The sequence below is a fragment of the Bubalus bubalis genome, chromosome 11 (genome assembly GCF_019923935.1).
Source record: "Bubalus bubalis isolate 160015118507 breed Murrah chromosome 11, NDDB_SH_1, whole genome shotgun sequence".
Taxonomy (NCBI): Eukaryota; Metazoa; Chordata; class Mammalia; order Artiodactyla; family Bovidae; genus Bubalus; species Bubalus bubalis.
Window position 1 is genome coordinate 38,290,656 of NC_059167.1, and position 144,179 is coordinate 38,434,834.

General features: G+C 40.9%; 3 protein-coding genes and 2 long non-coding RNA genes across 11 annotated transcripts; 4 read left to right on the top strand and 1 right to left on the bottom strand.

Annotated features, from left to right (window-relative positions):
• The first annotated feature begins 4,216 nt into the window (after nucleotides 1-4,216).
• On the top strand, nucleotides 4,217-24,662 carry SPATA5L1 (spermatogenesis associated 5 like 1). Of its 4 annotated transcripts, XM_006076315.3 has the most exons (8): nucleotides 4,232-5,502; nucleotides 9,761-9,946; nucleotides 14,619-14,777; nucleotides 19,302-19,511; nucleotides 20,421-20,645; nucleotides 21,925-22,059; nucleotides 22,807-22,932; nucleotides 24,384-24,662. In XM_006076315.3, exons 1-8 carry the CDS (start codon nucleotides 4,408-4,410, stop codon nucleotides 24,549-24,551), a joined length of 2,304 nt encoding a protein of 767 aa, XP_006076377.1. In that variant the 5' UTR covers nucleotides 4,232-4,407; the 3' UTR covers nucleotides 24,552-24,662. The 4 variants fall into 4 exon arrangements, 2 of the variants coding, with proteins under 2 accessions (XP_044780913.1, XP_006076377.1); XR_006542749.1 differs by lacking the exon at nucleotides 24,384-24,662 and having other exon boundaries at nucleotides 4,217-5,502; nucleotides 21,929-22,059; nucleotides 22,807-22,834; XR_003112296.2 differs by lacking the exon at nucleotides 24,384-24,662 and having other exon boundaries at nucleotides 4,219-5,502; nucleotides 21,925-22,168; nucleotides 22,807-22,834.
• An 8,833-nt stretch (nucleotides 24,663-33,495) lies between these two features.
• C11H15orf48 (chromosome 11 C15orf48 homolog) lies at nucleotides 33,496-37,257 on the top strand. Its single transcript, XM_006076317.3, has 5 exons — nucleotides 33,496-33,655; nucleotides 33,794-33,854; nucleotides 34,009-34,094; nucleotides 35,288-35,348; nucleotides 36,891-37,257. The coding sequence occupies exons 2-5, from the start codon at nucleotides 33,819-33,821 to the stop codon at nucleotides 36,957-36,959; spliced, it is 252 nt and encodes an 83-aa protein (XP_006076379.1). The 5' UTR covers nucleotides 33,496-33,655; nucleotides 33,794-33,818; the 3' UTR covers nucleotides 36,960-37,257.
• An 11,652-nt stretch (nucleotides 37,258-48,909) lies between these two features.
• LOC102408072 lies at nucleotides 48,910-91,985 on the top strand. 4 transcript variants are annotated; one of them, XR_006542752.1, is made up of 5 exons: nucleotides 48,910-49,847; nucleotides 59,497-59,567; nucleotides 82,543-82,576; nucleotides 84,997-85,041; nucleotides 91,454-91,985. It is a non-coding gene; the product is annotated as an uncharacterized LOC102408072 (long non-coding RNA). The 4 variants fall into 4 exon arrangements; XR_006542751.1 differs by lacking the exon at nucleotides 84,997-85,041 and adding an exon at nucleotides 90,735-90,792; XR_003112298.2 differs by lacking the exon at nucleotides 84,997-85,041 and having other exon boundaries at nucleotides 48,915-49,847.
• SLC30A4 (solute carrier family 30 member 4) lies at nucleotides 74,712-106,744 on the bottom strand. Its single transcript, XM_025295517.2, has 8 exons — nucleotides 106,602-106,744; nucleotides 105,986-106,490; nucleotides 97,337-97,483; nucleotides 83,178-83,331; nucleotides 81,537-81,738; nucleotides 80,609-80,714; nucleotides 79,716-79,850; nucleotides 74,712-79,099 (listed from the first exon to the last, which is right to left on the bottom strand). Exons 2-8 carry the CDS (start codon nucleotides 106,374-106,376, stop codon nucleotides 78,945-78,947), a joined length of 1,290 nt encoding a protein of 429 aa, XP_025151302.2. The 5' UTR covers nucleotides 106,377-106,490; nucleotides 106,602-106,744; the 3' UTR covers nucleotides 74,712-78,944.
• A 29,094-nt stretch (nucleotides 106,745-135,838) lies between these two features.
• LOC102406887 lies at nucleotides 135,839-141,134 on the top strand. Its single transcript, XR_006542750.2, has 2 exons — nucleotides 135,839-136,947; nucleotides 137,117-141,134. It is a non-coding gene; the product is annotated as an uncharacterized LOC102406887 (long non-coding RNA).
• Nucleotides 141,135-144,179: the final 3,045 nt, after the last annotated feature.

The window sequence follows — 144,179 nt, forward strand, 5'->3', positions numbered from 1 at the left end:
TGAACATCTGGAAGTTCATGGTTCACGTACTATTGAAGCCTGGTTTGGAGAATTTTGAGCATTACTTTACTAGCGTGTGAGATGAGTGCAATTGTGCAGTAGTTTGAGCATTCTTTGGCATTGCCTTTCTTTGGGATTGGAATGAAAACTGACCGTTTCCAGTCCTGTGGCCACTGCTGAATTTTCCAAATTAGCTGGCATATTGAGTGCAGCACTTTCACAGCATCATCTTTTAGGATTTGAAATAGCTCAACTGGAATTCCATCAGCTCCACTAGCTTTGTTCATAGTGGTACTTCCTAAGGCCCACTTGACTTTACATTCCAGGATGTCTGGCTCTGGGTGAATGATCACACCATCATGATTATCTGGGTTGTGAAGATCTTTTTTGTATAGTTCTTCTGTGTATTCTTGCCACCTCTTCTTAATATCTTCTGTTTCTGTTAGGTCCATACCATTTCTGTCCTTTATCGAGCCCATCTTTGCATGAAATGTTCCCTCGGTATCTTTAATTTTCTTGAAGAGATCTCTAGTCTTTCCTATTCTATTGTTTTCCTCTATTTTTTTTGCACTGATCACTGAGGAAGGCTTTCTTATCTCTCCTTGGTCTTCTTTGGAACTCTGCATTTAAATGGGTATACTGGAGATCAGTGGAGAAATAACTCTGAAAGAATGAAGGGATGGAGCCAAAGCAAAAAGAATACCCAGCTGTGGATGTGACTGGTGATAGAAGCAAGGTCCGATGCTGTAAAGAGCAATATTGCATAGGAACTTGGAATGTCAGGTCCATGAATCAAGGCAAATTGGAAGTGGTCAAACAAGAGATGGCAAGAGTGAATGTTGACATTCTAGGAATCAGCGAACTAAAATGGACAGGAATGGGTGAATTTAACTCAGATGACCATTATATCTACTAGTGTGGGCAGGAATCCCTCAGAAGAAATGGAGTAGCCATCATGGTCAACGAGAGTCCGAAATGCAGTACTTGGATGCAATCTCAAAAACGACAGAATGATCTCTGTTCGTTTCCAAGGCAAACCATTCAATATCACAGTAATCACAGTCTATGCCCCAACCAGTAACGCTGAAGAAGCTGAAGTTGAACGGTTCTGTGAAGACCTACAAGACCTTTTAGAACTAACACCCAAAAAAGATGTCCTTTTCATTATAGGGGACTGGAATGCAAAAGTAGGAAGTCAAGAAACACTTGGAGTAACAGGCAAATTTGGCCTTGGAATACAGAATGAAGCAGGGCAAAGACTAATAGAGTTATGCCAAGAAAATGCACTGGTCATAACAAACACCCTCTTCCAACAACACAAGAGAAGACTCTATACATGGACATCACCAGATGGTCAACACCAAAATCAGATTGATTATATTCTTTGCAGCCAAAGATGGAGAAGCTCTATACAGTCAGCCAAAACAAGACCAGGAGCTGACTGTGGCTCAGACCATGAACTCCTTATTGCCAAATTCAGACTTAAATTGAAGAAAGTGGGGAAAACCACTAGACCATTCAGGTATGACCTAAATCAAATCCCTTATGATTATACAGTGGAAGTGAGAAATAGATTTAAGGGCCTAGATCTGATAGACAGAGTGCCTGATGAACTATGGACTGAGGTTCTTGACATTGTACAGGAGACAGGGATCAAGACCATCCCCATGGAAAAGAAATGCAAAAAAGCAAAATGGCTGTCTGGGGAGGCCTTATAAATTGCTGTGAAAAGAAGAGAAGTGAAAAGCAAAGGAGAAAAGGAAAGATATAAACATCTGAATGCAGAGTTCCAAAGAATATCAAGGAGAGATAAGAAAGCCTTCCTCAGTGATCAGTGCAAAGAAATAGAGGAAAACAACAGAATGGGAAAGACTAGAGATCTCTCAAGAAAATCAGAGATACCAAAGGAAAATTTCATGCAAAGATGGGCTTGATAAAGGACAGAAATGGTATGGACCTAACAGAAGCAGAAGATATCAAGAAGAGGTGGCAAGAATACACAGAAGAACTATACAAAAAAGATCTTCACGACCCAGATAATCACGATGGTATGATCACTGACCTAGAGCCAGACATCCGGGAATGTGAAGTCAAGTGGGCCTTAGAAAGCATCACTACGAACAAAGCTAGTGCAGGTGATGGAATTCCAGTGGAGCTATTCCAAATCCTGAAAGATGATGCTGTGAAAGTGCTGCACTCAATATGCCAGCAAATTGGAAAACTCAGCAGTGGCCACAGGACTGGAAAAGGTCAGTTTTCATTCCAATTCCAAAGAAATGCAATGCCAAAGAATGCTCAAACTACCGCACAATTGCACTCATCTCACACGCTAGCAAAGTAATGCTCAAAATTCTCCAAGCCAGGCTTGAACAATATGTGAACTGTGAATTTCTTGATGTTCAAGCTGGTTTTAGAAAAGGCAGAGGAACCAGAGATCAAATTGCCAACATCCGCTGGATCATGGAAAAAGCAAGAGAGTTTCAGAAAAACTTCTATTTCTGCCTTATTGACTATGCCGAAGTCTTTGACTGTGTGGATCACAATAAACTGTGGAAAATTCTTCAAGAGATGGGAATACCAGACCACCTGATCTGCCTCTTGAGAAATTTGTATGCAGGTCAGGAAGCAACAGTTAGAACTGGACATGGAACAACAGACTGGTTCCAAATAGGAAAAGGAGTACATCAAGGCTGTATATTGTCACCCTGCTTATTTAACCTATATGCAGAGTACATCATGAGAAACCCTGGGCTGGATGAAGCACAGGCTGTAATCAAGATTGCCAGGAGAAATATCAATAACCTCAGATACGCAGATGACACCACCTTTATGGCAGAAAGTAAAGAGGAACTAAAAAGCCTCTTGATGAAAGTGAAAGAGGAGAGTGAAAAAGTTGGCTTAAAGCTCAACATTCAGAAAAAGAAGATCATGGCATCTGGTCCCATCACTTCATTGCAAATAGATGGGGAAACAGTGGAAACAGTGGCAGACTTTATTTTTGGGGGGCTCCAAAATCACTGCAGATGGTGACTGCAGCCATGAAATTGAAAGATGCTTACTCCTTGGAAGGAAAGTTATGACCAACCTAGACAGCATATTCAAAAGCAGAGACATTACTTTGCCAACAAAGTTTCGTCTAGTCAAGGCTATGGTTTTTCTGTGGTCATGTATGGATGTGAGAGTTGGAGTGTGAAGAAGGCTGAGTGATGAAGAATTGATGCTTTTGAACTGTAGTCTTGCAGAAGACTCTTGAGAGTCCCTTGGACTGCAAGAAAATGCAGCCAGTCCATTCTGAAGATCAGCCCTGGGATTTCTTTGGAAGGAATGATGCTAAAGCTGAAACTCCAGTACTTTGGCCACCTCATGTGAAGAGTTGACTCATTGGAAAAGACTCTGATGCTGGGAGGGATTGGGGGCAAGAGGAGAAGGGGACAACAGAGGATGAGATGGCTAAATGGCATCACTGACTCGATGGACGTGAGTCTGAGTGAACTCCGGGAGTTCGTGATGGACAGGGAGGCCTGGCTTGCTGCGATTCATGGGGTCGCAAAGAGTCAGACACGACTGAGCGATTGATCTGATCTGATCATTCCTTTTCTCCTTTTATTTTTGCTTCTCTTCTTTTCACAGCTATTTGTATGGTTTCCTCAGACAAAGCAAGAGTAAAGACAGAGATGTAGAGAACAGCTGTGTGGATACCAAGAGGGAAAGGTTGTGGCAGGAATTGGGAGATTGGGATTGCCATATATACACTATTCATGTTATGTATAAAATAGATAACTAATGAGACCATACTGTATAGGGAACTCTACTAAATGCTCTGCGGTGACCTAAGTGGGAAGGAAATCCAAAAAAGAGGATATATGATTCACTTTGCTGTACAGTAGAAACATTATAAAGCAACTGTACTCCAATAAAAATGTTTAGAAATTACAAAGCTGTTCTTGACAAGTCTGAATTTACAGTCTTTGTTCTTCAAAGAGAATAGAAAGCACTAGGATTAAGAGAAAGAAGAAAACAGGGTTTAATTGGTTTTTTCCCCATCTCAGGATCTCCTCTCAGTATAGTTTCCTGGTTCCTTTTAGGTTGTTCCAACCTAGGAGCTGGAAACAGACAGCAGAGGTCAGTAAGTGCTATGGACTCTAGAAGTTAGTCATAGTGTCTGCAAAGCTATAAAAAGGGCCGCAAGATTTTACCAAACCCAACACCGTGGCAAACTAGCTTGACGGTCCCATCATTGTCTAACTTAGTCTAACTTCCTATTGGTCCTTTCCACCTATCGGGAGACCCACATCAGCGGCTTCCCTGGCGCATGCGCATCACTTGCTTCCGGCCACGGTGTGCCGGTCTTTCCGGCCCGGTGGAATTCCTACACGATTTTCCTGGGTGTTGCGTCTTTCGTGAGAAATGGCTCCGGACTCGGGTTCCTTTCTGGAAGGACCTCCCTTAAAGCTGCTACCCGTAGATACTAGGGATCGAGGCACCCAGCGCTGTCGTCTGGGCCCTACCGCCCTCCGCGCCTTAGGCGCCCACCTGGGCTCGGCGGTGAAGATCTCGCTGCCTGACGGTGGCTCCTGCCTGTGCACCGCCTGGCCGCGGCGGGATGGAGCGGACGGCTTTGTGCAGCTGGACCCGCAGTGCACGAGCCCGGGGTCGGCAGTGGGGGCGCCGGGGTCTGGGGGGATTATTAACCTGAACCGACTCCGCTTAGTGCCCTGCCCGCCCCTTCGGCGCCTCGCGGTGTGGCCGGAGTTGAGGGAGCAAGCGGGCGCGTCCGGTGCCCCGAGTCCAGCCGCGGTGCTGGAGGCGGTGCAGGAGCTGCTGAGGAACCGTCCAGTCTCTCAGGGCCACGTGGTGGCCGCTCCTCCAGGCGCTCCGGGTCCAGTGGCCGCCCTGCACATCGTTAGCGGGGCGCCCAGCCCGAATCCGGCTGGGCTGGTCACCCCTCGCACCCATATCAGTCTGAGCGAGGTGCCTCCGTCGGAAGAGGAGCCGCAGCCCGAGGTGCCCCTGGGAGGCCTTTCGGAGGCGGCCGACTCGCTGCGGGAGCTCCTCCGCCTGCCGCTCCGCTACCCCCGCGCCTTGGCCTCGCTGGGGCTAGAAGTGCCACGCGGGGTGCTCTTGGCCGGCCCCCCGGGAGTGGGCAAGACCCAGCTAGTGCGGGCAGTGGCCCGGGAGACGGGCGCAGAGCTGCTGGCGGTGAGCGCCCCAGCGCTGCAGGGCGCCCGGCCCGGGGAGACGGAGGAAAATGTGCGGCGGATCTTCCAGCGCGCCCGGGAGCTGGCCAGCCGCCGTCCCACCCTCCTTTTCTTGGACGAGGTGGACGCCCTGTGTCCCCGGCGGGGCGGCCCACACCAAGCCCCCGAGAGCCGCGTTGTAGCCCAGGTGTTGACGCTGCTGGACGGCATCGGTGAGGACCGCGAGGTGGTGGTTGTGGGATCCACCAACCGGCCGGATGCTCTAGACCCAGCGCTGCGCAGACCTGGGAGGTTCGACCGAGAGGTAAATAAAGGCTCAGCCAGTTAGCTCATTGCCCCTGAACCCGGCCTCATCTGGCCCTGGTTGGCTGCCCCGAGGCGTTTCCCACTTAGCTTTGGAAGTCAAGGAGACTGGAGTGGGGCTTTTATTTAGAGAACCCGTTCTCTGGTTTACAAATGATTTGCGAGCCAGGACCCTTTCCCTCCCAGAGTCAAATTGCTCTGAGAAGCCAGGGGGCCGTTTGGGATTGTTGTGCAGGCCCTGAGAATGAATACTGTTATCAATAGCGTTAGTTTTTAAGGACTACTACAAGCTATTAAACTCTTAGGATTTGGAATGAGAATCTAAAGTAGAAGGATAGCCTCAAGAAACAAATGTGTTGAAATAAGAAAGAATGCTGGGAAGAACTAAAGCAAAGTAGACGTTAACTCTTCTATCTAGATTTATGCATTCCTTGTCTGAATGCCAGCATCCTGTACCACAGTTGTTTAGTTGCCAGGAAGATTGAATATTCAAAATATTCAGATATTCAAGTATTATTTTATAAACTTCAGGCCTAAATTGATTCTTGATTTCTGTTAGTTTGAATGGTGGTTGTAATATTTGAACTTTATGATAGAATTGTAAAGAGACAGCTGATAATTGCAGACTTTAGCATAATCTGTTTAGAACTTGAGTGGATTTCTTCTTCACACCATCTAATACCTGTCTGCTGAATAAGCTCCATAAGGGCAGGGACATAGACTTTCTGGTTTACTGGCACCTAGAATGTGATAACCCACTCCAGTGTTCTTGCCTGGAGAATCCCAGGGACAGGAGAGCCTGGTGGGCTGCCATCTATGGGGTCGCACAGAGTCGGACACGACTGAAGCAACTTAGCAGCAGCAGTAGCAGCAGAATGTGATAAGGGTCTCAAAAATAACAAAATAAAAACTTCCTGAAGTTGTTGCTGTTGTTCAGTCACTAAGTCATGTCTGACTCTTTGCAACTGCATGGACTGCAGCACACCAGGCTACCCTATCTTTCACTGTCTTCTGGAATTTGCTCAAACTCATGTCAGTGATCGGAGAAGGCAATGGCACTCCACTCCAGTACTCTTGCCTGGAAAATCCCATGGACGGAGGAGCCTGGTAGGCAGCAGTCCATGGGGTCTCTGAGGGTCGGACACGACTTCACGACTTCACTTTGACTTTTCACTTTCATGCATTGGAGAAGGTAATGGCAACCCACTCAGATGTTCTTGCCTGGAGAATCCCAGGGACGGGGGAGCCTGGTGGGCTGCCGTCTATGGGGTCGCACAGAGTCGGATACAACTGAAACAACTTAGCAGCAGCAGCAGCATGTCAGTGATGCTAAGTAATCATCTCATCCTCTCTTACTTCCTTCTCCTTTTGCCTCCAGTCTTTCCCAGCAGCAGGTTCTTTTCTAATGAGTCAGCTCTTTTTATCAGGTTGCCAAATTATTGGGGCTTCAGCGTCAGCATCAGTCCTTCCAGTGAATATTCAGGGTTGATTTCATTTAGAATTGATTGGTTTGATCTCCTTGCAGTCCAGGGGACTGACTCTCAAGGGTCTTCTTCAGCGCCACAGTTCGAAAGCATCATTTCTTAGGCACTCAGCCTTCTTTATATGGTCCAACTCTCACTTCTGTACATGACTACTGGAAAACCATCAGTTCAGTTCAGTTCAGTCGCTCAGCCATGTCTGACTCTTTGTGACCCCATGAATTGCAGCACACCAGGCTGCCCTGTATATCACCACATCCAGGGGATCACTCAAACTCACGTCCATCGAATTGGTGATGCCATCCAGCCATCTCATCCTCTGTCGTCCCCTTCTCCTCCTGCCCCCAATCCCTCCCAGCATCAGAGTCTTTTTCAACGAGTCAACTCTTCGCATGAGGTGGCTGAAGTGTTGGAGTTTCAGCTTTAGCATCTTTCCTTCTAAAGAACACCCAGGGCTGATCTCCTCCAGAATGGACTGGTTGGATCTCCTTGCAGTTCAAGGGACTCTCAAGAGTCTTCTCCAACACCACAGTTCAAAAGCATCAATTCTTCAGTGCTCAGCTTTCTTCACAGTCCAACTCTCACATCCATACATGACTACTGGAAAAACCATAGCCTTGACTAGATGGACCTTTGTTGGCAAATTAATATCTCTGCTTTTGAATATGCTATCTAGGTTGGTCATAACTTTCCTTCCAAGGAGTAAGCGTCTTTCAATTTCATGGCTGCAGTCACCATCTGCAGTGATTTTTGAGACCAAAAAAGTAAAGTCTGACACTGTTTCCATTGTTTCCCCATCTATTCCCCATGAAGTGATGGGACCAGATGCCATGATCTTCATTTTCTGAATGTTGAGCTTTAAGCCAACTTCTTCACTCTCCTCTTTCACTTTCATCAAGAGGCTTTTAGTTTCTCTTCACTTTCTGCCATAAAGGTGGTGCCATCTGCATATTTGAGGTTATTGATATTTCTCCCGGCAATCTTGATTCCAGCTTGTGCTTCTTCCAGCCCAGTGTTTCTCATGATGTACTCTGCATATAAGTTAAATAAGCAGGGGGACAATATACAGCCTTGACGTACTCCTTTTCCTATTTGGAACCAGTTTGTTGTTCCATGTCCAGTTCTAACTTGCTTCCTGACCTGCATACAGGTTTCTCAAGAGGCAGGTCAGGTGGTCTGGTATTCCCATCTCTTTCAGAATTTTCCACAGTTTATTGTGATCCACACAGTCAAAGGCTTTGGCATAGTCAATAAGGCAGAAATAGAAGTTTTTCTGAAACTCTCTTGCTTTTTCCATGATCCAGCGGATGTTGGCAATTTGATCTCTGGTTCCTCTGCCTTTTCTAAAACCAGCTTGAACATCAAGAAATTCACAGTTCACATATTGCTCAAGCCTGGCTTGGAGAATTTTGAGCATTACTTTACTAGTATGTGAGATGAGTGCAATTGTGCGGTAGTTTGAGCATTCTTTGGCATTGCATTTCTTTGGGATTGGAATGAAAACTGACCTTTTCCAGTCCTATGACCACTGCTGAATTTTCCAAATTTGCTGGCATATTGAGTGCAGCACTTTCACAGCATCATCTTTCAGGATTTGGAATAGCTCCACTGGAATTCCATCACCTCCACTAGCTTTGTTCGTAGTGATGCTTTCTAAGGCCCACTTGACTTCGCATTCCCGGATGTCTGGCTCTAGGTGAGTGATCATACCATCGTGATTATCTGGGTCGTGAAGATCTTTTTTGTATAGTTCTTCTGTGTATTCTTGCCACCTCTTCTTGATATCTTCTGTTTCTGTTAGGTCCATACCATTTCTGTCCTTTATCAAGCCCATCTTTGCATGAAATGTTCCCTTGGTGTTTCTGATTTTCTTGAGAGATCTCTAGTCTTTCCCATTCTGTTTTTTTCCTCTATTTCTTTGCATTGATCATTGAGGAAGGCTTTCTTATCTCTCCTTGATATTCTTTGGAACTCTGCATTCAGATGTTTATATCTTTCCTTTTCTCCTTTGCTTTTCACTTCTCTTCTTTTCACAGCAATTTATAAGGCCTCCCCAGAGAGCCATTTTGCATTTTTTGCATTTCTTTTCCATGGGGATGGTCTTGATCCCTGTCTCCTGTACAATGTCACAAACCTCAGTCCATAGTTCTTCAGGCACTCTGTCTATCAGATCTGGGCCCTTAAATCTATTTCTCACTTCCACTATATAATCATAAGGGATTTGATTTAGGTCATACCTGAATGGTCTAGTGGTTTTCCCTACTTTCGTCAATTTAAGTCTGAATTTGGCAATAAGGAGTTCATGATCTGAGCCACAGTCAGCTCCCGGTCTTGTTTTTGCTGACTGTATATAGCTTTGACTATGTGGACCTTTGTCGGCAAAGTAATATCTCTGCTTTCTCATTTGCCATTTAGATTTTTGTCATAGCTTTCTTTCCAAGGAGCAAGCATCCTTTAATTTTGTGACTGCATTCACTGTCCACAGTGATTTTGGAGCCCAAGAAAATAAAATCTGTCACCGTTTGCACTTTTTCCCCTTCTATCTGCCATGAAGTGATGGGGCCGGATGCCATAATCTTAGTTTTTTGAATGTTGAGTTTCAAGCCAGCTTTTTCACTCTCGAAAGTAAGGATTTTCTCATAATCAGAATCTAAGATACATACTTAAGAGTACCTAGTAATAGTTCCAGATTTGTTCACTAAATTATTATACATATTTGTGAGGATAAAAAAAATATTTTTAAGCTGTAAATGTTTTCTTTTCTTGCTTTGCACATAGGTTGTCATTGGAACTCCCACTCTTAGACAAAGAAAGGCAATTCTACAAGTGATTACTTCAAAGATGCCTATCTCTGGTCAAGTTGATTTGAACCTCCTTGCAGAAATGACAGTTGGCTATGTTGGCGCAGACCTGACTGCACTCTGTAGGGAGGCTGCCATGCAGGCTCTGCTTCATAGTGAGAAGGTAAGAAGTATTGGTTTATGACTTACGTTAACCTTTTTATTAACGTAACAAGTTAATTTGGGGACTTAAAAAAGTGGTAAGTACCTTTTCTTAAAACTTTTGACACCTTGGACATCTGCTTCTTATATGTATTTTTACATCTGAATTCCATATATAAATAGTGTATGACTGAAAGTGGGGACAGAGAGCTGACTTCTCTAGGTCGGCCGAGGGCATGTCCCCATTCTCCCATACTAACTCTTTAGTGCTAAAGCCCAGTGCAATAAGGAAAAAGACACTGTGACCCCAGAAGGATCAAACATGTGTCTTTAAAATTTTTGTTTTATTTTGAATGTACTTCAGACTTAGAGAAAAGTTGCACAAATAGGACAAAGAATTTTTGCATTTTCTTCACCCAGATTCTTCAAATGTAACGTTTTACCCCCTTTGCTTTATCATACTCTCTTCATGTGTATGAATGTTTATGTATATATACTTACACTCTCAAATGCAGCCAAAATGCCCACATAGCTTTGAAAAGTTGAGTGTTTATTTCCTAAAATCAGACTAACCAATAGTACAAACAATAATCAAGGTGAAGAAATTAATACCAACTTTTACTTAATCTATATAGACCTTATCCAAATCTCACCATTTGTCCCATTAATTTCCTTTGTAGCAAAAATTTTAAAAGGAAAAAAGAAAAAAAAATATTTTTTGATCCAGGATTACACATTGCATTTATTAGTTGTCATGGTTTCTTAATCTTTAATCTAGAAACTTCTTCAGTCTTTCTTTTATGACTTTAATAATTTTTAAGAGTACAGTTCAGTTGTTCTGTAGGATATTCCTCAGTGTAGGTTTGACTGATATTTTCTCATGATTTGATTCAGGTTTTGCATTTTTGGCAGAAATATTCCAGAAATGATACTGTGTTCTTCTCATTGTGTCTGTTAGGTAGAAATGATATATCTTTGTCCTGTTACTGATTTGGTATCTTAGATAAGGTGGTTATCTCTGAGATTCCCTATTGTTAAGATACTGTTTTTCCCTTTGTTATCAATATGCATCTTGTAGGGAAAAGAACCTTTTCTTACTCTGGAGAAGATTAAGTGCCTGGAATTTTACTTAAATTCATCTTTGACATTTAAATCCTTAATTCATGAGTGCCTTTTGAAAAAATAGTTGGGATATTAACTTAAATATAGTAGTTTTCAACACTATAGATTGGAAAATCTGTTCACTTTGTATGTAATAAGTCATCCTGAGTCCCTAAACTCCTCCAGAAAAAAATTAATTTCATTGTGCTAGGGGTTCTGTTGTAACACTTAAAATTGTCCTTTGATCTTACCCCTAATTTTGAGGGGTTTTTTTTTGTTTTTTTTTTGTTTTTTTAAACCATAAAAGGATGATTTATCCTAGATTTTGAAAACATTTTTACCTAATTAATTTATATCCTTCCTCATCTTCTTTTCCTTTATTTTTACTCTTACACTGAAGGTAGGGAAGGAATTACATGAATTTTAAGTCCTCATCTTTGGGGTTTAGAACCAGAAGTGCTTAAAGATTTAATGACAAGGCCCATGTGTGAAGATGTGAGAATATATGCCTCTTGAAGGGAGGACAAGAGTACAGGATGTGGGAACAGAGGTTTACATTTAGAATTCCCTCTGCTTTGAAGTTCCAGGTTTGACCTAAAGCACCTTGGCTTAGGTGTCCAGCCAGCTGCAGTTGTCCTAGGGTGGAGCCCACTGCTACTTCAGGAGGGCCTGCCCAGGCATAGTTAGCACAGGTGATGGCTGAGTTCATGAACAACCAGGGGAAGTGGAAAAAAGAAAGGCGAAAAGGAAGAATGGATGGAGGCATCTGGGCAGGTACTGGTTCCATCTATTTCTTTTTCCATCTCCAGGCAGCTGAGGAGCTGTTGCTGCCTCTATTACAGGGCAGATGAGGACACATTAGAGTTTGTTCAGCTTTTTGTCAAGTATGTCTAGTAAAGCATTGGAAATACAGTTTAACACATAAACATATACACATGGAAGGGAAAGGATTTTATCTGCCTGAAAGGGTTATGAAAATCAAGTGAGTAATATATACACACTAATGATCTGGAAGTGTAAATGGGATTTTCAAATGTTAGTTGGTGTTCACCTAAAGTGTATTAGTATTCATTTACCCAATATCTGATACTGTTAGCTAGTAAAAAAAAAAGAAAAAAGATGCTATTTAAAAAAATTATTTAATAACATTCTTTGTGAGAAATTAAACAAGATAAAAATTGTCTGGAAGCTCATCTCCCAGAGATTATAATTATTAACATTTTTAGGAACACTGTTAAGAATAGCTCTGTATATACATATTCACTTATTTAATCTTACATAAATGGGATAAAATAGTTTGTTATTGAAAATGGGAATTTTGGGACAACTAAATATTCAGAATTTGATGTAAGGGTAAATACTTAAATATAATACAGATATTACAAATAGAAATATGAATTTTTAATAGCCAAAAAGAAGATAGTTGACTGAGCATTTTAGAATGGCAAAACAATACTATTTTTAAAAAAGATGACAAGTTCAAAAGCAAAACAAACAATACTATAAACAAAGGCAAGGACACGAGACAGACTGGGAAAAATACTTCCAGCCCATGACAAAAGACCAATTTCCTTAGTATGGAAAGAAGTCTTACAAAGCAATAAGACCAATCTGAGAGAAAATGTGTAGTAAAATATGAACTGATGAACTGGTAGTTGACAGTGAAAGGATTACAAATGACTAATAAACATGAAAAATCCCCAACTTTCTTTAAAGATTAGTCTTTTTTGATTCTTTCTCTTTTAAAAACTTATTTTGAAATAAAACTTCAGGGAAAAAATTTTAAAAATTAAACAAAACTTCTAGGAGAGTTGAAGGTAGAGAACTCCTGCTAATTCCTTTATCCAAACTGACAAGTTTTTAGCATTTTGCCATATTAGCTTTATCCTCCTCTGTTTTCTCTCATCTCTTTGTCTCTCTGTATATATACAGTTGATTTTTGAGCAACATGGGTTTGCACTGCTCTAGTTCACTTCTACATAGATATTTTTTGATAGTAAATCCTGCAAGTAGTGCATGATCCAGGACTGGCTGAACCCACGGATGTGGGGAACAACGGATTTGTTGGGCTTCCTCTACTTAAATGCGGATTAACCTCCATGATGTTCAACGGTCAACTGTATACATATACACATTCTTTTTTTTTCTGAATCATTTGAAAATGGGTTGCATGCATCTTAACCTGTTATCTCTTAATATTTTAGTGTCCATTTCCTATGAACGAGTATGTATAATCTCATTATATTCAGGAAATTTAACACTGATCAAAATGTTGTCAGATCTACAGTCCCTATTCTGATTTTGCTGGCTGTTTCATTTTGTAGCACCCTTTTCCTTCAGTGTAGAATTTAGTCTAGGATAATGTATTATGTCTAGTTTTTGGTTTTCTTTAATTTTGAACATTTCCATAGCACTTTCTCGGGTGTGTGCACGACATCTTGACATTGACATGTTTAAAGATTTAAAGTCAGTGATGTTATAGAGCATCTATCAGTTTGGGTGTATCTGTTTCCTCCTAGTTAGGTTCAGGTTATGCAAGCCCGATAGGAACACTGCATTGAATGTTAGTGTGTCCTCCCGAGGATGTCATTTGTGGAGACGTAGCGTGACCACCTGCTCCTCACTGGGGGTGCCTCTCGTGGGTGGCTGGTGCGATCAACTAGTCAAGCGTTGGTCCAGTTTGTCTGCTTTGGAGTTGTTATTTTCCCCCTTGCAACTAATAAGAAATCTGTGAGGAGACCCTCTAAGACAATGCAGGCATCCTGTTCCGCGTCAGACTTTCTCTCCCCTAGATTGGCATCCACTGATGATTCTTGCCTCAAATAGCCATTACTGTAATGGTTGCAAAATTTATTTTCTAATTCCATTATTCCTTTTACCTCACTCTTGATTGAAGAAACTTAATTATCGCAATAGTAAACACCATGTCCTCTGTCACAATGGCAGACATTTAAGGTTTGGTCATGTCCAGTGTTAGAGAGGTGTGGGGAAAACAGCTTCATATTATTGATACAGCTTGGAGCACATTTTAATAGTAGCTGTGAAAATTGTAAGTGTGCATACTTTTAAGCACAGTAATTCTATTTTGAGGAAAGTCTTATATAAAATACTTGAACATGTGTACAAAGACATTCAGTTGCAGCTTTGTGTTTAGTACCAAAAGACTGGAAAACCTCTGTTCAACAGAAGGGTGTCATTAAAATACTCATGCAATATTATGCAGTTGTCAGAAAGAATGAGGTATTATTGTATTCGTGGACATGAAAAGATTCCTGAGAGATGAAAAAGTACAAATTAATGTGTACGGTATGGTCCCATTTGTGTCTCTCTTTGAAAGGATATACATATGTCATAAACATACTGGAAGAATACACAGGAGACTGTTGACATTCTCTGGGGATGAAGATTGGTGGGAGTTGGGGAGACATTTAACTTTTTCATACCATGTATTATAAATTTCTTTATAGTGACAAAAAAATAGATGTATAAATTCAAATGAGGATCACAATAAAAAAGTAATCATGTTTGTGTGCCACAAAAAAGGCCCACCTGATTTTTGGTTTGATTTCGCTTTTTGGGGTGGATTACTTCAGAACCAGGACAATCCGACGATTGATGAAACTGACTTCCTTGAAGCTTTTAAAAAGATCCAACCCTCATCATTTCGAAGTGTCATTGGACTGACAGACATCAAACCTATTGGCTGGGAGCAAATTGGTGGCCTTGAAGATGTAAAACTGAAATTAAAGCAGGTGAGATAGAGACTCTGCTTAAGCCAGTAGAGTATCATGGTCTAAGTGTAATGCATTTGTGGTGTAAACAAGTGGCACTGAAACTTACGGATGCTTTTACTAATGCGAAGCTAACATCCGGATCTAATGATCGCTTTTCCGTCCTTGTTTAACTGGACTCTGCAGACCTCAAATGCCATTTTTCATACTTTGTTTCTTCACCTTTTTGTTTAGTTTTTGCTCCAAAGAGTTTCTAATTTAGATGAAGGATCAGTAAACTCTTTCTGTGGAGGACCAGAGAGTAAATAATTTAGGTTTTATGATCTCTGTTGCAGTCATTCAACTCTGCTATCACAGCACAAAAGCAATCATATGTAATGAGTATTTGTGTTCTGATGAGATTTTATTTATAGACACTGAAGTCATAATTTTCACACCACAGAATATTCTTTTTTTTTTTTTTTAACATTTAAACATGTAAAATTGATTCTTAAATCATGGACTGTGTAAATACAAATTCTTCATTCATAGGCCTGAATTTACCCCGAGACTGGTAAAAACACAAATTTATAATTAACAGTCACTTTGGCCTGAGTAGTTACTTGATACTGATTCTCACAGTGGCTGTTGAGGGTCACAGCTCACCGGATTTTCTTACCTGCACTGCAGTTCCAGAAATTAATTTTTCCAATTCCCTTTTGGGTGATCCTGCCATAAGAAAGTAGTTTCTCAAATCGAGCACACACAAGACTAATTTGTAAGTATCCATTATAATTTATTTATCTTAACTAGGAGCTGTATCTACAGTGAACCCTGGAATCCTTGTATCCATGGATAGGCACATTTTGTTGTTGTTGCTAAGTCATTAAGTCATGTCTGACTCTTTGTGACCCCACAGATTCAAGCACACCAGGCTCCTGTGTCCTCCACCATCCCCTAGAGTTTGCTCAAATTCATGTCCATTGAGTCGATGTTCCTCTCTAACCACCTCATCCTCTGTCACCCCCTTTTCCTCCTGCCCGCCCTCTTTCCCAGCATCAGGGTCTTCTAGTGAGTCGGTTGTTTGCATCAGGCGGCCAAAGTCTTGAAGCTTCGGCTTTAGCAACAGTCCTTCCAGTGAATATTCAGGGTTGATTTCCTTTAGGATTGACTGGTTTGATCTTCTTCCAGTCCAAGGGACTCTGAAGAGTCTTCTCCAGCACCCGTTTTTTGACACTCAGCTTTATGGTCCAACTCTCAAATCTGTACACAACTGTTGGGGAAAACCACAGCTTTGACTATCCAGACATTTGTCAGCTGAGAGATATCTCTGCTTTTTAATAGATATCTAAGTTTGTCATAGCTTTCCTTTCCAGGAGCAAGTGTCTTTTAAGTCATGGCCTCAGTCATTGTCCACAGTGATTTTGGAAGCCCAAGAAAATAAAATCTGCCACTGTTTCCACTTTTTCCCTTCCTATTTGCCATGAAGTGATGGGACCAGATGCCATGATCTTAGTTTTTTGAATGTTGAGTTCTAAACCAGCTTTTTCACTCTCCTCTTTCACCCTCATCAAGAGGCTCTTTAGTTCCTCTTCACTTTTTGCCTTTAGAGTGGTATCATCTGCATATCTGAGGTTGTTGATATTTCTCCCAGTAATCTTTATACATATTTATATGTGTGTATGTATATATATGTGTGTGTGTGTGTGTGTGTATGTATGTATGTATGTATTTGACTGTGTTGGGTCTTAGTTGCATCATACAGGACCTTCCATCTTCATTGTGGCATGTGGGATCTAGTTCCCTGACCATGGATTGAACCTAGGGCCCCTGCCTCGGGAGTGTGGAGTCTTAACCACTGAACGTCAGGGGTATCCCTCTCCCGGTGGTCTTGATTCCATCTTGGGTTTCATCCAGCCCAGCATTTCACATGATGTACTCTGCATAGAAGTTAAATAAGCATAGTGACAATATATAGTCTTGTACACCTTTCCCAATTTTGAACCAGTCACTTTTTCCATGTCCAGTTATAACTGTTGCTTCTTGACCTGCATACAGATTTCTCAGGAGGCAGGTTAGGTGGTCTCATATTCCCATCTCTTTCAGAATTTTCCACAGTTTGTTGTGATCCACACAATCAAAGGCTTTAGCATAGTCAATGAAGCAGAAGTAAATGTTCTTCTGGAATTCCTTTGGTTTCTCCATGATCCAACAACTGTTAGCAATTTGATCTCTGATTTCTTCTGCCTCTTTGAAATCGAGTTTGTATGTCTAGTCACTTTAGCCAACTGAAGTCTAGGTTGAAGGATTTTGAGCATAACCCTGCAAGTGCGTGAAATGATGCAATTGTATGATAATTTGAACGTTCTTTAGCATTGCCCTTCTTTGGGATTGGAATGAAAATTGACCTTTTCCAGTCTTGTGGCCACTGCTGAGTCTTCCAAATTTGCTGACATATTGAGTGCAGCATTTTAACAGCATCATCTTTTAGGGCTTGAAATAGCTCAGCTGGAATTCCGTCACTACCACTAGCTTTGTTCATAGTAATGCTTTGTAAGGCCCACTTTACTTCATACTCCAGGATGTCCAGCTCTAGATGAATGACCACACCATCCTGGTTACCTGGTTCATTAGGACTTTTTTGTACAGTTCTTCTGTGTATTCTTGCCACCTCTTCATCTATTCTGCTTCTGTTAGGTCCTTAACCATTTCTATCCCTTATCATGCACATCCTTACATGAAATGTTCCCTTGATATCTCCTATTTTCTTAAAGCACATTTAAATACGCTCTAATTTTTTTATATGCTCTCATTTAATCTTCACAAAATAGCCATACTTTCCTGTGAGACACACGGTCTTCCTTTAGCTCTGAGATGTTAGGCTTTCCTACCTTTTTGAGCACTCCTCTCCCTTACTTTAAATGTTAATTCTCCAAGCTCCCAAGAGTCCTCTTTTTGCATTTTCTAAGTGAGTCCTTCATCTCTCATCTCCTGAAGCGTGTCCCAGGCTTCAGCTGTCTCCTGAAAGCAGCTAACTCAGAAATCTTTATATCCAGTGCAGATAGTTCTTTTGACCATCAAAACTACTTAACTCCCTGCCTACTAAATAACTTCCAGGGATCTCGGATTCAGCATGGCATGTCCAGAGTTCAACTTACCAATTCCATCTCTACAGCTGGATTCCCTCTCCCAGTGAAGACAGCCAGTTGCCCCATCCCCTAAGTCAGAGACCTGTCTTCTAAATGGATGTCATGTTGCATGTCATGTACCTTCCCCTCTGGACTTCCCCCCTGCATAAAGCACACTTACACTGTATGTTTCAAGTCCATCCCACACACATGATCTCTGCTGCCTGTGACACATCCAGCCTTATGATTTTTGTAGTCTGAGTCATTGCACTCATTGACCACTGCTAAGTGGTTTCCTTCCCTCTGGTTTCATTTCCTTCTAGTTCATTCTCCATACTGCTTCCTCATTGTTGACTAAAACTGTGAAGGCCCAGTGTGATCTGACTCCTACTTCCATTTCAGCTCCATCACTCCTTGCCTCCCATGTCCTCCACTCTGTTCTGCTTACCACTGGGAGATGGATGGTTTGATGTGTCTCTGTATATATTTGTTCCTTGTCCACGGAATGCCCTACTCTGGCCTGGTTGGTAGTTTTTAAGCCTGTCTCCCCGATTACAATAGGAGTTTCTAGTACGGGGATCTTGTCTTTTTTTGTAGAGGCAATGTATCAGTAGTTAAGAACTCATGCTCTTGACCTACACTATCTGGGATTAGTCTTAGTTCTGCTACCTCACTCACAATAAAGTAATAAGGCCTGGGCAAGTTACTTTACTTTTTAAGCCTGAGTTTCTGCATCTCTGAAATTATGATAACAAAACCATCTACCTCAGAGGTGTTGAGGATTTATTTATAATTCAGCTAACATTTAATGAGTGCCTACTTTGTGAAGGTGTCATTCTAGGTGATGGGGATTTAGAGGTGAACTTTGCCTGCATTCCAGCAAGAGCAGAATGACAAATTCAACAAGGGAATACAGTAATTTCAGATAGCAAATGAGTTAGTGCTCCAAAAATAAAAAATGGATAGTAGCATAGAGTGCCTAGGAGGAGGAAGGTCTGTTTTAACTACAGTGGTTAGGGAAGACCTCTCCAAGGAAATGACTGTTGAGTGGAGACCTGAGTGATGCAGAATAGCAAATAAAGATCGCAAGGGAGTGTTCAAGCAGAGAGACTAGCAGGTAAAGGCCCTGAGATGGGAACAAACTGTGGGGTGTTCGGGTGATGGGTTATGTTAGGCCTTGTAAGCAGTGATAAGTTAGGAGTTTGGATTTGAATATTGTAATTCTGACAAAAAGTCATTGAAAGATTTTAAGCAGGAAGTGATGTGACCTCACTTATGTCATAAGCTCACTGGCTGCTGTGTGGAGATTGGACCCCATATCCAGCTCATAGCAGGTAGCTGAAGATTGTTGAATGAATTTATTGAATTTTTTTTTTTTCCACATTATACTAAAACAACTGTCTCCTTTTGTGTCCTGTCTCTTTTTGCGTTCTTGTAGAGCATTGAATGGCCTCTGAAATTCCCTCGGGAATTTGTTAGGATGGGCCTGACACAACCAAAGGGAGTTCTCCTATATGGGCCCCCTGGGTGCGCCAAAACCACACTGGTGAGGGCCCTGGCCACGAGCTGTTGTTGCTCTTTCATTTCAGTGAGCGGAGCTGATCTCTTCTCGCCTTTTGTTGGAGATTCAGAGAAAATCTTGTCTCAGGTTGGTTGGTTTATTTTCCCTCATGTAGTTAAGTTTACTTTTGAATTTTTGTTTCATGCCTTAAGGATAAACCTTATTTTTTTAAATGTAACTGGCTATTGTTCCTGTTAAGAATGTTATACCTGTTTGTGTGTAGAAAACTTAGAAAATATAGAAAAGTATAAATAGGAAATCCTCCACAGTCTCTCTACTTACTGTTAACATTTGGGTGAATTTTCTTTGTCGTTTTGTTTCCTTAGGCAGGGGAGTGAGTGGATATTATATTATATATGTATATCCACTCATTATATATATATATATATATATATATATATATATATATATATACACACACACCTATCCACTCATTATATTTATGTACTATCCACTCATTTTATATATATATATATATATCCGGGCTTCCTTCATAGCTCAGTCGGTAAAGAATCTACCTGCAATGCAGGAGACCTGGGTTCAGTTCCTGGGTCGGGAAGATCCCCTGGAGAAGGAAATGGCAACCCACTCCAGTATTCTTGCTTGGAGAATCCCATGGACAAAGGAGCCTGGCAGGCTACATACAGTCCATGGGGTCACAAGAGTCAGACACAATTGAGTGACTATACCACCAAACCACCATATATATATATCCATTCACATATATATACATATACATACATATATATCTTTATTGTGATTTAGCTTAGTGTTACCACTTTTAAAATTCAGTAATATTAAATGTTTTTTGAAAATCAGATTTTTAACCCCTGTATAATACTGTTCTTTATTTTATTTGTTCATTCCCCAGTTCTTAGACATTTAGAATCTTTCTTTTTATATTTTAAAAATTATAAATAGTAATGCAGAAAGCATTCATTCATATGAATAAGGCATGATGTATAGCCTTTTAATATTTCCACTTTTGAACAAAAGGTATTTCGACAAGCAAGAGCAAATACACCAGCAATTGTGTTTTTGGATGAGATTGATTCAATCTTGGGCTCTCGATCAATCAGCAGAACAGAATGTAATGTTCAAGATCGTGTTCTTTCTGTTCTCCTAAATGAATTAGATGGTGTTGGATTGAAGACTATAGAGAGAAGAGGAAGTAAATCAGATCAACATGGTAAATGCAAGCAGCTGGAAAAAAATGAAGAGGTATTTATTAGCCAGGATACACCAAAAATCCAGGCCAACAATAAATAGACTGCATCTATACTATCTTTTCCTATGCTGGATTCATCTCATAGATTTATATAATTTCAGTTTGACTATTAGGATTTTTACAGAGCTGGTAAAATTATGATTTAGCTGGGAAGATAAGGCAAATTTTATAATAAAGTATCTTAGATATGTGTGAATGTGAATTTTTTCCTAAGATTAGAAATGTAACTGCATATTGCTAGTGGAGAGGGGAGTTTCTTATTTCTATATCCTCATAAACTAGTGTTTTATGTGAAATGAAAGAAAACAGACTATTATTTCCAATAATCAGTAATTAAAAACTTCCAGTTTTGTTGAGGTTTCCTTGGTTCTAATGCAGTTAAAGTGACCTTTGGAGATCCTGTTCCTTCCAAAGCTTTTGTTTCTTCTTGGTGTTTCTTGTTTCCCATTTCTTAAATTGTTCCATAGAAAGAGAATCTTATAGCTCCTTAGGAAGATATGCCACTAGAATTTGAAGGGACCCATGAGGTGTTCTAATCAGTTCTCATAAAGCAGGAATTCCTTCTATAGCCTCTGACAGGTGTATACCCAGTCTCTGCTAAAATACTTGCAGATACAGGGAACTCATTGCTTTGAGAGATCACATTACTGGAAAACTGATCTGAAAATTAAGTTCAACAATTCTGAATGCTTAGCATGTGTAAGGCCTTGCTGTGGCAGCTCTTAGATACATTTTTTTAAATCTTCATCCTGGATTTATATATACGCAACTTATATTAGTTGTCATATTTTTGCCTCTGTAAAGAAAAAAAACAAAAAAAGAGGTAAAATAAATCTCCCTCCTCAAGAACATGAGAGCCAAGACTTTTCTTAGGTATACTATGTGCTAGTCAGATGCTTCTGTCTTTTCAAGTCATGCATTTAAGTTGTAATCACTCGCTGGGGCTCAGATGCATTCAGGTCAGCAGATAGGTATTCTCTGCTGTGGTGTAGAGCTTTTTTCATCAGTTCTCACATTGAGAGATGCCCCACTGGGGTTGATCACTCCCTTCACCGTGTGCATGTTGTATAGCTCTTTGATTAATAATTTGTTTCTAGGGTGCCTTGATACTGAAAAGGTGGTCTGGATAGGAAATGTAAGCATTCTAGTCTGAAGAGAACAGTATTCTCCTATTTAAAAACAAATGGACCTGCTGATTTGTAATTAAAAAAAAAATACATTTACTAATTAACAACTTATTGATGTTACTTTATGTTGTATATATTCCCTCAGCTAGAGTTTCAAGAAATTTTCAATAGCAACGTCATGGTTGTTGCAGCAACAAATAGACCTGATGTGTTAGATGATGCCTTGTTACGGCCTGGAAGACTAGATAAGATTATTTATATTCCGCCTCCAGATGAAAAGGTAATCACTGTGCACATTTACTCTGTGTGAGCATTCCTAATAACACATCAGTGTCTGAGCTCTAAGAAGACGGCAGAGTTGAGTTCGTGACTGGATGTAAGTGTACATGGTATGTGTCCTATATGGATTCTGTGTTTTTCCTTATCTAATGGCTCATCATAAATTATCATTTTCATCTGCTTTTGTTGGATACTCTGGCCCTGTTTTCAGAGAAACATAAGCCTAAAAAATGGTAGTAATTTCAGCTTTGTGGAAGAGACTCAAAATACTGAGTTTATTTTGAGTCTCCTCAAAATTATTTTGCAGCTAGAAGGGAAGAATCCTAAAGCGTTAAAGAGTTTTGGTGATTATCTGGGTGAGCACCCTTATTTTACAGTGGAGAAATCTGAGCTTACAGAGATTATATAATGTATCCACAGCCAAAGGATCAGTAAACCGTTTGTCCTTCACATCCAGAGCCACTGGCAGTGAGTGGTGAAAGACACAGAAAATGCATTCTTTATTTATCAGATTTTGAAGGGATGAAAACATTTTTTTAATCTATTTTACTTTTTAAAAATTATAAAAATATTAAAAATTTATCTTGATGTCACATTTACTTTCTTACCTCTTAAGAAAAAGTGATTCTTATTTTTTAATTCTTAAATATATATACTTTCTCTGTAATATAGAAAATTCTATGTGTTTTAATATAACATTATGTCAAACATTAAGCTTCTAAACATATTATGTTTTATTTTGTTCCAGGGAAGGCTTTCTATTCTGAAAGTCTGTACAAAAAACACGCCAATGGGGCCTGATGTTTCCTTAGAAAAGGTAGCAGCAGAAACCTGTTTTTTCTCTGGAGCTGATCTTGGAAACCTCTGCAAAGAAGTAAGTTAATGAATTAGTGAAGAAAATTTACACATTTCTGCATTTATTCAGCTCTTCATTCACTTGGCAGTATTTACTGAAAGGGAGGCACCATGGGAGGTCAAACTAGCCGCTCTGGTTCCTTACCTTCTCTTCAGGGCTTACGGGTTGATGGGGCAGGGGGTGGTGCCGAGAGGTGATACTGAATTTAAAAATGTAGTGAGTCGGGGAAGTTTAGGGTGCTAGGAAGAATACAATCCAGACTTGAAAATAAGAGAAGGTTTTCTGAGAGAAGGTGTGTGTACATTGCAAGTGGAAGGATGATTAGGGAGTTAGCCAGTCTGTGGGAGAGAAGGGGAGTGTTTGAGGCACAGGGAATAAAACGTGAAGATGATTGGAGGTGAGGGGATGACATTATTGAAGGGATGGCCAGTGGCCGGCTCACACAGGTCCCTGTAAGGCACTCTAAACTTTATCTTGAGGGCAGAAAAAAGGTCAGCCACTGTAGGTTTTTCCTTAGCAAAAACTAGTGAAAATGAGAGGATACTGCCCACTGAATTAACATACAGTGAACACACTTGTATAACTACCACTTGGGTCAAGAAAGAATGTCATCAGCATGCCAGAAGCTTTTCTGACTCTGTGCAACCCCATAGACGGCAGCCCACCAGGCTTCCCCGTCCCTCTATCACAAAAGAACCACTGTCCTGATTTCTAGCACTGGGGAGATGACTTTTGCTGCTTTTGCACTTTATATTAATGGAACCATATGGTATGCTTTTCTGTCTGCTTCTTTAACTCAAGATTATGTCTGTGAAGTTCTTTCGTGCTTTTGTGTGTAACAGTGAAAGTGTTAATTGTTCAGTCACGTCCAACTCTTTACGATCCCATAGACTGTAGCCCGCCAGGCTCCTCTGTCCATGGAATTCTCTAGGCAAGAATACTGGAGTGGGTTATTCTTTTCTCCAGGGGATTTTCCTGACCCAGGGAGTGAACCCTGGTCTCCTGCACTGCAGGCAGATTTTTTATCGTTTGAGCCACCAGGGAAGCCTGTGTATAACAGTGGTTTGTTCATTTTCTGTTTCTTTATGATCAGTGCTGTGTCCTGTTTAAAAACTCCTACTCTGAGATCAGGAATACAGTCGCTCATCCTTTTTTTTCTTTTTTTTTTATATTGGAGTATAGTTGATCTCATCTATACTCCAATATAGTTGTTCTGCACTCTGCTCCACCCCCCTGACACCCCGCCCCCCGCCCCCGCATTTAAGGCTAGAATGTAATGTAGAAGGAAAGTTGGTCCACTGAGAAGACTTAATCACTTTAACTTTTTAGCTTAATATTTTTATTGCCAGGAATATTGAAATTCTGTGAAGTGAGACTGAGATTTTGATGTTCAGATTTTAAACTATTACCATATATCATAAAACAACAGTGAAGCATATTTATTATTTCCTATTGTTTGTCTTTTATAGGCCGCCTTGCTGGCTCTGCAAGAAAATGGACTGGAAGCGACCACAGTGAAACAAGAGCACTTTCTAGAATCACTTAAGACTGTAAAACCGTCCTTAAGTCATAAGGATTTGACTTTATATAAAAACTTATTTCAGAAAAAAGAATTTTCTATCTTAGAAGATATTTAAAAATTATTTTACATATCTGCTCAAGGCTTAATTGAAATGTGAATATGCACTATGATTTGCAACTTAACTTTGTGTGTATTATTTCCTATAAATAAAAAAACTTGTGCCTGATAGGCTAAGATTTCATACAGAAAAGTTAAAAGAATAAGGCACTCATATACTTTTAACTCAGATTCACCATTTTTTTTTTTTTTTGGCTGTGCCAGGTCTTAGCTGTGGCATGTGGAATCTAGTTCCCTGACCAGGAATTGAACCTGGGGAGCTTGGATTCTTAACCACTGGGCCACTGGAAGTTCCTCTAGATTCATCAGTTTTTACCATTTTGCCACATTTATCTCCTCTCTCTCCCTCTTTCTCCTCCCCTCCACAGTATTTTTTATGAACTATTTAGAAGTAGATTTTATACATCACACATCTTTATCCTTTTAATACTCCACTGTACATCTCGTATAAATGAGGTTATTTTCTTATATGACCACAATGCAGTTATCACATTCAAGAAATTTAACATCGATAACAGCATTTTAATCTACTGATTAATGAATGTCATCCATTGTTCCAAAGTGATTGTTTTTCCATTAGAAGATCTAGTCTAGGATCACGCATTCCACTTAGTTGTCGTGTCTCTTTAGCCTGTCTGCCTCTTAATCTGAAACAGCCCCTCAGCCTTTCTGAGCACCCTTGACACTTTTGGAGAGTCCAGACCACTGTGTGGAACTGTCAGTGCTGCCATGTGTGTGTCTTCCGCGAGTCACGGTGGATTCGTGTCGTGCAGCAGTATACCTGCTGTCACGTCCTCAGATCACAGCTGGAGGCACGTGACATCTGCACATTATTGGTGACGTCAGTTTTGATCACTTGTTTCTGATATCGTCCCCATCTCCACAGTACAGCTGTTAGTTTTCCTTTTGTAATTTTGAGTATTTTTTAAGGAGCTAGATTATATGTAAGCTTTTATTTTCCTTTATTAAAAAGGTAATAATGCTAGAAAATACAGATAAACGTGAAGAAGACACTTGGGTATTTAACTTTCTAGTCCCTTATACACATACAGATGTGTAAGGGACTTTTTAAAACCAAAAGGCATGGTACTATGTAGCTCTTGTTTTTTTCTCACCTGACAATATCTGCTAAGTATCTTACTGCGTCTTCACCCACAAGGTGTCATACAGAGAAGAGTGTGAGTGAAGGAGCCAGACATGGCATGGAGAGGGCAGCTAGGAGCGGGGACCTCAGACAAATCATGCATCGAATTAAGCACCAGATGAGCTTCAAAAGAAGTGTATGTACAGTCAGAGCATGGTGCATGAACTATACAAAGTCATAAATGTGAAGCAGTTATTGGAAAAGTTTCCTATTTCTGACTGGAGCCAGGATTATTGCTAAGCAATTAAGGAGCAATTACTTTTGATTATTACTATAATTACAATTGATTATTACTAAGCAATTGAGCAATTAAGAAAAAGGCCTATCTTATTTATAGGTATAAAATGTAATTCATGGAGGAGGAAATGGCAACCCACTCTAGTATTCTTGCCTGGAGAATCCCATGGACAGAGGAGCCTGTAGGGCTACCGTCCAGTGGCGGGTGGGGGCAGTCACAAAAGAGTCAGAAACGACTTAGCAACTAAACACCACACACTCAATCCAGTTATTGGGAAACATTTAAGTATCTTTGAAATAACTTGAGTACGTGAATTGACTTTCTTAACCATAAATTTTATAAAATTTAAATACAAGAATATCAAACAAGTCCTAAAGGAAATCAATACTGAATATTCATTTGGAGGACTGATGCTGAAGCTCCAATACTTTGGCCACCTGATGCAAAGAGCTGACTCATTGGGAGAGGTCCTGATGCTGGAAAAGATTGAAGGCAGGAGGAGAAGGGGGCGACAGAGGATGAGATGGTTGGATGGCATCACTGACTCAATGGACATGAGTTTGAGCAAACTGGGAGATAGGGAGGACAGGGACAGGGAAGCCTGGCGTGCTGCAGTCTATGGGGTTGAAAAGAGTCGAACATGACTTAACTGAACAACAAAATGAAGGTCAAAGGTTTCTGATGAAAATGAAACATCCAAATCAAAATGCACCATAAGTAAAAATGTACACTAGAATTCAGACTCAGCATGAAAAAAACTGTTAAGTGATTTATTAATTTGTCATTGATTACATGTTGATGTCATTGTTTTGCTATATTAGGATAGATAAAGTAGATTACTTAAAAAATTATAATTATTCTAACAAAGTGACATGCTTTAGAGTAGTAGGGAAAATACCTACAAACTTTATTAGAATTCTAATTATTTTTGTTCATGTTGTGTCAGTTGTTGATTTTATAGGACAAGGCAGCTATTAGGCATTTGCCATCTCTAGGTCTAAGACACTCTAGCCTGAACCCCTTACCTCTTCTAGCTGTGGGCCCTTTTTGTTTTTTCCTAGAGGGAGTTTCCAGTGGTCAGCCTAGAAATTTGGTACACACACTTTGGTTAGAAGCTTGAGTTTTGCTTTGAAATTGTCTTTTTATAACTTCTCAAGAGCATTTCTGGAAGCTTCAAAATTCTTGAAGACAAAATCCATGTTTCTTCTCTCACTGATATAAATGATGAAGTCAGATTAAGGAGTTCTTTGACTCAGTTTCAGTGTGATTGAAGGTTTGCTCTGGGAAACTTCCAAAAGCTGTGTTCTTAATCGGTGAGAAAACACTTATGCTTCTAAGTACCTGGGAAGTGTGAACAGTTTAGTTCAGTCACTCAGTCGTGTCTGACTCTTTGCAACCCCGTGGACTTCAGCAGGCCAGGCTTCCCTGGCCAAGGTCAAATCCCAGAATTTACTCGAACTCATGTCCATTGAGTCGGTGATGCCATCCAACCATCTCATCCTCTATCATCCCCTTCTCCTGCCTTCAATCTTGCCCAGCATCAGGGTCTTTTCTAATGAACCAGTTCTTTGCATCAGTTGGCCAAAGTATTGGAGTTTCAGCTTCAGCATCAGTCCTTCCAATGAATATTCAGGACTGATTTCCTTTAGGATGGACTGGTTGGATCTCCTTGCAGTCCAAGGGACTCTCAAGAGTCTTCTCCAACACCACAGTTCAAAAGCATCAATTCTTTGGCAGCTTTCTTTATATTCCAACTCTCATATCCATACATGACTCCTAAAAAAACCATAGCCTTGACTAGACAGACCTTTGTTGGCAAAGTAATGTCTAGATAGCATATTCAAAAGCAGAGACATTACTTTGCCAACAAAGGTTTGTCTAGTCAAGGCTATGGTTTTTCCTGTGGTCATGTATGGATGTGAGAGTTGGACTGTGAAGAAGGCTGAGCACTGAAGAATTGATGCTTTTGAACTGTGGTGTTGGAGAAGACTCTTGAGAGTCCCTTGGACTGCAAGGAGATCCAACCAGTCCATTCTAAAGGAGATCAGCCCTGGGATTTCTTTGGAAGGAATGATGCTAAAGCTGAAACTCCAGTACTTTGGCCACCTCATGCGAAGAGTTGACTCACTGGAAAAGACTCTGATGCTGGGAGGGATTGGGGGCAAGAGGAGAAGGGGACGACAGAGGATGAGATGGCTGGATGGCATCACTGACTCGATGGACGTGAGTCTGAGTGAACTCCGGGAGTTGGTGATGGACAGGGAGACCTGGCGTGCTGCGATTCATGGGGTCGCAAAGAGTCGGACACGACAGAGCAACTGAACTGAGGTTGGTTATAACTTTTCTTCCAAGAAGCAAGTGTCTTTTAATTTCATGGCTACACTCACCATCTGCAGTGATTTTGGAGCCCCCCAAAATAAAGTCTGTTTCCACCATTTCCCCACCTATTTGCCATGTAGTGATGGGACCAGATGCCATGATCTTAGTTTTCTGAATGTTGAGCTTTAAGCCAACTTTTTCACTCTCCTCTTTCACTTTCATCAAGAGGCTCTTTAGTTCTTCACTTTCTGCCATAAGGATGGTGTCATCTGCATATCTGAGGTTATTGATATTTCTCCCAGCAATCTTTATTCCAGCTGTGCTTCATTCAGCCCAGCGTTTCTCATGATGTATTCTGCATATAAGTTAAATAAGCACAGTGACAATATACAGCCTTGATATATTCCTTTCCCTATTTGGAACCAGTCTGTTGTTCCATGTCCAGTTCTAACTGTTGATTCCTGAGCTGCATACAGATTTCTCAAGAGGCAGGTCAGGTGGTCTGGTATTCCCATCTCTTCAAGAATTTTATAGAGTTTGTTGTGGTCCACATAGTCACAGTCTTTGGCATAGTCAATAAAGCAGAAGTTTTTATGGAACTCTCTTGCTTTTTCAGTGATCCAACGGCATGTTGGCAATTTGATCTCTGGTTCCTCTGCCTTTTCAAAATCCAGCTTGAACATTTGGAATTTCACAGTTCATGGACTGTTGAAGCCTGGCTTGGAGAATTTTGAGCATTACTTTACTAGTGTGTGAGATGAGTGCAACTGTGCAGTAGTTTAAGCATTCTTTGGCATTGCCTTTCTTTGGGATTGAAATGAAAACTGACCTTTCCCAGTCCTGTGGCCACTGCTGAGTTTCCAAATTTGCTGGCATATTTGAGTGCAGCATTTTCACAGCATCATCTTTTAGGACTTGAAAGAGAGTTCAACTGGAATTCCATCACCTCCACTAGCTTTGTTTTTAGTGATGCTTCCTAAGGCCCACTTCGCATTCCAGGATGTCTGGCTCTAGGTGAGGGATCACACTATGGTGATTGTCTGGGTTGTAAAGATCTTTTTTGTATAGTTCCTCTGTGTATTCTTGCCACCTCGTCTTAATACCTTCTGCTTCTGTTAGGTCCATACCATTTCTGTCCTTTATTGCTTTGCATGAAATGTTCCCTTGGTATCTAATTTTCTTGAAGAGATCTCTAGTCTTTCCCATTCTATTTTTTCCCTCTATTTCTTGAACAGCATTACATTAAACTCAACTCCTTTCTGAGCCACATTACAGCATTAAACAGTATGTACGGATGTGAGAGTTGGACCATAAAGAAGGCTGAGCACCAAAGAACTGATGCTTTTGAGTTGTGGTGCTGGAGATGACACTTGAGAGTCCCTTGGACAGTAAGGAGATCAAACCAGTCAATCCTAAAGGAAATCAATCCTGAATATTCATTGGAAGGACTGATACTGAAGCTAAAACTCCAATCTTGTGGCCACCTGATGCAGAGAGCCAACTCATTAGAAAAGACCTTGGTGCTGGGAAAGATTGAGGGCAGAGGAGAAGGGGGCAAAAAAGGATGAGATAGTTGGATGGCTTCATTGACTCAGTAGACATGAGTTTGAGCAACCTCCTGGAGATGGTGAAGAACAGGGAAGCCTGGCCTGCTGTAGTCCTTGGAGTTGCAGAGTCGGACACGACGGTGCAACTGAGCAACAACAGACCGTATGAAATTTAGCAAATCCGTATTTGCTAACCCTGGTAACAGCAGCCACTGAAGGATGGGCATGAAGGAATAATGAAGATGTCCAATGAAAAAATATTCGATTTTTCTTACAAAGCCCAAGCTGGGCTGACTAAAATCTAAGTTAGATTCCTAGAGTGGGAATCAAGTAGCTATGGTTTCATGCCCCTGCAAGTCTGGGTTACAGCTAATACCTTTTTGCCCCACCTTTCTGTCTTTATAAAAGCTTTCTGTTTGTACTACCCCTTGGAACACCTTTCTAGTTCATCGACTATTGAATAAAGTCAATTAGGTCTTAAAATTGACTCCGTTGAATTTTATTTTTTAATACTATATACAATTTATACATTTTTAAAACATTTTAATCTAAACATTTCCAAACATTTAGTAATATGACGAACTCCCACATATCTATAACCTAGATTAAATAGTATTTTGCTAAATTTGCTTCATTTGTTTTCTAACTGAAGTATTTTACGGTAAATCCCATACATCATATTTCTTAATCTCTTTAAAAATGTGCTTTTAAAAAAAGCCCATAATACCATTATCACACCTGAGAAAATCAACAATACTTTAATATTTCATCTCTGGTCTGTATTTAAGTTTCTCTAATTCCTCCCAAAATGTCTTTTTACAGTCGGTTTGTTTATATTCAAATAAATATCCTCACCTTTGGTAAGATTTTTCAGAGCCCCTTAGTCAGAATTAATCATCTGTCTTTGGCACCAAATCATGTAAGAATTACTTGGAAATTACTTACCCATGGAAAGTAAATTGGAAGAAATGTGATTTACCATGCCCCATTCCCAGAATAGTGCCTAGGCTACTATTACACAAAACTGCATTTTGAAAAGCAACGACTTTGGCAAAGCAGGGCTCTGAGTTTAATTCAGCTTGTGGGATCTTAGTTCCCCCACCAAGGATCAAACCCAGGTTCCCAGCAGTGGAATCTCAGAGGCTTAATCTTTGAGCCACCAGGGAATTCCCAAGGGCTACACATTTTAATTTTAACTTGTGGGCCATGATAGATTCCTATAAGATTTCCTTTTTCTCTTCCTTTCATCCTATAAACAATTTATCTTTAATTAAAATGAGACTTGTCTTAGAACCTTCTGACAAGCTTTAGAAATTCTGCAGAAGGAGCATTAAAAGGCTTCTTTGATTCTGTTCAATACAAATTGTTCAGTTCAGTCACTTAGTTGTGTCTGACTCTTTGTGACCCCGTGGACTGCGGCACACCAGGCTTCCCTGTTCATCACCAATTCCTGGAGCTTGTTCAAACTCATGTCTATCGAGTCAGTGAGGCCATCCAACCATCTCATCCTCTGTTGTCCCCTTCTCCTCCTGCCTTCAATCTTTCCTAGCATCAGGGTCTTTTCAAAGGAGTCAGTTATTCTCATCAGATGGCCAGAGTACTAGAGTTTCAGCTCCAGCGTCAGTCCTTCCAATTAATATTCAGGACTGATTTCTTTTCAGATGGACTGGTTGGATCTCCTTGCAGTCCAAGGGACTCTCAAGAGTCTTCTCCAACACCACAGTTCAAAAGCATCAACTTCTAGCGTCCAGCTTTCTTCATAGTCCAACTCTCAGATCCATACATTACTACTGGTAAAACCATAGCTTTGACTAGATGGACCTTTGTTGGTAAAGCGATGTCTCTGCTTTTTAATGTGCTGTCTAGGTTGGTCATAGCTTTTCTTCCAAGGAGCAAGTGTCTTTTAATTTCATGGCTGCGGTCACCAGCTGCAATGATTTTGGAACCAAAAAAAAAAAAAGAAAGTCTCATGGTTTCGATTGTTTCCCCATCTATTTGCCATTAAGTGATGGGACTGGATGGCTGGCATGAGCTTCTTTTTCTGAATGTTGAGTTTTAAGCCAACTTTTTCACTGTCCTCTTTCACTTTCATCAAGAGGCTCTTTAGTTCTTCACTTTCTGCCATAGGGGTGGTGTCATCTGCATATCTGAGGTTATTGATATTTCTGCTGGCAATCTTGATTCCCACTTGTGCTTCATCCAGCCTGGCATTTTGCTTGATGTACTCTGTGTCAGTTAAGTAGGCAGGGTGACAATATACAGCCTTGATGTACTCCTTTCCTGATTTGGAACCAGTCTGTTGTTGCATGTCCAGTTCTAACTTGCTTCTTGACATGCATACAGATTTCTCAGGAGGCAGGTCAGGTGGTCTGGTATTCCCATCTCTTTAAGAATTTTCCATAGTTTGTTGTGAATACAAATGACGAAAAAGTTTGAATTTTCTTTGAAGTAATCAACACGTGTCTCTAGTTACAATTTGGGTTACGCAGGAAGAATTAGGTGGTAGTAACTGGGTTAGAAGTTATATTTATGTTCTGCCATATATAAAACAATTATTTGCAAATAACAATTACTATTGATTGAATGCCTACCTCAGGCAAAACAGAATGCTATATTCTTGGCATACAGTCTACCATTTTTTACAATTCCCTGCTGAGCTAGGTTTTTCCCCATTTTATAAGAGTCATAAAGCCTCAGCAGTTTCCTTGAAGTCAGTCAGCTAATAAAGTGTGGCAGGGGTGGCCCACTGACCTGAACTCAGGTCAGTTTGAATGCAAAGTCCATGACTAGAACTAAAACCGGGTAACAGAGCTGGATCTGGCCCATCAGAGAACACTGTTTTCGATTTTACATTAACTTATATATAGCTTGAACTTCAAACAGTTTTAAAATATTTTTTTTAAAATAACTTTTTAAATAACTGAGCTTGCACTCTTGTCTTAATTTCAGTTGCTAAGAGTGGGGTGCAGAAACAACAGTGATATTGTCAGACAGAACTGGGCTCTGATTGCATCTCCACCACTTACTGGCTATATGACTAGACCATCTCTGAGCCTAAAAAACTTGCGAAAATGTTGAAAAGATTGTTGTACAGCGTTTGGCACACAGATTCTGATTTAATTATTATTCCCGTGATTCTGCAGCCGCCTGCATGTTTCGTGCAAGGCTTGTCTGCTAGCTTAGGGGTGAGTTAAACCCGGACAAGACAAAGCCAGCCTCCAGGGTCGTCTAAGAAATCTTCTCTTGGAAATCTCTCCAGTTGATTCTTTTTGTTTCTTCTCCCTCACATCCCGATTTTTTTTTTAATGGTTAAAAAATCAAGACAATGAGGAATTATTCTGAAAGGAACGTTACAGTTTACATGTGTGCCACATCCCATTTTTGGAGCTTTTAATGTGACTTGGATTAATTCTAATTTACTTGCCTGCACCAAGGAGCCTCCCATGGGACCCCCGTTTCTGCGGCTCCTTTTCCGGATCTCCTTTTAGAGGGGCTGCTTTTCACCAGTTTTGGCTATCCGAGCTCTCCTGGTTCTCAGTTGCAGGGGCGCTAACGGTCAGCCTCGGCTACCTCCGAGTGGAGGTTGAGAACCGTGGCGGGCGGCAGGGGGCGCTCGCATCCGGCTGCTCGGCGACTGAGGGCACGGAGTCCTGCAGGGGGCGCCCAGTTACCGGGCACCCGGCAGGGAAAGCGAGTCAAGCCCCGCACGGCCCCCGCGCGTCCCGCGTGACCAGAACGCTCCGGCCGGCCTTCCGGAGCGGGCGGGGTTGGTATATAAGCCGCGGGGGTTGAGGTCAGGATTCGGTTCTGGGCGTTGGCATCGTCCGCTCGTGAGGTCCCTCTGGATCCCCCAGGTGAGCCTCCCTCGGTTGAAGGCGCTGATCATCTGGCTCCAGGCTGGCTTTGGGATACGTTAGCCGGTTTGGCGCCTACCAGGTTGAGTCCTAATAGCTGACTTTTGATCAATATCTTGGATTTTTCCCCCGCTATAGATTTGGATTCTACTCTTAAGTCATCATGGGCTTTTTCCAACTCCTGATGAAAAAGAAGGAAGTAAGTTTTTAAAGCAATTGAAAATTGTGACTAAAAAGATTAACTTTTAAAAATGAACAGATGGTGCCGATTTGGAGAAAATATAAAATGATATAGAGCTATTCTATTTGAAGTGTTTCGCATTGAAACATCAGAATATTTTATTCTCTGTTAGCTTATTCCTTTGGTGTTTTTCATGACCGTGGCAGCGGCTGGAGCTTCGTCATTTGCTATGTATTCCCTTCGAAAATCCGATGTGATGTAAGTAAGCATTCATCATTTATTGAAACGTTTTTAGTAGTGTTAGGTTGACCTTCAGTTTATGAAATGCATGGTATCAGTTTCCTGGTTTTTCCCAGAGAATAAGAATGTCGAATTGTGAATTGGGAGTCAGGGCCAGAAAGCATCCAGGTTTCAGAAGGCTATTAAATGATGATATTGATGGAATAAGTTTGTTTCTTGTATCTAAATATCCTTTCATCCATTTCAACCTTTCATCCTCCTCTTCTCCTGCAGCAAAATAAAGTTGTTTTTTTTTAAACATACATTTTGAAATGTAAAGTTCTTGGATAGTCTTTTGAGATATATATTATCAATCTTAAATCATCATTTTAATGACGTTTTAAAATGTCAGTTTACTAGAAAGGTCTTTCCTAATGTGGTAAAGTTGACTGATTCAGTTGTCTACAATAAACCTAATTTCAGCCCTGGATATAAGGTAAAATACCATGTATCCTGGAATATACTGCTGCTGCTGCTGAGTCACTTCAGTCGTGTCCGACTCTGTGCCACCCCATAGATGGCAGCCCACCAGGCTCCCCCATCCCTAGGATTCTCCAGGCAAGAACACTGGAGTGGGTTGCCATTGCCATCTCCAATGCATGAAAATGAAAAGTGAAAGTGAAGTCGCTCAGTCACCTACTCTTAGCGACCCCATGGACTGCAGCCTCCCAGGCTCCTCCGTCCATGGGATTTTCCAGGCAAGAGTACTGGAGTGGGGTGCCATTGCCTTCTCCGTCCTGGAATATAAGGAACAGAAAAACTTGCAAACTCATCTTGGCCCGGTGCAGAGCTCCATAGGCAGTAATGGGAGGTTCTGGCAGTTTACCACCTACAGGGTTCAAGCTGAGCCCTTCTGCCCCTCCCAGAAACTGGGGCAAGAGCTTAATTTGCTTGCTCTTAGCCTGGCACTTCCACTCTGATTGCTCTCAGCTTATGAGAACATTTTCCAGTCTAGCCCCGTAAAGGCACTACAGACCTTTTACCCTGCAGAGGAATTGATCCTTAATGTGTGAGCCAAACTGTGAAGCTTTTTAAAGAACTATTCCATCAATTTCAGTTAGCGATGAATGCCTAAGTATGCACTCTGAGTCTGTCCCTAGAGTAGTATAAACCCAATATCAGAGTTGGTTTAAATGCACTTTAATGTTTAATCAGCTTTCTTTTTCTTTTAGCCTTGATCGAAAAAGAAATCCAGAACCTTGGGAAAATGTGGATCCTACTGTACCTACAAAGGTATTGCTACATTAAAATATGATTTATACTTAGCTCAAACCTTAGCACCTTTGTCTGCAGAACAGATGTAATACCTTTCATGTTTAGGGTGCCATTTAGTGTAGTGTTAAGAGAGAGTGCTGTAGGATTGTGGAGATCTAGTTCACATCCTTGCTCTGTTATTCACAGGTGATTTTAGACAACTTGGTCTCTCTGAGGTTCTCAGAATCTATAAAATGGGCACAGTAATATTAGGCCCTGCCTCAGAGGTTAGAGGCTTAAAGAAGATAAAGTAGATAAAGCCCTTTAGCATGGTGTCTGGCCCATAGTAAGCACTCAGATAATTAACTTTTATCATTATTGTGATACATCATCTCCTTTTTTAACTTAATTTTTATGTTGGAGCATAGTTGATTTCCAATGTTCTATTACAATAGTTTCAGGTGTACAGCAAAGTAATTAAGTTATATAAATACATACATACACATACATACATATATCCATTCTTTTTCCAATTCTTTTCCCATATAGGTTATTACAGAATACTGAGTAGAACTTCCTGTGCCATACATAGGTCCTTGTTGTTATCTATTTTATATAAAGAAGTGTATATATGTCAGTCCCAGACTTCTGTTTTAGCCCTTTCCCCCTCTTTCCCCTTTGGTAACCATAATTTTGTTTTTGAAATCTATGAGTCTGTTTATGCATAATCTCATTTTATCCACTGTTTATCAAAAGTTAATATAAGGTCTATTGTGATAAATAACAGGAACTCCTAAAAACAGCAGTGGCAGTCTCTGTAAGCAAAATTAGCTAATATCCACTCATCCAAATGCGTAGATTTTTAAGACTATTGAAAAGATTTTTTTACACTTTAAATATTTTGGAAGTAAACATGTAGTCTGTTGGAATGAACATGACTTAAATTGTCTCCAAAAAGTTACGTGTGTGTGTGTTTGTGTTTAAACAAAGCATTCTAATGACACAGCTTGACTTAGAGAAGGGCGTCTAGGATCTTTAAAGCTACCTACATCTCCCTGTTCCTGGGGGAATAGAAAACTTGTGCGAATAAATGAGAATCTCTGAATGTGAGTTCTTTGGAAGTCAAGACTTGTCCTCAGCTCTCCGTCGTTCGCCTTATTGTGTAACTTGGATCATTTGTACCTTTGTTGAGTAAATACAGTGAGGAAATTTTAAGTGCTAGCTCTGTGCTAGGAACATTATATAGCCACTCACACAGAACAGATACACTTTTTGAACTTTATAGTTCACATAAAATCATAGGAAATAAAAAAATCTAGAACCTGTTAAATGAAAATGGGTAAATGTACATAATCTTTCTCTCTAATCCTGTAACACTCAGGAACCCAAAGACTTTATTTAGAGGGATAGAACCAGTACATGTTACTGTTTTAATTAGAGATGGGAAGAGGTGATTCTTTGGCTGCAAATGTTATGGTGATACTTTTTCCAGAGGGAACTATGTACAGATCTGAAAAGGGGAGCTGAGGATGGACAGATCCTAACAAAACATTTTAATTTTGTTTTATTTACTTTTTAAAGCTTGTAACAATCAACCAAGAATGGAAGCCCATTGAAGAGTTGCAGAAGGTCCGAAGGGCAACCAGGTGACCAGTCCTCGCCTTTTTCTTCCAAAGAGTACTCTATGAATCTAGTGGAAACACTTCTGCACAGGCTAGATTATGGATACCAGTGTGCGGAAATGCTTCTGCTACATTTTTAGGGCCTGCCTACGTTTTTGGACTCTGGATAAGGAATTATAAAGGTAGCACAGCATAACCACATAGTCCCAAAATAAGATTCTGTGTTGTTTTGTGCATTGAAATTTTTGTGTTTATAGTGCTTAAATGTTTTCCTATAAAGATATGTTAAATTTGATTGTCTATAATAAAATATAATTTGTGCAAGATTTCTTAAAGATCAGGTGCATATTTAAATGGAGGGGAAAGAATTTTTTATGGGAGATAAACACATTTAGAAGCATGGAGATTCACTTTTAAATTTTATTTATTTTTAATTTTTAAAAGATCTTCCTCTTCTTCGTTTTTCTTTACTTATTTTTTTGTATTTTGGTCATGTCACACATCATGTGGGATCATTCTCCCACCAGGGATTGATCCTGGGCCTCCAGTGAAAGCTCTGAATCCTAACCACTAGGCCCACTGGGTACCTTCATGGAGCTTCATCTTTTTAAAATAACACCCCGTGCAAATTTCTGTGTGATTTTTCCAAATTCATTCATTCACCAGAGATCTGTTGAATATCTGCTGTTAGCCACGCACTGTTCTAGTGCAGCCGAGATAAATCAATGAACAAAACCAAATTTTGGAGGGAGAGGACTAAAAGATGGCAAGTACAATGAGGAAAGTGCAGACGAGATGGAGTATGAGATTTTGGGATTCGTCTTGGAGGAAGTACTGGGATTCTGGCGGTGGTGGGAATGCGGCGTATGTGAGACTGGCCCTCCAAATGCCAAGGCTTAACGGTGGTGCTCATGTGGGGAGGGGAGGATGGAGAGCACCCCACAAGTTTGGGGCTTCTCTTCACTCTGGCCAGTGGTCCAGGGAAATCAAAGATGCAATCAAATCCAGCATGCCCCTTGGCGCTCCCCTTTGACTGTTCCTGAAAAAGAGACCAAATAGAAAATAGCTTTTCATTAACTTTTTTAAAAAATTGAGATATAATTCACAGAGCATGGTATTTAAAGTTCACAATTTGGTGGTTTTTTAGTAAATTCATGAAGTTTTACATTTCCAGCACCTAATTCCAGAACATCTTCATCACCCCAAAAGAACCTACTTCTGATCCCTCTGTCCCCAACCTCAGGCAAACACTAATCTTTGTCCCTATGGATTTGCCTATTCTCTGCACTTCAGATAAATAGGATCATGCCTTATGTGACCTTGGTGCTTAACTCTTAACAGCATAATGTTTTCAGGATCCCTCTGTGTTGTACCATGACTCAGTACTTTGGTCCTTTTATGGTTGATATTCCATTGTGTAGATATGCTGCATTTTGCTTATTCATCAGCTGACAGACATTTGGGTTGTTCCTACCTTTTGGCTGTTACGAAGAATGCTGCTGTGAACAGCCATGTGCAAGATTTTGTGTAGCCATATATTTTCATTTCTCTTGGGTATATACCCAGGTTCATTGACTCATAAAAATCATAAGTCCCTTTTTCTTAATTTCCATCTGAACATAATAGAAATTTAAGAGAAGGGCTAAATCTAACCACCTTCAGGGCAATAAAAATTAGCTAGATCTTACTAGAGACTTGGCAATTCTGAAAGGATTAAAGCAAGACTACTTTTGCAACTTCTGCTACTTCCTTATCACCTCAAATTTTCCCAGATAAAAATCTCTGATTGTTGATCTCAAGTAATTACATGTACCAATTATGAAGTATAATTTTATTTGCTTAAGCTTCTGAAGAGCATTGCAGCACTGTAGAGGCAAATAAAAACGAACACCCTTGTGATGGTTGGCCAATTAGAGCAAATTGTAGTGTTTGGGAGGGGGGGACTGTGCCTTTCAACTTTAAAACACAAGAATGATTGAAATGCAGTGGCTTTACAAGATGAACAAGGTGGTGGAAAGTACCATGCAGTGGGTTTGGGAGGGGAAAAGGCCAACAGCAATATTGAAATGTACATTTCAAAAGATTTATTGATTTTATTTTTGATAGTATTCTCAGCATTTTCCCCAAATGTTTTATTTTGAAAAATTTTCAAATATGCAGAGAAGTTGAAAAACTAGTACAAAGAACACTCACACTTTTTATCAGTTGACATTTTCCCACATTTGCTCTATCTTTCTGCATACTGTGCTCTTTTAAAATGAACTCTGAAACTAAGTTACAAGGTAAAGCTATTTATGCCTAAGAGTAAGGATATTCTAGCCATTGTTACACTATTATCAGTCCTACATCATGAGAAACGCTGGGCTGGAAGAAGCACAAGCTGGAATCAAGATTGCCGGGAGAAATATCAATAACCTCAGATATGCAGATGACACCACCCTTATGGCAGAAAGTGAAGAGGAACTCAAAAGCCTCTTGATGAAAGTGAAAGAAGAGAGTGAAAAAGTTGGCTTAAAGCCAACATTCAGAAAATTAAGGTCACGGCATCTGGTCCCATCACTTCATGGGAAATAGATGGGAAAACAGTGAAAACAGTGTCAGACTTTATTTTTTGGGGCTCCAAAATCACTACAGATGGTGACTGCAGCCATGAAATTAAAAGACGCTTACTCCTTGGAAGGAAAGTTATGACCAACCTAGATAGCATATTCAAAAGCAGAGACATTACTTTGCCAACAAAGGTCTGTCTGGTCAAGGCTGTGGTTTTTCCAGTGGTCATGTATGAAGGTGAGAGTTGGACTGTGAAGAAAGCTGAGTGCCGAAGAATTTATGCTTTTGAACTGTGGTGTTGGAGAAGACTCTTGAGTGTCCCTTGGACTGCAAGGAGATCCAACCAGTCCATTCTAAAGCAGATCAGTCCGGGTGGTCGTTGGAAGGACTGATGCTGAAGCTGAAACTCCAATACTTTGGCCACCTCATGTGAAGAGTTGACTCATTGGAAAAGACTCTGATGCTGGGAGGGATTGGGGGCAGGAGGAGAAGGGGATGACAGAGGATGAGATGGTTGGATGGCATCACCAACTCAATGGACATGAGTTTGGGTAAACTCCGGGTGTTGGTGATGGACAGGGAGGCCTGGCATGCTGCAGTTCATGGGGTCGCAAGGAGTCGGACATGACTGAGCGACTGAACTGAACTGAACCGAAGAAAATTAACATTAATTCAATACTATCACCTAACATATGACCCATTTCCATTTCCTCTAATTTTAATGTCTTTTTTTTTAGAAGAAAAAAAATGAAAGAATCTTTCCTTCATTATTTTCTTAGAGTGAAGTCCTTTCTAATCATAACAAAATTATCAAGTCATGAGAGAATATATTGGTACACTGTGTACATAAAATTAATATATGCAGTTCAGTTCAGTTGCTCAGTCGTGTCCAACTCTCTGCAACCCCATGAACCGCAGCACACCAGGCTTCCCCGTCCATCACCAACTCCTGGAGTTTACTCAAACCCATGGCCACCGAGTTGGCGATGCCATCCAACCATCCCATCCTCTGCCACCCCTCTCCCCTCCCGCCCCCAGTCCCTCCCAGCACCAGGGCCATAACTGTATTTTTTAGTCCAGAGTCCTATCCAAGCTTCACTTGTTGCATTTGGTTGTTAGGCTGTTGTACTGAACACCGACAGCTATGTGGTCATGGAGGTGACTCCCAAGGAGCTTATAGAACTTCTTTCCCTAGAGTTTGATCTGGATGAGATTCTCTTGGATTGTGGGCTTTGAAATTTAAAAGTTTGAGACATCATAATGACATTTTCAAGGGATCTAAATATTTAAGAAGTTGCACAGTTATTGGGCCTTCACTGTCTGGTGGGTGTTGTGCTGACCTCAAGGATCTGGCAGGAAAAGGAGACACACTTAAGAACAAATCCAAGCAATGTGATGACAATAAAGCAAGGGTAGAAACGAGCACATGGTACAAAGGAAACCTTCCCGAAGAACAAGGATCCCTGAAAACCTAGTTTCTTTAAAAACCAGTAATTAAAATTCAGAAAGGCAATTGAAGTAGAGACACATATTTACCAAGCCACAGAGGGCTCACATAGCATATCTTTAGAAACTTGAGTAGTTTAGTACATGAAATTTAATATTGGAGTGTAAGGTGGGATAGGATATTATGCTATTAATCTGCAAGCACAAAGAAACTAGATTAAGATTTTTATTATATATATGAGATGAGGATGGACATCATACAGTTTACTTAAGGGAATGTTGACTGTTACCAACTAGAGGTTTGTGATGTGCACTGGAGGAAACTTTAGTTGGAGGCCAGAGACCAGCTGCTGCCAGTGGTCCTGGGTCCAGGTGGTGAGCCATGACTAACTAAGGAAATGGCAGCGGGAATGGAGAAAGGCGGATGTACTTGAGCGGGATTGAAGCGGGGAAGACCTCAAGGCTTATTGGGCGTGGCTGGGGGATGTCCAAAAGTGCTCTCGGATTTCTCACCCCAGTAGCTGGGTGGGTGGTGGTGCCAAGACCGAGCAGACAGTAGGGAAATAAAATGGAATGTTCAAGGGAGGGGTAGATAAGGAATGAGTTAGGTTTTGGAATTTTTCATTGGAGAGCCCAGTAAGCTATCTAGGTAAATTATTTCTCAAGAACTGCAGAGATGTGTGTTGGAGACAGTTCCAAGAATGATAAAAGCCAGGGTGTGGATGAAACTGCCTCAGAGGGCAGTTATAGGTGGCTCAGATGGTAAAGCATCTGCCTGCAATGCGGGATTCCTGGGTTGGGAAGATCCCCTGGAGAAGGAAATGGCAACTCACTCCAGTACTCTTGCCTAGAAAATACCATAGATGGAGGAGCCTGGTGGGCTACAGTCCATGGGGTCGCAAAGAGTCAGACACGACTGAGTGACTTCACTTTCACTTTCTTTCATGAAGACTGAACAGACAGAGAGGAGTGTCATCATGAAGGACATGGGCTGGAAAGAGGATTTGGTCCCTGGTGACGACTGAGAGAGGGCTTCCCAGGTGACTCAGTGGATAAAGAATCTGTCTGCAATGCAGGAGATGCAAGAGGGTTCAATCCCTGGGTTAAGAAGATTCCCTGAAGAAGGGCATGGCAAAGCACTCAAGTATTCTTACCTGGAGAATCCCATGGACAGAGGAGCCTGGTGGGCTACAATCCATAGGGCCGCAGAGAGACATGACTGAAGTGACTGAGCACATATGCCCAAGGACTGAGAAATACGGGGAAGGAGAATCAGTAGATACATCATGGAGCCCAAAGAAGAAGGAATGCTCTTCCTTCGTTGGTTCCAGTTTGCAATTAAACCAAAGCCCAGAGTCCTTCAGCTAATGGCCTTGAGCCTTAAACAGACACCCATAATTCTCTCTTACATAAAAAGAAAATATGGAATTAAGCTTTCTGAATAAAAAGGTTAAAGTCCATATCACTAAAAAACGAGTGAAGTCTAATTATGTACTCACTCAACATTATTTTCTTGGGGAAATTTTCTCACATTTTAGTTGAGACTTTGGAGAATGAAACTACAGGCTCTGAAATCAGAACACTCTGCCACTTTTCTACCCATGTTTTGTAACTCAGATTCCTGGTCTATGAACTTGGGTTAATCTGTGCCTGCTTGGGTTAGTTGTGAAGATTATATGAGATAAAAATACCTAATTTGGTGCTTAACATGTAGTAGTTGCTCAGTGTGTGTGTGTGTCTATTCAGTCGCTCAGTTTTGTTCAACTCTTTGCAACCAGCCTACCAGGCACCTCTATTTATGAGCAAGAATACTGGAGTGTTGCCATTCCCTTCTCCAGGGGATCTTCCCAACCCAGGGATTGAACCTGAGTCTCCTGTATCTCCTGCATTGGCAGGCGGATTCTTTACCTCTAGCATCATGTCATGGTCCTTTTTGCTTTCTAAAGAATGATTATTACTGTAAAAGAGTAAGCTCTTAATGTGTTGAAAATTATATTCTTCCATGAGTGAGAATATTGCCTGTTTGAAATTCACACATGTCGACTTCTGGTAACTGGTCCACCTTTGGCTCACAACGCCCCAGTTATAAACCTTTGCCAGAGCACAGACACACCCAAAGATAAACACGTCTCACCTTTACTCCTACCTACACAGATACCGAGCTAGAAATAAGAGCCTCTGCATGTGTGTGCACATCTAGAAAATACATAATAGCAAAAGTAATTATATATATATATAATATATGGACATGAACTTGAGCAAATTCTGAGATAGCAGAGGGCAGAGGAGCCTGGTGTGCTGCAGTCCATGGGGTTGCAAAGAGTCGGACACAATTCAGAGACTGAACAACAGCAACGTATGTAATGTTAAAAGTGTCACTAGCAACCTACTTATATTTTAGTAATCACTGTATTCCACAAACACACTACGTATATTCTTACATTAAAAAATGATGGTATGTGGAGTTCCTTGGCGGTCCTCCACTCCATGCTCTTACTGCAGAGAGCCTGGGTTCAATCCCTGGTTAAGGAACTAAGATACCACATCCCACAAGCCATGCAGAATGGCAAAAAAAAAAAAAAAAAAATTGTATGAATAAGGAAGGGAGGTGAAGTTGAATATATGTATGTAAGAGAACACTAGGAATCTAGTTAGTTTTCCTGGTAATTATTCCTTATAATATCTTTTCTCCATGCTTAGAAAGTTACTTTCAGGTATTTATGTAGTTTTTCCCTAAAAACTAAGGTGGTTTTGGAAGTGTTTTACTACATCATTTGCCTGTGTGCTTACTACTTAGCTTTAAAATGAAAATTAGAATACAATTAAGAAAAAAAAACCAAAACCCAATTTGATAACTCTTGCTAACATGCTAAAAACAAATTGCTCTTTCACCTGGTGTGACTTATGATACATATATAATAAAATATTGCTTATTTGGAGAGAGGGCATACTATTTAAAAAATTAAAATCTGCTTTTTTGTATTTTCACCAAGTAATACATGTGATTTTTCCTTTACTTAGCTGTGTGTAATCATGAAGTCGATACCATTCTATTCCGTGGGTGTTTGTTCAGGCTACATTGCCTCAGGCAAGTTAACCTGATTACTTTATAATGCCTATGTTTATCTCAATTTTCCTTACCAACATTAACAAGGAATGGGTTCATGTCATAAAGCAAATGTGACTGTTTGCTTGTTATTTTGGAGACAAGTTCATTGAGTCAACCACTGGACATTTCTCAAATTTTGTTTCAGATTTTTGAAAGTAGCATCATTTATTTATTTTTACATTTAGACATCCTTTAGATACTTGGAGGCTTTCCGGATGAGCATACCCTTCAGGGCACAAAGACTTGAACTTCTTGGTTTGCATAATTTTGTGGGGTTTTCTGGGTCAATTGAATAATGAACCATTTTCAGAGATCACCTCCAGGCCACTTACTGGGAAAGCGCACCGTTTACTTTTTAAATTGAAGTATAGTTTAGACAGAATAAAATAAACAGGACATAATGGTTCAGTTAGAAGAGTTTTGAAAATTATATGCACCCATGGAAGTATCAGGCAAAACAAGTGAAAGTGAAAGTCTCTCAGTCGCATCCGACTCTCTGCAACCCCGGACTATATAGTCCATGGAATTCTCCAGGCCAGAATATTAGAGTGGGTAGCCTTTCCCTTCTCCAGGGGATCTTCCCAACCCAGGGATTGAATCCAGGTCTCCCACACTGCAGGCAGATTCTTTACCACCTGAGCCACAAAGGAAGCCCATCAGGCAAAACAAGCTATTGAACATTTCTATCACCCCAGAAAGTTCTCTTGTGGCACAATTTACTTTAAAACCCACCAAACTTTACACTTTAAAAGGGTGAGTTTTAAGGTATGTGAATTATGTTTTTAAAAAATCTGCTCTATATTTACTTGTTCTCTCACCTCAAGAAATAACAGAGGTTGGCATAACTTTTTCCATCGTATGTAGTAGTCAGCCCCCAGCCCCCACATACTATTACATTTTGGTTGTTTTCTTTTCTGAAAATAGAAAATTGGAAGTTATTGCAGATAGTAAGAAACACACCAACAAGACCACCCGGGCCAGGCCCGGGTGTAGTTCAGGCTGTCCCTGCAATGATAACAAGTGGGCTTCCCTGGGCTCAGGTGTGGATAGACCCGGAAGCAGAGTTCGGACACTGGGTTGCCCTGATATCTAAATAATGTAAACATTACCACCCACAGAGGAAGGGCCCAGGGAGAGTACAAGAGTTACTATAGCAACTAGACTATCCCGGCAAATAAATCCTCTCCAGGACAAGGCTGTAACCAGGCAAAGCAGGAGAAGTCACAGTTGACTTCACAACTGGATTAGTGTATTCTCCACCAACTCCTCTATGGTGTATGTCAGAGCTTGCCCAGAGAGCAAGGAACCTTCCATATCACCAAACCCAGTCCTCCCAAACCACACTAGGAAGCTGGCTCATTCTTTCAGTAAAAACAGCTGTTCTCAAACACCAGACTCTACTGTAAAGCATGTTAAGACATGGATTGTTGCTGTTGTTTTAGTCGATAAGTCATATCTAACTCTTTGCGACCTCATGAACTGTAGCCCTCCAGGCTCCTCTGTCCATGGGGATTCTCCTGCCACGAACACTGGAGTGCATTACTATTTCTTCTCTAGGGTATCTTCCTGACATAGAGATCGAACCTGGGTCTCCTGCATTGGCAGGTGGGTTCTTTACCACTGAGCCAACTGGGAAGCCCAAAACATGGATTGCTGTGCTCCCAATGCAAAGCTTCTGCTTTAGTGGTTCTGAGGTGGGACCTAAGTATTTGGGGTTCTAATGCCTCCCCCAGTCCAGGCTGCCTGCTCAGTCACACTGACCCCAGCACCCTAACCTGAGGAGTGGTGGGTCTAGAAGGTGTCCGTGGGGTTAAATGCAGATGCCTTTTTGACATCTTTGTTTCTCTGCAGAGATGACATTACTGACCACCTGTGTCAGGACAGATGGCAGTGATTCTACCAGTAACAATCAAATTTGACATGAATTTGGCTTCATGGTAGGCACAGTGGGCAGGGAGCAAGCAGACAGGTCAGCATGTGACTCCAGGCTCTGCCAGTCTAGAGCTGGGTGACCTGGGCGGGTTTCCTAACTTCTCAGAACATTGCTTTGCAAAAGGGAATTCATCTCAAGGGTAAGCCAGTGCAATGGGTTAATGTCTTCACTGAGATATCTTATTTCTGCACTATTTCCTCATTGCTCTTCTTCCCTCCAGTGTTCAGTCAGAGCACCTTTTGCTTCAGGGTAAGGACTGAGATGCAAAACAGTCCTACTCTGGGACTTCCCTGGTAGTCAAGTGGTTAAGAATCCACCTTCCTCACCAATTCCCTGACGCATTCCCTGACTCAGGTTTGGTCCCTGGTCAGGGAACTAAGCTTCTTCCGGTGGCTCAGCAATTAAAGAATTTGCCTGTAATACAGGAGACACAGGTTCAATCCCTGGGTCAGGGCGGTTTCCTGGAGGAAGAAGTGGCAATCCTCTCCAGTGTTCTTGCTCGGAGAATCCTGTGGATAGAGAAGCCTGGTGGGCTAAAGTCTATGGGGTTCCAGAGTTGGACGCGACTGAGTGACTAAATATGCATGCAAGGAACTAAGATCCCACATGTGCTACGCTATGCTATGCGCTATGCTCCGTTGTGTCTGACTCTTTTGCTACCCCATGGACTGTAGCCTGCCAGGCTTCTCTGTCCATGAGATTTCCCAGGCAATGGGGCAAGTAAGTCCTTCCCCCTCCCCCAGCCACAACTTCTGAGCCTGCACACCACAACTAGAGAAGCCTGCACATTGCAATGAAGACCCAGCACAGCCTCATCACCTGGGTCCACACCCATACCTCCTGAATCTACATCTCTGGCAGGGAGGCCCAGGATTCTGGGTTCAGTACACAGCCTCTTCAGGGTCCTGCATGGCTTAAGTTTGAGAAGCTCTGGTCTAGAACAAATAAATAGAAACATGGAGGCTTCAAAATCCATAGCTGACACCATAGCCTGCCCCAAAGCCAGTAGGCACATATTTGTGGCAAGTTGGGAGAGAACGGGTTTTTCTTTGGCAGACAAACCTTGGGAAATTGAGCCCAGAGGTTATGTTCTAAGCCACAGCATCTGGAAGACTTTGTGATGGTGTAGTAGCCATCTGTATATCCCAAAGGAAAACCAGTTTGATGAGCAGGAAGAAGAGAGGATGAGAAGGAGCTGAAATTAGATCTTCAAGTACCTGCAGGGTTTTCTGTCTCCTTATCTGTGGTCCTGTGAAGCCCTGGCTTGAAAAAGGCTTATTGTATCAGACAGACTCTCTCAGAAGCTTAAAGAAACACGAGTGACAGCCAGGAGGAAAGTCAGGGACATCATAGTGTCACTTGCACCCTAAGTTATTGAAGGAGTACGGATGGAAAGAAGTCAATCAGGAGAGAGGGGGGACCTGAGCAGAAAGCGAGGAAGGGGCTGGGGTGTGGGCAGCTGCATGTGTCCAGGGTCACTAGGATTATTGCTATGAGCTCAGGGCCTGGAAAGGGTGCAGGCAGTTCAGAGGCAGAGCCTCAGTCACCCCGCATCTCCTGATTGTAGACTGTTTGGTCAGTGTCTCGTCCAATTGATCTGAGGGTCACTCGTTCAGGCCTGCCCTTGACCTCGCCCTGAGCAGACCCTGGGGAAGGTTCCATCTGGGGTGGTTCCCTGCAGACCTCTGACTATGGAGGAGCTGGCGCTGAGGAGGGGAAGGTGCTGGCAGAGGCAGGGGACTGGGGGGTAGGTTGCATTGCCCTGCAGTGTTGGGCAATATGGGAGTGTCCCTGCGGTTCCTGGAGAGTTGGCTCATTCCCTTGACCAAAAACAAAACTGGGACGCCCTTGGTGAGGTCAGTTTCAGTTTCAGCTGCTTTGCACACACACAAAAATTCTTTTTCCTCTTGACTGGAAAACTTACACCTAAAACTTAAGTGTGTTGTTGGGTGAGCCAGGAGATGTGGGTTTCCTCTTACTCTGAAGGACCTTTGGGGAAATGACTCACACAGTCAGCGGGTGGTGGCACCTTGTTCAGCATGCTCAGAACATGGTCCATGATGGATGGGTCGGTGGGTGGCTGGATCCATGTGCAGATCTCTTCCTCAAAGGAGCCTTTGCTGAGATCCTCTTGCCCGCACTTCCACAGTCCTGTGACCCTTTCCTTTAATAACTTTTTCACAGACTCATTTTATGTGCATTTGGGAAACTAATTTCTTCCCCCACAAATCTGGAGTGCCATGGGGACCTATTTTCCACTTGTCATTGGATCACTAAGCCACTGGTGTAAGCCTGGTGTGTTGTGGGCACTTGTCATATCTATTTGTTGGGTAAATGAATACTTAAATGTATGCCAAAGTTCAATTATGGCACGAGTCTTTGCAAAAGGATTCATCACGGTTGAATCATCCAGAAAACACTTAAGGGGCATCTGCTACCTGCCATGTGCCATGCTAGGTGATACGGTGAGAGGGCTTATATGAAGGTACAGATAACAGGGGCACAGGTGGAAATTCCCTGGTGGTGCAGTGGTTAAGATGCCACACTTCCAGTGCGGGGGGTGCAAGTTTAATCCCTGATTGGGGAACAAAGGTACTACTTGCCACATGGCCAAAAAAAGAAAAGAAAAGAAGCACAGACTGGGGGTAAGGCCCACCTTCTGCTGTGGCTGCTCTGGTGTCTTATCCTGTTGTTCTTCCTGTGAAGGAAGCTGTTTCATACCTGGTCATGGTTGGGGGTAATCAAGAGCACATCCTGGCTCTCACGGTTAGAGAAACAGACGTCGCCATCCTACGTGGGAGCCTTGCATAGTCAGACAGTCCATGAACCACCTAGATTTAGAATTAGAGGCATAGGAAGTTGGACATGGGGGACATCTCACGGATGGCCCATTAAGTCTGCTCACCCTGGACCCCCACACACAGACCAACCTGTGCTCGAGGTTCCGAGAGCCCCAAGCTCTCTGCATCTGAAAAGCTGGGAAGGAATGGCCCAAGTGCTGCGGTGAGGATTCAATGACATGATGCTCACAACACTTCGGTGAAGAACCTGGCCAGTGAGGGGAGGGTCCTGCCCACTCCAAACACACGGGCCATACTGCCAACCTCCCTCCCATCGGCCCCAGGCTCTCTGTACTCTGGACAGCTCTCTGGGGCAAGGTCATGCTACCCAGTGGGCAAGGGAGCTGAGGTCACTGTCTGCTCTCCATCCTTGTCCCTGAGTCACTGCCTGGGCCAGAAAAGGGGAAAGCCAGCCTTGCTGGCTGCAGCCACGCTCTTGGCTCCACTGGTTCTGGGGATCCTTATTGTCCCTCAGGGTCTGCTAATGCCTGGGGTCCAGCAGTTGCCGAGGACAGCAGGCAGACAGTAGAGTCAGGAGCCCTCTCTCCACTTCGCTGCCTGTGTCCCACAGAGCCTGCCTCTGGGGAAGCTGTGAGGTGTGTGGTGTTTTTTTCCAGTCCCTTCTGCTGGTGTCAGGTCGGCCGCCCACAAGCCGCCCACCCAGGGTGCTCACATCAGCTACCTTCACTGTGACCCACGGCTCTTGGCTCACTCATACCGAAAGCTGGCTGGCATCCTGGAGAACTCATGCCCCCTCACACGGAAGCCATGGAATTTCCCCAGTAAGGTGTCTTTGGCAACTCCAAGGCCACAGGAAGGTCATAGCTGGTGAGACACAGAATGTGAGGGAGGAAGCGCCAGCCCTGGCCACACTGGGCCCCCCTCCCAAGGGGACAGGAAAGCTCCCAGTCTCCGCAGACAGGAATCTGACACAACCAGGGAGCACTGCAGCTGCAGGCGGGTCTCACGTTTCACACCTGACACCAGACTCCCCCATCTAGAGCTGGAGTTCTCAGCCCCGGCTGCATCCAAGACCAGGTACATCAGAATCTCTGGGGCGGGACCAAAGTGGGTTACCTGCGCTTTTTTAAGTTCTCCAGGTGTTTGCTGTGTGCACACGGTGTTGAGGGCCACTACTTAGGAAAATAAAACCCTTAAACCAAATCTCTGTGTTTGGGTGTGTGGGGCCTGGGGGCAGCCTAGGTTCACATCCTGCCCCCACTACTTATTAGTTGCGCCTTCACAATTCTCTCCGAGTTTGAAGCCTCAATCTCCTCATCTGTTAAAATGAGAATAATAATGTAAGTGTCTACTTTGTGGGATTAGATGTGACAATCTGCTTATAATAGCGCTGGTCACTCCCTCCTATTTCCTTATAAGTCATACTCTGTCTTGTCTGTACCTCCAAAATGTGAAACCTGCATCTGCCCAGCTTGGAGTGCCCAATACTTTGTCTATACAGTGCTTTGCACATCGCTATATTCAATAAATACAAGTTAAATAAAGGAGTTGGAAGGCCATCCTTGTGCAGTGCTAAGACTTGTTTCCTAATTTAGTTCTGGAGTAAATCCAGAGTCCATATACTGATTCTGTTTAGCAAATTATTGCCTTTTTGAGTTCCGCTATGTGCTGGGCTCTATTTGAAGATAAAGACACAATTGCTGTCACTGAGGAGTTGAGTCTGGCAGGGACACAGATTCATGACCTCACATTTTATCATCTATAAAGTTAGTACAGAACACCCCAGGCAAGAGGACGAGGACGAGGTGCAGGAGGAGGAACAAGAGGAGGGTGAGGAGGAGGGGGAGGTAGAGGAGGAGAAGAGGAGGAAGGAAGTATTCACACAGAGAATGGGAGATGACTTTTGAGGTTTTTTTTTTTTTTCTTCAAGTTTTTTTTATTTATTATTAGTTTTGGCTGTGCAGGGTCTTGGTTGCTGTGTGGGTTTTGCTCTAGTTGCTGTGAGCAGGAGCTCACAGTTGTGGTGTGAGGGCTTCTCACTGCCACCAGCCCCAGGTGCTTGGGCTTCAGGGGTCCTAACTCATGGGCTCAATAGTTGCGGCTCTTGGGCTCTAGAGCGCAGGCTCAGTGGTAGCCCAGGGGCTGAGTTGCTCCGCGGTGCGCACGTGAGAGCGCACGTGCCCGTGCACGTGCATGCTCAGTCCTGTCGACTCTTTACATGGGCTGTAGTCCGTCAGGCTCTTCTGTCCCTGGCAATTTCCGAGCAAGAATAGGAGAGTGGTTGCTATTTCCCCTTCCAGGGGATCCTCCTGACCCAGGGATGGAACCCCCAGTCTCCTGCATTGGCTGAGGTGGGTCATAACAATGGGAAGGAGCTTGTCAAGTGGAGAAGCAGAGAAGGGTGTTGGAGGCAGAGGGAACGGCACCGACAAAGCCAGAGAGGCCTGGAGGGTGTCGCGCCATGTTCGAGGATGGTATGACAAGGCAGGAAGGAGCATGGGGTCCACATGGTGGGAGATGAGGCTGGGCAGTCAGGTTGAAGCCCAACTGGGAAAGGCTTGGGGGCTGGGCTAAGAGGCTGGGGCTTTATCCTGTAAGGACCGAGAGCCCCGTCATGTCTGTGGGCCGGGAAGGCAAACAGGGCACGCCTGTGTTTGGTTTCCTTCCTTAAGGCATTAAGGCAGCCACTCCTCGCCCGGGTGAGCCCTGCCCGGAGTCACTGAGAAGCCTTTCCTCCTGGTCCCCGCCCGGGAGAGCCTGTCAGGTTGGGTCAAGCTTTGTCCCCGCTTCCTGCTGTCAGAGGGGCAGATGAATGAGATGGGTGTGGAGGAAGGTGCAGGCGGGGGTGGCCATATTTTCCGTTGAGTTTCATTTACTGGAGGCTTGACTTTGGGGTTCAAACCAACTGGAAGAGCTGGGGCAGCCTACCCTAAACAGGTGGGCTGGGGGTAGGGGTTAGCCAAGGGCCCCGGGCGGAGGGAGGCCCAGGAGACTGCCTTTTTTGTTGTAAAGCACGATTACTTCGCCGGCTGTGGTACCGTGGGCGCTGAATTCCCTCTCAGGACAGCAGCTTCCTCGGCTTTGAAGTGAAGGAGGCGGGCCACGCCATCTCCCAATCCCGATTCCAAGGGAGGAGCGTGGGACTCCGCACAGGCTGCCGAAGGTGGGGGACTTCCCGGCAGGACAAAGCCTCTTCTAGGGGGACGGGCGGCTTTCCAAGGCTCGCCTCCCTGCCGGACCTCGGCTGCTCCGGGACCTGCCCGCAGCCAGGCCCAGGCTCACGCGGGACCTCGGAGGTGCGAGCGGAGGTCCACCTTCAGACCCGGCAGATGAGAGACCAGCCAGCTCGGCCGGGCTGCGCCAGGAACAGCGCTGGGACGCAGGAGGGGCCAGCTGCTCCCGTCCCTAGGGGTTCACCCTCCTTTCCCGGGGTCCTTCTCCCCGCCCCACCTCCCGGGGGGCAATGAGGAGCCCACAGGAGCTAAGTCCAGGGGCAGACACCGGGCCCCCGCAGGCAGGGTGGTGGGTGACGGCAGGAAGTCAGCAGGGGCCTCTGGGCGGAGAGCCAGCAGAAAGGATGGAGACACCCCGAGAGCCAGCCAGACCGCCGGTGCTCGTCATCCCCCAGACACTCCCACCAGGCAGCCCCACCTCTTCCGCCGCCCACCCCCTCTTTCAGTTCAGTTCAGTCGCTCAGTCGTGTCCGACTCTTTGCGACCCCATGAATCGCAGCACGCCAGGCCTCCCTGTCCATCACCAACTCCCGGAGTTCACCCAGACTCACGTCCATCGAGTCAGTGATGCCATCCAGCCATCTCATCCTCTGTCGTCCCCTTCTCCTCTTGCCCCCAATCCCTCCCAGCATCAGAGTCTTTTGCAATGAGTCAACTCTTCGCATGAGGAGGCCAAAGTACTGGAGTTTCAGCTTTACCATTATTCCTTCCAAAGAACACCCAGGGCTGATCTTCAGAATGGACTGGTTGGATTTCCTTGCAGTCCAAGGGACTCTCAAGAGTCTTCTCCAACACCACAGTTCAAAAGCATCAATTCTTCGGCGCTCAGCCTTCTTCACAGTCCAACTCTCACATCCATACATGACCACGGGAAAAACCATAGCCTTGACTAGACGAACCTTTGTTGGCAAAGTCATGTCTCTGCTTTTCAATATGCTGTCTAGGTTGGTCATAACTTTCCTTCCAAGGAGTAAGCGTCTTTTAATTTCATGGCTGCAGTCACCATCTGCAGTGATTTTGGAGCCCAGAAAAATAACGTCTGACACTGTTTCCACTGTTTCCCCATCTATTTGCCATGAAGTGATGGGACCGGATGCCATGATCTTCGTTTTCTGAATGTTGAGCTTTAAGCCCACTTTTTCACTCTCCACTTTCACTTTCATCAAGAGGCTTTTGAGTTCCTCTTCATTTTCTGCCATAAGGGTGGTGTCATCTGCTTATCTGAGGTTATTGATATTTCTCCCGGCAATCTCGATTCAAGCTTGTGTTTCTTCCAGCCCAGCGTTTCTCATGATGTACTCTGCATATAAGTTAAAAAGCAGGGTGACAATATACAGCCTTGATGTACTCCTTTTCCTATTTGGAACTAGTCTGTTGTTCCATGTCCAGTTGTAACTGTGGCTTCCTGACTTGCATACAGGTTTCTCAAGAGGCAGGTCAGGTGGTCTGGTATTCCCATCTATCAGAATTTTCCACAGTTTATTGTGAGCCACACAGTCAAAAGCTTTGGCATAGTCAATAAAGCAGAAATAAATGTTTTTCTGGAACTCTCTTGCATTTTCCATGATCCAGCGGATGTTGGCAATTTGATCTCTGGTTCCTCTGCCTTTTCTAAAACCAGCTTGAACATCTGGAAGTTCACGGTTCACATATTGCTGAAGCCTGGCTTGGAGAATTTTGAGCATTACTTTACTAGCGTGTGAGATGAGTGCAATTGTGTGGTAGTTTGAGCATTCTTTGGCATTGCCTTTCTTTGGGATTGGAATGAAAACTGGCCTTTTCCAGTCCTGTGGCCACTGCTGAGTTTTCCAAATTTGCTGGCATATTGAGTGCAGCACTTTCACAGCATCATCTTTCAGGATTTGAAATAGCTCAACTGGAATGCCATCACCTCCACTAGCTTGGTTCGTAGTGATGCTTTCTATGGCCCACTTGACTTCACATTCCAGGATGTCTGGCTCTAGGTCAGTGATCACACCATCGTGATTATCTGGGTTGTGAAGATCTCTTTTGTACAGTTCTTCTGTGTATTCTTGCCATCTCTTCTTGATATCTTCTGCTTCTGTTAGGTCCATACCATTTCTGTCCTTTATCGAGCCCATCTTTGCATGAAATGTTCCCTTGGTATCTCTAATTTTCTTGAAGAGATCTCTAGTCTTTCCCATTCTGTTGTTTTTCTCTATTTCTTTGCATTGATCCCTGAGGAAGGCTTTCTTATCTTTTCTTGCTATTCTTTGGAACTCTGCATTCAGATGCTTATATCTTTCCTTTTCTCCTTTGCTTTTCACTTCTCTTTTCACAGCTATTTGTAAGGCCTCCCCAGACAGCCATTTTGCTTTTTTGCATTTCTTTTCCATGAGGATGGTCTTGATCTCTGTCTCCTGTACAATGTCATGAACCTCATTCCATAGTTCATCAGGCACTCTATCTATCAGATCTAGGCCCTTAAATGTATTTATCACTTTCACTGTATAATCATAAGGGATTTGATTTAGGTCGTACCTGAATGGTCTAGTGGTTTTCCCTACCTTCTTCAATTTAAGTCTGAATTTGGCAATAAGGAGTTCATGGTCTGAGCCACAGTCAGCTCCTGGTCTTGTTTTTGCTGACTGTATAGAGCTTCTCCATCTTTGGCTGCAAAGAATATGATCAATCTGATTTTGGTGTTGACCATCTGGTGATGTCCATGTATAGAGTCTTCTCTTGTGTTGTTGGAAGAGGGTGTGTGTTATGACCAGTGCATTTTCTTGGCAAAACTGTTAGTCTTTGCCCTGCTTCATTCCATATTCCAAGGCCAAATTTGCCTGTTACTCCAGCTGTTTCTTGACTTCCTACTTTTACATTCCAGTCCCCTATAATGAAAAGAACATCTTTTTTGTGTGTTAGTTCTAAAAGGTCTTGTAGGTCTTCAAAGAACCGTTCAACTTTGGCTTCTTTAGCGTTACTGGTTGGGGCATAGACTGTGATTACTGTGATATTGAATGGTTTGCCTTGGAAACAAACAGAGAGCATTCTGTCGTTTTTGAAATTGCATCCAAGTACTGCATTTCGGACTCTTTTGTTGACCATAATGGCTACTCCATTTCTTCTGAGGGATTCCTGCCCACAGTAGTAGATATAAAGGTCATCTGAGTTAAGTTCACCCATTCCAGTCCATTTTAGTTTGCTGATTGCTAGAATGTCAACATTCACTCTTGCCATCTCTTGTTTGACCACTTCCAATTTACCGTGATTCATGGACCTGACAGTCCAGGTTCCTATGCAGTATTGCTCTTTACAGCATTGGACCTTGCTTCTATCACCAGTCGCATCCACAGCTGGGTATTCTTTTTGCTTTGGCTCCATCCCTTCATTCTTTCAGAGTTATTTCTCCACTGATCTCCAGTAGCATATTGGGCACCTATGTGACCTGGGGAGTTCTTCTTTCAGTATCCTATCATTTTGCCTTTTCGTACTGTTCATGGGGTTCTCAAGGCAAGAATACTGAAGTGGTTTGCCATTCCCTTCTCCAGTGGATCACATTCTGTCAGATCTCTCCACCATGACCCGCCCATCTTGGGTTGCCCCACGGGCATGGCTTAGTTTCATTGAGTTAGACAAGGCTGTGGTCCTAGTGTGATTAGATTGACTAGTTTTCTGTGAGTATGGTTTCAGTGTGTCTGCCCTCTGATGCCCTCTTGCAACACCTACCGTCTTACTTGGGTTTCTCTTACCTTGGGCGTGGGGTATCTCTTCACGGCTGCTCCAGCAAAACACAGCCACTGCTCCTTACCTTGGACGAGGGGTATCTCCTCACCGCCACCCTTCCTGACCTTCAACGTGGGATAGCTCCTCTAGGCCCTCCGCACTCACTCAGTTACCTGAAAGCTCTGGTCTTCAAAAGCATCCTTGTTTTAAAAATAATTTCTGTTTCCTTTATTAGCACTCAGCTCCAGCTTTCATAAATATGTGAAGTCGATGTAAATAATTTTTAAATTAAAAATGCACATCTTCCCAGATGTGGATATAGAAGACCTAGCCGTCATTCTCAGGAGCTCTGTGTTGGGCCTGAGGGAGACAGCCCTGTACTCAGCGTCCCCACAGCGCTGAAGGCCACCACAGGACCACAAGGGGGGTTCAGGGAAGACTCTCGGGAGGAAACCTTGACCTGAGACCTGGGGCTTAACAGAGATCTGGCCAATGAAGGAGAGAGGGCATCTCAGGGAAGGGGCCGACCTAGGCAGGACCAGCAGATGGGCACCATCAGGAGTTGTGGCCAAGCAGGGAACTGAGGAGGAAATGTTCCTTTTTCTGAACTCATCACACTGATAATCATTTGTACAAGTATCTGTCAGTATCTGCCCTGGTAGGTTACAAGCTCCAGGAGAGGAAATGGTATACATTTTATGGTTCCTCAGGATCCTGGTGTTCAGTACAATGACTGGCACACAGTAAGTATTCAGTTAGGATTGGTGTTAATTGACCAAGTAAATGAGAATTCTCCTGTTAATGTGGGTTTGGTCAGAAAGGGCTGAGAAGCCAAGCTAACTAGAGTGTGAATGTTATCCTTAGGACAGTAGGGAGCCACTAAAGGTTTAAATACTCAACAACAATGAAAGTTTTAAATAAGGGAATGACTCGGTCAGCTTTGTGTTCCAGGAGTCCCTTTTTGGCTTTAGTCTGGAGAATGGCTGGAGACAGAGTCCAGCCAGGTGGCAGACACATTGTCCTTACCTAGGAGCACTGTTTGATTTAGTATCTGTTTGTGTGATCTCCCTCGGTAGGCCATGAGCCCTGGAGGGCCAGGGCCAGGCCTGTTCGCCTCGCATCCCTGTGCCCAGCACACATGTGGTAACGGCTCTGTGGGTTTAATGGGTGAAATTCTGATTGGAAGTTGCAAATGCAACTTTAAGGGTAAGGTGGTGATGTTTAATGCATGCAATGTCATAGGCAACTTTCAAAACATGGGGAACATGAAGGAAAAGGCCATTTATGTTTGAGAAGCAGTGTCAGAGCTCTGGGAAGTGGGATGGAGGAGGAGGAGAGTGGTGGGGAGATAGAGCGGGCTCCTCAGAGCTGTGACCGTTGCTGGACTGATGAGGCCTTCCAGGTTTGGTATCTCTCTGAGATGGGAGGCTGAGGTGCGAAGCAGCAGGTTTGGAGGTCTAGGTGAGGCATTTGGGTGTCTATGGGACATCCAGCTCAAGACTGGGGTATCTCCAGCAATAGAAGATTCTGGAAGCTTTCAGGGTGAGTGTATGACAGAATGTGGGGAAGTGTCTGGAATTCCCTGGAGAGGAGAACTTTCGAGTAGGAGCGGAGGAGTGAGTCAGGGAGTCAGGGAGGGATGGAGAAGCACCATGAGCTCCTGCCTCAGGACTGTGCGTGGTGACTTCCTCTCTGTTTCGGGCTCTTCATTATGAGCCCATCATAACAGCCCTGTCAGGAACTGACCCTGCAGAGCCTCTGGTGAAGCCCAACTCCTCAACTTCTGTGTGTTCTTGGCTCACCTCCCTTTTGTGGTCACAGTGCCACTTTCTGTGATTGCCTTCTGTCTTCGCAAGACCTGTCTTCTGGACATTATACTTTCCTCCACTCAGTCACTCAACTGATTTCATTTCTGCTTGTCACCTTTTTCATGTTCCTGGCTTTTCCAAATAGTTCTGCCCACTCCCTAGTGAGCCAGGCTCCCTGCTGCAATGTCCTGGGGGGAACCAAGGGTGTTTCCCAGCTTTTCTCTACGTCCTCCCCTTTCTTCCCTCCTCATCTGCCTGAGCAAAGGCCCAGCACTGGCAGCAGTGGGGGGAAACACAGGGCTGGCCGCCCTCCCAGCCACTGCACATCCAGGTCCCCCAAATGTGGGCCAGGTGCAATGGTGCACCTGTCGACAAATAAGTGGCACTTGGGGCAGAAAGCCCTGATTGGTTGCATTTCTTGATTCCCATGGTGTAAATATTCCCACCACCATCAATTTCAAGCTACCAACAAGATATTACTGAATGCAGAACTGGGGACAGATGGGAAGCAATGCACTGTCACATAATATTTCTAGCAAGCAGACACAACAGGTGTAGACAGCCGCAAAAGCAAATATAATTACAAAATTTAGTCAAATAATTGGGAAGTTTTGAGTATTTGTTGCTTTTTAAAAATATAATATTCTCTTATAAGATTTTATAATTGTTAATATGATGGCTGTTTAACAACTACTTTGCAAAAACCAAAACAACAGCTTTGCAGAATTCCTTAAAACTTAACAATTAGATCTTGCAAGCAGTACAGACTGGCTTCAGCCAACCACTGGGTGCCATATGGGCCAAGAGGAGAAGTGGAGACTCCAAGCCCCAAACTATAGTGCATTCTCACCTGCAGCCTCTCCCTGCCCAGGCTGTGTGGGTGGCAGGTGACAGGTAGCAAGCCTCCACAACCCAGGAGGAGCAAAGCTGGGCCCTGGGCACCCCTCCCACCTGTAGACATGGACTTTTCTGGCCTGGGCCTGTGGGCTCTGCGCCCACCCACGCCCCAGCCTCCGGACACCTACCCGAGTAGCCTCCAGAATGAGGAAGTCTGAGTGGTGCAATTTCCTCTACCCTAAACAGTGTGAAATAACTGCTCAGAAAGCAGGCTTGCCCAATTACCCACAATGAAAAACCAGAAGAGGACAAAGCCTCTCTTTCTAAGCTTCTCTTTATACCAGTGGGCTGCAAAGCAGGTCGTGCTAGGTCTGAACGGACGTGGGATGGAGATGACTTCAGGCATGCAGCTCAACCTGTGGGCATTTCTGAACATCGAGAATGGAAAGCACCAATGAGCCAATTTGACCTGTTCTAAATGTGCCAGTCTTTGCACTAGATCTTGGGGACTCAGAGGTGGTGACCTAACATAGTAGAAAGCTTGTCTTGGCTACTCCAGGAAATAGCTGAATCTCTGACTTGATGTTCCTGTGTTCTTGCCTGACCATTGTGAAGGCTAGATAAAAGGGGTCACCTTGTCACCACATTCTATATGTGCCTCGGGCCCTGGTTTATGGCTTTGCGTAAGTATTAATAACTAAAGGTGTCTTCTTGCTTATAATCACATCCCATCACAAGCCAACCCATCGCACTGCCCCCTCAAGCTCACTTTTAGAACTGCACCTCTATTTGGAGCATTTCCACATTCTCTCATGGGGTCTTCCTATGAGTGTGGGGTTTGTGTGCTCTGATATTTAAGCAGAGGAAGGCCAGGACTTTGTCACTTATACATTCATTCATTCCTTTGTTCAGTGGGGAGTGGGGCTGGGGAGGAGGCAGGAGGATGGAAAGGTCTGTCCAACTCTAAGTGGGGGCGCAGCTCAGGGAAGGCTGCACCCTGAGTGGAGGCAGAAGGGAGGGCAGAGGGAGGCAGGAACAGAGACCAAACCCCTGTTTCTCTCTGCTTTCAGACCTTGTGCCAGGGTGTACCTGCCTTTTGTAAACAGTGAAACAGTGTCTGAATGCTAGGTGAGGTAATTACGCATTTTCTTTGGATTCCAGGTTACTCCCAGAGGGTGTTTCCATGGATTTGCCCACCTCAGGACAGCCTCACCTGTGTTTCGTGCCTTGGGGTAAAGACCTTTTTATTCCTTTATTTGGGACAAAAAACAGTAATGTGTTGTTTTCCGCCCTCCCTCCAAAAAAAAAAAAAAGCAGTTCTAGCTGTATTCCATCTAGCTGTATGATGGCTTAAAGTTTTGATTTCTCATTGTTTAACATTGCTTACTTGCAATATTTGGGAAATTTAGCTGAAATTCAGGCACAGCCAGAGGAAGGAGCAGGAGCAAGATTATGGCGCCATCTACTGGTAACATAAACCTAAGTATGACAAAGTTGAACTTGCATTGAGCCTCTTGCGTAGGTGAAAACGAGTTGATTTTTAAGTGAAGTACAGTTGATTTACAATGTTGTGTTGAATATGAGTTGATTTAAAAAGCTTAAAATGGAAAGTGGGTGTGCATCAACATATTCAGATAACAAGTTAATATAAAAAAACCTCAATAGAAAAATGAGCTCAGAAAAATGCATGAGACATAAAGGGGTACTTCATAAAAGAAGATATCCAATGCATGATGAACTTACGATAGATGGTCGACTTTTCATTCTTGGAGACTCCTGGGGGAGGAAGACACGTGACACGGAGGGCCTCAGACCAAAAAACCAACAAAAACAACAAAAAGCAACCTTCCAAGTAATTCAGATTTTATCCACCAGGGGGAGGACTTTGACTTTAAGTTGTATCAGTTCAGTTCAGTTCAGTTCAGTCGCTCAGTCGTGTCCAACTCTTTGCGACCCCATGAATCGCAGCACGCCAGGCCTCCCTGTCCATCACCAGCGCCCGGAGTTCACTCAAACTCACGTCCATCGAGTCGGTGATGCCATCCAGGCATCTCATCCTCTGTCGTCCCCTTCTCCTCCTGCCCCCAATCCCTCCCAGCATCAGAGACTTTTCCAATGAGTCAACTCTTCGCATGAGGTGGCCAAAGTACTGGAGTTTCAGCTTTAGCATCATTCCTTCCAAAGAACACCCAGGGCTGATCTCCTTCAGAATGGACTGGTTGGATCTCCTTGCAGTCCAAGGGACTCTGAAGAGTCTTCTCCAACACCACAGTTCAAAAGTATCAATTCTTCGGTGTTCAGCCTTCTTCACAGTCCAACTCTCACATCCACACATGACTACCGGAAAAACCATAGGGAACTGCAAATTGAAACCACAGTTAAGTGTCACCATTTACCCTCCAGAATGGTTAAAATTAACAATAAAAGACTGTCAGTGCCAAGTTGGCAAAAATGTGGGGTTATGGGTATTCAAATACACTGCTGCAGGGAGTTGTTCTGTGTTATCTAAAAAAAAGTTGAACAAATGGCTTAATCTGTAACATAGCAACCTGACTCCTTGGTATATACAACAAAAATATATGCCCATGTACTCTAAGATGCATACACATTGTTAACAGCATGAATGAAGCAAAGCTGGAATCAAGATTGCAGGGAGAAATATCAATAACCTCAGATACACAGATGACACCACCCTTATGGCAGAAAGTGAAGAAGAGCTAAAGAGCCTCTTGATGAAAGTGAAAGAGGAGAGTGAAAAAGTTGGCTTAAAGCTCAACATGCAAAAATGAAGATCATGGCATCTGGTCCCATCACTTCATGGGAAATAGATGGGGAAACAATGGAAACAGAGACTTTATTTTAGGGGGATCTCCAAAATCACTGCAGATGGTGACTGCAGCCATGAAATTAAAAGACACTTGCTCCTTGGAAGAAAAGCTATGACTGCATAAGACAGCATATTAAAAAGCAGAGACATTACTTTGCCAACAAAGGTCTGGTCTAGTCAAAGCTATGGTTTTTCCAGTAGTCATGTATAGACGTGAGAGTTGGACTATAAACAAAGCTGAGCACCGAAGAATTGATGCTTTTGAACAGTGGTGTTGGAGAAGACTCTTGAGAGTCACTTGGACTGCAAGGAGATCCAACCACTCCATCCTAAAGGAAATCAGTCCTGAATATTCATTGGAAGGACTGATGCTAAAGCTGAAACTCCAATACTTTGACCACCTGCTGCGAAGAACTGACTCATTTGAAAAGTCCCTGATGCTGGGAAAGATTGAAGGTGGGAGAAGGGGATGACAGAGGATGAGATGGTTGGATGGCATCAGCGACTTGATGGACATGAGTTTGAGCAAGCTCTGGGAGTTGGTGATGGACAGGGAAGCCTGGTGTGCTGCCGTCCATGGAGTTGCAAAGAGTCGGACATGACTGAGCGACTGAACTGAACTGAATGGCATAACTGGTAATAGCCAAGAAGTGGAAACAATTCAAATGTCCATAAACAAACAATAGGCTAGATAAAAAGAAATATTATAATTTTATAATATATATAAGAAATATATATAAGCAGTATATTAATGCAGTGAAATATCTAACAGCAAAACAAACAAAAGCAAACAAAGTGCAGCCACATAGCAACAGCATAGGTGAATTTTACAAATGTAATATTGAAAGCAATTGGACATAAAACAATGCCTACTATGTCATAATGATTGTATAAGTCAAAAAGGCAAGTCATTTTACAGTGTTGGATGTCAGGATGATGGTGTGGAGGATGGAGGCAGAGGTCAGGACTGGGCTGGAGCTGATCATGTTTTATTTCTTGACCTGGTGGTCATATGGGTGTGTTCACATTGTGATCATTTATCTTTGATTTGAGAACTTTAAAAAATAACACTGTTTAACTAAGTGTTAATAATTTAACCCTTCATTTATAAAATTAAAAAATAAAAATAGTTAAAGGTGGAAAGGTAGAGTGGGATTCCTAACCAGAATAATATAGGCAAAAGTGTGGAAGGAAGTTATCAGGAACTCAGGAAAAGAGAAGACAGGTGTTGGCTGCAAAAAAGGTTCCAGGTAATTCAGATTCTTCCCACTAGGGGGTCTGCTTCTCTGTCTTCTCTCAGATTCTTGCCCTAGGCAAACATTTTGTTTGGGTGTGTGGTTTTTTTTTTTGACTCTTGAAGTATTTCCATAGGGGAAATTTTCACGAGTAGAATAATTTGGTCAAAGGGTATGGCTATTTTAATGTCTTGTTTTATAAACTGTCAGACTGTCCTCCAGAAAGACTGTATTAACCTATAGCAACTCAAGAATACTCCAAAGTGTGTGTTTCTAAAACAGGGTTTTAAGAGTTTGTGGATTTAACATTGGCAAAATGGTATGGAAGTGGACTAATTTACATTTCCTTAGTTATTAGTGAAACTAAACCTTTTCCCTTAAAATGCTTAATAATAATTCCCTCTGGCTGGTCAGTGTTTTCTCTGCCTATTTAGGAGTTTGTTTTCTCTGTGGATCTGTATTCGATCTTTATATATTTTATTAGCAAATTTGTATCTGTCACAATTATCACAATTTCTCTAGTTCTCATGGTTACTTTTTTCCATCTTAATTTTTATTATTTTATTTGTAATACACTGGACTGCCCCTGTGGTTATACCTTTCCATTTTTTCATCTATTTTTTAAAAAAGTACTTTAATGGTAATAATATATATGTCACCAGAGGAATGGTGGTTTTCTTGATTATTGTTTTCTCAAGGGAAAGGATTCAGTTCAGGGACATAGAGGAGTTTTAAGTAATAAAAGGTTTGTTTGTTTATTTACTTGTTTGACTTAAACACCAAATTCATTTTCTCAGAATTTTGGAGGCCAGTAGTTCAAGATCAAGGTGCTAGCAAGATGGGTTTTGTTTTTTTTTTAATTACTTATTATGGTTAGAACACTTAACATTTAACATAAGAACTTAAGAACACTTAATAAAATTTTAAGTTTAAAATACAATATCATGATCCATAGGCACAATATTGTTCAGCAGATCTCTACAGATTATCCATCTCGCATAACTGAAAATTTTCAACTGTTGATTATCAACACTCCATTTACCCCTTTCCTCAACTTCTGAAAGCCACAATTCTGTTTATTTCTATGGATTTGGCTATTTTCCGTAGTTCATATAGGTGGCATCATGTATTTGTCTTTCTGTGGCTGGCTTATTTCACTTAGCATAATTGCCTTCAGGTTTATCCATGTTGTCGTGTACAGCAGAATTTCCTTCTTTTTAAAGGCTGAATGGCAGTCTGTTGTATGTATATGCCACACTTGCTTTATTCTTTCATCTATTTATGGACAGTTATGTTGTTTCCACATTTTGAGTAGCAAGAGTTTTAAGGAAAAGGGAAAGTACCCTCTCAAGAAAGGATGAGCTCCGGCTGTCTGGAAACCAGAAGCAGCCCCGCGTGGGGTAGGGCTGGGCGTGTTAAGAGTGGCGGTGCCTCCCAGTGTCATTTGACTGACAAGTTAGTTAGCTTTAGGTTATATAACTTTTCTCCTAGTGTTATAGGAGAAACACTGGGGAAACCCGTTGAGGGGGGGCGGGGTCCAAAACTGCAGTGCTAATTTATTACAAATACAGCGCAATGAAGCCCAGATTACTTTGAGTCACCTTTTAGGTCTTGGTGCTTGTGTGCCAATGTGTGTTGGTGGTTTTTTCTTGCCTGGTTATGATATGCCTAGCAGTGGTCCTTGGCCACAGGAAAGAAGGTCTTTGGCATGTTCTCATCACCAGAGTCCAGGTGGAGGAGAGAAAGATGACTCAGTTCAGGATAGGGTGTGGACCCGCTCATATCTGACTACCTAACATACGTATATTTCTTCCTAAATCAAGGTAAATGTGTATTTCTTCTAAGTAGTGTTTCCCAAATCACTTTCCTCTTATCTCTTTTAATGTTAATGCATTTTCTGAAGGGGTTCCATGGTCAAAGAATATTGGAGAACAATGAATTAGACAAAAACTAAACAACTTCCTTTATTACAGTACTTATCAGATCATAAATATGGTAGTTTATTCATTGAACAGAATATTTATTGAGCACCAGCTATGAGGCACTAGTGAACAAAGAGCCAAATGTATATTGTGTATTTCTAGGTGAAGGACACAGTAGACAAATTTTCTCTAGCGCATTTGAGCAAAAAGTTTTTATATCACCCATTAATCTTTTACATGATGCCACAGATTATCCTGATCTGGAATTTTTGAAGCATGATGTGAAAGACATGAATCAGCTTTCATTTTTTTCCTAACAGACTCATCCATATTCCTTAGCAGAATTTGTTAAATGTGATTCTTCTTTGTGTGGTTTTGTTGTCTTCTACTCATTGAATATACATTTTCCATAATTGGGGGATTTGTGGCAGAGTTGTTTGTTTCATTGGTTTATATTTCTGAACTGTGTGTTGATAATGAAGGAATTGTTATTCAGTCGCCAAGTCGTGTCCGATTCTTTGTGACCTCATGGACTGCAGCACACCAGGCTTCCCTGTCCCTCACGATCTCCCGGAGTTTGCCCAAGTTCATGTCCATTGAATTGGTGATGCCATCCAACCATGTCATCCTCTGTTGCCCTCTTTTTCTTCTGCCTTCAGTCTTACCCAGCACCAGGTCTTTTCCAATGAAAATAAGGAACTAGCTGTATCCTAAAAGGGACAAGAACTTTCACTTTTCCCAACTTTAATTGTTGCTAAGATGAAATGGTGCCCTTGAGCTGCAGTTTCCCTAGGAATCTGCCAGCAAGAGCTGGGCATCTCTCAGAAGAAGCATGATAGCAGAGGGTATAATGTCTCTGGAGCCTCCTCAGCCCATTCAGCCACCGGGAGGGCTGGCCCTGGCTGGAGCAGGAGTATTTGGAGTCAGAGCAGGAAATTGATAGTTACTGAGTGCTTACTATGTGCAAGCCACTTTGCACATAAGGAATATTTAAGGAGAAAGTAAGGAAGCCAGAGGAAGCAGCAGAGAAGTGAAAGGAGAACCAGGAGGGAATACACACAGACTGAAGGAGGTGAGTTCCCAGGATGGGTTTGTCAACAGAGTAAAAACTTACAATCTATTCTTGGTAAAACAACAACAACAAAAAATCAGCCTATAATGCAGGAGACTGGGCTTGATCCCTGGGTTGGGAAGATCCCCTGGAGAAGGGAATGGCTACCCATTCCAGTAGTCTTGCCTGGAGAATTCTATGGACAGGACAGCCTTGTGGGCTACAGTCCATGGGGTCCCAAAGAGTTGAACACAGCTGAGCAACTAATACTTTTCACTCTTACCATATAATCCAGCAAATCACAATCCTTAGAATCTAACCAAAGGAGCTGAAAACTATGTTCAAACAAAAAACCTGCCCTTGGATGTGTATAGCGGTTTTATTCATAACTGTCAAAACTTGGAAGCAATCGCGATGTCCTTCAGTAGGTGAATGGATAAACTGTGGTACATCCAGACAATGGCACATTATTCAGAACTAAAAAGAAAGGAGCTATCAAGTCATAAGAAGATATGGAGGAAAGTTAAATGCATATCACCAAGTGACAGAAGCCAACTTGAAAAGGTTACGTACTATGTGATTCCAACCATATGACATTCTGGAAACATCAAAACAATGGAGACAGTAAAAAAAAAAAAATCAGTGTTTGTCTAGAGTTGGGTCAGAGGAAGGATGAATAGGTGGAACACAGATTAATGGTGAATACGTGCCACTATAAATTTGTCAAAACCCACAGAATGTACATCAAGAGTGAACCCTAAAGTATGGACTTTGGGTGATAATGATGTGTCAATATAGGTGTTTTTTTATTGTCGTTGGATTTTTGTTTTGTTTTGTTCTGTTTTTTTGCTGCACTGCGTCTTCCTTTTTGGTGTGCAAGCTCTTTGATGTAGTGAGTAGCCTTCTCTAGTTGTGGCACGTACAGGCCTGATTGCCCTGCAGCATGTGGGATCTTAGTTACTGGACCAGGGATGGAACCTGCATTCTCTGCATTGGAAGGCAGATTCTTAACCACTGGACCACCAGGGAAATTAGGAATATAGGTTAATCGGTAACTAAATGGACATGAGTTTGAGCAAACTCCTGGAGACAGTGAAGGACAGAGAAGCCTGGCATGCTGCAGTCCATGGGGTCTCAGAGAGTCAGACACGACTTAGTGACTGAACAACGACAACAAACAGAAAGAACAAAGCATCAGTCGCAATCTGGTCATGTGGGTTAAGTCATCACTCACTGACGGAATGCCCTGAGGGACATTCAGGATGGAAAAACAGGGTGACACATTCTGTACTCTGGACACACCAGTCCCTAATAGTTAAGATGCATATCTAAGGAAGAATCTCAATGATTCCATATTCTTGCACCTTCGCATACATAGAAAAGCACGAAAATCATTAACAGGAGATGTTTGTTCTTTGTGATTAGCAGTCATCTTTTACCAAAATGTGTGCTGGATACATGTATTTCCCAGCCAGAAAATTCACATATATACTGGCTCTTCCCCTAACTCTTTGAAGTAGTCCCTTCAAAGCTGCCGCTGCTAAGTCGCTTCAGTTGTGTCTGACTCTGTGCGTCCCCGTGGACTGCAGCCTACCAGGCTTCTCCGTCCATGGGATTCTCCAGGCAAGAACACTGGAATGGGTTGCCATTTCCTTCTCCAATGCATGAAAGTTGGTAAGAGGCTATTTTCTGAGGTGAGGGGATGTTGAAAGTGGGGGAGACTCTGCCTATGTAGGGGCAGAAAGTAAATGGGGAATCTCTTACCTTCCTCTCAATTTTGCCATAAACCTAAAACTTCTCTAAAAAAAATAAAATCTTAAACCCCAAACTTGCAGATCCAGTGAGAACTCAGCTAGACAAAAGAGTTCAAATTACTGGCATGAAAGATGACTAAGATGATATTCCTAGATAATATGAAGCTGAGTCCCCCTAAAACCGAGTACCCTGGCCAAGTTTATGATTAACCTCTCCATCCAAAACTTTATTCTCTTTTTTTGTCCCACATTTGTCCCCTCAGGATTGGGGAGTCTCAAAGAAAAGGGGAGACTGAAAGCTAGCAGGACCCTATGGAGCTCTCCCAGATACAGTCTCCTCCATGCCACCGATCCCCTTCCTGTTTGTAGAAAAAGGCTTCAGCCTCCTAGACCTTCTTGAGTTTCAAAGGGCAGGCTCAAGGACTTCCTAATTAGGGAAGAAGGGAATGTAGAAACAAAGGAAAAGCCGTCAAACAAACAATATGTGTGCTTAATCAGTCGTGCCGGATTCTTTGCGACTCCATGGACTGTAGCCCACCAGGTTCCTCTGTCCATGGAATTTTCCAGGCAAGAGTACTGGAGCAGGTTGCCATTTCCCTACTCCAGGGGATCTTTCCGACCCAGGGATCAACCCATGTCTCCTGCATTGGCAGATGGATTCTTTACCACTTGCCACCTGAGAAGCCCTTCAAGAAACAATGTGCAGCCATTTAACAGAGTCCTGGTTCCTCCTCAAGGGCTGCATGTACCAATCTGATACATAGGCTTGAGTTGTTCTGTAGGAACTAAGGCCCCCACCTTGGGCCTAAGTTCACAGAGCTGAATTTGAACTGACTTGCAGGCAGGATCGAAGCCCTCTCTTTTCCACTGCACCACGCTGTCTCTCCTTAGTGTCTCACCCACAAAGTGTACGAGAGAAGAGGCACGAAGAGCATAGCCCCTTGGGGTCTTTATTTGCAAAACCTGCTAGAGAGCCTCAGGCAGTCCTGGGAGACATGGGGTCAGAGTTACGGTAACCTGTCCATCCAGTTGGACAGTCACTGATGAAGCAGGCACAGTCCTGCTGGGTCCCTGTTCTCCCATGTCCATCCTACCCACGCAGGTGGGTTCTTGCAGTGGCCCAGGATAGTCAGCCCAAGCCCTCCTGACCCTCTGAGAGCACCATATAACATTGCACTTGGTAACCCGTGTGGCCAGTCACAGCTCTGATCACATCATAAAGGATAAGAGAGGGGACACTGGAGCCTGATCGCCTGCATTTGAGTCCCAGCTCAAGGTTACTAGCTAACCTTAGGCAAGTTTCTCAACCTCTCCCTGCCTTACCTTCCTCACCCATAAAAATGGGATTATAATAACTCATAGGTTTGTTTGGTAGGATTCTCAAAAACCTGAAAAGCTTTTAGAACAGTTAACTACTCCAAATGAAAATGAGCATGTCTCTACATGAAATGGATTAAGAAAAAATAAATACTTGAACCTTTTAGAACAAGGCCTGGTATATACAGTCCTAAGCACTCAATCAGTGTTTTAAAAATAATAACAATTATTATTATTATCATTATTTTTGGCCATACCATGTAGCGTCTTAGTTCTCAGACCAGGGACCAAACCTGCACCCCTGGTGGTGGAAGCACAGAGTCCCAAACACTGAACTGCCAGGGAAGTCCCTATTATTATTATTCAGATAGCCAGACTGAGGCATAGAAAAACAAAGTAACTTGTCAAATGAAGCATGTATAGAAAAGCTGGAACCAGAACTGGTTTTTTTGCCTTTTAATCCAGTGTACTTTGTATACTTGGTTACATGCTTTAACACTAAGATTACTGATTTAAAATTCATTGATTTTCTGAAAGTAGCCTGAGCTGTTCCCCTATGCAGAAAATAATCACTTTATTCATCTTTTTAAAAGTCTTTTATAAAAACAAACTGTCATCAAGAAGACTAGAATTGACAGGAACCAGCTCAGTTCTACCACTGCATTGGACTCCAAGAGAGATTATCAGGCTATATAAGTGATAAAAACTGCTGGTTATTAGCACCAGTTTCAGTTCAGTTCAGTTGCTCAGTTGTGTCCAACTCTTTGCAACCCCATGAATCGCAGCACGCCAGGCCTCCCTGTCCATCACCAACTCCCGGAGTTCACTCAAACTCACATCCATTGAGTCGGTGATGCCATCCAGCCATCTCATCCTCTGTCGTCCCCTTCTCCTTCTGCCCCCAATCCCTCCCAGCATCAGAGTCTTTTCCAATGAATCAACTCTTTGCACGCGAAGAGCACCAGTTTAGTTGCAATTAATTACATAACTGTCTTGGGTGTTTCAGAAAAGTGTCTAATTTCTGTTGCAGTCTTAAAAAGATAAAACCATAAATACTTACATAGCTGTAGTAGAATTACACATATCCTAAGTATCAAAGACCGATCTGGAATATTTTTATAGAAGAGTGGGTTTCAGTGACATTACAGAGAAGAGGTTAAAACATTGGCGGTGAGGATTTTTAGGGCACCTTAAAAAAGTTTCCGGGTATAAATTGATATTTGATGATGGTATAGTTTCCAACTGGGGGAACATTTATGCAGCCCTCCGGTGTCTCTAATGCTGGAAATTGAAAGAGCAGACCTAGGTCTCACCCAGGGGGCTTGTGGGTAATCAGACAGTGATGGCTTTCCAGGGTGATGGTGACAGAATGAGGGAGGTGAGCACAGAAGTGTGTGTGTGTGTCGCTCAGTCATGTCTGACTTTGTGCGATCGAATGGACTGTAGCCTGCCAGCCTCCTCTGTCCATGGAATTCTCCAGGCGAGAATACTGGAGTGGGTTGCCATTTCCTTCGTCAGGGGATCTTCCTGACCCAGAGATCAAACCCAGGTCTCTTGTATTGCAAGCGAATTCTTTATTGTCTGAGCCACCAAAGAAGCCCAGAGAAGGGGCTCCTAATAGGGAAGGCAAGGAAAGCTTCTTGAAAGAGATAATGCCTGAGGAGTCTTAAAGGATGAGTTGATTTTTGTGAGGTAAACAACTTGAGGAAAAGGTCTTCCAGATAAAGGAAACGAAGGAGCAGAGGATAAGAAAGTCTGTCTTGTTCTGGGTTTGCAAGATGCAATGCTCAGCTTTTTTTTTCAAGTCTGCATTTGTGAAAAAATTAACCTGCAGTAATTAGGATAGCCGATATTCGAGTTTTGTGTGTTCTTAAGACTTTGATTATGTTGGTCATTTAATTCTTGTGAAAGTCACATTAAGTAGAGACACTTATTGTCCCCATTCTGCAGGTGGAGAAACTGAGGCACAGAAGTTCAGTGATTTCCCCCCATTCTTCTGGAGAACCAGGATGATAACCTAAACCGTCTGAGAGACTTTGCCTCTGTGCGAGCTCACAATGAGAGCATTTGTTTGGTTTGGAGCTACCTAGTAACTATTCCAGGGATGGGCGAGTCTATGGGGTTGCACAGAGTCAGACACGACTGAAGCGACTTAGCAGCAGCAGCAGCAACTAACCCAGATAACACCAGATTTTACCCACTTCCAAGCAAGATGAGATCAACTTTAGCTGATAATTCCATGACTTGTGGGAAGTTCATTCTCTTCTTGAAAATTTCTATGAATTACCAGAGGCTTGTGTTTTGTTTTGTTTCCTGTGGGTTCACATTCTCTATGCAGTATTTCTGAGCTGTTTCTTTGTCTCTATCCTGTCTTGATGATAGCCGATTGGCGGGTACAGCCCTTTCTTAATTTAACCCCTTCCTCCCCCACCCAAACCATGCATGAATTAAGATTTGGGGGGGCTGCTGTGACCAATAGATGCCATGGTATGTTGACTGTAATATGGAGTTCCCTCCCCTTCCCGCCTCACAAGCAAGACCAACTGTGGGCTGGGAAATGCAGTGTCCTGACCTTAAAAGGAGTGGCTGGCTGCAGGCCAGGAGGCGTCCAAGGCCTGTGGCCTGGATCCCAGCCCTTCCCAGTCATGGCCTTGAGGGCTGAGGAATAAGGAGAGGAAGGGCCAGGGAAGGGGATGTGCTGGGACCCGATTCAGTGCCATCCTGGTACCTCAGAACACAGGAACTCAATTAACAAACGGTAAACTTTTGGCTGCTTTCTTGCTAATCATGCAAGTAATTATATAAGGTTGAACGTTCCCTAAACTATTATACTTCTCTTACTTTTATACACCTATTATCTAAAACCTGGTTGTGATTTTAACTGCATTAGTTTATAATGCATCCCTTTTGTATTACACGTTTACATGTTTTTGTATTACATGTGTATAACTATATTCAGGAGTCATCTGTGATTTCTATTCCTGAATTACTGCTCTACCTATGGGACTTTGGGCAAGTCACTTAATTTTTTCTGATCTCAGTTTCTTCACTTGCAAAATGAAGATTATAATTATCTTCAGAGGACCATCATGAGGATTAAATAATACATAAAAAAGTGCATGGTACAGTGTCTGAAGGGCAGTAATAGATCAGTACATGTTAGCAATCATTACTTCCCCCATCAACCAAGAGCTGACTGTAGTTTGGCTGATGTAGGGGAGGTAGGATGGCAGTAAGCAGTCACTAATTGGAAGGATTTTGTGTTTTTACCCAAAGGATAGATTTCATCCTACAGTTTTTCAAGCCATTTCTAGTGGGAGTGGGATCTGTAGGGGTGACAGTATAACCCAACATGCTCTCCAAAAACATAATAGAGTTTAATTCCCTTTTTAATTTTAAAAATACATAGGAGTTTCATGCTCTATTCCATAACATGTTCAGTGGTATGAAGGTGGCCTTCAAAGAGCAATATTTAGTTGAATGCTTATAAAATCAGTATCTGGAAGGAGTCTCAACCTATTCTAGAAAAAGAGAAAATTTCCAACCAATAGAATCAACTTTGAGATGTCCTGATTTCAGTACCATGTAATCTTAAATTCAAGACTGCTTCTAAGATCATAAATACATATCAATGATTAAAACACTCTACATTCTGTAATACTTTGTCTTAGGGATTAAAAAAAATAATAACCTGGGCTTTGGAAAATGTTCTTACATAAAAAAGCAAAGAGAGAATGGAATATGCTTGTGTTCTGAAAATACTGAAACTTTGGTCAAGCTGTAACTGATTAAAAAACCTGTTGGAACTAGGATTTGCCTTGGAGCCTTCACAGCTGAATATGATAGATTGGTGAATGGAAGTCCAGGAAACTCTTACCTTCAGCCCAGTTTTGAAGTTCGAGGCCAAACATTCAATGTAATCACTGTTCAGAGGTAAATATATCCCTGTTACCTCTATGCTGTTAGCAAGTTTCTTCTGGAAAGGATATAGGGGAATGGTGATAGGAGAAGGTGCAGACAGACTGACTTTCCTCAGTCCTAGGAAAGTCAAGGGAACAGTCTTGCTCTAAGGCTAGTCTTGCTTCATGAGGTCTGTAAAAGTTTCCTATTTTAAAAAATCCCAGCTATTCCAGCAACACAGTTGTTGAGGAACTAGCCTACTGTGTTCCCCCTTTCCTTGGCAAAGTAATAAAGCTACTTAAACAACAACAACAACAACAAAAAACCCTATACTCTTAACAAGAACTACCTCAATATATTTTGGAGAAAAATCTACCCATACACATCTTCTCCATACTTTCAGAATTTTGTTAAAATGAACAAAAGTATTAAAAAACAAAACAAAAAACCCCACCACCACCACAACCCACAAACCAATGTGCAAAAACTGGGAAGTGAAACACAGACAATAGGAATTTAAAAGTCAAACCAGAACAAGTCTTTGAAAAGTCCAGGACAGGATACACGGAAGCTATTTGGTAACTTACAAAGTATCATCTTCATGTTTGGTAATACCCACAGGCCAAATTTACAGTTTATGTCCTGTAAAAGTCACATGAGAGCCTGAAACCAGAATGCTGCTTGAAAATAATGAGCTCATTGGTGATACTTCACTGAACCTTACAATTTTAGGTTTAAACATCTTATCTCCATGATTCACGAAGAGATATTTAGTCATAGGCTTCATACTTTCTATATATGCTTCATTTATTTCACAGCTTATAGCAATTATAGTAGATTATAGTTGGAACTGAAATATAACCCCAAAATATTATTCTAATATATTAAGTAAGGCTGAAAGTTTAGCATAAACAAGTTTATAAGATTGGTACCCCAAATTAGGATTAATATATGACATGAACCCCAAAAATAAAACATCAAAAAAATAGAAATAGACCAAAGAGTATGTCACAGAGTATGTAACATGTAAGTGCTTACTGATATATCTAAAACTGTATTATTATTTTCAAAAATAGTTGTCTTTTATTAGCTGGGTACCTGAAAAACTTTAAAGAACATACTCTTTTAAAAGCCTTATAAGCAATTTTCAAATTACTTAGCAGATAAAATATTATCTTTTTGTTTGTGAACTCCCAGTTGGCACCAACTATGGAAGGTATTCAACATGTATATATTTTTATTTCATTCATTTTTTTTGGTCATAACTTATGTGCAAAATTAAAAAATTCAGGTGAATAAGCTTTATGTTGAAAAGTATTCTTAAATGGTGCTGGTGATCATGGTGCTGTAGAAAATGGCTTTGCTGCTGAACATTATGTAGAACATATGGTAATTGAAATCTTGCTACCCTTTCTCTATATTTTGGCCCCAGACTCCAAGGGGGATAAAGAAAAGAAAAATGATAAAGGGAGGAGAAGATCTTTTGGTGACTCAGTTAGCTGTCAGATCAACCAATCACAGGAACTTCCAAGCGGGCTCTGTTGAGAGCTTGCTGCATCCATTTATGCTGTTATGGTCCTGAAATGGTACAAAAGAGCACACCAGAGGCCAGCAAACTTTTTCTATGAAGGGACAAGCAGTAAATATATTTGTCATGACTACTCAATTCTGCCACTGTAGCATGAGTGCAGATGTGGTTGAATGAGTGTGGCTGTGTTCAAGTAACTTTATTTACAGACGCTGAAATTTACCTTATGTAATTTTCACATCATGAAATATTATTATGATTTTTTAACGTTAAAAAATGAGAAAACCACCCTCAGCAACTTGGGCCATACAGATTGTGGCAGATGGCCTGGTGAGGTATGGTGTCTGAGCCCTGGTCTGAAACGGTTGGAGGTCCTTGGGGCACTAAGCTCACACTTTCCGATGGGCCTCACCAAACTCACTCCCACAGCAGCTTCTTTCTTTCCTTTCTGCCATTGTTGCTGGACTGCAGGGACATCAAAAGGGGCTCATATGGGAATTCCCTGGAGGTCCAGTGGTTAGGGCACCCCACTCCCACTGCAGGGGTCCAGGTTCATCCCTGGTTGGGGAACTAATATCCTGCACGTAGCATGGCCAAAAAAATTTTTTTAAGAAGTGACGGATATAAAATGATAAAGGTTATTTCAATCTCTCTTTTATCCTCTCTGGAAGATTTTCTTCAGGTTTATTTCTTAAACATCTAAGAGGCCATTAAATTGGAGATTCTAAAACTAGATAGCTTAAAATCTGTTTTCCAATGCTTTTCTCTCTATGAAGATACATTTTGAGACCTATTATGATTATTTATTCAATTTTAAATACATAGAAATTTAAGGCACTGTATACACTTTCATTTTTTTAATAAACCACATGGCAAAACAATACTTTAATAAATGTATAGGAAATTACAATTTGAAGATTGCAAATTCAGTACATATACATATACTATAGTTTGATTTTAAATTACATGGACAGACTCCAGCTTCAAAATCTTTCTAAAATCAATCATTATGCAAAATACCTGGTTTCTGAAAGCATATATGGGAAAGTATATACAATTTATTAAAGTGTGATATGGCTTACTTATTAACATGTATTTATTTAGAGAAGCATAGCTTTCCAAATATACATTATCTTTCAGGTGCAAAGCTGACATACTGGCACATTTCAATTTTGTTGCAGTTATTTCAGAATATACTTAATTGCAACATTTAAATTGACACTGTCATAGGTTTAACTGGGAAAGTCTTCTTAAGTGTTTTCCAATCTTACCAAAAATTAGAAAATGATTGTTGGTCATCACAATATGACTAGAAGAATGGGTTAAATCTTTTGAAAGTGAGAATTCAACGACCGGCTGGCTGGAATGTGTAAGAGAGGGGCACACACACAATTTAACACTGAGGACTTCCCACGATGGTTCTTCTCTACAATCTGTGCTTCTACTGGCATCACAAGCAATATCCCTGGCTAGCGATCTGTAACATAAATGTGAAGCCCCGTCTGGTGGGATTCACAGGACAGATCTGTAGCTAGGGTTTGCAAATGATATCGTGGTTAGAGAGCCATTAGGCATAATCAACAATTTGGGGATCAAGCTGGCCTCCCCTCAACAGAACATCCTTCAAAGTGTCACTCTGCATTTGTGACTAATAATACCCAACTGGCTCCTAAGTGAAGCTTGATTCAAAGACAAACTGAACCCGATGAACTAGTCTTGTGAACACATTCTGTAACTTTAAATTTACTATATGTAAGGCAGAGGCAACAGCAAAAGTATCTAAAACCTTATTCCAAAGGGGCTCAAATTCTATATAACAACACCTTATTTTGTTGAACCAACTGAAGAAAACACATTTAGCTAATTGTGCTTGTTTCAGAAGTGAATGCTTCTCTGTGGTAAGAGTGGTTATTTGAATCTTAGCAGTGATCCTGGCTTGTGATTGTGCAGTGCATCTAGTTCTACCACACTTACCATAAAGCTCGGTGTGCAGAGAAATTTGGATCAGGAACAATCAGCAGCTTAAACAAAGGTTCTATCTTACCCAGAAACACACTTATAAGTGGTGCTTTGTCTCTGAAGGATGGTTTTTCCTCATATTAAAATGAAAGGGAAGCTCACATATCTGATCCTGCCTGTGTCTATTCTGGGAAAATTCTACTGAAGACAAACACTCAGTGAGGACACCTGAGCTCAAGAGGTAGAACCAGAACACTGAGACTCCTAAGAGCAGGAAACTAGTCTTAGAAAATGGGAATGAAGCACCCGAAGTGGAAAACAGTAAAATAAGAAATCTAGTGATTTGGCAAACAATACTGATGGGAGCTTCAAGTTGTGAAAATCCAGGCTCACATTACACAGGGAATAGCTAATGGAAAATGTATGGAGGAATTCCGTCGCTTCTGGTTCTGCATTTCAAAGCCCTCTGAAATATGCTTTATGCAACTATATTCCCCATGTTATATTTCTAAAGCAGCATGGTCATTAATGAAACAATAGGCCATAAAAGTCAAAATGCTGCATCTGGTCAGAGCTGTGAAACACAGGTTATACACATAAGTAACTCCGATTATTTGCAAATGATAACCAAAATACACCTCACTGAAGAACTGCCCAGTTTTTATGTTGTGATCTGTTTTCCTTATGCAAAATTAATAATGCTAGGTGTTTATACAAACAGCCACTGCCTTTGCTGGACAATGGACAGCCCTTTTTGAGAGCTGGCTGAGGAGTATAACTAGGGGCTGTAACTAGGCGGGGGAAGGACAGACCAACTGTGCAATTCCTGGTCATATCTGCTAAGTTCACATCCTTCTCTGTGGGTCTTATAAGTTACAAGTTAAATCTATCAATCCTCAAATCTTACACTCCCAGTGAAGTACCAGTACAAAGTCTATAGTTCTTGCTACAAAAAGCAAAGCATAGGAAAACTTCATGTGTTTCTCATTTTAAGGAGAACACTATAAGATTTATAAAAGTTTTTGGTCTTTCTGCGTTTTACAAAAGGATCCTTTCAATCCTCAAATGTATTTCAGACTGTTTCATCAAGTAACTTTCCAAGGAATGGGTTATTTATGATAAGTCAGATATAGCTATTTAAGATAAAGGAAAATTTATAAGAAACAAGCTGGGTAGCTATAAGGAACAATTTGCAAATACGGGGAAATCCATTAGCATAATTAATGCATATTCTTTTTCCTTCTCTTGCTAAGTGCTCAAAGTCTACAAGTGCCCAAATGTCCACTGAAATGCCTCCCATTTATTCTTACTTGCCCTCTGTATTTTAATTTTATATTTATTTTGATTTCAACAGCTTATGTGCTACTGAAATTTTTGAAAAATTCAAATCATTATTTTAAATAGATTCACAGTAAGAATCTCATAAAGTTAATATTTAACAAACACGAGGTTTTATTACGAACCATTAATCCTCATCAACCCTTTTTTGGGGTAAATCCAGGTTTTATCTTAGGTTTATTACATAGTGAGGTATTTGGCAGAAAGATAAAGCGTGTGTCCTGTTCATTTATATCAGGAGTCATCTGCATGCCCATCTAGGATTTCAGTTCACAACTTGCTTGGTACACTGCTGCTGTACTCTGATTCTGAGGAGTCAAAGGACCGTATCTGTTCTTGGTATAAGAAACTGTTCTTCTTGAAAATGGATTTCTAACATGCATAAAGATAATCTCAAAACCAACAGTTGCAAAATGAAACATGAATATTCACAGCTGCCTCTTGTTACCAATTAGTTGCCTCTGCTCTGAAAACTTTTATGCTTAGCCTCCCCACAACAGATTTAATGTCCATCCCCATTCCCCTGCCTCAAAACATAAGAACACACAAGGTCAAAAACCCTTGAAAATTTTGTCTTCTCAGAGTAATATCTTCCCCCAATCCCTCTGGGCATTTCTGTTATGATATTATTATTGGAAAAACTTCAAAGTTATACCCTAGGATTTCTGGAGTCCGTGGAACCCAGTGTCTGGAACCCAGTGTCTGGAACCTGTGTCATTGATCCGAAATTATTCCTGGAGGAAGGTGGTTGGTCTACAGGAGAGGTGGAGGGCACACTGAAACTTAGTTGCCCAGAGTTCTACCCTGAAAGGGCTCCCACAGGTTAACTGGCATGGAAGCAGGAAGGAAGGTACCAAGCAACTTCCTGTACAAAAGGCAAGGCAGTTTTTAAAAGGACAGAGGGTCATTGTTTACCTTCTGTGGTCTCTTGCTGTTCTTAAAATAATTCCATGAACAAGTGATTTCAGGAAGACTTAAATCTGAAACCCCACACCCCATTCTCACTCCATTTTTTTTTCAAAGTATCATATTATAATTTGAATTTATGATTCACTTCTGCTATTCAGAATAACACAGAAAATATCTCCTAAACAATTTAGTATCAGTGGCCACAATAGGTAAATATTTGATTCTGATAAGATTACAAATAACCAAAAATGCTAACTTTGAGATACAAAACCCTGTACTATCTGGAAAAAGTTGATTACAAATTATAACAATAAGATTCAAACTTATTTGTGAAATAAAACATTTCTGAAACTCTAGGAATACATGCTTATTCCACTCTCTGGATAATTAGTAGTACTTTGAGAAATAATTTTGGTAAAAAGAGAGCTGGGTGTCAAATTCAAGAAGCTGGGTTCAAGATTACATAATAAAAAAAAAAATCAGTTTTCCAGCACTGGCTTGATATAAAAATGGTCTTTAAAAAGGATTTTTAAATGCAAATACTGAATTCTTGATGCTTTCTTTAAGACATGTACTGTCATAATTAGTGAAGTACGGTCTTGGATTGTCTTCTGTGAGGTATCTGTAGAGTCATGTCTCATTCTGTAAACAGTGTTTTAGAAACATCTTCATACGAGAAGCATGGTGAAGTCTCATCTTACCATTAAACAGAAACTAGCACTGGCAGGCTGGAGTGTCTGTTTTGAGAGACCGGTGCTTGATAGTGACACAGCTGTCAGGGATTCCATTTCTCACTCAGGTGTGCATTTATTGCTCTCACATCTGTGACTGCAGGATAAATAAGGCAGCAGTCTCTCATATATACACAGTTAGGAACTGGAACTCTGACAGTTTGCACAAGTTCTGTTCACTTCTTGCCTGTAACTCTGAAGCTGAATAGTACATTTATACATGCCAAACGTGTTCAATAATAAATGCTTTGCTTTGGACTGTACTTCCTCCCATTTAGATGAACTTCCAGGAACTGCAATATCAAGAAAATATCATTACTATTCACTGCACACTGTTACATTATTAGTGAACAAGACAAAGGGCAAAAAAACAATCATACTATTCTGTGTACATGTTTTTATTAGTTTGAGTTCTACCCTCTTGAAGCTATTCTGTTCGAGAAGTGTTTCAGTTCACAAAGCCAGAACGACTTCTTATTATTCCAATTTCTCTAGTGCACTCTTGCATAGAGAAAGAACACTAGACATCAATTACAAGTCTTTCATCTTTTGTAGTCTTTTTAAAAAAGCCATAAGCATGTATTATTTTGATAAAAAATAAAAAGCATCAATCTGTGAAATGTTTAAATAAAAACATAGAGTCTAGCTTTTTCTATATAGAAAGAACATATAAATATACTTTATGCCTTTAATCTGAAGGCAAAAAATCTCTCTGTAATATCTCATCAGAGAGAAAATGATCGCTTTGCTATCATTATATTGACTTGCAACTCACCTTTTGAAGAGCTTCACCCTTCCCTTAAAATAAATCTTTCCAGCAGAAAAGTCTTCCTATTTACTCCTAAGGACAGTTGTTTAATTCTAAAGATAGAAGTCCACCAACCCCAGCATTTACTGTCAGCAACATACTTAGCTGTATGTGTACTATGGCAGTAGGTTTTCCTGAAGTGAGAGACCAGATATTTAAATCTTCCACTGAATGCACATCTTCTATTTTCATCAAAGCTTCTTTGATATAGTCTACGTTCAAATGGCTTGGTACACCTATTCAGAATGGATCATTTATAAATAAAGGCTATTTTAAGAAAAAAGTTATATATTACTAATATGACATTTTTTAAGAAAAGAAACCAAATGGGTTTACCTAATTCAGTTTAAATTAATACTTTAAATTACATTAAAACTTTAAGATAAACTATGCATATATATATACATGAGAAGTTAATAAATACTTAAAAAAATGCTCACCAAAAAGAAATGTCAACCAAATCAGAATACTTTAATAAATAAGCTAGGATAGACAAAAAGAAAAAGGAACATACAATGATGATAAACCTACTTTTGAGAACTCACAGTTACATGCTTATACTTATTATCAGTAAGACAGGAATGTTGGAAATTGAATAGCAAGTTAAATGGGAATTACAGACTTAATACATGAATTACTAAACATAACTACATTAAGAATCATGAGCTGAATTCTTGTCCTAGCTCCACAGTTTATTAGCAGCATGACCTTAATGAAGTTATGTTACCCGACTGTGCCACAGTTTTGTTGTTGGTAAATGGGGATAATAATGTCTGCCTTGCCTACTTTTCTTGGCTATTATAAAGATCAAATGGGTAATAGATGGGAGAGCGCATTGACTCTTGTATGTTTTTTCATATAAGGTGGTTTATAGACTAATAAGTATTAGTAAAAAGAAAGACATGACTCCTACCCTCGAGAATCCCTCCCGCCAACAGCCCCAATCTGATTTAGGGAAATAATAAAGTCACAATGGGGATACCAGAGAGCTTACCTTCTAGAATTATCACTACTGTGTCCCATATGATTCGAAAGGTTGTAAAAGCCACAAGTAATGAAAACACATATGTACAGATGGGATCAGCAATCCTGTATTCTGGCTGAAAAGAGACAAATCAAAATTGTGTGATTAAATACAAACAGACATAAAACAAGTCCGAAAAGCAAAGCAAGGCATACTCTGTCCCTTCTTTAGCAGGACTGGAGCATATCTTTAGAACTTGGATATTGCCAGTTGAGAAATGTCTACTGTTCTTTGTGAAACCCATTTCCAGAAGTTTAGCCATTTATTCAACTGTTTTCCTCTGTGCCTCCTCTAAATCTCCCAGTCATAAGCCACAGACTATCAGAATTGAAAGGAGTTTCAGCAGCCATCCATCTGGTCTAAGCCCCTTGTATTAAGGCAGAGGGAACTCAAGTTTAGAGCTGGGGGACTTGCTTAAGATCAAAGCATTACAGCCAGAGCCAACACCAGAACTCAGATCTCTGAATTTTCATTCTGGTATATATTCCAGTATTAGTAGTTGAGTGACAAAGCTTAAAACCGAGTTTTTCAGTGAAAGCACCACCAAAACCAATAGATAAGTTATTCCTTGAGGTGATACTCTTCTGACTAGTGCTAATAAAAAAGTGATACTGATAGTTCAGGTATGTTTGCATAATGCAAAATGAATAGGACTGGCACTGGTGTCTAGCATACTGATAAAAGATAGTTGTGACCTTTAGTTTAGTTTTGTTTTTTATTTTGGCCAAGCCGCACAGCAGCTTAGTTCCCCAAATCTTAGTTCCCCAAAAAGGGATTAAACCCATGCCCCCTACATTAGAAGCACAGAGTCTTAACCACTGGACTGCCAGAGAAGTCCAGTCATTTTTTGTTGAAATTAAATAATATTTTAAAATCGAAGAATTAGTGATTATGTTACCTTGAATCGTATGATGTATGCAGCTATTAGCACACCAACACTCTGTACCAGATCCCCCAAGGCATGTACAAATGCAGCTCTCACTGCCAGGCTATCCTGCCCTTGGTTGTGTCCACATCTGGGACCTGTGGTAGGAGAATTTGAGGGCAGGGAGTGGGAATGGGCATGATGGTGACCAGACTGGTTCAACAGAAACCCCATTCTGTTAAGAATAAAAGAAAAGATTATTATTCTTTCTAATATTATTGATTAAAATATTTGTTACTAATCAGGCACTAATGAGGCAACATGAAACTCATTCATTTAATTAATATTTGAGCACCTGTTATGTATCAGGTACTGTTCTAGGTGTTGGGGTCAAGATAGTGGTAAGGCAGACATATCCCCATGGAACTTATGTTCCAGGAGAGAGGGCAGAGAATTAACAAATAAATACATAATGTACTGGTTGACAATGTGAATGCTTTGAAGAAAAAGTAAAGCATGGCAAGGAGATGGAGAGTGATGGGGAGTGATGAGAAAAGGCCTCACTAGGATTCTGAGTAGAGACTTGAATGAAGTCAGGAAGCAAGTGGTGGTGGAAGAGTGTTCTAGGCAGAAGGACCACCAGGGCAAAGGCCCTAAGATGAAGATGTGCTCTATGTGCTTTAAAAAGCGAAACAGCCACTGTGGCTAGAATAAAGTGACCAAGATGCTAGGAGGTGAGCTGGAGAGGTACATAAGATCTAACAAAATGGCCATGGTAAAATGTTTTGATTTTATTCTAAGTATGAATGGAGGCCATTAGTACAGGGACTGGCAAACCAGAGTCTGTAGACCATAGTTGGCTCACTTCCTGTTTTATACATTTTTTTTTTTCTTTTGCAAATAAAGTTTTATTGGAACACAGCCATGCTCATTTGTTTACATACTAAATGTGGGTGCTTCTGTTCTATAGCAGTAGAGCTGAGTATATGTAAAAGAGGCTCTCAAAGCCTAACATATTTATTATCTGGTCCTTTTACAGAAAAAGTTTACTGAACCCTGGCCCAAGTGATTAAGTAAGTATTAAAGATTTTTTAGTTTTTAGGAAAAAATTTGGTAGTTAGAAAAACTTATTAAAATAAAAATACTATAAAAGTTATTTTAAAAACTTTGTCCTACTTAAATTGTTAGTCAAACTTCAGTATACCTGAGCAAACCCATGAGAAACTTATATAATTCCACAACAGTATTTTATTATCATTTAGAAGAAAAATTAATGTACTATAAAACTTCAAAATATATTAAAATATCACTGTACATTATTGAATGCATACACAATAGTCTCTAAGTTCACAATACTTGAAAATATTAATGTGAACACAATACAGAGGTGATACGATAATGGTAGACAGTGTCATTATAAATTTGTCCAAACTCATAGAATGAGTTTAACACTAAGAGTGAACCCTCATGTGAACTATGGATTCTGTGCCGTAATGATGTGTCAATGTACAGCTCATGGCTTGTATTAACAAGTGTACCACTCTGGTGGGGGATGTCGATAATGGGGGAAGCTATGCATGTGTTGGGATAGCGTACATATGAGAAGTGCTTGCAGTGAACCTAAAACTGCTTTAAAAAATAAAGCTTATTAAATTAAAAAAAAATACAGCTTACATCACATTAACTGCAACTCCAATAGCTGCAGTAATGAGCATTATATCTCCATTTATTTCATATTTCATGTGGATAGTTCTTTGGACAGCTTCATAGAGGAGGAACCCCATTAGTATATACACCAACAGCACACTAATCATAGCTGACAGAACCTCTGGAAGGAAAAATATTAAAAAAAATATATTTGTAGAATGGTTATTATACTTCATACATACTAAATACTGTACAGCCTCTAATTTATATATTCTTCCCTCTAAGGAGATAAAGGGATTATATTTTTTTTGTCATGTCATTTTTATTATTTAAAAAATTGTTGTTTGCTTTGGATCCTCTATTAATTCATTCCCACCACTCCCCACCTCCTTCTCATCTCTTTAGGGTCAAATTATATATATTTACAAACAAAATGAAAAAAACTGAGAAAGAATTTGTAACATACTTGATTACAGACTAATTTCTCCATAGATGATATACTTACAAATCAATAAAAAAAACCCATAAGAAAAATGGGTAAAGGACACAAATAGTAATATACAGAAAAGAAACAGGTATCAAAATCAACCATAATACAAGAAATTCAAATAATTCCTTTTGCCCCTTACTAAGTTGGCAAATGTTAAAAAGTTTAACAGCCATAGTTAGCAAAGATATACTGATAGAAGCATAAAATAAAGCTATCTTTTTGGAAAGCAGTTAGTAAAACTAATACAATTTTAAAATGCATATATTCCTTAATTCTAAAAGTCTATCCAATAGAAACATATCCATATGTATACAAAGACATCTACAAAATTTTCTACTGTAGCTTAGCCTGTAGTATAAAAAAAGATCCAGAGACATCTTAAATGCCCACCAATAAGGAACTTAATGGATAAATTATGGTATATACATAATGGGAAGCCATAATCATATATATAGGTATTTTTAATTGAAGTATAATTGATTTACAATATGTTAGTTTCAGTTGTACAGTACAGTGTGTGTGTATATATATATTCTTCAGATTTTCTTCTCTTATGCTCAGTCACTTTAGTTGTGTCTAACACTTCAGTTGTGTCTAACTCTTTGTGACCATAACCTGCGAGATTCCTCTGTCTATGGGATTCTCCTGGCAAGAATACTGGAGTGGGTTGCCATGCCCTCCTCCTAGGGATCTTCCCGACCCAGAGATCGAACCTCTGTCTCCTGCACTGCAGGCAGACCCTTTACCACTGAGCCACTGGGGAAGCCCCAGTATAACAAATATTGAGCACAGTTCCCTGTGCTATACAGTAGGTCCTTGTTGGTTTATTTATATTTTTTAAAAAAGGGGAAAAAAAGGGACTTCTCTGGTGATCCAGTGGTTAAGAATCCACCTTGCAATCCAGGGGGACACAGATTCCATCTCTGGATGGGGAACTAAGATCTCACATGCCTTGGAGCAACTAACTCCACACACAACTACTTAGCTCACGTGCCACAACTACTGAGCCCATGCACCACAACTAGAGAGTTTGTGTGCCACAGTGAAAGATTCTGCATGTAGCAACAAAGACTTGACTCAGCCAAACAAATAAATATTTAACCAAATAAATAAAAAGAAAAAAAATCAGGCAAATTGATAATCACAAGAAGAGATTGACAAGAAAATGTTATACCTGGGAAGTGAGAGTGAGTGCTTGGGGAATTTATTTTTCCCTTTATTCTTTTTTGTAACACTTGAAAAATTTTAAGTTTTTACTATAAACACATTTGTCTTTAGACTAAAGAAAAACAAACCCATTTTTAAAGGCATGTAAGTATGCATGAATGCACTTTGACTTAGGAATTCCTCTTCCAGGAATGATATACACATGCCAGCTGAGCTGCACGTACACAAAATGAGGTATGTTAACAATCTATTTATCAAATATTACATATAATAGCAAACAAGTGAAAACAATAAAAGAAGTGATTAGTAGGAGCCTTGTAGCATGGAATATTATGAATCTGAAAAAAGCGTTGAGCTCTTAATGTTTTAATAAGGAATCATCTATGTGAAAAAAGAAAAGTACACAACAGTATATATGATATGTTAGCATTTGTGCCAAAAGAAAGAGAATATATAAATAATGATCTGTACATGCAAACTCTGGAAGAATATACAAAATACTGATAAAAACAGATTGTGAAGGAAATGGATGGCTAGGAGACATGGATAATGTTCCACTATATATGCTTTACACCATGTGAGTAAGAAGTAGAAAAAATTTTATATCTTAAAATTATTAATATAGTGCAATGTAAAGTACATTTAAAAATAATTATTATATAAAACTAGTGTTGACACTCAGAACAATAACAGAAAGAAAATATATAACATTTTTCTTTTTTTTTTTTTTTAATTAAAAAATATTTATTTTGAATCAACCTTTTCATTACAGAATTTGAGGTTTTGTGTTCATCCATATGGGCCCCAGTAAATTGTAAGCACAAAAGTGATTCTTCGAATTTGCCCTTTAGAGTATTTTTTTTTTTTTAATTTTATTTTATTTTTAAACTTTACATAACTGTATTAGATTTGCCAAATATCAAAATGAATCTGCCACAGGTATACATGTGTTCCCCATCCTGAACCCTCCTCCCTCCTCCCTCCCCATTCCACCAGAAAATTACTAGAACTAATCAATGACTATAGTAAAGTTGCAGGATATAAAATCAACACACAGAAATCCCTTGCATTCCTATACACTAATAATGAGAAAACAGAAAGAGAAATTAAGGAAACAATTCCATTCACCATTGCAACGGAAACAATAAAATACTTAGGAATATATCTACCTAAAGAATCTAAAGACCTATATATAGAAAACTATAAAACACTGGTGAAAGAAATCAAAGAGGACACTAACAGATGGAGAAATATACCATGTTCATGGATTGGAAGAATCAATATCGTGAAAATGAGTATACTACCCAAAGCAATCTATAGATTCAATGCAATCCCTATCAAGCTACCAACAGCATTCTTCACAGAGCTAGAACAAATAATTTCACAATTTGTATGGAAATACAAAAAACCTCGAATAGCCAAAGCGATCTTGAGAAAGAAGAATGGAACTGGAGGAATCAACCTACCTGACTTCAGGCTCTACTACAAAGCCACAGTTATCAAGACAGTATGGTACTGGCACAAAGACAGAAATATAGATCAATGGAACAAAATAGAAAGCCCAGAGATAAATCCACGCACATATGGACACCTTATCTTCGACAAAGGAGGCAAGAATATACAATGGATTAAAGACAATCTCTTTAACAAGTGGTGCTGGGAACTCTGGTCAACCACTTGTAAAAGAATGAAACTAGAACACTTTCTAACACCATACACAAAAATAAACTCAAAATGGATTAAAGATCTCAACGTAAGACCAGAAACTATAAAACTCCTGGAGGAGAACATAGGCAAAACACTCTCTGACATACATCACAGCAGGATCCTCTATGACCCACCTCCCAGAATATTGGAAATAAAAGCAAAAATAAACAAATGGGACCTAATTAACCTTAAAAGCTTCTGCACATCAAAGGAAACTATTAGCAAGGTGAAAAGACAGCCTTTAGAATGGGAGAAGATAATAGCAAATGAAGCAACTGACAAACAACTAATCTCGAGAATATACAAGCAACTCCTACAGCCCAACTCCAGAAAAATAAATGACCCAATCAAAAAATGGGCCAAAGAACTAAATAGACATTTCTCCAAAGAAGACATACAGATGGCTAACAAACACATGAAAAGATGCTCAACATCACTCATTATCAGAGAAATGCAAATCAAAACCACTATGAGGTACCATTTCACACCAGTCAGAATGGCTGCGATCCAAAAGTCTACAAGCAATAAATGCTGGAGAGGGTGTGGAGAAAAGGGAACCCTCTTACACTGTTGGTGGGAATGCAAACTAGTACAGCCACTATGGAGAACAGTGTGGAGATTCCTTAAAAAACATTTTTCTTAAGAAATCAAATATTAAACCTTTAAGGGTTATAAGTTAAAACAACCTGGAAAATTGTTATCTGGGTCAACTCATTGCTCAAAGGTCCCAGGCAGTTCCAGTATACTGGACTTTGATACATTTTTATTCCACCTCATAAATTGCAACACAGAAAACTAGCAGTAAAATAAGCTGTTTCTCCAAAGACATCTCATTAATGTAGCCAAAACTCTAAAATTCTGTGAATCAACAGATGTTAGAATAAGACAAAAAACATAACAGCTCCTATTTAAAACTATGATTCACCTATTCCTGACATACTAATTATATTATACTTTAAAGGAGACACAGCAATAAGAAAGATAGAGAGAAAACCAACTGAAATACACAAAGATAGGGAGAGACTACTATATCAAGTCTAGGCTCTAAGCCCCTTAAGGATATGGCTACTTTCCATTCCAGGTCACATTTACTGTAGCACTCAGCAGAAAGGCTGGCATGTAGTATGTACTCATGTATTTATGGATGGATCTGTAGAATGAAGTTAGTTAGTCTGAGTAAGGAAAAATAAAAGGGTATATATATACAATTAAGAGGGTTAAGCTAAATATGAACAATAAGTTATTTACTAAATCCCGACAAATAAGAATAGGTTAAAAGGAAAGAATTAAGCCAAATATAAGATTGAAAACACATAGAATTTCTTGTTAAGTTATAACCACTGATGGCAAAATATACATATATAAATAATTTAAAGAAAGAATAAATAACAAATTTTGAACTGTAAAATCTCAGGTACTAGTGGTTGGCTCCTCATTTGACTCATGAAGAAATAGAACTTTAATTCTCTTTAATATTGGTATTTAAAAAATACCAATCCTTCTCAAACTCTTCCAGAAAAAAAAAAAAAAACTTTAATCATGTGTCCAGATTGAAGCTAGCTAACAGTTAGGACGTCATAGTTTTAAGGGTACCTAAATCAAATTTTTAATATGAAATTATAAAGCAGTACATTTTGTAAAGATTAACAGTTACACAAGTTAATGACATAGAGATGTGATTGCTTATGAAGATCTAAAACCAGTAATTAAAAATTCTTTCAAAACACCTTGTAATTAGGTTGGCCATACTTTCCTGTTTTCCCAGATAGCCCCAACTTATGCCTGTTATCCTGTCATAATTACTAACAGTGTCCCATTTCACTCTCAAAAGTGTCTTTGTCTTTTGGATGATAAGATATATTGTGACCCTAGGAGGTCTTCCAGATAAAATACTGGATGCCCAGTTAAATCTGCATTTCAGATAAACAACCAATTTTTGCATGTAAGTATGTCCCATGCAATATTTCAGACATATTGTCATCTGGAGAAAGAGCGAGAGAGCTTGCAAGCAAGTTAAAATGTGGCAACACCCAAATCTCCGTGATCATTTTCCTAAACACTGAGAATTATCTTTTTGTGAACTTTCAGACAAGGTAAAACCATATTCAAAATAAAGTAAAATGAAAGTCAAACTAAAGCATAACATTCTTGACAAGGAGGATTCCCACCCTGAGAAGGCCCGAGGCCCTTGCAGCCGAAAACTCAGTTTTCCACCACACAATTTTCACCCACATGAGTAGCACAAAGGACCCTAATGCCTGCCCATAGTTAAGAGTAATGGAATTCAGCTGATTCCTAGAAATTCCCAAAATGACATATTAGGATACTGTTACCAAAATGTGGCTTATTCAGTAATTAATAGGAATGTGCCTCATATTTAGTTTCCCTGGTGAAAAGCAAAGAATTCATCTGTTATTTTTTTATTCTAATGATCTGTCAAAATGTTTTCTAAACAGAGCACTGATCAAAAAAGAAACTAAATTTTGAGTATATTTTTAGGGCTGAAATTTATAATTGAGAAGTATAAGGCACAGGAACATATATAACTAAAATTTCTAATAGTAGATGTATGATCATTCTGATAAACGAACAAAAAGTTCTTTCACTGTGAATAAATTAAACTTTGGTGAAATATCATGAATAGACCTAATTATTGTTTAAAAATTTTTCGTAGTATTTTAAATATGATGGAATGCAGATAAATGCAGGCAAGATATTGTTTTCTCCCCCATTTGAGAGAGAAGGAAGCTTTCAATCAACAACCAAATTATGACTTGCTCCAATCTTCTCATTCTTGCCCTGTTGCCCTGGGTTAGTATTTGGTCACATAACATACATTAAAGTTTTTCACGATGAAAGGAGTATACAACATATGGATTTTTCATTTTCTAAAGGAGACTCAGGAACTTTCACAATTGAAACCCTAGTTTCTGTGAAAGTTACTATCCTATCTGTCTTAGATAAACTTGACAAAATGGAAATTTAGCATAAGTAAACTCTTGAAAGAGATTTTTATGGAAATTCTAGAAAACCTATTTTATAGTAGTTCTAACATAATTTGCTACTTTATTCTACACACAAATAATTGTATCACTCTATTTGGCTGAATGGTAGTATTGGAGGATGGAGTAAGATGAACGAATATGTGTTCTGTAACACTTGGGTCATTTCATTCAGCTGAAATACAAATGCTTATTATGATCAATGATCTAACAAAGACCAAAATATACCCTAAATTTCACATAGAGAGGATAAAGTTTTGATTCGAAAAGCTAATAAATAGTAAGAGCAAAAATTAAATGGAACAAAACACAGATGATTATCAAGTTTTGATAGTACTATAATAAATTAAAAATGTTTATTGTACATTTTAACACATCTGTAAATTGCCAAAGGGTTTCCCAGGTGGTACAGTGGTAAAGAACCCATCTGCCAATGCAGGAGATGCAAGAGATGCAGGTTTGATCCCTGGGTCAGGAAGATCCCCTGGAGTAGGAAAATGGCAACCCACTCCAGTATTCTTGCTTGGAAAATTCCATGAACAGAGGAGCCTTGTGGGTTGCAGTCCATGGAGTCTCAAAAGAGTTGGATACAACTGGGTAACTGAGAGCACATGCAAATAAATTGCCAAAACTAGAGGTTTTCAAGATTCATATGAAAAATAGAGTCCTTTTCTGACATCCTCTGTTATTCTCCATCATACTACATTATTCTTTCTCTTTACAGCATTTAATACAATTTATGATTATGTTGTGCTTGTGTATATATTTACTGTCTATTTCCCCACCCTATAATATTACTCATTCAACAGGAACTTTTGAGCACCTATTCAGTGAATGAGTAACAATCTACTTCAACTATGTAAACCACACTCAACCCAAGCATATTTGCTTTTTTATGAGTGCTGCCCAGATGTTCTGGCCTGTCATAACCGTTATCTTTGCTATGATGCCAATGTCTATTTCCCTTCAGGCATACACATTGTCTCTCTATTGACTCAAACTTAAATAGCAAACATTTAAAGTTCAGGTTTCAGAGGCCTATAAAAAAGAATAGGGAAGGAGAGTGGAGATATAGTCTCTTCCATTTCCTTTTATGCTATTTTTCTTTTCTACATTCTTCTAAAAGCAGATAGGAAGGAAAAAGAAGGAAAAGCAGTGGGCTGTACTGGATTTGCCTAGGACTTCCAAACTAGTATTTTTATTTCATCTCATCCACAGGTGAAGATGAACTCAGGACAAAGACATCACATAGGATTTCAGGGGCCCACAGTTGCCAGTAGGATACTAAAAGCTAAACTGCAAAGTCTGTGATCCTCTCACTTCCGACTCTAAATCACCTCCTGTTTTCTGCCTTCGTACCACTCCCTCTTCCCCACACCCACGGTGCCCAGTGCTCTCGAGTTGGCTTTTGGCTATCCAGTATTGACTGATGTTTTATACCTGTCTCTGTAAAAACTCCCATTTCTAGCATGTACCTATACTTTTCCTATATATGTTCATGTGATGCGAATTAACGCTTAAGGTGTGAACATGACAAATAGGCATAACTCTTGTCAAGGGTGGGAGGAAGTTGAATCACCAGGGAGAAGAGATGTTTGTTTGTTTTTTTTTTTGGCTGCATGTATGGGGGAAGAAATTTTTTTAGCTGAATACTTTCTGTTCCTTTAGTAACTATCAGGGGAAAAATAACAAACTATGTAGAATTAGCATTATAAGCATATACCTACCTCAGGACAACCATCATCTAGTGAGATCTGCACGGTCTCTGCTCAGTAGAATGACACACGGCTACAAAAGACCCCTGCACTGTCACTTCCCAGCTAACCTAGGCTGAGACCTGCGTTACCAAAGTTAATCTTGCTTTTCATTTCAAATACAGACAACTCTGCTTATTACAGTCCTTTCACATGGTCACTATCTTTATCTAATTCTTGCAGGCTCTTCAGCCCAAGAACTGGAAGAAAAGCCAAATAAATAAAGTCAACTACACTCATAATCCACAGAGAAGGATAAAAGCAGAAAGCTCCCCCCTTCCCCGCCTTTGGAATAGCATGTCCCCTGAGACATAATGTGGGTCACAGTGTGACTTCATGAAGTTCTAAGTTTTATTAACATCCAGAATAAGATGACATACCCACAGTCAAATAAATCCAGGCATTTAAAAATAACTCACATATCTTCTCACAAAAGACCTGCCATTGTAACTCACTGAAATGTAAGAAAGAAAGAAAAAAAAGGAAAAGAAAAACCTGAATGATTTTATACAATCTGTGAGTTCACATGAAGGAAAGAAAGCACCAACAGAATGGAACTGACTCCTGCAACAGCCAGTTGGGCTTACCCCTCAGATCAGAAACTACCTCTCTGGCCTTGACTGAGAGAACGATTTTTGCTAAAAGAAACTTTGTTATACTGCCCCAAATGTTACTCAAGACCCAAGTTATAAAGCACATCTTTAAAAATTGTTAATCATGAGGGTGAATCATGTTACTTTTCTCCTACTACCTGGCTGAGATAGTTTTGCTAAGAAAATAAGAATTTTGATTGGGGTGGGGGGGAGGCAGGTGGTTTTGAAACATGAAACATTTTGAGAGATAAGAAAACTCTGGATAAGATCATAAACTGGCAGATAGAAGAAGGAAGGAAAAGAAGGCGACACTAACTTTTAGTGAGAATTTACTCTGTGCCAGGTATCATGTTAGGAACTTATACTACCTTAACTATGTCTTTTTATTTTTATTTTTTTTACAATTCTGCAATAAAAGCACTATCATCCCTATTTTACAGTAGAAACCCATAGTTAAGTCAGGTCATTCTCCTAAAGGTCATACAGCTAGTTAAAGAGCAGATCTCAGACGTGGGATCAGCCCCTGACTAAGATAAGGAGAAGAAATTCCCTTCTGACTAGTTTCTTAATTAGTCTGAAGGACCTATAAGCCAGGCTACACAACTCAGCTCTGTTACTGACCAAATAAATTTTTAAAGTTTGTGAGTATAAACCGATTCAGAATTATAGACAAATGCTTTCAAGTCCCAAACAGTTTTATCCCAAAATTTAAAAAATTCTACTCTCAGTTTGGAAGTCGGTTTAACTTGAAAAACAAATGATTTAAGGATCACTAGATTATCTGTTTCAGTTTTCATATCCATATTTACTCAGCTTTGACTATGTAACAATCTGATTAATGATACCTTATACAGCAGTTATTAGTGCCAGAGCCATAGACTTCCGTATTTTATGTTCTTGTCCCTACTTAATTCATGGTCTAGAAGGAGACACTGTCTCATAAAAATATCTATAAAAATGTGATAAATGCTACTAGACATGTATAAAGTGTTATGAGAAGACAAAAAGAAAATAAATTTAGGGTATGATACTACTAATATCTAACTCTTATCCATAGACATACACCTCTAGTATGCTGCCTTTGCATAGGAAAGGGTTGCGGGGAGCAGCATATGAACATACATACATATTTTTTTTCTTATACTTTCAAAAGGAAATGCTGGAAGGTCAGACAGAAAGTAATTAAAATGGTTGCTAATTAGGAGTAGGGCAGAAGGATGGGTTGGAGGGGACAGGATGAAAGCAGGCTTCTCTGAGTAAATTTTTTCTTTTAAAAATTAATTTTTGACTTCTGTGACAGTTTTACATATATACAAAGTAAATCAACAAAGAAAAATCCAACTCCTATCCATGCCATCCAACCCATGCCATCAAAGCAAAACAAAATTCAATAGCACAGTAACCAACCAGAAGTTTCTTAGGGGGAATTCCTTCTGAAACATTCTTTAGGACCTGAATCCCCAAGTCTTGGTAGTTGGGAGGTCATTAAGAGGCACACTCTCTAAATGCGTCCAAGGTAAACATACCCTCCCCTAGAGAACTTAGATTACTTGTGAAGCTGTGGAATTTTATAGCACATGAGGACAGCCACTGCTTCAGTTTATAGCTTTGTTCAGTTCTACATACCTTTGTTGCCTTTTTAATCCTCCTCAGATCATTGTAAGTTTTTCTTTCATTACTTCAAAGAGCAGAATAAGTGAAATAAGTTCTTATCTATATATATCCTTGTAAGATTTTGGAATACAAAGAAGAAAAAGATCTCAAGGGCCCTTCTAGTGTGAGGGTGTGATTCCCTTCTTAGCTCTGGAAAATACTCACCTATCTGTATCACAACAATTCTCTTCCTTCTATTTTTTAGACGACTTAAAAAATTTAGATAAAATTCAAATAACAAAATTTACCACTTTAACAATTTTGAAGTGGACAATTCAGTGGGTTTTCGTATATGCACAGGTTGTGCAACAAGTACCATTAATTCCAGAATATGCTCATCAGCCCCAAAAAGAAACCCTATAATCCTGAAGCAGTCACTCCTTTTTATTTTTTAAGTCTCTTCTTCTGAGGTTTTTAATAGTATACTTCAGACTTTCCAGATCATTCTTTTATAGTTTTAAATTTTTTCTTCCCATTTTTATTTATTTTTGTTCTGTATTCTGGGAGACTTTTTTCTTTTTTACTATTGTTTAAAATTTTTATTGTAGTTGATTTACAATGTTTGTAAATTTCTTCTGCAGAGCAAAGTGACTCAATTATATATATTCTTTTTCATATTCTTTTCTAGTATAGTTTCTCATAGGATATTGAGTATTGTTCCCTGTGCTATAGAGTAGAATCTTGTTTATTCATCCTATTATATAAAAGTTTGCCTTTGCTAATCCCAAACTCCCATTCTGTCCCTCCCCTACCCACCCCCACCCCCACCCCCATCCCCTTTGGCAACTACAAATCTGTTCTCTATATCTGTGAGTCTGTTTGTTTCACAGATGGGTTGATTTGTATCATATTTTAGATCTCATATATAAATATTAGCATATGACATTTGTCTTTCTGGAGGATTTTCTTGATTATATTTTCTAGTCCTATTGAAAAAAAATTTTGTTTTAATTTTTTGTAATATTTCAATTTCAAAGAGCTTTTTCTACATGTTTTTTTCAAAATATTTTACTGTTTTACTATACTGAGTATATTAATAAGTAATTTAAAACATTTTCCTCTGTTTCTTAAGTCACCTTTTTTCAGGTAGGACAAATTTTTGTTAGTTTTCTTTTTTTTTTTTAACTTTCTTTCATGCTGCTGGTTTTTCTCATTTCCTAAAAGATTCTTGGTTGTCTGTTCACATTTAGGGTAGAAGGACAGGACTATGCAAAAAAGTAAATGCTGGAAGGATAACACATAACTATTTAAAATAGGTATGAATAAGGGGTAAAGAGCAGAGCAGACTAAGACAAATGTATTACTTTAGCGTGAGTATGTGGGGAACCAAACTCTAAGGCTGCAGAACCCTGAGTTCTAGGATGAAAAAGATTTATTTTGGAGCATCAACATTCACACTAAAGTCTCAGCTTTCTCCAAACATTTGGCTCAGTTTCTTTCTGGAAGAACTATTTGGTGTTCACACGGAGAAAAATGCAGACTGCCTGAGGGGAGGTGGGGATGGGAAGAAGGTAGGGACATAGTGGACTGACTAGTAGGAGCAGTTTCCCATTTATAGCCATTCAATTAATCTTGTTTTAAGCCCTCTTTCTCACTTCTGCCATTTCTGTCCCTGAGTCTTCTTTGGAGTTCCATTAGGCTGATCCAGTTTCTGCCCAAATGTACTCTAGGCTGCTGTTCCTTGGCTTATTTCTTTCTTCAACCCACTCCAATCTACTTTCTGACTTCCAGAAATTTCCTGTTTATTGGTTACCCAACCATTTGCTTTTCTTTGTTGTTTTGGTACTCTGTATTTCCTATTGAAATGTATTTCCTGTCTCAAATGCTGATTTCTAGTCCACCATCTTGAACTAGTACTTTTAAGGAAAGGGAAAAATATGACTTTCTATAGAAATATACAGAAATACAATAGAGCCAGTTTTTTTTTCTTTCATCTTTCCATAGTGCTTGTAATCTACGGCCAAATAAATAAATAATACTTCTTTGACATTTAATAGAATTTCCCTGATTATGTGTTCTTAGTTTCTCATTTGTAGAACGTTCTATGTTACTGCATGTTTCTAGGGGAGAATTCCACTGTTTTCATTAGAATTCCAAGGGATCTACAATCTAAAATGAATATACTCTGTTTAGAAAATAAAAATCCCCATTCCATGATGCTGTGTTTGAGTTCTGATTTTAAATTGCAAGAGTTTACATCACAAAAAGATTAAAGTTTGAGAATAATTTTGAAGCTGTTTACAAACCCCAAGGCAATTAGTAAACAAATGGATGTATAATGTGTCAGTTAGCAGTGGGAGTTTTTTTAGGAACACATCCAAATGCATTATGTGTTATGCATTGGCTTAACAAATTACAGAAAGACCTCATTCAGGGCTTTACCTCTCTTGTACAGCAGCTGAGGATGCTGAGATATGGGGATGCCAGATAATTTCCCGAAGTTATGAGCTGGATAGCTACTTGGAATACAGCCATTCATGTACAATGTCAGGTTTTACACCAGAAGACTCAATTATTAAATTATATGAGATCTACATATTAAGATTAGGCTAAAAAGTAACAAAGAAGGGGAGATACTGATTAATATATTAGCCCAAAGTGTCAATGTCTCTACAAAAGATGTTAATTCTAGTTCTTTAAGACCAGTTTTGCTGAAGCTACTTAAATGTCAATTTTTAGGTTCTAAGCAAACGTAAAAATTGGTCATATGGCACTTCATATCCTAAGTCAAGTGACTGTTCTACATGTATTTTAAAAATAAGTAAAAATTTTAAAAAACAAGCAAGAAGAGTTGTGTGGATAACAATGTATGATTTTAACCTCTTTTAATTGAATATTAATATTTATTCAAAATAGGAAAATAAAATATGTGTGCATTGTTAAAGAAAAACATTCAATGACACTTGTTAAAACATAGTAAAGAAGACTTTATTAAAGACTGGGGGAAGTCACTGAGATTGGTATAGGAAGTCTTGTTGAGAACAAGCCAGGGTGATGAGATATCACCTGGGGATGACCCACCAAATATTGAGAATGGGGTTTCTGTTAAATTGGCTTGGCATAAAACTAGATTTTACAAGGAAGAACACAGATGGGCTTGGGAGATGATTCAGGAGATTTGGTCAAGCAGAGAATCTTTGTTGTATTTATAGTTAATGGCCACAGTGAAGGTCAGCCATACAGTATGTTATAAAAATTACAGTAGTGCCCCAAACCTGGACTACAGTAGCTTTGATTGGAAAGCCTGAGGTGAAAGAAAGAAGTTAACACTCATTGATGAATTATATACATATAGTTCTACTTGGTTCAGTAAACTGAAGGTAAACTTTTTTTTCTGTTAACATTTTCAGGACACAGGGAACAACATTTGAAGATTAATGATCATCATATAATTTTTTTCTTTTGGCTGTGCCATGGCATGCAGGATCTTAGTTCCCTGACCAGGGATCAAACCTGTGCCCCCTGCAGTGGAAGCACAGAGTTCTAACCACTGGGATGCCAGTGAAGTACCTGATTCCCATGTAATTTTACATGTGTAAGCTATTTAGTACCCTGGAAGATATATATCTGAATGTACCCTGGAAGATATATATCTGAATGTACCCTGGAAGATATATATCTAAAGATATATATCCGAATAGCTTTATTTCCTAAGCCAATGCATAACACATAATGCATTTGGAGATGTTCCTATTTGTCTATTTTCATTTGCTTTGTTCTAACAGGCTATCACCAGAAAGACTTTAGTTAATCAAAGGTTATACAGTTCATTGTGATTTTACTATAAATTTTATAAATAAAGAAATGCCCAATTACTTACCCAAGCGATGAAATCCAAAAGTGAACCTTTTGGTTGGTGATTTTGAAGACAGCCACAAAGCAAGCAGGGTCAATATGATGGCACTTAGGTCAGTTAACATATGAAGTGCATCTGTCATGATTGCTAGGCTATTTGCAATGTATCCACCTTAGAGTAAGGGTGACAAGAAAGAAGGAATAAGTTAATTAAAATAACAAACATAAGCAATCAAACCCCAAATAAACAATATTCCACAAAACATGAACTTACAACTAAAGTTAACTAAATAATTATCCTATTGCAATTAAGTCAAAGTATCCTGAAATTTTATGTAAAACATTAACTATGCATATATTTTTTTCTGGTGAGACTGTCCATTTCTAGAAACAGATTCTCTGAGGAATCAATGACCTTAAAAAAGTTAAGAGGCACTAAAGGGGGGCTAACACAAGAGAAGTTTTATGTTTTAGCACTTCAGCTTTTACTCAACCTACTAATTCTGCTGCTGCCGCTTAGTTGCTTCAGTTGATTCCAACTCTGTGACCCTATCGACTGCAGCCTGCCAGGCTTCTTTGTCCATGGGATTCTCTTGGCAAGAGTCCTAGGGTGGGTTCCCATGCCCTGCTTCAGGTGATCTTCATGACCCAGGGATCAAACCTGGGTCATATTCTTTACTGCTAAGTACTGTTAGTGAATTTAATAACCACCATATCTAAATATTATAATAAAGCTGAACAAAAGGTATTCACTAATTTGGGAGGGCCTGAACATAAACTAAAGAAATTCATAAGATATTCAATAGTTCAAAACAAAAGATAAAAAATAACTGATTCTCTTAGATATAAATAGCAGTGTCTCCTAATAGAGGGATAAAAGATGGCATTTAGAATACAATTTTTTTGTACTGGTTTTCCAGTAAATAATAATGTATATATTTCATATATTTGGGTGTGTATATCTGTGTCTGTATATATAAATTTATATTTATTACATATATGTGTGTGTGTGTGTGTATATATATATATACACACACACACACATAATATATGTACACTATTTATTATTTTTATTTCGTTCCATTATGGTCAACCAATTTTCCTATCACCATTCAGAGAATAAATTTTTATTATACAGAGTATTCAAGCTTGTATGTATATCACAATCACCTGGAAGGTTTGTTAAACTATGGACGTCTTGACCCCACTCCCAGAATTTCTAATTCAGTAGATCTGGATGAGGCCTGAGAATTTACATTTCTAGCATGTTCCCAGGTCGTCAGTGATGCTTCTGGTTTTGGAACCACACTATGAGAACTGCTGTTACAGTGTACTGCAGACTTTCATGATCAGGATGTTGTGACACTTAAATGTGCTGAGCTGTTGATTCCCCTGTTCCTAGGATGGGTGTGCAGAGCCACGAGCAGCAGAAGTGGGGCTGATGGTCTTGTAGACACATCCATTTATCCCAGTGTTGTCTATACAAATACCATTTTTTTATGTTTTCCTTGACATGAAAAAGCTGAAAATCACTGAGAGAAAATACAGCTTGGTGGTTAATAGCAACAGTTTAGTTCAGTTGCTGAGTCGTGTCCAACTCTTTGCAACCCCATGGACTGCAACATGCCAGGCTTCCAGGACTTTGAAATTTCAGAGACTTTGAGCAAGTTACTTACTCATTTTTGAGCTTCAATTTACTCATCTATAAAACGAAGATAATACCTTAAAGCCACACTGTCCAATAAAACTGAGATGATGGAAATATTTTATCAGTGCTGGCCAGTGGAGTAGCCGCAAGTCACATGTGGCTTTTGAGCATTTGAAATATGGCTAGAGCAACTAAGGGATTGAATTTATTTTAGTCAGCCTAAAGAGCCACATGTGGCGATCACCAGCAAAGAAAGCAGAGTAAGGACCTCTGAAAATCATCTCCTCCATACAAGGCACAGAACATGGGCAAAAATGGTCCAAACCAGCTTTCTGAAAACTATGCACATTAATTAAACAAAGGCTGATACAGGTAGCATTTATTCAAGGAAAAAGGCTCAACCTTGATAAGAAGCTCAGTAGCTCTGTGGCATTTTAACTTGCTTTATACCCAATCTCTCCCTCTTCAATTCCATGGTAGCCTTGGAAACTAACAAGCAGTAACCACAGTGAAAACCTCAGCCTGGCAGCCACTGTAAGGAATAGGATGGAGTTGAAAGTGAAAGTGTTAGTCACTCAGTTGTGTCTGATCCTTTGTGACTCCATGAACTGTAGCCAGCCAGGCTCCTCTGTCTATGGGATTCTCCAGGAAAGAATACTGGAGTGGGTTGCTATTTTCTTCTCCTGGGGATTGAACCCGGGTCTCCTGCATTGCAGGCAGATTCTTTACCATCTGAGCTACCAGGGACATCCTGGATGGACTTAGAGGTCATTAAAAGCCCCACTGCCAGGAAATTGTCATTATTTGACCTGTCTGGTGATTCCCTCAGAGACTATACTTGCAAGGTTCTTTTTATTTGATTTGACTTGGAACTTGGCCCTGGTGCAAACCACAGTGAATGTTTGTCGAAAACAATCAGAGACAGTTGTTAACACACCAGTTGCCTGAAGCAATAAATAAGTCTTCTGAAATTTTACAATGACGTACCTTGGTGTGGTATTATTTTCATCCAATTTGGGCTTTTATTGACTCTGTCTGTAATTATATATCCGTTGGTTCTAGGGAAATTTCTTAAACTATGTTGCTGATAATTTCTTTCTTATGCTTTCTCTATTCCCCAAACCCCTATTATTTGGAACTTGAACTCATATACTAGTTTTCTTGCCTTTCTTCTCCCATGATCTTCTATCTCTCTGCTCTATTCTGTAGGAGACTATCTTAATTCATCTGCTAATTTGTTTGGAGTTAAAAAATATTTTAATGTTTTTATTATTCAAAATATATTTTTCTACTCTGAATTTCTTTTTAAGAATAGCCTATTCCTGTTTCATAGATTCATGATCTCATTTTATCTCTATGGATACTTATTCCATTATTACACTATTATATCTGACTAGCTCTTAAACAAGTTTTCATAAACTTTCCTTATTTTAGCCTTCCTCTTTACCCACTTAGAGGGGTACCTGATACAACCAATTCTAGTCCTGCTTAGTATTCTCTAGTGCAGTTCTCAATTGTAGTACTCAGGATCAGCAGCATCAGCATCTCCTGGGAACTTCTTAGAAAATTCTACCCCGGAACTACTTAATTAGGAACTCTGGTCCAGCAATTTGTGTTTTAACAAGTTATCTAGGTGTTTCTGATGCACTAGCATAAACTGGATTGGGTCTTGGTTTTCCCCACTGCTTGTTTAGGAATTGGCTTTCATGGGCCTATTAATACAGTTACATCTTTACATGATTCCTTTCTAGTTTGTGTTGCTATTGTCTCCTTTCCAGTTTTCCCCATCTGTGTGGAGATACAGAGAAGGCGATGGCACCCCACTCCAGTACTCTTGCCTGGAAAATCCCATGGACAGAGGAGCCCAGTAGGCTGCAGTCTACTGGGTAGACCCCAGTAGGCTACTGGGGTCGCTCAGAGTCAGACAGGACTGAGCTACTTCACTTTCACTTTTTACCTTCATGCATTGGAGAAGGAAATGGTAACCCACTCTAGTATTCTTGCCTGGAGAATCCCAGGGACAGGGGAGCCTGGTGGGCTGCCGTCTATGGGGTCACACAGAGTTGGACACGACTGAAGCAACTTAGCAGCAGCAGCAGCAGTGTGGAGATAATATATATATATTCCATATATGTATGTGGATATATGTGTGTGTGTGTGTGTGTGTGTGTGTGTATACATATATCTTTTTCATTCCCATGCAGCTGTTAGAGCAGTCAGTAACTGTTACTAAATCCAAAGGATATTTTAGTTCTCATCTTATTGGGCCTCTCAGCAGCTTTAACTTACTTATTTCCAATTTGAAATACTCTTTTCTTCAGTTCTGGGATACTTGTTTGCCTTCTGCCCAACTTCTAAAGTTGTAGTTACTCAAGACTTGGGCTCTCTAGATAATTTTTTCTATTCCTATGGCATCTACCTTGACCTCCCTTCTGTATGACAGACTTACACATAATAGGTCACTAGACATTTTTACATGCCTATTTCACATACATGTAATACTTAACATGTCTAAAACAACCCTTGAGCCCATGCTTAAATCCTGTTCTGTATTTTCTCCCTTCCCTGCTTCATAAATGATACACAATTACATACACTAAGCAGGTGAGGTACAAAATTTCAGAATCATTCCTGATATTGCTCTCCCATCAACTTTCACATTCAACTCATTAGCCATTTTGCCAAAGTTACCTCTAGAATGTTTCTCAATCAGTGTATTTTTCTCCATCCACTCTATTTCAAGTCATAATCACTTCCTATTGGGACTTCTGTGAAATATATTTGCTTCTGCTCTTGTACCAGCCAATCCACTCTCCATATAAGAGTCAGAGTTATCTTTTTAAAAAGTAAATCCCATCATGTCAGTCTCTACTCAAAAGCCATCACTGGCTCCTCACTGTACTTAGAATTAAAGAATAGACTCATTTAAAATGGTCTGTCAGGACCTACTTGATCTGGGCCCCCTACTTCTTTCCTGCTTACTATATTCTGGCCAACTGGTCTTCTTTTTAGGTCCTCTTAAAGAACTGATGGTTTTAGGACTTTTGAATTTGCTGTTCTCTTTGCTTGGAAAAAAGTCCTCCTGCATTCCCTTTTCTTAAATAACTCCTAATATTCTTTTTTTGGTTTAACTGTATCTGGTTCATATATAAACCATGTCCTATTGATTACTATGTCCTATAGTATCTTGTTCTTTTTCTTCACAGTACTTAAAACCACTTGCATTTTAAATTTACTTGCATGTTTAACATCTGTGTCCTCCATTACAGGAGGACATAATGCCCTCCAAACATTAGATTAAGTGTTTTAGATAGTAGGGATCATAATAGTTTTGTTCTCCATTGTGTATCTGGAACACCACAGCACACTGCCTAGTACACAGTAAGTATACCAAGAAATACTTGCTGAATGGAAAGAACTGACCTTTCTGAATGGAAAGAAAGGACATAAGGACATAATGTCCTCCAAACATTAGATTAAGTATTTTAGATAGTAGGGATCATAATAGTTTTGTTCTCCATTGTATATCTGGAACACCACAGCACACTGCCTGATACACAGTAAATATACCAAGAAATACTTGCTGAATGGAAAGAACTGACCTTTCCATTTCTGAATGGAAAGAACGTCTCAGAGCAAACCCAAGATTCAAAATCAAGTCTCCTCTTTCAGATTTTTAAATTATTTCATTTTAAAAATTACTCCATACTTCCTACATCAGTTCACTTCAGTTCAGTCGCTCAGTTGTGTCTCTTTGCAACCCCATGAATCGCAGCACGCCAGGCCTCCCTGTCCATCACCAACTCCCGGAGTTCACCCAGACTCACGTCCATTGAGTCAATGATGCCATCCAGCCATCTCATCCTCTGTCGTCCCCTTCTCCTCCTGTCCCCAATCCCTCCCAGCATCAGAGTCTTTTCCAATGAGTCAACTCTTCGCATGAGGTGGCCAAAGTACTGGAGTTTCAGCTTTAGCATCATTCCTTCCAAAGAAATCCCAGGGCTGATCTCCTTCAGAATGGACTGGTTGGATCTCCTTGCAGTCCAAGGGACTCTCAAGAGTCTTCTCCAACACCACAGTTCAAAAGCATCAATTCTTCGGTGCCCAGCCTTCTTCACAGTCCAAATCTCACATCCATGACCACAGGAAAAACCATAGCCTTGACTAGACGAACCTTTGTTGGCAAAGTAATGTCTCTGCTTTTGAATATACTATCTAGGTTGGTCATAACTTTCCTTCCAAGGAGTAAGCGTCTTTTAATTTCATGGCTGCAGTCACCATCTGCAGTGATTTTGGAGCCCAAAAAATAAAGTCTGACACTGTTTCCACTGTTTCCCCATCTATTTCCCATGAAGTGATGGGACCGGATGCCATGATCTTTGTTTTCTGAAAGTTCAGCTTTAAGCCAACTTTTTCACTCTCCTCTTTCACTTTCATCAAGAGGCCTTTTAGTTCCTCTTCACTTTCTGCCATAAGGGTGGTGTCATCTGCATATCTGAGGTTATTGATATTTCTCCCGGCAATCTTGATTCCAGCTTGTGTTTCTTCCAGTCCAGCGTTTCTCATGATGTACTCTGCATATAAGTTAAATAAACAGGGTGACAATATACAGCCTTGACATACTCCTTTTCCTATTTGGAACCAGTCAGTTGTTCCATGTCCAGTTCTAACTGTTGCTTCTTGACCTGCATACAGATTTCTCAAGAGGCAGGTCAGGTGGTCTGGTATTCCCATCTCTTTCAGAATTTTCCACAGTTGATTGTGATCCACACAGTCAAAGGCTTTGGCATAGTCAATAAAGCAGAAATAGATGTTTTTCTGGAACTCTCTTGTTTTTTCCATGATCCAGTGGATGTTGGCAATTTGATCTCTGGTTCCTCTGTCTTTTCTAAAACCAGCTTGAACATCAGGAAGTTCACGGTTCACATATAAGATGTTTTATTTCTAAATGCTTTTGACACATTGCAATAAATGCTCTACTGTTTACCATTTAATTCTATGTAACATTCTGAATAATATTGTTAACGTCTATTCTAAGTACTAGCATCTCTACAGTGTTTGACAAGATTTTCATACTTGAAAATCAAGTTAGTATTTGAAAAGAAATGCTTATTGTACCTTTCACAAAACATCATTTACCAAGTAAGAGACTTAAAAAATGTCAGGGCAATTATATCCTAGTAATTTTTATAGGTGTAAACTCTAATTTTAAGGGGGAAATTGTGGTTAAATGTGATTTAACTTCAAATATTCAATATTAACTGAATGACTCCCTGTTCATGTGAATTTGGGCATCATTGACTCAGTCTGCTGAGAGCATACCTTATCTGATCTCAGCTTCTACTCCTTTCTTTACAGTGTAAACATTTATAATTCTCAAACAGTAATTATTAATTAAACAAAAATTCATTGAATGTATACTCTTTGCTAGTCATTGTGCTGTGTGCTGGTAACTGAGCTTATATTTCAGTGGACGCTGATACTAAACAAGTGAATATACAAGCAAGATAGTCTGAGGGCTTTTAAAGTGGGGGAAGGAACAGGGGAGAAAAGACCTATAGGCAGTCAGAAAGGTTTCTAAGAGGTATCTTCTGAGATGAGACATAATGACAAGAAGTCATCCAAGAATGTTTTGGGAAAAGGCAGTCCATATAAAGCTGTGTTTTTCAAATTGCGGGCTGTGACCCATTCCTAGACCATGAAATCAATTATGGGCTGGACCATAATTGAACAAACAGTAGAACACATCACATGATGTGCAACTTTTGTTTTAGTTATACCATATATTTATACATATGTGTATGTGTCTGAACATACTTACATATGTATGCATGCATGCCTACATAGGTTACTATGTTAAGCGTGTATCTTACTACAGTGAGATCAAAAAAGTTTGAAAGCCACTGATGTAGAGGGGCCAGTCAGTTTGAAGGTGTTATGGGCAGGAAAAGAGCTTTCTGAGTCAAAGGGAGAAAGAAGGTTAGCACAGCTGAAGTGAGCACTGGGGAGGAGTGGTATGAAACGACTTAGGAAATGCACATAATTTTTCTGCACATAACCTCCAGCCAGCATCTTAAATCCAGATGGCTTTCTCTGTTCTCATCATGGTTCTTCATTAAGAGAACACAGGAGGGAATTTCCTGGCAGTCCAGTGGTTCAGACTACCTGAGAAGTTCAGTCCCTGGTCCAGGAACTAAGATCCCAGAAGCCCCAGGGCGTGGCAAAATATAAAAAAGGAGAACACAAGAGAATAATCTCCTTTCTTTAATGTAACTTTATCAATTATCACTTAGAGAAGTTAGCAGTTATACTAATGTGACTCAAATTAATCTCTAAATGGAGAATGTATTTTATAGTAAAACTGCATTACTTGAATAATTAAAAAGTGAAAAAGCCAAAATCATAAAATTTGGGGAAGACGTCTGGCTTTCAGATCCTCCTTAAAATGAAAAACTTTGAGGTTAGTTAGTAGTATTTAGCTATGCAAATTTCCTGGATATAAATACAAAAGGAAATAGTAAACAACCACTAAATTCAATGGCAGAGGGAAAAAAAATCAAGACAATGGGACGGCAGATCGTCACTTACTTAAGTGTCCTCATAATCTATTTAACCTCTGTGCCCTCAGATCTCTTAAAAAAGGTGGAGCAGGTGTTCAGTAAGGTCCCTTCACACTGTAAAATGTTATTTTTCTAAGTAATTTTAGAATCATTTGCTATTTTAAACGCTGCAAAAATTAACCTAGTGTTTTATCAGATTTTTTTTTCTGAAACAGGAAGTTTCATGATATATAATGAAGATAATGTCCTTAACTTTACAGTAGATAACATGGTGTTCAGAGAACTAGAAAAAATGTCAAAGTTATCTTTGGAAGTTTATGTTGTACCTAGGCTGATCTGCAGTTTGTGAGGCCTCGGCACATCACCAGATCAGTATCTCGATAAATAACAAGCTTCCTAAAAAGCAAGTTTAAACCCCAAAGCAGTAGGCAAGGTAAGTGGAAAGTGAGTTGGCAACACAACTCACCTACAAGCTCTCCAATCATGAAAAGCAAGTAAAGAACGGCAGCAATGGTCAATCTGGTTTTCACCTTTCTCTGCTTCAACAACTCTCTCCGCTTGCTGCAGTTGTCACAGGGGTCCGCCTTCAAACTCAGCTGACTGTTGGTCAAAGGTAAGTCCTGGTCCAGCAAGGAGTCATCGTCGGCCTGGAGGGCCGAGTGCGCCCCGTTAGCAGGCCTTTCCGGGGCTTCGGCACCATCGTCGGCCACCACAACTCGAAGTTTGTTAAACCGAGAAAGCCCCTCGTCGCCCACCTCGTCCGAGAAGTCAAAGGCGCTGGTGTCATTTAAGAACAGCGGCGCATCATCCTTCCTCAGCATTGATTTGAGGCGCTTCCACGCGCCGGATCCGGCCATAGCACTGGCTGAGCGGCCGCGGCGCCGAGCGGCTGGGTGCAGGCGGACGGCCGGAGACTCCTACTTCACTCGAAAGCCAGTTCCCAGTGGCACTGCGGCGCGTCCCTCCTCATTCTGTGGGAAACGAAACACATTATAAATTAAAGGCGGCCCGACAGAGCCCACAAGTTCCGAAGCCCGGGGCGGCGGGGGGCGCCGGGGCTCCGAAAGAGGGCAGCGCTCTACCTGGGGTGCCGCTGCCGGGCCGCCGCTCATCTCCCCGCCCCCGGCCGGCTCCGCGGGGCCGGCTCGCGCATCTCGGCCCGGGGCCGCGAAGGAGCGGGGCGTTCCTCGAGCCTGCAGCGCCCGCCGCTCCAGGCCGGCTTCCCGAGTCTGACAGGTTCGGGGCCGGGCGCCCACGGCCGCCGCCTCTCCCCGCCCTGCGCGAAGCCGCGCGCGTGCGCTGGAACGGCCGCGGACGAGCCGCGCCAGGGAGGGGTGGGCGCGAGGACACGCAGGCCTGGCGCGCCCGGCAGAGGCGCACACGAGGGGCGGGGCGGGGCAGGGGCGCGCGCCGCGTCCCCCGCCTCTCAACCGGCTCTCCACTTCCCGAGGCTGGGAGGCCGGGTCGGAGAGAGCTGGAGTCCTCGGATTTAGTGGGTAGATTTCTACGGTCCCGCCCACCCGAGGTTGGGCGTTGCTGCCGGGAGTTCGCTCCGCTGAAGGACGGCCTAGAGAATCTTTGATTGAGATCTGGGTTTCGGATGCTTGGCGATAGGAGAATGTAACCCTTTCTTGCTAAATTGAGCAGCTTTTCTGCCATTAGAGTTGCTACCTCTCTGGCAGGTTGGCAAAATTTGCTGCACAGTCAGATCAGCTCGGAGAGGGCAAGGCTTGTGGTCGCAAGCAGTTCAGTGTCCTGCTTTGTATTTACTGTTGTTTTTCAGCAAATACGTGTCATCTGCGTGCTCCCTATCAGGTTCCTTTTGCCGCCAAGGTATTTACAGTATGGTCTAAACCCAAGCACAGGAACTATATATAGTACGGTAAGTCCCCTACATACCAACCTTCAGGTTATGACCGGTCAAAGATGTGAACTTTCAAAGATGCGAACATGCTTTCCATGCTTTCCCACCGTCTAATCACATAGGTTAGTTCACATGTCTGGCATACATTATCATATATGTGCATGCTCTACAAGTGGTTGTGCTTTTGTGTACTTTACTGTATGATACTATATAGAGTATAGTGCTACAGTATTTTTACTTTAAGCTCAGGATGTCAGGAAGCAGGTTTAAAAGCAGCAGTGATGTAGCTGGTATATAGTACTACCCAGACATCACTAGATCATTTTTTTTTTTTTTTCAAGAATGTAGATAGACTTGAATCCAGCAAGGAATCGGAACCTGTGCCATTAATGTCAGGTGTGAGTGAAATTACAGTTTGCCCTCCAACTCCTGTTGCTGACAATCCTTCAGCACCATCAGCTCCCACCTCCTCTCCCTCCAGTCAGTAACTATTCTTGCCTGTTCACTCAGTGCCAACCCCTGTATGCCAGCTGTTGTACTGTACCACTGTACTTTTCAAGGTACTATAAGATTAAAAATCTTTATTTTTGTGTTTGTTTTTATGCATTATTTGTGTAACAAGTAGTATGAAGTATTATAAACCTATTACAGTACAGTACTATAGCAGAAGCAGAAGATATTAAGAGGTGGCAAGAATACACAGAAGAACTGTACAAAAAAGATCTTCAACCCAGATAATCATGATGGTGTGATCACTGACCTAGAGCCAGACATCCTGGAATGTGAAGTCAAGTGGGCCTTAGAAAGCATCTCTACGAACAAAGCTAGTGGAGGTGATGGAATTCCAGTTGAGCTATTTCAAATCCTGAAAGATGATGCTGTGAAAGTGCTGCACTCCATATGCCAGCAAATTTGGAAAACTCAGCAGTGGCCACAGGACTGGAAAAGGTCAGTTTTCATTCCAATCCCAAAGAAAGGCAATGCCAAAGAATGCTCAAACTACTGCACAATTGCACTCATCTCACATGCTAGTAAAGTAATGCTCAAAATTCTCCAAGCCAGGCTTCAGCAATACGTGAACTGGGAACTTCCAGATGTTCAAGCTGGTTTTAGAAAAGGCAGAGGAACCAGAGATCAAATTGCCAACATCTGCTGGATCATGGAAAAAACAAGAGAGTTCCAGAAAAACATCTATTTCTGCTTTATCAACTATGCCAAAGCCTTTGACTGTGTGGATCACAATAAACTGTGGAAAATTCTGAAAGAGATGGGAATACCAGACCACCTGACCTGCCTCTTGAGAAATCTGTATGCAGGTCAGGAAGCAACAGTTAGAACTGGACATGGAACAACAGACTGGTTCCAGATAGGAAAAGGAGTACGTCAAGGCTGTATATTGTCACCCTGCTTATTTAATTTATATGCAGAGTACATCATGAGAAACGCTGGACTGGAAGAAACACAAGCTGGAATCAAGATTGCCAGGAGAAATATCAATAACCTCAGATATGCAGATGACACCACCCTTATGGCAGAAAGTGAAGAGGAACTCAAAAGCCTCTTGATGAAAGTGAAAGTGGAGAGTGAAAAAGTTGGCTTAAAGCTCAACATTCAGAAAACGAAGATCATGGCATCCGGTCCCATTGCTTCATGGGAAATAGATGGGGAAACAGTGGAAATAGTGTCAGACTTTATTTTTTGGGCTCCAAAATCACTGCAGATGGTGACTGCAGCCATGAAATTAAAAGACGCTTACTCCTTGGAAGGAAAGTTATGACCAACCTAGATAGTATATTCAAAAGCAGAGACATTACTTTGCCAACAAAGGTCTGTCTAGTCCAGGCTATTGTTTTTCCTATGGTCATGTATGGATGTGAGAGTTGGACTGTGAAGAAGGCTGAGCACCGAAGAATTGATGCTTTTGAACTGTGGTGTTGGAGAAGACTCTTGAGAGTCCCTTGGACTGCAAGGAGATCCAACCAGTCCATTCTGAAGGAGATCAGCCCTGGGATTTCTTTGGAAGGAATGATGCTAAAGCTGAAACTCCAGTACTTTGGCCGCCTCATGCGAAGAGTTGACTCATTGGAAAAGACTCTGATGCTGGGAGGGATTGGGGACAGGAGGAGAAGGGGACGACAGAGGATGAGATGGCTGGATGGCATCACTGACTCGATGGACATGAGTCTTGAGTGAACTCCGGGAGTTGGTGATGGACAGGGAGGCCTGGCGTGCTGTGGTTCATGGGGTCGCAAAGAGTCGGACACGACTGAGCAACTGAACTGAACTATAGAGCCCATTGTGTTAGTTGGGTACCTAGGCTAACTTTGTTGGAACAAATTGGACTTGCAAACGTGCTCGCAGAATGGAATTTGTTTGTAAGTAGCAAACTTACTGTAAAAGTATCTGTACTGGCTGTTGATTCTATTTAACAACAAGGTTTAAAAAGAATTAAGTTTTTAGTAGTAGCTTCTAATTTAGATCTAATTTTAATGACAAAATGAGATGACAGTAAGCCCCACCTTCTGCTTCTCTGGCGATTCTCCAGGTGAGTCTTAGGGGATTTGGAGGCCTTAAAACTACATGCAAAATTTTGTGGATATATGTATTTTCTTGAGTAAGTCTGTTAGCCCTCATCGTATTCTCAAATGGGTTTCAGACTCAAATAAGATTAAAACAACAGCAGTGTTAGGAGACTAGTGCAAACTCCCATTAATCCAGTGTTTATAAATATATTTTAACAACAATCTATATAAATTATCACATTTTAAGTTATAGAAAATACAATAAAAAGTCATATAAACATCATTTTCCTCTGAAGATCCAGATGACACTTTAGAATCTTGCATGTCTCAGTTGCAACTCACCTTTGAATGGCCACGATATTCCTACAGAACTGCAGTCATGGGAGTCAGGTTAGGAAAACTGGATTAGTGATCCCCTAGTTCCCTAGACCCAGAGTATTTAATAACCAGGGGACCTCGGTCATTATCAACAGAAGGAAGAAATTTTCCTGAAGGTTGCTTCCTTAATTCTAATATTAATCCATCCAGATTGGGAGTAGTTTATTTGTTGTTAGTACTTTTAGTTTGTTATATTGCCTGAAATCCTACTAATGAGAAATAACAAATGAATAAAGTATTTCAGGAATGTGATCACTCTTTAATAAAAATTTTGCAAATGAGATTCCATTAAGGAATGGAGATAGACGTTTTTAAAAACAAGATGAGGCAAGAGCATGTGTTTTGTTTGTTTTTGATATTTACAGTAAACTTTGTTGGGAAGAGCTAAAATATGGTAAGTTTTGGGATAAGTTGTTACACAGCAATAGATGACTAATATAGTCAATATCAACTTTCCTCTGTTCCAGAAAAGACACCTTTCTTATTCTTTTATCACATGAACTCTTGTTCCTAGGCCTGCCTTGAGTTAGTGGCATGATTTCTATCATTGAATTTTAAAGGGGGCTAAATAAATAGATTTCTGTGACTAGTCTTGAAAGGTAACTACCATTTTCAACCTTATATCTACATATTCAGAATTTATAACAATAGATAATCAGCTTTTGAAACATAACCCATTTATGAGCGGAGTGCTTCCTGCAAGTATTCTAGCTCTTGATCAGTATACCATTCTTTTATATGAGACTTAATACTTCTTAATACTTTGCCTGGGCAAATGGAAAAAGTTGTCAACCATTTAGCCTATCTCTCAACCAGATAACCTATAACATACAGATGGTTTAGGTAATAGCAGAGACCGGTCAATTCGATTTCAGGACACATATCTCAGGGCAGTTAACTGGAATAGATGCAAAATATCCTATGTCAAAACCTGTTTTCTGGCCCAGCTATCTCTTGGAACAAATGACAGTGCTAAAAATAATACTACAGCTAACATTTACTTAAGGCTTGTTTATGTGCCAGGCACTAGGCAAGGGATTTGATTTACCTGAGTTCATTTAATCCTTACAGCATCATTAGGATACAATCACTAGTGATACAAAGCATGGATGTGGGAATCAGACTGCTTGTGTTTGCATCCTGGTTTCACCACTTAGAGTCATATAATCTCTGGCGAACTGTTTAACCTCTTTGTGCTTCAATTTTCTTACCTATGAAGTGGGAGTGATAATCATACCTGCTTCACAGGGCCTTAATAAGGATTAATGTATATAGAGCATGTAAAACTTAGCATACCTAGTTCCTAGCACATAGTAAGTACTCTATCAATGCCAGTGATTACTATTTTTTAAGTAGATGGAGACATAGAATCTCAGGGAGATTAGGTAACTTGGCCAGAGTCGTGCTGCAAACAGAGCAGGAACTCAATTTCAGATCAGTTTGGTTTCAGAGCTCAAGCTCTTAACTATCACTCTACACTATCGCTCTTGGTTTCTTTCTGCATAAAAATGGAATAATCTGCAGAAAAATATCTAAACTTCCTGGGATATATTAGGAGAGATCTCTGTTTCATACATTAAAGATTTGCCAACAATTTGAGACCTCTGCATTGTCCTGTGAAATCCTGTTTGGGAATGGAAGGGGGAAAAAGTTTTTTTGTTTTTTTTTTTTAATTGAAATGTAGAAAAGGTGTTTCATCTACTCAGTTGACAGGTTCAAATGCTGCATATTCCCCATCCTGAGAACTCTTTTGTCTGTTGGAGTATGTGGCTGTAGGAAGTTCCTATAGGATGTTTTTGGAATATGTTCCCTTACCTTTTTTAGGAGGGGATGAAAGCTGTTGGATGGGTATGAACAAGAGTTAGTGATGTGATACACAACTCTGGTGAAGATAATGCTTTCATCTTTCCGTGGATTACTCAGTAACACAGTGGCTGGAGATTCAGTTTAACCTCTCCTCCAGGGGAGAAGAAATACCAGACATAGATTACCTGAGGACAGGCAGTTGCCTTCTTGGCCAGGGAAGAGATAAAGGAGATTTCTGGCTCTAGAGACCATCTACCATTTCACCAACCTGTGAGCCAAACCTACTTTCAAACAAGTTCGTAGTTTTCATATCTTTGTTTCTGTCTTTTAAAAAAATTTTTTAATTAAATATTCCTATGGATTTCTCTAATCATGTCTGGCTGAAATGAAAGGGAATAGGAGGTCCCAGCTGGGACAGTAATTTAAGAACTAAGCATAGTATTTCCCTCTATTCCAGTAGTTGAGACTCACCACTCTGCCCTTCCACTGCAAGCAGGCTCAGGTTTGATCCCTGGTTGGGGAACTAAGATCCTTCATGCTGCTCTGCCAAAAAAAAAAAAAATTTCTTGAACTGAATAAAAATAAAAATACAACATATCAACTTAAAAAAAAGTATATATATAAAAAGAACTAAGCGCCTCAGTCCTGGAGTTTGGAGGTTGTGGCTGGGCTGGGGAAACTTGAAGACGAGGGTGGAATTTGGAAAACCTGGTTTTAGCTTCTAATTTTGCCATCTATTTACTGTGATCTCTAGCAGTGTATTATTGCTGAGCTCATTTTCTTGTGTGTTAATAGTGGAAAATAAAATTTGTCCTACCTGTTTCATAGCGACACTGTAAGAATCCAATGAGATTTTGAATGTAAAACATCCACTTAACCTACTTTGCTAGTGAGAACTATTAAAGACCACGCCATCTAAATTAAATTGCAAACCAAGGGTACAGGTGAATGCTGGTCATCTGATATCCTTCTTAGGATTGCTACACTCCATTTTTGGTTTATTAAACATGTTTTGAGTCACTTAGACCTCTTGATCACCACCACATATGTTTCACTGTTACAATTACTTTATTTCTCTCCTAGGCTCTGTGTGCCCTTAGTAGCTGACATTGTGCTCAGAGCAGAAACACTGTAAATACATGGAATTAATAGATGAAAATATTTTTGTTATAGAGAGTTCATCCATGACTTTAAATTCCTTTCTAACAAATATTTCTATGTCTTTAAGCTAGTGTGTAAAGTCATTTGTAAGAAATTCTTACCAGGGAGGTCAATATGTCTCATAATGACTAGAGATTATTAATATGCTAGTAGTTTGTATTTATACTAGACTCATTTCAAAGAATGTTACAACATTTATGAATTAAACTGGGACAAAGAAGCAATGGCAGACAAAGGGACTCTTTTGTGGCCTCTGACAACTGGTGGCTTTAAACAAAGAAAGCTGTTGTGTAAGAACTCCCTCCTGGGGTTATTGTGAGGATTGATTAGATTAAAATCTACAAAGTGCTTTGACTTTTCCCCAAAATTCTTTTACAAATAAAGATGGCGTTTATTTTTTTTTAAAGTATCTTTATATTGGTCCTTGCTGAATCAAATGAAACAAGTTCACCTACTATTTCACTCTCTGTATTCCCTGAAGCAAAAAAACCAGACTAAGTCAACCTAAATTACTTTTAATGGTTTTAAGCTGGCCACAAGTGCACACATGACTGAGCAGAATTTAGTACCCTAATCACAAAGATCTTTGTGTATGATTTACATGACACAGTAATGCCTCATAATCACTATGCTACATGGTCATTAGATATAAATTACTGTAATTATTACAACTGTTTTATACTGACCAACAAAGTTATATATTCCTCTTTGTTATTTATATTTTAATAACTCACATTCTGCTTACTCACAAAGAATGTTTCAGACAGTCTTCCTGAAAGTTCTTCCCTGTCTTCAAACATTGTAAATGTTGAAGGTTTGCCCTGATACCAAGTACTGTTTCATCCTCATTGTTTACACAGAAACACATAGAGACACCAGATAAAAAATGAGAGTCCTAGATCCAAGTTTCCAATAGTTGAGGTTCCTCGGGAACCCCTCCTCCTTGGCCTCTTGGTCTCTTCTGTTCCCAGTGACCCAACTGGCCCATGCTGTCCCTTCCCTGATCCAGAAGAAGCCACTCTGCACATTCTGGGAGGCAGCAGTTTCTCTGGAGCAGGCCCACATGAGGTCTGCGAACAGTGGAACAAGAAGACTGTTGGGTAGGCCACCCCAAAAATATGCCTCGATGGCATATTATTTATTTTGAATCAAAGTTATGGCCAACTGAAGAAGAGGCACTCGGAACCTTCTGTCTTCCTGAAAGCCGGAAATAAATCTCTTCTTGTGAAACTTACACTCCCTACATCTGCAGGTACAAGGACACCTTATCACCAAAGATAGGGAATTGGAACTGAGAAGTCTAGGTAAACAAACCTTCACTACTTCTTTAGCTTACTGCTCCAAGCCAAAACTCTGTTTTGATTCTTCATGAATTGGGCACCCAGAACCTAAGTTTCTTTGTCCTGTCAATTCCTCACAAAAAAGTTTGTCTAAAAAGTATGAAGTATGGACTTCCCTGGTTGTTGTTGTTGTTTGGTTGCTAAGTTGTGTCCAACTCTTTGTAACCCCATGAACTGCAGCATGCCAGTCTTCCCAGTCCTCCAGTATCTCTTGGAGTTTGGTCAAACTTGGATGGTAAAGAATCTGCCTGCAGTGCAGGAGATGTGGGTTCAAGAAGATCCCCTGGAGAAGGAAATGGGAACCCACTCCAGTATTCTTATTTGGAGAATTTCATGGACAGAGGAGCCTGGCAGGCTATAGTCCATGGGGTTGCAAAGAGTCAGACATGACTAAGGTACTAACACCCGCACACACACACACACACACACACACACACACACATGTCCACTGAATCAGTGATGCCATCCAACCATCTCATCCTTTGTCACCCGCTTCTCCTCTTGCTCTCAGTATTTCCAAGCATCACGTATTTCCAATGAGTCTGTTCTTCGCATCAGGTGCCCAAAGTATTGAAGCTTCAGCTTCAGCACCAGTCCTTCCAGTGGTGGTCCAATGATTAAGAATCTGCCTGCCAGTGCAGGGGACATGGTTTTGATCCCTGGTCCAGGAAGATCCCACATGCTGTGGGGCAGATAAGCCTGTGTGCACGGCTACTGAGCCCGCACTCTCGAGCTCATGAGCCATATACGGCGTGAGCCTGTGTGCTGCAACTCCTGAAGCACGTGCACCTGGAGCCTGTGCTCCCCAACAAGAGAAGCTACTGCAAGGAGAAGGCTGCACAAAGCAAGGAAAAGTAGCCCCTGCCGCTGCAATTAGAGGGGCTTCCTAGGTGGCTCAGCAGTAAAGAATCTGCCTGCCACGCAGGAGACCCAGGTTTGATCCTTGGGTGGGGAAGATCCTCCTACAGAAGAAAGTGGCAGTCCACTCCAGAATTCTTGCCTGGGAATTCCCATGGACAGAGGAACCTGGTGGGTTTCAGTCCACGAGGTTGCAAAGAGGTGGACATGGCTTAGCGACCACAGGTAGAAAAAGCCTGGGTACAGCAACAAAGACCCAGTGTAGCCAAAGAGAAAACAGTATAAAGCCTGCCTACTTTGGCTACTTCTTTGGTCTCATTCTATGGGTCTTCCATGGGCATGAATTTAAATTTGTTTCTTGTTTTCAATCAATTTTAAGTCCAGCCACATGAATTCAAGAGGGACAGAGGGAAATTTCTTCCTCCCCAACCAGCCCTGTGTATTAAATGAGGAATCCATCTGGCAGGTGACCAACTGTCCTGGTTGGCTTGGGACAGAGGGGATTCCCAGGGCCTAGGACTTTCACATTACTAGGATGAGTTTCCCTCGCAGCGAGAATAGATTCCAGAACCCTGAACATTTGGATTCTGGAGCCCTGGCTGAGTGTTTGTCGGGCAGGTAGAGTATCTTACCCGAGAAAGGCACCTTGTTCCTTTTGGGCCTGCAGCACACGGGGCTGGGTGTTCTCTGGGAACTCTCCAGACGTGAATCCTGTTACCTTGAAATGGAAGAGGTCAGAGGTGTCCAAGAGGGAGGCGGCCACACGAGGTAGGGCCCCCAATGACCCTGCTAGAGCCGCCAAGGTCCCAGGTCAATTCTATCAGCTTTGCAGGTGTGGGAACTACCTCTGAGTATCAGGCTGAAGAAATCAGTGTATGCCCTACTGCCCAGAGAGCCTGAGGAAATTACTGTGTGGCTGATACCTTAATTGTCCTGGAGGACACACCTCTCCTGTGGCCCTGGCCCCTTCACAGGGCCAATGGTATGAGAAACCAAGTTACCTTGGAGATAGAGCAAAGGTGACAGGGAGTTTTATTGTGATATATTTTCCAAGCCTCATTGTCTCTCCTGGCCTCTTATTCTTCTGTTTTCCCACTGGGATGTTCTTCCCCATTCTTGGAGGGTGTTCAACTCCTGTTCAGCCTTCAAATTCTATAGGTTCTATCCAGTTTCCCTCCTTCTTTCCCTCCTTCATCCTCCCTCTCTTCCTCTCCTTCCCTCCTTCCTTCTCATCTTCCTTTTCTTCCTTCCTTCTCTCCTTTTATTCAACAAATATTGTTTGAATGCTTATCATATGCCAGTCATTGAACTAGGGACTGGGGCTATAAAGTTAAACAAGACAAAGTCTTGATGATAACCCATCCCCCAGTAGCCTAGTAGTAATACCACACATTCTAAATCTTTATCACTAATTTCTTCTGGAGATTATATGCAGACTGTCATTATCTATGTCTGTATATAACTTTTAAGTGAAAGTGCAAAATAATATAGCCTTTCTTCTAGGTTGAATTTTAGCTTAGTTGTCCTGAAATCATTCCCCAGGCCTCTACCCAGGGGTGACATCAGACAGCCAACCCCATGCATTGTGTACTGATTCTTATAGTATGGGGCAGGAAATTCACACACTGTTACTCTAGCTGCCTTCAGTCTTTGCCATTGTGCTTAGTTCTGAGCTGTGACCTCATAGCTCAGAGCCTTGTCTTCATTTTATAAATAGTTTGTATATTTTTATCCCAATGTGCATTACTTTGCACTTGTTCCCACTAAAGCTCATTTGTCAGTTGTCTGACCACACGCTCAGATTTATAGGCTCTTCTGACTAGCCCAAGAACGGGCAACCTTGTTCTATAAGGGGCCAGATAGTAAATAATTTTAGCCTTGCAGCACTACCCTAGTGTTGGTGGCAGTTATTGGCTCTGCTGCTGTGTTGTGAAAGCAGCCATGGACGATAGTAAATAAGTAAGCATGATTGTTTTCCCATAAAACTTTATTTATAGACACTGAAATGTGAATTTCATGTAATTTTCACCTGGTACAAAATATTCATCTTCTTTTGATTTTTTTTCAGCCATTTAAAAATGTGAAAACTATTCTTAACTTGTGGGCTGCCCAGAAATAGGTGCTGGCTGGATTTGGCTCTTGGGTTGTAGTTTGCTGACCCTAATCTAGACCCATTACTAGTTAGAAGTTAGGGATTTTACTGCATTCTCCCTCTGCTTGATCACGCACACATATCAGTGAACCTCTTCCTAGCGCAGATGCTGGAGGACTCAGTCTCTTAGGTCCATCAGTCCCTGCTTCCCAATGTTCTGTTAAGGCAGCCTACCTGTCCTCATATAGACGGGGTGCAGCCAGGGTCCCAGAACCCACAGAGTGCTCTGCTTGTGGCTGCCCCAGCCTCCCAGGGGTCCTGTTAAAATGCACTGGTCTTTTCAGAATAGAAATCTGACTGAGTCTCCACCCTCCCCTCCACCCCTAGCTCAGGCACTCTAACAGGAAGCCACACTGAACTTGCATTGTTTGAGACTTTGATCACAGCCTTTGTAAGCACAGGTGCCTTATTTGGAATGGTTTTCCTCACCATTCCTTTACCTAATTAATCATAGATAGACTCTGGAGCCACTTTCCCCCATGGCACTCATAGCACTCCAAGTCTAGATGAGTCCATCTGTTCCATGTGCTAATGTCTCACTATGTAACTTTATTTTCATTAGTGACATTATTTGATTAAGAGCTGCCTCCAACTGACTTCTTAGACTCTCTGCTCCATGAGAATGGGGACTGCCTTTGTTTGCTCACCGCTATGTCTCCTGTACCTGGTCCTCTGCCTGGCACATAGTAGGTATTCGAAAAGCATTTGTTGAACAGAGGAACCAGCCCCACAGCAGACCTCAGCCTGTTGCCTGGTGCACTGCTGTCCATTTAAGTCTCCCAACTAGAGAATGGTGGAGTCAAAATTTGTCCGAGCCAAGTGCCCATCATCTTTCCATTCTGACATTTTCCTCCCTTCTATGCTTGCTGGTTGGTGATGGTGGTGGGGAAGGTGTGTATGTAACATTCTCATTTTATAATCTTTTGGGTGATTAGCTGCTTGTTATAACTGGTTACTCATTTTGGTGAATGGTCTTTCCATGCCATATTAGAGTTCCATCAAAACTCACATACGTCTTGAAGTATTACCCTTTCATTTAAACCACCCATCATCCATTTACCCAACCCATATTTCTTAGCAGGTTATTTTAGTCTGTTTGGACTATTATAACAAAATACCATGAATCAAATGGCATATAAACAACAGAAATGTTTTTCTCACATTTCTGGAGGCTTTAAAGTCCAACATCAACAGCATGGTTGTGTTCTGGTGAGGACCCTCTTTCTGGTTCATAGCTGGCCCTTCCTCACTGTGTTCTCACATGATAGAAGAGGCTAGGAAGCTCAGCGGGCTCTCCTTTATGAGAGCACTAATCCTGTTTATCCACTCTCATGACCCAATCACTGTCCAAAGGCCCCAGCTTCTAACACCATCACATCAGTGGGCATTAGGATTCTAACATGTGAATTTGTTGTAAATGAGACACACTGTGCTATGTGCTGAATATGCTTTAGGCCAAACAAGTGTGTTCTTTAAGTTAAAATTTTGGGGAGTTAGTGGAAGAGGCATTTGTGGGGGAGGTGTGGAAGTAAGGAAGATGGAGAGGAAGGATGGGAAAGAGGACTTCCTATGAAGTTTCTACCCTAGGGACCCACGAGTCCGGAGGAGGCTACTGGTTATGATAGGGAAGGCAAGGGGAGGTTAATGAGAGTCTTATACACCAGGATAGAAGGGATGAGGTGGAACCAGCAGAACTTCATCCTGGAATGAAATACTGCTTCTGTTGGTAGGGGCTTGTGGTTTTCAGTTCCCTTCCCAACAAGCCGGTACTTTCCTAGCTCTCTGATGTTCTCATTTACCCTTTTCCAAGCCAGCATAGATTTTGTGCTCTCTGTATAGGTAGCATCCCTACTTATCTTGATAGCCTACCAGTATTGCTACAGTGACCAATTACTATACTGTGTAGAAGGGGTCACTTCATTTTCCCCTTGGTCATGTGTGTGTGTGCATCGTTTGTGCATGTGTACACAAGTCTGAATAGACTTGTGCATGTTAGGGATGAGGGACCCTGGTTATTGTAGTCCACTCATTAAAATCACGTTCAGACAGAGGGGTTCTGGTGACTGCTGGAAGAGACATTTACGTAAGGCATTTTACCTTAGTGAGTTCACTGTGCATCAGATTCAGAAACTTGATTTTCTTAGGGCATCCTAAGAAAGCATTAATTTCTCATTAACCTAAATTATGGAAACTAAAAAATACAAACCAGAATATTGTGGATATGTAAGAAAGTGTATATAGTGTTTTTGAGATCAGATTAGATCAGATCAGTAGCTCAGTCGTGTCCGACTCTTTGCAACCCCATGAACCACAGCACGCCAGGCCTCCCTGTCCATCACCAACTCCTGGAGTTCACTCAGACTCACGTCCATCGAGTCAGTGATGCCATCCAGCCATCTCATCCTCTGTCGTCCCCTTCTCCTCTTGCCCCCAATCCCTCCCAGCATCAGAGTCTTTTCCAATGAGTCAGCTCTTCGCATGAGGTGGCCAAAGTACTGGAGTTTCAGCTTTAGCATCATTCCTTCCAAAGAACACCCAGGGCTGATCTCCTTCAGAATGGACTGGTTGGATCTCCTTGCAGTCCAAGGGACTCTCAAGAGTCTTCTCCAACACCACAGTTCAAAAGCATCAATTCTTCGGCGCTCAGCCTTCTTCACAATCCAATTCTCACATCCATACATGACCACAGGAAAAACCATAGCCTTGACTAGACGAACTTTTGTTGGCAAAGTAATGTCTCTGCTTTTGAATATGCTATCTAGGTTGATCATAACTTTCCTTCCAAGGAGTAAGCGTCTTTTAATTTCATGGCTTCAGTCACCATCTGTAGTGATTTTGGAGCCCAGAAAAATAAAGTCTGACACAGTTTCCATACTGAAGAAAGTGGGGATGAAATGTCTTGGGTCTCGCATTTGTTTAAAATATTTTAGTTCATTTTTAAAAGTGCAGGAATGTGAAGCAAGTATAGGATTTGATAATGCTTTAGCTTGGTTAATGAGTATTCTACAGGACCACCAGGAACAAACCTGTAGTCTGACAAAATCAGTCTCACAGCAAGGGGGTACTCTGTAGAGCTGTGATGTGCTACCCTCCTCAAAGGACCTCTAGCAACTGTATTCTTTTTTGTTTTTTTTCCCCACTGTAGCATTATTTTCATTCTATTTTTGTATGGGATGAAAGATTATTTACATTCTGTTGTGCTTTGCATTTTTCAAAAGTTTCACAACACATGATATCATAGAATCCCATAATATACTTTTTTCCTATCTCTTATCCTTACATGGCCCCTCCTCCCTTCCCTGTCCTCCCTAGTAACCACTAGTTTGTTCTCTATAGCTGTGAGTTTAGCAGTATTTTTATGGAATGTCTCAATTAATTACAGAATGAACTTTCCTCACATGTCTATAAGTGAATTAGCACCAGAGACCATTTTTATAGAATGACAGCTAGCTTCAAAAGCATAGCGTGAGGGCTCTGGGTCTGAGCTCTCCCATATGACTCCCAAACTCAGGAACTGTGGTGGTTGCTCAGGCAGTAACATTGACCTGTCTGCAGCGAGGAGCTCCTCTCTCTCCTTCTGCTCTTCTGTCCCAGGGTCAGTTTTAGGGACTGTCTCAAGACTTGAGACATCTGATAGCTACACACATCCCACTCCGCATCCCCATGTCAAGCACTTAAATCCTGTTCTAGGCTGAAGGAGTGGGCACATCTATCCATATACTAATGCACCAGGCATCTATTTCTCCTGCTTCCAGCTTCTGGTTTAGCTTTAAGACTTTTTATCTTTGGGATACAAAACAGATCCTGCTAACCCAATTGGTGCTTCAACTTCTGTTCCTACCGGTACCCCCTTGCCATCAGACGTCTTAGGGCTGAAACCTGAGAAGCCGAAGGGCAAGGTGAGGATTCCTGGCCTTGCAACCTGACCTGTCTGCCTCACTCTCAGCCTTGTTTGCCCTTCACCAGCTCCAGGAATGACAAAGGTGGCTAAAGAGGTGCTAATGATACCTCCCTGGTTTACAAGGCATTTTCAAAGGCATGATTTAATTTGATCTTCTTGCAGACCTGTAAGATACAGTTTTTCCTGTTGGAAGAGATAAGAAAGTAGGGCACCACAAGGTTACATAATATGTTTACAGTCACAAAGTTAATCGGCAGCAGGGCCATGAAATGAGAACTGAGGTATTCTGTCTCCTGGGGGAGTTTATCTAAGTCCAGTTTATTACTAAACCACTATATTTCTATAATTAAAATGTTATTTGTAGCCACCAAGTTGTATTACCACAGAAGATGAATCATGATTAGCAGCAGGCTGAGATTATTCAATGGGCTTCCTTCATAGTCAGTTGGTAAAGAATCCACCTGCAATGTGGGGGAGATTGTTCAATAGCCAAATGCTGTGTTTCATTTCCATCCATGTGTGAATGTACTATTTTTCCTAATTTTTCATCACGAAGAGTCAGTAGATAGTATATAGTTGATAAATCAAGAAAAAGAGGCATAAATATATTACATACAGTTTTCAAATGGTAATCACAGTAGAACTTAGAAACTGTTAGTTAAACTTCTGAGTAATGTTTAATTAGTGGGAGTGGTGGGGCTGGTGGTGGGAGATTTTTGTTTCTCATTTTAGGTACTTTCTGCACAGTCTGAATTTCTAAAACAAGTAATGTGCATTACTTTTAAATAAAAATTTTAAAAATGGAAACAAGAATGGAGATAAAATAAAAAGTATTCCCTCAGTGAGTGATTACTTAGTCATATGTAATACTAGGCAGTCATTAGAAAAACTAAGGTCCATGTATACAAATTTTAAGTAAGGAAAACAAATTGAAGAATGGTGTGGTTAGGATAACACCATTTATTTCAAATACTGTGTGTATACATGTGCACGTGAGTGTGTGTGCACACCACACTGGGAAGGTACATATTAAAGTGATAGCAAAGTATAGGGATACATAGCAAAGTGGGGAGCAAAGACTTTATAATATTCTACACTTTATATACTGTTGTCCCACTGTTTTTTTTTTTAATTTTTATTTTATATTGGAGTATAGTTGATTTACCATGTTGTACTGTTTGTTTTTTCAAGGAGCATGCATTGAATATGAACGTATGGAATGTTCTGCAGATTCAAAACTAAAGTGATTCTGAGTGTTTCCTTTCCCTTTCTTGCTATGAAAAGGGCCAAGTGTGATTGTACTGTGTTAGGTATAAGGGTCAGGATATTACACTGACTTGTAGGGAGGAAATTCACTGGTTCTCTACTCATTAGTATTGTTCCCAAAGGGAAGTTTGTGAATTGAATCGGTCCACTGTCGTGCCTTAATGTCACCATAGAGCTGACCAAAAATCTGATTCATGTTTCTTTTTATAGTTCCATTTCCTTCTTCTGCTTAGTTTTGAGCAAGAGTGTGTGGAATTTAAATCCCCAAGTCTAGTATCTGATGATTGTGGCAAGGTATCTGTCCCACACTTTAGAGTTCTGGACTTGGGGTCTTGACTAACCCTGATATTAGTTAGAATTCTTTGGCAATTCAATTACTTTTGTATTTTATTTTATTGTGGAAAGAACACTTAACATGAGATTTACCCTCTTAACAAATTTTCACATGCATGTTCAGTCCCTCAGTTGTGTCGTACTCTTTGCAACCCTATGGACTATAGCCTGCCAGGCTCCTGTGTCCATGGGATTTCTTGGGCAAGAATACTGGAGTGGGTTGTCATTTCCTTTTCCAGGCGATCTTCCCAACCCAGGGATCAAACTCCATATCGGTAGGAGGATTCTTTACTACTGAGCCACCTGGGAATCCCAACAAATTTTTAAGTGTTTGATATATTATTGTTGACTTCAGGTACAATAGTCATACAGCAGATTTCTAGAACTGACTCATGTTTTTAATTTTTTTGGTTCCAGTTTTATTGAGATAAAATTGACATATAGCATTGTATAAATGTAAGGTGTATGGCATAATTATTTGACTCACATACATCATAAAATGATTACCACAGTAAGCTTAGCAAACATCCATTATCTCATATAGTTTAAAGAAATAGAAATTTTTTTCTTATGATGAGAACTCTCAGGATTTACTATCTTAACAACTTTCATATATAACATACAAGTGTTAATTATGTTTCTCATGTGGTACATTTCATTCCTAGTACTTATTTATCTTATAACTGGAAGTTTGTACCTTTTGACAGCCTTCATCCAATCCCCCCTCCTCCCACCCTGCCTCTGGTAATCACATTTCTAATCTCTTTCTCCATGAGTTTGCTTTTGAAGTAAAATTGGCCTACAACACTAGGTTAGTTCCTGTTATTATACACAACATAGTGATTGTATATTGCTATACATTTCAAAATTATCACCACAATAAGTCTAATTACAGTCTGTCACCATTCAAAAATATTATGTAATTATTGATTATATTCTCCACACTGTACATTTCATGCCATGAGTCATTTATTTTGCATCTAGAACTCTGTACCTCCTGATCTCCCTCACCTATTTCTATCTTCTGCCCACCCCCTTCCCTCTGGCAACCACGCTTTTGTTCTCTGTATCTATAACTCTGTTTCTATTTGGTTATGTTTGTTCATGTGTTTTGTTTCTTAGATTCTACATGTAAATGAAATAATATAGTATTTGTCTTTCTCTTGTGTGACTTATTTCACTTAGCATAATATCTTCTAGGTCCATCCACATTTTTGAAAATGGCAAGATTTCATTCTTTTTTATGGCTGAGTAGTATTCCACTTCATAAGTGGGGCTGAATCTTTGCCTGGTAGTTGTTTGATCCAGTACTGATGCCAACAGGCTGGTGGGTGGGCCTAGTCCTGGTACTAATAAGTTAGAGGGAGGATTCCAAAATGGCACTTGGCAGCACAATGTCCTCGTGGTAGATGATTCCCCAGAGTGGATGCTGCCAACGTCTCTGTCCCCAGGGTGAGCTCCAGTTGCCTCCTATCTTTCCAGGAAGCTTTCCAATAGCAGTTGGTGGGACTGACCCAGGCTTCTTTTGAATTACTACTTCTGTCCTGAGTTCTGGTGTATATGAGCTTTTGTGTTCTCCCTTTAAAAGTGGACTCTATTTCAAACAACCCTGTGGGTCTCCAGAAAGTAAGCCCCATTGGCCTTCAGCATGAGACATTCTGGTGACTCCTTTTCCTGGTGTAGAACCCGCAGGCTGGGGAGCTTGATGTGGGATTCAGACCCTGTGTTCCTTGGGGTGAGCCTCTGCAATTGTAACTGTCTTCTATTTGTGGGTCACCCACCCCAGGGCTATGAATCCTGGCTAGACCATGTCTCTGCCCCTCCTACCCTCTCATTGTGGTTCCTTCTTTATATCTTTAGTTGTAAGAGATCATTTCTACTAGTCCCCAGGTCTTTCTCATTAATAGTTTCTCTGTAAGTAGTTATAATTTTGGTGTGCCTGTGGAAGAAGGTGAACTCAGGGTTCTCCTACTCCACCATCTTGACCACACTCCCTCATTTTTCTTTTAAATACAAGAAGTTAAATTTACAAACACTTTAAGATAATTTGGGAAATATGCAGTAAAAAAAAGAATGAATCCTTCAAATTACAAAGGTTTTGCTAGTATGCAAACTGCCAGTTCCTCTAAATTTGGCATATCCAATCTACTTAACTGATTTGTTGTTGTTCAGTCACTAAGTCATGTCTAACTCTTTGTGACCCTGTGGACTGCAGCATGCCAGGCTTCCCTGTACTTCACTATCTCCCTGAGTTTTCTCAAACTTATATCCAATGAGTCAGTGATGACATCCAACCATTTCATCCTCTGTTGCCCCCTTCTCCTCCTGTCCTCAATCTTTCCCAGCATTAGGGTCTTTTTCAGTGAGTTGGTTCTTCGCATCAGGTAGCCAGAGTACTGGGGTTTTAGCTTCAGCATCAGTCCTTACAATGAATATTCAGGGTTGAAATCCTTTAAGTAGTAATTTTTCTAACAGAGTTTAGCTGGAGAATGAGTAATATATTTATGCCTTTGACAAAGATAACACGTATGGTATTGCTGTGCTTGAGAACAGAGAATATAAATCCTGGCTAATTTTATTGTCCTGGCCCATCAAAACTCAAAGAACATGTGAGGTTCTACCTGTCCAGTGAGGATAGGCAAATATAATAGCAGGTGTGCTAGGTGGGCACATGTTTTTATCTTACAAATCTTATGGTTGTTCCTCTTCATCTCCATGAGGAAAATACATAGGGAGTAATAAATTTTAATAGTAATCTTTATCTGTGAGCAGTTTAGAATCTCTGAGCATCTCTGAGCAATTTTTATGTCCAGGTACAGTGAACTCCGGGAGTTGGTGATGGACAGCAGCCTGGCGTGCTGCGATTCATGGGGTTGCAAAGAGTCGGACAGGACTGAGCGACTGAACTGAACTGAACTGAAAGAGCCATTTACATAGCTTATATTGTGCTTTCAGTCCATATGCTGTCCTATCTGTGCTTCCCATATGTCCAGGCATTTTAGTTCCAGGCTGACTCTGGCAACATCACTGGTTGAAATTGTTCTAGGACTTCTGTGGATTTTTGTTTGACCATGAGTAGTAGTGAAGTGAAGTGAAGTGAAGTCACTCAGTCATGTCTGACTCTTTGTGATCCGGTGGACTGTAGCCTACCAGGCTCCTCTGTCCGTGGAATTTTCTAAGCAAGTGTACTGGAGTGGGTTGCCATTCTGGCCTTTGAATCCCCATGTTTTCATGATGCCTCAAAAGCCTTTACCAATATGATTTTTGTTGTGACATTCATATACTGTCTGGGAGAAAATGAGCAGCATAACAAGGAATGTCTGGTTTAATGACAGTGTTGTCTGTTATTATGAAAGGTTTTTAACTTTCCATACTGGCAGCAAGTCAAGCTTCCAGTAAATTTCCAATATAGATGTAGATTTACAGAAATGTGATACAGTTTTTCTTCCTACAGTTAGGGCTGCCATTTTCCCATTATGGTTCTTCTTTGGAGTATATTTTAGGATGTGACAGTCTTGTACTTTGTTGCCATATCCTTTTGACAATCCTTAGTCCATAAAGGCATCACTCCCAGCTTCAGTGTGATAAGGTCAACTTTAGAGGAACCTGGTTCCCAAGGATGTAAAGGCCATGGTTCATCTTTTAATGGACATAGTTTGCTCACTAATTGGGCTTTTTTTTTTTTAAATCAGAGATCAACTGCTTAACAATATTTTCTTTGCAAAGATGCTATTCTATCAAGCGTAACTCTTGCTGTGGGGTCTTCTAACAAAGAGCCAGGTGTTCCTTCTCTTCCCCAAGCCCTGAGCAGCACCCGGGCTACCTATGCCTCAGCCCAGTGTGGACTAAAAAATACAGTCACAACCTGAAAGTAGAGAGTTATTTTATTTGGTGGGAATGTTTAGGACTCTGAGTCAGGCAGACAGCATCTCAGTAGCTCTGAGAAAACTGCTCCAAAGGAGGCAGGAGGGGACTCAGGCTATATACAAGTTTGCAACAAAGGGAGCAGGCGGTCTAAACATCAAAGATCAGGTTATCAAGTTAAGGAATTCAGCATTCTGTGTATGGGAAGATGCGAGCCTCTGGGCTCGTTGAATTCATTCCTTTCTCATGCACTTCAGCTATCTGGTCCGGTCCTGTTTCCCTGCTCACCTTGCTTCATCCCCCAGCTCCACAGCAATCACCGTGGGCGGTGGCCGCATCCTCTGAATCAGTTTTTGGAGCCCTCATTCATGTTTGGAGGCCAGAAATTGCTGATGGCTGTGACATTTCTTGTTTATTGATATGGAAGGAGATATTTTCATTTCACATCAGCATCTGTGCACTGGTCTGCATTGGCAACCTCCAACCAGGTGTCCTGTGGCAGGAGAGGTGTCTTTTTGAGACATTTTAGGCACCCCACCACTCTGTTTTCAGGGCTTCTCTGCCAAGGGTCAGACATCCGTGAGCTATTCAACCAATGATCTGTTGGTTAGAACTTATTCCTCTTGCTTAACTGAAATTTTGTGCCCCTAAAGTCCTCATTAAGTCCTCAGACGCTACTTTGCGTCCGAGGTCAGGGGTGGCGGCCAGGAGGAGCTACACCCCACCGGAGGCCAGGGGCGGCCTCCGGGAGGAGCTACCCCACGCCCAAGGAGTGGTGGCTGCGCGGGCGCAGGAGGGCCTAGAGGAGCTACTCCACGTTCAAGGTCAGGAGGGGCGGCTGTGAGGAGATACCCCTCGTCCAAGGTAAGGAGCAGCGGCTGCGCTTTGCTGGAGCAGCTGGAGATACCCCACGTCCAGGGTAAGAGAAACCCAAGTAAGACGGTAGGTGTTGCAAGAGGGCATCAGAGGGCAGACACACTGAAACCATAATCACAGAAAACTAGTCAGTCTGATCACACTAGGCCCACAGCCTTGTCCTAGTGTGACAAATCTTTTAGAACTAACACCCAAAAACTCAATGAAACTAAGCCATGCCCTGTGGGGCCACCAAAGACGGGTGGGTCATGGTGGAGAGATCTGACAGAATGTGGTCCACTGGAGAAGGGAATGGCAAACCACTTCAGTATTTTTGCCTTGAGAACCCCAAGAACAGTATGAAAAGACAAAATGATAGGATACTGAAAGAGGAACTCACCAGGTCAGTAGGTGCCCAATATGCTATTGGAGATCAGTGGAGAAATAACTCCAGAAAGAATGAAGGGATGGAGCCAAAGCAAAAACAATACCCAGCTGTGGATGTGACTGGTGATAGAAGCAAGGCCCAATGCTGTAAAGAGCAATATTGCATAGGGACCTGGAATGTTAGGTCCATGAATCAAGGCAAGTTGGAAGTGGTCAAACAGGAGATGGCAAGAGTGAATGTCGATATTCTAGCAATCAGCGAACTAAAATGGACTGGAATGGGTGAATTTAACTCAGATGACCATTATATCTACTACTGCGGGCAGGAATCCCTTAGAAGAAATGGAGTAGCCCTCATGGTCAACAAAAGAGTCTGAAATGCAGTACTTGGATGCAATCTCAAAAATGACAGAATGATCTCTGTTCGTTTCCAAGGCAAGCCATTCAATATCACAGTAATCCAAGTCTATGCCCCAACCAGTAACGCTGAAGAAGCTGAAGTTGAACGGTTCTATGAAGACCTACAAGACCTTTTAGAACTAACACCAAAAAAAGATGTCCTTTTCATTATAGGGGACTGGAATGCAAAAGTAGGATGTCAAGAAACAGCTGGAGTAACAGGCAAATTTGGCCTTGGAACACGGAATGAAGCAGGGCAAAGGCTAATAGAGTTTTGCCAAGAGAATGCACTAGTCATAGCAAACACCCTCTTCCAACAACACAAGAGAAGACTCTACACATGGACATCACCAGATGGTCAACACCGAAATCAGGTTGATCATATTCTTTGCAGCCAAAGATGGAGAAGCTCTATACAGTCAGCAAAAACAAGACCGGGAGCAGACTGTGGCTCAGATCATGAACTCCTTATTGCCAAATTCAGACTTAAATTGAAGAAAGTAGGGAAAACCACTAGACCATTCAGGTATGACCTAAATCAAATCCCTTATGATTATACAGTGGAAGTGAGAAATAGATTTAAGGGACTAGATCTGATAGATAGAGTGCTTGAGGAACTATGGGCTGGGGTTCATGACATTGTACAGGAGACAGGGATCAAGACTATCCCCATGGAAAATAAATGCAAAAAAGCAAAATGGCTGTCTGAGGAGGGCTTACAAATAGCTGTGAAAAGAAGAGAAGTGAAAAGCAAAGGAGAAAAGGAAAGATATAAGCATCTGAATGCAGAGTTCCAAAGAATAGCAAGAAGAGATAAGAAAGCCTTCCTCAGCGATCAATGCAAAGAAATAGAGGAAAACAACAGAATGGGAAAGACTAGAGATCTCTTCAAGAAAATTAAAGATACCAAAGGAACGTTTCATGCAAAGATGGGCTCGATAAAGGACAGAAATGGTATGGACCTAACAGACACAGAAGATATTAAGAAGAGGTGGCAAGAATACACAGAAGAACTGTACAAAAAAGATCTTCACGACCCAGATAATCACAATGGTGTGATCACTCACCTAGAGCCAGACATCCTGGAATGTGAAGTCAAGTGGGCCTTAGAAAGCATCACTATGAACAAAGCTAGTGGAGGTGATGGAATTCCAGTTGAGCTATTTCAAATCCTGAAAGATGATGCTGTGAAAATGCTGCACTCAATAGGCCAGCAAATTTGGAAAACTCAGCAATGGCCACAGGACTGGAAAAGGTCAGTTTTCATTCCAATCCCAAGAAAAGGCAAAGCCAAAGAATGCTCAAACTACTGCACAATTGCACTCATCTCACATGCTAGTAAAGTAATGCTCAAAATTCTCCAAGCCAGGCTTCAGCAATACATGAACCGTGAACTTCCAGATGTTCAAGCTGGATTTCGAAAAGGCAGAGGAACCAGAGATCAAAATGCCAACATCTGCTGGATCATGGAAAAAGCAAAAAAGTTCCAGAAAAACATTTATTTCTGCTTTATTGACTATGCCAAAGCCTTTGACCATGTGGATCACAGTAAACTGTTGAAAATTCTGAAAGAGATGGGAATACCAGACCACCTGACCTGCCTCTTGAGAAACCTATATGCAGGTCAGGAAGCAACAGTTAGGACTGGACATGGAACAACAGACTGGTTCCAAATAGGAAAAGGAGTACATCAAGGCTGTATACTGTCACCCTGCTTATTTAACTTCTATGCAGAGTACATCATGAGAAATGCTGGGCTGGAAGAAGCACAAGCTGGAATCAAGAATGCCGGGAGAAATATCAATAACCTTAGATATGAAGATGACACCACCCTTATGGCAGAAAGTGAAGAGGAACTCAAAAGCCTCTTGATGAAAGTGAAAGAGGAGAGTGAAAAAGTTGGCTTAAAGCTCAACATTCAGAAAACGAAGATCATGGCATCCGGTCCCATCACTTCATGCGAAATAGATGGGTAAACAGTGGAAACAGTGTCAGACTTTATTTTTGTGGGCTCCAAAATCACTGCAGATGGTGACTGCAGCCATGAAAGTAAAAGATGCTTACTCCTCGGATGGAAAGTTATGACCAACCTAGATAGCATATTCAAAAGCAGAGACATTACTTTGCCAACAAAGGTCCATCTAGTCAAGGCTATGGTTTTTCCTATGGTCATGTATGGATGTGAGAGTTGGACTGTGAAGAGAGCTGAGTGCCGAAGAATTGATGCTTTTGAACTGTGGTGTTGGAGAAGACTCTTGAGAGTCCCTTGGACTGCAAGGAGATCCAACCAGTCCATTCTAAAGGAGATCAGTCTTGGGTGTTCTTTGTAATGAATGATGCTAAAGCTGAAACTCCAGTACTTTGGCCACCTCATGTGAAGAGTTGACTCATTGGAAAAGGCTCTGATGTTGGGAGGGAATGGGGGCAGGAGGAAAAGGGGATGACGGAGGATGAGATGGCTGGATGGCATCACTGACTCTATGGACATAAGTTTGAGTGAACTCCGGGAGTTGGTGATGGACAGGGAGGCCTGGCGTTCTGCGATTCATGGAGTGCAAAGAGTCGGACACGACTGAGCGACTGAACTGAACTGAACTAAGTCCTCATTTCCCTCACCCCCCAGCCCTTCACAATTCCATTCTTTGATTTTATGAATTTGACTATTTTTGATACCTGTTATAAGTGGAATCATGCAGTCATCTGTCTATGATTGGCTGATTTCACTTAAAATAATGTCCTCAAGATTCATGTATCTTATTGCATATTGCAGAATTTCTTTCTTTTTAAAGGTGGAGCATCCATTGTGTTTGTGTGTATATATCAATCACATTTTCTTTATCCATTTATCTGTCACTGGACATTTATTTTCACATCTTTGCCATTGTGAATAGTGCTACAATGAACATAGAAGTGCTAAGATATTTAAGATCCTGATTTCAATTCTTTCAGAAATGGGATTGCTGGATCATATGGTAGTTCTATTTTTAATTTTTTAAGGAACCTCCATGACTGAGCGTGTGGAACAGAGCCCAATAACCTGATGACTTCCATAGGCTGTATGGTGAAGGGGGAACATTTATTTACTTGAGACTTAAGAGATTTTAGGGTGTATCTGTTACCTTAACTAGTATGGGTATTTTTAAATGCCTCTGCTATAATTGTTTACCCCGCTGGTAGAATCATTAGTATTGACTCCTTCAAGTAATTACATTTTTGTTTCATTTTTAGTAAGTTAATTTTAGGGGTCCTGCTGGCATTTTAGAATTTTGAAAGAAAAATTTCACTGGCTTGTCAAAGCTAAAGCTCTATAGTGTCTATCTATAAAGTAAAACAAAGCTTTGAATTATAATATACCTTAAAAATAGGGCTGTTAGTAATTACTGCAGCTGTTATATTTTGGGGAGTGCCTGTACATATGTACACATGTATGTGTTTTTAATTGAACTATTCCTTGCTTCTGATAATAAGAAAGCCTAAGTGAAAAGGCTTTGTTATATGCAATAAGTGGTATTTCAAACAAGTTAAATGTGGCTTTGTTCATTGCTCCATTAAAAGTGATAACTTCAAAAAAATAGGGCTTTTAGTGTTGGTGTAGAGTAGATACTAGTGTGTTCTCCAGGGTAAGACAGTCAAGTCTTCCATCATTTAGCATGATCTATATAATCATTATAAAAATTATGTACTCAATATGTGCTTGTTGTTTAGTTGTGTCGTTGGGTTGTGTCGGACTCTTTGGGACTCCATGGACTGGAGCATGCCAGGCTTCCCTGTCCTTCACCACCTCCCAGAGCTCAGATTCATATCCATTGAGTCAGTGATGCCATTCATCCAATATGTGCTTAGACATTGGGAACCCAAGGATAAATGAGACAGACTTACTTCTTTTAACCATGGCATTTATAATCACATATTTACCTGGCTGACTATGGGCAAGCTACTAATCTCTGTGAGCTTTAGTTATTCCATTTGTAAAATAAAAGCAATATTACTGTTACATTCCTTCTAGGATTCTGGTGGAGCCTTGTTGTTGTTCACTTGCTAAGTTGTGTCAGACTCCTTGCAACCCCATGGACTGCAGCACAACAGGCTTTCTTGTCCTTCACTATCTCCCCGAGTTTGCTTAAACTCATGTCCATTGAGTCGGTGATGCCATCCAACCATCTCATCCTCTGTTGTCCCCTTCTCCTCTTGCCTTCAATCTTTCCCAGCATCAGGGTCTTTTCTAAGGAGTTAGTTCTTTGCATCAGGTGGCCAAAGTACTGGAGCTTCAACTTCAGCATCAGTCCTTCCAATGAATAGTCAGGACTGATTTCCTTTAGGATTGACTGGTTTGATATTCTTGCAGTCCAAGGGACTCTCGGGAGTCTTCTCCAGCACTACAGTTTGAAAGCATCAATTCTTCGATGCTCAGCCTTCTTTATGGCCCAACTCTCACATCCATATATAACTACTGGAAAAATCATAGCTTTGACTAGACAGACCTTTGTTGGCAAAGTGACGTCTCTGCTTTTTAATACGCCGTCTAGGTTTGTCATAGGTTTTCTTCCAAGAAACAAGTGCCTTTTACTTTCATGGATGCAGTCACCATCCTCATTGATTTTGGAGCCCAATAAAATGAAATCTGACACTGTTTCCATTGTTTCCCTACTATTTGCAATGAAGTGATGGGACCAGATGCCATGATCTTAGTTTTCTGAATGTTGAGTTTTAATCCAGCTTTTTCACTCTCCTCTTTCACCTTCATCAAGAGGCTCTTTAGTTTTTTACTTTCTGCCATTAAATTGGTATCATCTGTATATCTGAGGTTACTGACATTTCTCCCAGCAATCTTGATTCCAGCTTGTGCTTCATCCAGCCCAGCATTTCGCATGATATACTCTGCATATAAATTAAATAATCAAGGTGATAATATACAGCCTTGTCATACTCCTTTCTCAATTTTGAACCAGTCCACTGTTACATGTCCAGTTCTAACTGTTTCTTCTTGACCTGCATACAGGATTCTCAGGAGGCAGGTAATGTGGTCTGGTATTCCCATCTTTTTAAGATATTCCACAGTTTGTTGTAATCCACATAGTCAAAGGCTTTAGCGAGGTCAATAAAGCAGAAGTAGATGATTTTTTGGAATTCCTTTGCTTTTTCTGTGATCCAGCATATGTTAGCAATTTGATATCTGGTTCCTCTGCCTTTTCTAAGTCCAACTTGTTCATTTGGAAGTCTTGTTTCACGTACTGCTGAAGCCTAGCTTGAAGGATTTTGAGCATAATCTTGCTGGCATGTGAAATAAGCACAAAAGGAGATTAGACATGTAACACAGTGCCTATTGTATACTAAGTACTCAGTAAATATCAGTTTGTCTTTTTTAAAAGATTTACTAATCATTCATGATAGTTGGTAGTGAAAGATTTCCAAAGAGTAATTCTTAGGTTTAACTCTGCCCCTGAATCAGCTACAGTCCATGGAGTCACAAAGAGTCAGAGACGACTGAGCCACTAACACACTCACTTTCACACTGAATCAGCAGCACCAGAACTTTACATCATCTTGGTGAGGAACTTCCTTACCCTGGGGCTACTGAGTCAACACTGTTCTCCACAAAAACAATTTTATAAGAATATTCATTTGTTGTTGTTGTTGTTTAGTTGGTAAGTCATGTTTGACTCTTTTGCAATTTTGACTAATTCCAATTTATTTTTCTTTGTTTTTGGCTTGTGTTTTCGTGTCATATCTAGAAATCCCCTTGCCTAATCCAAAGTCATAAATATTTACACCTTTGTTTCTGTTTTGCAGCTTTAGCTCTTACATACAGGTCTATAATCCACTTTGACTTAATTTTTGTGTATGGTATGAGATAAGGGTCCAGAGTGATTCTTTTGTATATGAATATTCAGATGTCCAAGCATCATTTGTTGAAAATTATTCTTGGCATTGAACTATCTTTGTCCTGTTGTGGAAAAACAGTTGAACACAAATTAGTTTTCATTCCAATCCCAAAGAAAGGCAATGCCAAAGAATGTTCAAACTACAGCAGAATTACACTCATCTCACATGCTAGCAAAGTAATGCTCAAAATTCTCCAAGTGAGGCTTCAACAGTTTGTGAACTGAGAACTTCCAGATGTTCAAGCTGGTTTTAGAAAAGATGAAGGAACCAGAAATCAAATTTCCAACATCCATTGGATTATAGAAAAGGCAAAGAGAATTCCAGAAAAACATCTACATCTACTTCACTGAATATGCTAAAGCCTTTGACTGTGTGGGTCACAACAAACTGGAAAATTCTTAAAGAAATGGGAATTCCAGACCACCTGACCTGCCTCCTGAGAAATGTGTATGCAGGTCAAGAAGCAACAGTTAGAATCGGACATGGAACAGAGGACTGGTTCCAAATCGGGAAAGGAATACGTCAAGGCTGTATATTGTCACCCTGCTTATTTACCTTATATGCAGATTACATCATGAGAAATGTTGGGCTGGATGAAGCACAAGCTGGAATCAAGATTGCCGGGAGAAATATAAATAACCTCAGATAACACCACCCTTATGGCAGACAGCAAAAGGAACTAAAGAGCCTCTTGATGAAAGTGAAAGAGGAGAGTAAAAAAGCTGGCTTAAAAGTCAACATTCAGAAAACTAAGATCATGGCAACTTGTCCCATCACTTCATGGCAAATAGGTGGGGAAACAATGGAATCAGTGAGAGGCTCTATTTTGGGGGGCTTCAAAATCACTTCAAATGGTGACTTCAGCCATGAAATTAAAAGATGCTTGCTCCTTGGAAGAAAAGCTATGGCAAACCTAGACAGCATATTTAAAAGCAGAGACATTACTTTACCGACAAAGGCATGTCTAGTCAAAGCTATGGTTTTTCCAGTAGTCATGTATGGATGTTAGAGTTAGGCCATAAAGAAGGCTGAACATTGAAGAATTGATGCTTTCAAACTATAGTGCTGGAGAAGACTCTTGAGAGTCCCTTGGACTGCAAGGAGATCAAACCAGTCAATCCTAAAGGAAACCAGTCCTGAATATTCGCTGGAAAGACTGATGCTGAAGCTGAAGCTCCAATATTTTGGCCACCTGATGTGAAGAACTGACTCCTTAGAAAAGACCCTGATGCTGGGAGAGATTGAAGGCAAGAGGAGAAGGGGATGACAGAGGATGAGTTGGTTGGATGGCATCACCAACTCGATGGACATCAGTTTGAGCAAGCTTCGGGAGATGATGAAGGACAGGGAAGCCTGGCGAGGTGCTGTCCATGGGTTGCAAAGAGTTGGACATGACCAAACAAATGAACAACAAAAAGAAACATATGGGTTTATTTCTGGACTCTCAATTCTATTCCATCAATCTATACACCTGTCCTTCTGCATAGTTTTCAGTGTAGTTCTAACTTGCATTTGTGTTTTCCTGATGACTAATAATTGCCCTAGAAGTTCTTTTTTGCCCTTTCCTGTCAATCCCTCTCCTTGCTCCTTAGAACTGACCGCTGTTTTGATTAGTTGTTGTTGTTGTTTTTTACCATACATCAGTCTTTGCTGTTCTAGAACTTTATATAAAAGGAACCACACAGTATGCACCTATTTAGTATAGGCTTCTTTCACTCAACATAATGTTTTTGAGATTCACCTTTTGGGGTGATGCATCAAGATGAGCATCAAGAGGGGGGAATGTTGGGGCCAGTGTGAGGAAAGCAGGAGAGACTCCATCTTGAAACCTGTCATCCATCTTAAAGACAGGATGTGAACTGGGCCTGAACCCTGCCCAAGAGTGAGGAAACTGTTGCTAGTGAAAACCAGGTCTCCTGGAGACTTCCCTCCCCCACAGATGACAACCGGAGATTGTAGTTGAGGTCAGGCTGCCCCTGTTAGATTAACCATGGAGATATCCCCCCTTGATGTATAATCATTGTTCCCTGCCTTTAACCTTAATTGTTTGTTCTCCTAGCTCCTACTTGTTGCAAAACTCAACCATATACAACAAAGAGGTTGCCAACATGTAATCAGTCATGTAGTGGGGAGTATAAAACTGGGCCTCTCGGAAACATCAGGGTCCTTGTTGGGAACGGCTTCCCCTGGACCCGCTGGCATAATAAACTGTACTCCACTGTCTTGAGTGTCCTTTGCAACACTCAAGTGTGTTTTGCGACTGCAGTTTCCACATTTCTGGTGCATTGGCTGGGAAGCCCTTGGCGAGACAGGCCCGTTGAGCCTCTGCCTGTAACTTGCTGGGACGAGAGCCTCTGGGAAAGGAAGGTGCCTCCCCCTCCAGATTGGCTCTTGTTTTAGTGACTCGTCCTTCCAGGTGGACTTCACAAGACTGTGGACGATGGAAGGGAAGTGCGCAGGTAGGTCTCACTGTAATAGTGGAAAAAGGGGCCTGATCAACCTCTTGGGGCTGGATGAGTCTATGGTGGCTGTGTCTTCATAGGCTCAGTGAGAAATTGTTTATTGAAATAACTGGTACTCTGTTAACCATGCCTGTACTGATTGTCAACGTATCTTTTGGTTTCCAAGGGACTGTCCCCTTTGCCGCGACACCCTCCCATTCTCTTTAAGGACTCAGGGACCTCCTGAGCATTGCTTGGGGCCAGATTGGGAACTGTGGCTTTGGACACGTGTTTGCCTACATCAGTGATGAGACCGTCTTGGATTTTGGAAGAATCAGACTTGTGCAGAGAAGAGTACGTGGAAGCCTTAATTGATTGGATCTGGTTGGCGGCTGAGAGAGCAAGAAAAGCATGAGAGGTATTACCATTGAAAGACTTAGCAGGTAAAGCTCTTTTCACCCCAGTCATAGCTGAGGTAAAGTGGCAGTTTTCTTGTTTCTCTGAGTGGAGACATTGGCAGTGGCTGGGATATAAGACCCTGGCAAAAGAGCGACGAAATAGAAGTTGAACTTGCCATAAGTGATAAAAGGAAAGTAAAAACAGGATGAGTGGTGGAGAATCTAAGCCGTCCATTTTTGAATGCATGATTAAAGACTTCAGAAAGGGCTTTGGAGGAGACTATGGCATAAAGTTAACCCCAAACAAGCTTAAAACCTTTTGTGGATAGACTGGCCATCCTTGGGGTAGGATGACCTTCAGAGGGAACCCTAAAGTTGGACAAAGTTCAGGCTGTGTACTCTGTGATAACCAGGCAGCCAGGCCACCCAGATCAGTTTCTGTACATTGACTCATGGCTGCTAATTGTGCAAAACCCACTCCCCTGGGCCTGGGTATGTTACCTTAAAAAAAAAAGAAAGCGAGATTTTGCTGGCTCAGGCAGAACCCAGGCAAGAAAAACTGAAAAAATATATATCATGATCCAGAGGAAGAGGAGCTCCCACTTCCTCCCCTACACGACAGGGACTCCCAGGCATCTGAGGTCTACAAAGAAACCTCAAGAGAGAAAGGGTTTGCAGATACCTCTTAGAAAAGTCCAGGTGGCACTGCAGACTGGCATATTCATCCTGGCCCCACTGCTCTTTACTACCAGCTGTTCTCCATATATAAGGAAAGGGGGCTATTAACTGCAACTGACAAAGAGATAAAAAATACAGATAAAATTCTGCTGCTGTTGGAAGCAGTGTGGGAACCTGCTGCAGTGACGGTAATGCACTCGTAGGGGCCACCAGTGGTTGGACACACCTCAAAAGAAAGGGAACTGTCTGGCCAACTGAGCGGCAAAACAGGCAGCTTCCTCAAACAATATAGCAACCAAACTTACGGTGACACCTGCGGTGTCTAGACTACCAACCGCCCAAGCGGCCCCAGTCTAAGACAAGGACAAAACAACACCTGGGCACGAACTGAGTGAGATTTTAGCTTCATATTTTGTCATACCATATCTAATAGCCTTGTGTGCAGATGTAAGCCTCCGATGCCTAACCTGTGCCAAGAACAACCCATCTCTCAAGGAGACTGGGCTTCTTGGAATACAATTAAAGGGGACAGCTTCATTTAAACATCTAGAAGTGGCCTTCACTGAGGTAAAGCCATGCCAAGGATACAAATATTTGCTGGTGATGGTATGTACTTTTACCGGATGGGTAGAAGCTTATCCCACCAAGACTGAAAAAGCGAAGGAAGTGGCCCGATTCTTGCTGAGAGACATTATTTCTAGGTTTGGGTTCCCTCTGAGTATAGAATCAGATAATGGGCCCGCATTTGTGGCTGAATTATTCTAACTGGTCTGCAAAGCAGTAAATATTCAATGGAAACTACATACAGCGTATAGGCCACAAAGCTCAAGAATGGTTGAGAATGAACTGGACCATCAAGGTGACTTTGGCAAAATGGGTGCAAGAAACTGGCACCCCCCCTGGATGGACGTGCAGTCATTAGTGTTAGTGAGGATCAGGATGACCCCCTGGTTGCACGGGTATTCCCCCATGAGATAATGTTCGGGAGGCCTCCCTCACTTATTTGGGAAGTAAAGTGAAATTTATTACAAAGAGAAGTGATGGAGGTATTATAGCAACTGGAACAGTTGGGGAAGGTGATCTGTGACATCACCCTTTATGTTAAAAAATAATTCCATTTTCTCTAGACACTACTGTACACCCATACTCAGCAGGATATTTACTATGGGTAAAGGATTGGAAGCAACAGATGCTGTCCTGACTCACCTGGAAAGGGCCATGCACAATTGTACTAACCACTCCCACTGCAGTTAAAGTTGCAGGTATTACTCCCTAGATTCACCATACCCAGTTCAAGACAGCAGCAGAGGAAAAGGGACCTTGGACTGCCCATCCCAAACTGGAGGAACCACTGAAGACCTGACTTGTCTTCCATCGGCGACCACAGATTGAGAATGGAGCCACTGCGAATAATTCTGCTGTTCCTGATCAGCACGATGATCCTACTGGGACTGCAAACTCAGGATAATGTGTTCCTGTCCTGGGCCCACTTGTATACAAACTTCCATAGTACTTCTAACTGTTAGGTTTGTGGGGCCATGCCTTTGTCAGTGATGGATGTACTCTCTTGGTGGGTGTCTCCCCTGTGCAGAGGGGACTTCAGCTCCCTCTGCTCATTTTTGAGACAGCAACGAGAGGTGTTTGCTTCCTCGGTAACTCACAACCTGTCACTTCTTATTTGGTGTAACCTGGACTTTAGCCAAATTGATCAAGGCCATGGGATAATATTTGAGGTAAATGCAAGCCTGACAAAAGTGACCAAAGCCTATACCTTTTACTTAAAAAATAAAAGGAATGAGAACTCAATGGCCAGTAAGAAGGGAAAATCCATCAGGTAATTTGATTAATTTTACAAGATATGGGATGAATATTTTTGGATGACCCCAGAAAAAGGCCAACCTATTGTCCCAGCCCATATCTGTTGGGAACAAAGGGAACAAGAAGTTGGATTTGGTGACCATCCCATAGATGGAAAAGGACTAAAATATGTGGGATACTTGTCTTCTGAGCAATGTGAACAAATATTAAAGGTCACTTATTGCCCAGATTTACCAGCTCGCTGGCCTGGCTCAGACTGGAAGTACAACCCTGGCATCAGATGGGTGGCCCCTAATGGCACCCAATGACTGTGTGGATCAAATTTATGGCCTTGGCTTCCAGTCAGTTGGGTCGGCTGCTGTACATTAGGATTTGCCTTTGCTCATGGAAGTATTAAGCCATCCTTCCAACAAGCCCCAGTAAATTTGCCTTATTTACATGCACAGTGGGCAAGGTCTGTGATGATTAAAATAAAAGCTGGAACTAACTTCACAAAACAGGCCCTCCTGGACAATGCAAAGGCAATCCAAGCTTTAAATGAAGAACAGATACAAATGAGAAAGGCAGTGATTCAAAATCAAATGGCTTTAGACATACTTATGGTCACCCAATGAGGGACCTGTGCTATAATTAAAATAGAATGTTGTGTATATATCTCTGATTTATCTGGCAATATATTAGCCACTTTAGACAACATGAAAAACCAGGTAAAAGCTATGTCTAATGATAATCCTCCTTTTTAGATGTTGATATTTTCTTGGATCAAAGGTGATTGGTGGGAAATCTTTTTGTAATTATTTTGTTAATCATTATATTATTAATTTTGGGGCCTTGTATTCTCCAGTGTATAACTCAATGTGTAACCTCCAGACTGACAGCCCTGCTGCAGTTACTTAGTCCCTGTGTGCCGTACTTACCCATGACTGATGCCCATCGTTAAAGATAAGATGAGCATCAAGAGGGGGAATGTTGGGGCCAGTGTCAGGAAAGCAGGAGAGACTCCATCTTGAAGCCTTTCATCCATCTTAAAGACAGGATGTGAACTGGGCCTGAACTTTGGAGACGGTAGTTGAGGTCAGGCTGCCTTGGTCAGATTAACCATAATCATTGTTCCCTTCCTTTAACCTTAATTGTTTGTTCTCCTAGCACCTACAGGTTGTAAAACTCAATCATATACAATAAAGAGGTTGCCAACATGTAACCAATCATGTAGTGGGGGGTATAAAACTGGGCCTCTCAGAAACATCAGGGTCCTTGTTGGGAACTGATTCCCCTTGGACCCACTGGCGTAATAAACTGTACCCCACTGTCTTGAGTGTCCTCCAAGGCGTGTTTTGCGACTCTGGATTCCACAACACACCCATGTTATTATTTGTGTCAGTCGTTTGTTTCTTTTAAAAGAAATTTTTATTATGAAGATTTTCTAATTTATTTCAACTTCTTTCTTTTTCATGTAATTTCTATGTGAAAAATTCTAGACTACTAGCTAAGTTTTTACATTTCTCATCCAGTAGCTGATTCCTTTAATTTTGGTACAGTTTTAAGTCTGTTCAGTTTTGAGTCTCTAACTTTTCATTTATTCCTGTTTTTTTTTTTTTTTTTTTTGTTCAATCATGCCTATTTAGTTTCCTTCTTAGAGTCCCTTGAAGGCTATACCATTTTTTCCTCCTTTCAATGTTCATATTGACATCTTTTTACTAACTTGCTTATTTAAGTATGTATTTATCCAAACATTTTATTTTTTCCAACTTAGATTTTATTTTTCCTCTTGAGCTATTCAAATACATTCTTAGTTTAGGATGCCTACTAATTTCTAGAAAATTTGCCAGTATAATTTGTGATATTTGGGGAAACCCTGTGTATGTAGAAGGAAGCCAATTCCCTCCCTGCTCTTTTTCTTTTTTCAGGTGCATTTTTGCAGATGAGTCTGGAAGCATTAGTTGCAAAGATATGCATTTGCCTCTCTGGTTACACGAAAGAAGAGAAATGTACAAAAAGGCTAAAGTGAGCTTGTGCTGTTATGAGAAAGAGCTTTCACGGTATTGGCAGATACCTTGGTCCCATTAGAAAGTCAATGGTCCCTCTCTACTCCCACTGCTGCCAATAACTAAAGCTGCTGAAGAAGAGTGAGTTCATGGTGTGGTTGCCCCACCTTTTCTACCTTTCTTTACTTTGAACTGTCAGTGTCCTCTGAGAGTTTTCTGTCCGTTCTTTTCTTTTCCCAAACAAAGACTTCCTTGGGCAGAATTGTCAAATCAACTCCCCTGTCAGCATTCCCTTTTGCTGCTTGCTCCTCTTCCTTTATTCCTCTGTGCAGGCCTCTCCCCTCTTTCTGCCCAGCCCCTCAGCCAGAGTTCAGCCAGAGAAGAAGAACCAACAGGAGATAAATTTAGAAATGTATTGCATAGAATTGGCTTACATAACTATTGTGGCTGTGAGGGGACAGTGGTAGGGTGGACCATCAGAAAGGGCAGAATGGGACACTTGGGCATCAGTTAAAACTGTTATCCACAGAGGAATTTCTTCTGCTGAGAAACCTCAGTTCTACTCTTAAACACCTTTTAACTGACTGAATCAGGCCCACCAGATTATCTAGGAGAATCTTCCTTAAAGTCAACTGATTACAGATTTAATTCACATGTACAAAATATCTTCACTGTAACACCTGAATTAGGGTTTGATTAAATAAGTGGAGACTATGTCTAGCCAGTTGACTTATAGGACTGACCAGCACACCCCATTTCTTTTAAAATTTGGCTTTTATATAGTGGCTTAGTTAGTGGTTATTAATGGAAAGAGGGAAGTGGGGAGGGGCAAAATTGTGATAGGGGATTAGAGACAGAGACTACCGTAAATAAAATAAGATATAAGGATATAGCTTAAAACATAAAATAAACTACAAGGATATATTATACAGCACAGGGAATATAGCCAATATTTTATTATGACTTTAAATTGAGTACAATCTATAAAAATTTTGAGTCATTATGTTGCACATCTGAAACTGATATAATTTTTAATCAACTATGCCTTGGGACTTCCCTGGCAATTTAGCAGTTAAGACTCTTTGCTTCCAATGCAGGGGGCATGGATTCCGTCCCTGGTCAGGGAACTAAGATCCCACATGCTATGCTGTGTGGGGGGAGGGGCCCCCTCAAAAATACCTCAATTAATTAAAAAATAGATTTCAGTTCATCACAGTGAAGAACCTCCTAACAATTATAAATCCTCAAAAACAATAGGCCATTTAGTGAAATAATGGGTTTTTCATCACCAAAAGCTATTCAAAAAGAGATTGGCTGTAATTAAAGATTTCTGTATTGAAAATGAAATACAGCAACAGTTATAGACACAGAGAACAAATGGTGGTTGCCAAAGGGGAGGGGGTGGTTGGAGGGTAGAAATAGGCAAGAAAGACAAGAGGTACAGACTTTCAGGTCAGAATAAATGAGTCACAGGATGAAATGTAGTGTGTGGAATATAGTCAATAATTATGTAATATTTTTGTATGATGACATGGTAACTAGACTTATGGTGGTGATAATTTTGAAATGTACAGGAATATAAGATCACTGTGTTGTATAACAGGAACTCTTGTAGTATTGTAGGTCAAAAATACTTCAAAAGCAAATAAATAAATAAACTCACAGGAAAAGAGATCAGATATGTGGTTACCAGAGGCGATGGTTGGGGGAACTGGATGAAGACTGTCAAAAGGTACAAACTTTCAGTTATGAGCTAAGTAAGTACCAGGATTGTAAGGTACAACACAACTGTATGTTATATATGAAAGTTGTTAAGAGAGTAAATCCTATTTATTTAATGTCGTACCTATGTGAGATGATGGTGTTTACATTTATTGTGATAACCATTTCATGATGCACATTCATGCTGTACATCTTAAACTTACACAGTGTTATGTGTCAATTATATCGCGATAAAACTGTAAGAGGAAGAAACATTGTTTAAGAGAGCCTTTGGAGGGGGAGACATTGCAAAAGCAGCCTCTATTTGTTGAGAGTGGTCCTTGGTCAGCAGTCAACAAAAAAACAGAGACTTCAGTCCTCTACCTGCAAGGAACTGAATTATATAAACACTCTGAATGATTACTTCTTCCATAAGCCTCCAGATGAGGATGCCGCTAGCTGACACTTTGATTTCAGCCTTGTGAGACCCTGAGCAGAGAGCCTAGACAAAATATGCCAGACTCCTAGCTAGCAGAAGCTGTGAAATAATACATGTGTGTTGTTTAAGTTACTAAATTCATGGTAATACATTATGCAGATAGAGCAAACTAAACCAGGCCTTGTTTCTGGATTAGTTTCTCCCTCCAAATGTTTCTCCTTTGTCAGTTGG

Excerpts from the sequence above, each read along its gene's own strand:
- SPATA5L1 (XM_006076315.3), top strand. The coding sequence starts at position 4,408 with ATGGCTCCGGACTCGGGTTCCTTTCTGGAAGGACCTCCCTTAAAGCTG. Across the intron at positions 5,503-9,760 it reads CTGGGAGGTTCGACCGAGAG|GTTGTCATTGGAACTCCCAC; the intron begins GTAAATAAAGGC and ends CTTTGCACATAG. Across the intron at positions 20,646-21,924 it reads AGCTGGAAAAAAATGAAGAG|CTAGAGTTTCAAGAAATTTT; the intron begins GTATTTATTAGC and ends ATATTCCCTCAG.
- C11H15orf48 (XM_006076317.3), top strand. The coding sequence starts at position 33,819 with ATGGGCTTTTTCCAACTCCTGATGAAAAAGAAGGAA. Across the intron at positions 33,855-34,008 it reads TCCTGATGAAAAAGAAGGAA|CTTATTCCTTTGGTGTTTTT; the intron begins GTAAGTTTTTAA and ends ATTCTCTGTTAG. Across the intron at positions 34,095-35,287 it reads CTTCGAAAATCCGATGTGAT|CCTTGATCGAAAAAGAAATC; the intron begins GTAAGTAAGCAT and ends TTTTTCTTTTAG.
- SLC30A4 (XM_025295517.2), bottom strand. The coding sequence starts at position 106,376 with ATGGCCGGATCCGGCGCGTGGAAGCGCCTCAAATCAATGCTGAGGAAG. Across the intron at positions 97,484-105,985 it reads CATGATTGGAGAGCTTGTAG|GTGGATACATTGCAAATAGC; the intron begins GTGAGTTGTGTT and ends CCTTACTCTAAG. Across the intron at positions 80,715-81,536 it reads CATACATCATACGATTCAAG|CCAGAATACAGGATTGCTGA; the intron begins GTAACATAATCA and ends GTCTCTTTTCAG.